Source organism: Trachurus trachurus, assembly GCF_905171665.1.
Source record: "Trachurus trachurus genome assembly, chromosome: 4".
Lineage (NCBI taxonomy): Eukaryota > Metazoa > Chordata > Actinopteri > Carangiformes > Carangidae > Trachurus > Trachurus trachurus.
The window spans coordinates 2,256,774-2,400,952 of NC_139898.1; the positions used below are offsets into that span (position 1 = coordinate 2,256,774).

The following is a 144,179-nucleotide window of genomic DNA, read 5'->3' on the forward strand; positions in this document are numbered from 1 at the left end:
TTAAGCTATTAGCATTTTCTCCTCCCAGTGTTCTGCACACCAGCACAGAGATACCCCCCAAATAAAGCCAAGGCATTGTGCACACGGGAGGTCTTCAACAGGTGAGAAGGTGGAGCAGACGGCACCAAAAAAGGAGGAAACAATACCAGAGGAAGGTCCAATACCAAAACATTGTTTAATACATTTGCAAGTATAGACAGTGTGCGGGTGTTATACCTCTAAATTGATATTTGAATCTGGAAAACCCCCTGAAGTCGGATCTCCAACTCGGAAAGTCAGACAAATCCCACCAGCCCCAACATACTGTAAGCATTCACGATGGCTGCTACTTGTGTAAATGGCAAAACACTCTGCAATTTTACTGTTGATTTAATTTCTCTCATAATTGGTTCACATTTAAGTCAGCCATGTGCATAGCACTGTTCATTTCTTATAACGGGACATTTTTCTTTCACTGCTTATATGTGTAAAAAAAAGTGCCTAGAGTGTTGTTATCAAAATAGTATTGCTAATAATTAATTATTGTCTATTTTTCTGACTTCCGTATTTCCACTGGAAAGCACTCAGCTCCAATGTCTATCCAAGCTCCAGGTTCTGACTTCCAATGTAAATGGACAGAATGCTGTGTTTCCCATCCGAAGATGCCATCCTCAGTGTGAACTGTTAGCTTGCAGATTAGTTTGTGGGTGATATTAAGTTTGCACACTTTTTAAAATCAGGCCCAGAGGCAACAACTCGCTGTGCAACATTTACCACTGTCACCATCTTAATGCAAGAATTCTGGGGCCCCTGAAGGAATACTAAAGTGGGCCCCTGACTATTCCACTTTTTTTCTTAGAGTACATATGTATTATCATTTTTTATTTAGCCTACTTTGTTTTGATGCTAATGCAGCATTACTATGAGTATTAGTCAGGGTCTTATGCAGACTACTGGGGTTTTTTGTGGGCCCTACTGGGCACTGGGCCCCTAGAATTATCATCACCTTTCTCCCCTATACAACGGCCCTGCATGTGGATGCGGAGCAAGTAGGTATACTGAAAAGTCACTGAGGTATCAAGGTTAAAAGGATTCATTGTTTTGGGATTGTGGATATTTAAAATTTCATAGCATATTTGCCCAACAGAATGTTGAAAGACACTTTCTTTAGATCACGAGGCTGACCAAGGGACAGATCAACACTACTATGCCATACTGCTAGCACAGAATAACAAAAATAATTTTATATTTAAAAAAACCTGATCAAAGTCGCTTTCGGTTGCAGCGCTGAATTTAACACATAAACAGCTTTGCACAATATGGCAAAATTATTAGATGCACTTATGGTACTAAGATGTTACTTTACAAGTGTCTAATGCCTCAAGCTGTGCAAGTTCTCAGAAATGACATCTGGCATTGACTCAATATGTGCAACAGTTGTGGCCCAACCTAGTGGATTCCTGTTTCACAATTCTCCTTTCCAGGATACAGTGGTTTACTCCACCAGCTCATTATGTCACTTTTGGAATTACTTGAAGGAGAGGATACTCAAATAGAATTTTCTACTATTAAGCTGATAAGGCAAGCAGCCTTTGTGCAAAAGATTGTCTGTGTGTGTGTGTGTGTGTGTGTGTGTGTGCGTGTGTGTGTGTGTGTGTGTGTGTGTGTGTGGGTGGGTGGGTGGGGGGGGGTGATGAAACAGACAGACAAGACCATGCATTCCCTCTAATTCCCCTACCCACTCCTTTCCGCTTCCTCCACAGGAAGCAGCGTTGCCAGTCGGCTTCTACAGTGTGAATGTTTAAACATAGGGTGGAGACGTTAAAAATAGAAGGTACACACAACAGCCGAGGAGCCAAGGACAGCATAGCAGAATGTGAGCTACACGTGAGTGCATTATCAGATCAAAAGCACAAGCAATGAAGCACAATGTCTTACACATGTCTGCTGTATGTGCAAGTCATGCCTTTTTTGACCTTTGTGCTTATTGTTCCAGTGAACTTAGCACCTGATGAGGCTCTGTTGTCAACACAGCAACGCAGCCCTCAAACGTACTGTCCAAGCATGAGTGGATAAAGAAGAGGGAGAGCTGCGTCATAGGGGGGCTGAAGTTCAGCCCCTGACATATGCAGGGACACTCGGCAATGCCAGCAGTTACTACAGCACTCTCAGGATTGGAGGGAGGCACAAAAGGCATAACTGGTTGTAAAAGAAATGAACAAGGCAGAGTGTTCTCTCTTACTGACCTACTGTCATGCACCTGGTTCAACTCTCCTGAAAGTGGCTCTAATGATGTAACTTCATGCACTTGGTCATAGCTAAAAGAAAGAAAAAAGCTTATTTAGCAGCACTGTTCCCTCTAAGGTGTTTTACTGCGCAATTGCACACTGTTCCCCTCCTCTTTCCCCAGAAGACAAAAAAAGTTGCACACTCAAATATCCCTGAGTAGTTTAATGTTTATTTCTCCCTAATGTGCGCTTCGAATTGTGAAATTTATGACCTTAACCGTGGTCTGTAGTGCAACTACGATTTAAGTTTTTGCTTGAGAATTATTATTACTGTTCATATCAAGAATGCTTCTGTGCCAAGAGTTGATGACACCAACTTGATGTTAGTTATTTTTTGACATACAGTAATTGTTCATATGGCAATAAATGCAAAATCTATTTTGCCAAAACAATATTGTATTTTGTTTTCATTAACTGTAACTGACCTAGATATGGAGCAGCCTAGGCAATGTTGTCAAAATAATCTGTTATTAATCATAATAGTAATAGCCAATAGTGTTGATATTTGGAGTTAGAGAGGTGAGGCCATAGCACCAGCATGTGGACGTACTGTGTACGCTTGAGCTTTTGCTCACAGTCGCTCAAGCAGGTCATCAGGGGAGTTGAATTTCTGCTCAGGAGTTTTGAAAATTAGAGGGAACATTGTTTAGCAGATAGTAGTGCAAGACAAGTATAATCTCATGACATGTCTGTTACAACTGTCTCTTAATGTGTATTACAATAATCCTGCTAGGTCAGTAACAGTCTAGCTGTAATGCACCTCAGCAATATTAGATAGTCACTGTTTATAGATAAAACATAATATGCTACAGTCAATTCTGGGTTTTGATATGACATTATAAATGTGCAGCACCCGTCTATCACTTACAGCCAGATTAACTTAGTTTAGTATAAAGACAAGAACTTAATGGTATGTTCATATTACCACACAGACATGAGAGAGAAACTGACCTTCAGTTAGCTCTCATCAAGGAAGCAGCTGCTGATTCTCATGATGTTGATTTGGTGCTTTAAAGCAGAAGTACGGTAAGCAGAATGTTTGTGTTAATATAAGTCTTAAATAGTTGTATCTTCCGACAGCAATCACTTCTATAGAGTGTTTGGTCTGAAACACGGGTCTGTCAGTCACTCTTCTCTGCTGTAAGCCGAGGAGAAAACTTTCCTTGTATCCTACAACCTTTATCCAATGAGGAGAGAGAACGGCATAAAGGGGCGGTCCTCTCTGTGTGTGCACTGCCAAGGGATGCGCGTGAATGTGGTGACGTAGGGACGAGGGCGGGGACTGTTAACTCCATCTGCTGACAAGAAGTTAGCCAAACCCACCGGATCGCTTACTTCTGCTTTAATGTTTATGCAACAATATGTCTGACCAATGCTCGCTGCAAATAAATACAAACCGAGGATTCATAAAAAAGAAAAAGTGATCTGCAAGTAATCTTATTTTTTTCAAGTTTTTTCAAAACTTTAAATAAGTCAAATAAATGAGTGCAAGAGAGACCTCACTCCAGTAAAGCAAGCACAAACAAACAGGAAATGTTCCCACTGTGTAATTCCTGTATGTGGACTGAACCTTTAAAATCCTGCTAGCCAAAAGAATGTCAGCAATGCCTTCTGCTGTGGTGTGCCTGACTGCCTAGAACATGTGCTGTCTATATAACATGTTGCACACTCTGCACACTGCAGAGTTTTCCACAGGTGGGCGACCACAGTGTCAAGCACAGAGGTCCTGCAGAGTTTATGACATTATATTTTCCCCTCAAGTGTGCAACTGTTCACTGCTTAGATCTGATCTGCTGCCCGAACAACACAAAAAATTCTAGTGTACCTCTCCAGTATTCAGAAACCTTTTTTGAACATTTTTGAGTTTTCAAACTATACCTCAATGTACTGTGCAATATACACAATTCACTGTGCTATATACTGTGCATATAATTAATTTTTTATCTATTTATTTTTATATTATTGAAAGTGTTTTTATATTGTATTTTTATGGTATTGCTTGTTTGCACTGAAGGGGGGCTCTAATTTCGTTATACCGCGAGTATAATGACAAATAAAGGCATTCTGATTCTGATTCAATTTATAAAAAAGAGAGAGAGAGAGAGCAAGAGAAAGATTTTAAAATCAAGCTGACTTTTTGTCTATGTTGAAATCATTTTGTGCCACAGCAGACAGTGTTTGCTGTCCTGTTGTGGAGGGATGGAAACACTGAATCTTGTGATAAATAAAAAAGACATACAACTTTGGAAAATACAAGGATAACCTGACTGGCTTCAGCTGAACACAGTAGAAACAACATGTTGGCATGTGAGTCTTCACTATCAGCTGACATTATCCCAGTGGAAACGATCACTTGTTGCAGCTCCATAATATCAATGAAGTATTTTCTTTGATTATGCATTAAATGAAAACAAACCCTATTGTGTAACAAGCAAGCATAATAAGAATCTTGTTCTCTGATTACCAAGGTGTTGTTCAGTTGTCTGATAAACAGAAAGCAGGCTGAGAGCTGCAGGCTAAATGATTACTTATCAGCTGTCTGGTTTAAAAAGTGCTGGGCCGTGGGACAGTGAGCAGCTCCATTATCTGCCCGTAACAGTGCTAAAACTGCCTGGCAACAACAACAGCAGGCTCCACATTCCACTCCTGGGCCAGGATCTGTGGCTGTGACTACAATAAGCACTGAGGCTTAGGCATATGTGAGAGGTACAGTGACAATGCAGATGGGCTATCACTATTGTGCCACACACGAACAACTACTGTTTGGGGCATTGTGCTGTTGAACAGATGAGGCACCAGGGCAGGTGTCTAGAGAAGCTTTTACAAGGTTAACTGCTGCATCCTCATCAGTGCTAATCTCAGACAGCCTGATACTATCTGGGAGCCAGACCGTCCAGTCAGGCGTGTAGAGGAAAGAGACAGAGCAGAGGCCTCCCAAAGAGAAACAACATACACACAGTGTCTCCTGTGCATTCTGCTGAGACAAACTGTGTGACTCAGGCTACTTGTACAACATTCCAGTCTAGGCAGAGACATTACCGATTTCAAGATTTCATGGTGACAGATTTTTTTCAAGACGTTGTGGATGCTGTCCAAAAAGCTGACATGAAAAGACACAGAAGGCGTCAGTTTTTGCGCTGTAGACTGAAGTAGACAATGAGGCTTCCAAGGCTCTGAGTCATCGTCTGAAAGTGTCTCTCTTGGCCCCATACACTGTATACACCTTTACCGCCAAAGCAACTGCAGCAGGAAAAAAAACAGCTTTGGCAAATGTGAGGTCAGCAATAGGACAGAACAAAGTCTCACTCCTGTTTGTTTCTGTCCTCCTGTCCTTTTCTTCCCACATGGGCCCAAACCTCCTTTTCTTCTGGTCTGCAGACAGTCACAGCCATTTCACAAGTTCAAAACTTTAAAGGATAATTACCGTTTTTTTTTTTTACAATCTGGACCTTATTTCTAGCATAAAATACGATCATTTACTCACCCAGATAACTTTGGCGTCATTACAAGTCGTTCTGATGAAATTTGATCCAGCCGAGAGCCGCGTATATCCGTATAAAGCGAGTCTATCGGGCACCGGAATGCAGCCTCTAAATAACACATTATCTGCCGCAAAACTCGTTCATTCACCAATATTTAGTTCTGATAGGCTAGTGCTATTCCCCTCTGAGTCCGGGGTTAGCTGTTATCAACATCTGGGGTCTGTAGGTTGACCTACTGACCTCTGACCTGGATGATTGTTTCTACCGCTAATATGGTCTGTTTCTGTGTGTTTCCGACTTGTCAGAACAAAATGAGCAGCTGGATGAAGTTCAGCTTCCACAGGCTTCCTCTCCTCAACCTGGACTCACTAAAGCTCCGGCTAGTTGAGATAAAAATGGACCTGAATGCCGAAGCAGAATGATTATTATCAGAATGAGCTGTGCAGCGCTCAGAGATGACATCATCCAGGTCAGAGGTCAGTAGGTCAACCTACAGACCCCGGGTGTTGATAACAGCTAACCCCGGACTCAGAGGGGAATAGCACTAGCCTATCATAACTAAATATTGGTGAAATGAACAAGTTTCACAGCAGATACTGGTTATTTAGAGGCTGCATTGCGCTTCCCCGTGTACTCGCATTATGCAGATATACGTGGCTCTCGGCTGGAGCTAATTTCGTCAGAACGGGTGAGTAAATGATCGTATTATGCTAGAAATAAGGTCCAGATTGTAAAAAACAGTAATTATCCTTTAAGTAATGTGCTATATGTGCAAATAGCATCCATGGGTGGCAGGACGAAGGAGGTCTGAACCCCCGTCTCCCAAGTAAGAGACGTGTACTGACCATTCAACTAAAGGGACGTCCCTGTGGCCAAGTAGCCATAGGGCTAGTGACAGCACCATCAACTGTCTGTCACACATGGATTAGGCTTCTCTTTGAAATTAGGGTGACTTTTGGAAATCAATAGCAACACAGTGATCCTGCATTTGCACTGCAGCATCAATCTGTCTGTAATGAAAAATTGGTTCATTTTACTGAAATAACTTATCTATCTGTTCATGAAAATCAGCTCTTTCATTCCAACTACAACAAGCTGCAGAAAATCCCCCCACCCCAACTGCAACACACTGACCATGTTCTGCTTCCTTCACATCAAGCATCTAAACAAGGATTATGGGATGCAAACATTGTCATCTGAGGGCATGGAGAACTGAACAACATGTCAATCCAAGAAGCCAACACACTTTTTTCTTTTTTTTTTTCTTTTTACACAGCCCACTGCCTTAGGATAAACATCAGCAACTCTTCCTCCACATTCTCACCAAGCTCTAAAAACTGATCTTTTCACACTATTCCTTCAAGGTTACTAACAGGGGTTCTCTCACCTTTTCCCCACTTCCCTCATGTGCCAAGCACACACCCACCCACACATTTTACATGCATGCAAAGGAGGCTTTGTTTCTTTCTTTTATTGATTTCTCCTCTTCCCACTGTATTCCAACAATGCTGTACATGAGAACATTCAGCAACAAGCACATTTCATTCTTAACATATTGCTTTCATGGTTCAACTTCATTTCTAAATGCTGCAGAATGAGGTTTCATGCAATGGATCCAGAAATGCTGATTGTTGTAAGCCCATGGTTCTATTCCAATAATTCCCCAGGTTGCTAAACTCCAAATTTCCATCTGGCAGTAATGTAAAAAATTAAATATGAGTTTAATTTGTTTTATCATTAAATGTATATTCTCAATTCATTCACAGCTAATTTATCTCATACATTGCTAATACAATTTGAGACATCAAATGCCTGATACTTGACTTGTGGACCAAAAATGGAGGGGCTTCTTGTAAACATATTTCAGTTTCATATAACTAGTCGCCCTTCACCAACCGGTTTCTAACAGAATAAACAATTAATTTTTTTTCTTCTCAACTTTATTTAAAGTTGTAGCAATAACAACATTTCAATCTTTCCAGCTCACATTCGTTACAACAGTAACAGTACAGTAAAGTTACAATTATATGACAGTATAACAAAGGTTAAGCAAAAGAAAAACAATCAAGATAAACAATTAAAAATAGATCAACCTGAATTAATTGAATGACATCAGCTCCTGCACGACGAGATTTACCTCCAGACTGTGACACAGAGTCACAGCAAAGACTGCATTATAATGAATGAATATTTCACATTCTTTCTTTGATAATGTCTATGCAATTGTCATTCCTGTTTTAACAGCATAACAACTGTCACGTCTGTATCATTTGCTGGCATTCATCTGCATGAGTCGACGAGACTCATATACATAACCCTAAACGTATACCTACTTGTCAGTCAGTAAATGTCTCTTAGACAAATCTCAGACACTTCCAGAAACCCTTTGGGTCATTTCTGGTTCACAAGTTACTTCCAGTGAAGTAGCGTTACAGCTGCTAATTAAACCAAAACTTTTATTACCAACAAAAACCGGATATCCCATCTACATTAATAAGTTCCTATTCTTGCATTTACCAAAAAAACTGATTGAAACATTCTGCAGGAAAGCAAATAAACAGTGTGTTCTTCCTCTAAAAATGTGCACAAGTGCCTGCGGTGCCCCTCACACAGAGCTGGGTGAGGTGGATGTTTGGGATTCTTTCACTATTAGTAATATCGATTCTCTTGGCTGACTGTGTATGCAAATTCTCTGGTAATAGCATGAAGGCTTATACAATGGCAAAATGTCATTAGACAAAAGCTTTAGCTTCCCTAAAAGGACACATTGGAGATGGTATAAACCCCAGTAAGTCTTATGTCCATAGCCTTCTCCTTTGCCTCCCACATGATTGCTCATTATGTGAAGTTTAGTGCTCACTCAGCTCTGGAGCACTCCAAAGTTCACAGGGAAGACAAGAGGGGGGGGGGGGGGGGGGGGACATTTCTGTGACTGAGGTCAGAGGGCTGTGTTTTTCCCAGCCCTCCCCTTTATTCTGTCTGTCTCTGTCTCTGTCTTGTTTATCATGATAAGCAGTCAGGTGTCTCCCTGTCACCTACCACCACCACCACCATGCTCCCTCAGTGATGGGCATGTGCTGATTAAATCATCCTCAACAGCTTCTTTCCTGAGAACACTTACAGATGGTTTGACAATACAAAGTAAACACAGTTTTGAAGACACATTATCACACTGAAGTTAATTATTTACATGAGTGAATAACATTTATCTCATCACAAGGTTACAAAAAAGAAGATTTCCTCTTGAAAAGGAAAGGGGCGGAGATCTGTTTTACCTGCAGTATTGACCTGCTTATTATCCAAAATACATGATATTCATGCCCTCTGTCTGGCGCAAAGGGTTCAACTAATCACTGAGTCTTTTTCAGTCATGCATGTTAGAGTATTATGTTGTGTCCATTCAAAGCACCAACCAGGATCTCACAGGGAAAATATGTGTGGGCCAGTTGCAGTGGTTTGTGTTCAGAACAGCATAACTCCAATGGAACGTAGCTGCAATGCTGAGCAGCACACCACCCTATTCCACCCCTAATGAACATCAATCAAAGGTGCATGTTTACAGCAGCATGGGCTGCCCAGTGCATAGTCGCAAGGCAAAGCTGTTAAAGCAACTATTTTTGGAGCAGAAAATATTTCCTTTGCCTGCATGGTGAAGGAAAATGTTTCAGAAAAAAAAATAAAACCAGGAAAGAGTTGCTTGTGGAAAGCATGCATGGCATGTAACCAGTGGCTGGGCAGACTTTCATTGTGACATTCTGGTCGCTGCTTAGTCTTCCTCTCTTAACTGACAGACCCTTATGTTTGTTAACCGCATGCATGCCGACATTCACTGGACAGCTCCTGCAGCAAAGATCATGGTGACCGGAATTCTAGACACGGCACGGAAGTGTCTCAAAGAGGACACAGTGGTACATGAAAAGATAAAGAAGTCAGTGTGGACTGTTTATTGTCAGGACCCTGTGGCCTCAACTAGAGGGGTTTTTAACAGAAAATATTATGTTGCCTTGCAGAAACACTTTGAAAGGTGTCAAAAACAATTACCACTTTCTAAATGCACACATGAAACTGAAAATAATTCATTCCTGTTAAGGATTATGTGTGGGCTCAGGATGAACATTCTGTTTTCTTCCTACAAAGCATTATATGGGAATGTTCCTGTGCTATGAAACTACTTAAAGCAGAAGTAAGTGATATATTTGTGTTAATATAAGTCTTAAATAGTTATATCTTCCGACAGCAATCACTTACATAGAGTGTTTGGACTGAAACACGGGTCTGTCAGTCACTCTGCTCTGCTCTGAGCCGAAGAGAAAACATTTATCGTATCCTACAGTTTTTATCCAATGAGGAGAGAGAACGGCATGCAGGACTGTGTGTGCAGCCAAGGAACGCCGTGAATGTGGCGACGTAGGGACGAGGACTGTTATGGTGCGTTCAAGGAAACTCGTATTTTTCCGACCGTGAAGTGGTACCAGTTCGATCTGGTACGAGTTCACCGGTCAGAAGTTACGAGTGGCCGTTATAGTGACTTTCACCGGTAAAACAGGTCGGAAAAACACGAGTGGGTTGCCTGGAACGCTACAAAGTCGTAAGTTGTGACTTGAAGCTGTAATTTACGATTTCAAAAGCCTGCCTGGAACGCAGCATTAGCGAAAACGACCGGACCACTTACTTCTGCTTTAACTTTTATGTTATTAATTTCATGTGTTAAATTGTAAATACTTTTTCAGGGGAAAGAGAGAAATGGTTGAAATCAGTGGGTGAAGAGGACTTGTAAAAACATCAGTGATACTCCCATGAGCCCCTGTGCCAAAAAGCCATCGTCTACATTATAGATGGGACAGAAAGCACAGATAATCTCACGTGGTATTTGCATGCATCTAGGGAACTGAGAGGCCACCCAGTCCACATGGAAAAATGTCCAAGATTGGAGTCCATGTCCATAAATAACATTAAGAACATACATTTCCAGGAGTCCGAGATTTATTTCTGTAAGCAACAAAGACTGCAACAAACTGAGAAAAGAAGACAATTTTCCGGGGATATTGCACATCAAAACAATAATATATTCATATGGGTGTACAGTTTTTTTCCTAACATGTGGCATGAGGGGAAACAAATGACTTCACATTCCATCTGTCTTAACATATGGTTACAGATGGAACCTGCACCCGCAAAAAAAAAAGTACACAACCAGTGCTGACTTTCTGGTCATGGATGCAAGCCATCAGAAATGTTGATTAAATAAGTATGTTACTTCCTGCACAGGGAATAACCACTCCCATCTCTGCCCATAACTAACCTAAAAGTGTAGGAGTGTGCATGTGTGTATGATGGGAAGTGGGGAGGGGGTTGTTCAGGAAACGGATGTAGTGCAACAGAGCAGAAGGAAGGAATATGCCCATATATGAGCAGATGCTTATGAAACAGGATGGAGGATTTGCCTGAAGAGGCCTGGGCTCTCCCCTGGGTGCAGCAATTATGCAGTAAATGTGTAAACCTCCTCCTACATGTATAAACACACACCAACCAGTGAGAAACTCAAGTTGCACCGAGCCTAAACTTTCATTCAACCTATAACACCTACACCCTGGTCTAAAGTGCTGAGTTATCCTGCCTGAATGGCCAGTGCAAGTGTTTACAATGCAATCAGGGAATGGAATTCTTATCACTTAAATAACCAGTGGTTTCAGTGTTGAATCCCTTAACAGAAAGCAGGTTTCTATTTTTGCCAACTCTGCAGAAGGAGGCCAGGGAGCTCATTAAGAACACACCTGCACATGGTTAACATGGTAAAAAGAGTTCTTTTTCATTCTCTGTTTCAATGCACTGCAAAGATAGGCCTCTTTAAGCAAAAAGTGCCACCACACATGAATGTCCATCAACACGGAAAACACAACAAGAATACAAAAAGGAGTGTGGTAGATGTTCATACTGGATTCAAATAGCTTCAATTGTATCGACTAATACTGTATTACTAAAGAGAGGTGATCTGATCAACCATTATATATAATACAGTGTAGACAGCTGATGAATGTTCTCCTTGGAGCTGAGATGTAGAGGTTTTAGACGGCCTGATAGTGCCATCATGTGGAGTAAATGTATTACTGCAGCACTAAGGTCTGTGGTACTTAGTTTTGACAATTGTTTACACACGAAAAGTGGGGTTGTATGATCTATAAATAGCCCCTAAGTACTTTAATTGCAGTAGTAACCAACTGCTGATCGGCGGGCGCTAACCCTGGGCGGAGGGATACGTGAGTTGGTTAGGTCCAAATAAAAACTGCGTTTTTTCCTGCACTTTGAAGGGCTGGAAAAAATTATATTATAGTGAACAATGGAATTGTGTATTTTTTTTTCAGGTAAAACCTCTTTTAGGCCATGAAAATAGGCTGTTTCTTTGGGTCTGTGTATGTTGTAAATCTCTGGGCAGGGCTATGGGCTGGCGTTGCTAACGGGAGGAGTGCAGAGTCTTCTACTGCAATTAAAGTACTTAGGGGCTAGATCATACAACCCCACTTTAAAAATGCTACTATCCCTTTAACCCTCCTGTCGCTCTGGGTCAAATTGACCCAATCTGTTCCCTTCCTCCATCCTTCCTTCTTTCCACAATCCTTTTTCCTTTCTTTCCTTCCTTCCTCTTTTGGTCCATTGACCTGATTTCTTCCCTCCCTCCATCTTTCTTTCCATCCTTTTTCCCTTCCTTCTTTCCTCCCTTATTTTCCTTCTTCCTTCCTTGAACAAATCTGTTTCCTCCCTCCATCCATCTTTCTTTCCTTCCTTTTCCCCTTCTTTCTTTCCCTCCTTCCTTGAATGAATCTATTCCCTCCATCCATCTTTCTGTCCTTCCCTTTTCCCACCGTTCCTTCCTTCCCTCCGTCCTTACTTTTTCCTTCCTTTTTGACCCAATCTGTTCCCTCCCTCCTCCATCCTTTCCTTCCTTTTTTCCTCCCATCTTTCCCTTTGTCCTTCCTTCCTTCCTTCTTTCCCTTCGTCCATCCTTCCTTCCTTGACACAGGAGGACAACAGGAGGGTTAAACTGGAACTTGAAATGCAGTCACTCAAACCTGAAACAAGTGCTGTTGGGTCAGATGTTAGGATAAGGCAGTATAGAGACGGCAGCATCGGACCTGGCTACTATCTACTAGATAGTTTTCCCACTGTAGTTGAATTTCGACATTTTAATAGCCAGGGATTTACACACCTTCACTAACACATCGGTGAAGAAATTTCTTGGTGAGGGTTTAGTTCCCAGATTTTCATATGTTTCCCTGACTCAGTTTATTGAGATAACATATAACACTGTACATAAAGACAACAACAACAAGAACTATCTTAAAAGGTTGATGGAACTGCCAGTTTTCCAGATGGGCAGAATAAACTATCAAAAATTAATCTGCTACCCCGAGAGCTTTATCCCATGCAGATGCTGCCTCTATATTTGTATAAAGGTGGCAAGAGAGGTTGAAAGGGATTTTTAAGATTTCCTTCAGTTCAACAGCTACCAAAAGATAGGCATCAATTAATAGGTTCATAATTTATTTTATATACACATTTTACACTAATTAGTGCGGGCTAGTGAGACTACGATCTGATGAAGCCCCTTGGATAAGAGGCGAAACGTCTTCCCAGACAAATACAAGTCCAGTTGCCTACGATTCAATTTGCCCAGAAAAGAACGATGACCTGGATGAATGAGAATATCCATAGAGATGTAAATACTACACTGCTTTTGGAGCTGTCCAGGATTATCACAGTGCTAGTCTTGTGTAGCCTATCTAAGGAAGTGAGTACAGGATAATATAAAGATCAGGGCCAGTTGTTCTTGGGACTACCACCCAGGGCTGGATTGGCCATAGGTCGATGTCTGGTGCGCTGTTGGCATGTTTTGTGCCGGTAAAATCACAGCGGTAGCGTTTAAAACATGGAAAACAGCCCATTGATTAATCTTACACTGAAATCTCAGCCATTCCTCCTCGGCCCGCTCCCTCCCAGTCCCCACTGATATTCTGAATTCTCCTGAGGTTAAAGGTTGAAAATGGAGAATGAGCAGAATACCACCATCTATTGATCAAGATAGGAATTGCAACAACAGAAAAATAAATGTAACACACCTTTGCTAGGGATGCCGATCAGAGGAGCACAAAGGATGACATTTGTACCTTCATTAAACAGCTTCGGACTAATTGTGATGTTAGATAAAGCAGCTGCAACAGAACGTGAGCTCTGATTGTTGATCAAGACAATACTGTAGCTATTATGGTAATCCAAAAAAAAAAAAAAAATCTCCTGTGTTCCACTAAATAAACATTTATACTGTGTGTTTGAGCAGGTGCAACTCAACAGGCACAAACAAACTTGGCAGCAACTAAAGATTAAATATAAAAATAACTTTGGTGTGGTATCATTTCATATACAGAGGGGTATATATCAAAGATATGTTTAAGTTATATGTTATAAAAGCATTATCTGTAAAGCATAACCTTATTTCTTAAGCTGCAATAGAGAACGCTGGACCACATACTCTAATCCTTACCAACTGAGGCCCCAATAATGATGGAAAGAATGTGGAGAGCAAAATTAAATAACCACAAGAAAATCAATTTCCGAGTGCTCATGTTCTCGATGACTGCCCCTGACATTTTTAAACAATTGTTTAAAAACTGAAAGTCAAAATCAGCCTTGGTCAGTGGGCTAAGCTCGCTGCAGCTCGTCTACCTGCTCACACCAATCTAACTGTCCTCAGGAATACATCTGAAATCATTGTGAAATAGAGCATAAAAGGAGGTATGGTGGGTGAAACCATTATGTGTTTAGATTCAGGAAAAAAAAACCCAGAACAGGTGTCTATAAAACACGATTCCTTTATTGCTTAAAGAATACAAGTTTGAAATATGTGTCACAACTAGGTTATCTGTCTTTACACTGACGACTGACCACAGTCACAATGCAAATGTTTGACACTGCACCCGGGCAGAGGGGAAATAACAACTTCAACAATTCAGCCTGGATATCAAAGCATCTCACAAAGTCATAGGTTTATATTCCTCAGCAATTTTTAACCTTGACCTGCTGACTTGGAGTCAGTAACAAGAATCACATTAGCACCTCCACTTTTAAAATACACTAGATCTGGGCTGTAGTCTCTCCTCTGTCTTTGGTTCTATGAGACAAAAATATTCCATTTCTGAAAAGTGCAGCTAATGAGCAATACTGTCGGTGTTTCAAGGTAGAGAGTAATATATTTGACTGAGCTAAAACGAAGCTAAATGTCAATTTATTTTTCTACTTGACAAAAACAATTCCAATATTCACAACTGCTCAAATGATCCTCTGTTTAACAAATATATCAAGACTGAATAAAGAAAATCCTTTCTGTAAAAATGACCATCATACCACAGGCAAGCAGGAATCAACATTTCTGAAAATTTTCCAATCCAGTTCTCCTAAACCACCAAAGTGATCTAATCAAATGGATAACAAAAGTAAGCTATTGATTGGAAACTTGCAGCATTATCACTGAAGTTCACTGACAAATCCCAGGCAACAGCTGCCCTCAGGGTGTCCACAATACATCCAGAAATTCTACAAATCACACACAAAATAAGACAAAGACAAAATTTAACAGAAATTATTACAAAAAAAAAAAGGCGGGGTAGATGAGACCAATCAAAAACTTCAGCAACAGCCTCTCAATCCAAATCCTTTTCAGGTACTGATATCTGAATGGGTGGCTATCTGCAAATCCCCAATCATCATTCTCCTCACTGTCCATTCCAAATGTGCATTCTCCATGTTTCACTGATGGATATCAGCAATCAAACACATGTCATGTCTCTGCCTATGACATTACTGGGATCTGTGTGCCAACACTGTCCCAGGAAAAGATTCAGGCATGTTGAACGGCATTCTGGGATTACATGTCATCCTCTTCGTCTTCATCCTGAGAGGAACCGACCTGCTGGGCAGTGCTGGCAGATGCTGCTGCCATCTGTGCCTGCTGGGCAGCCTGCTGCATCTGTAACCACTCCTGCTGGGCGAGCTCTGCCTGCTGCTGCCGTGCCTGAAGGCACCGTCAAACAAAATGGAGATGTTAGACATGGAACTCAACATTAGAATGTTTTTTTTTTGACAATTAAAGAAGGATCCCTGGGCAATATCTGATGTTTGTTGAGAACTCAATTCCATGAAAATATTCTAAGAACAAGAACAAGAAGAAAATATCACAAAAAGGCTTTTTGCAATACATTACTGAAACAGGTGTGGCATGCAAAAAGGTTAGTGTTCAGCGATCACAATCATCATCCTAATTATTTAGATCATCAGCTAGATTAGTTGCCCTAGTAACTATGACAAAGTTGCTGTCCTTTTTCCTTTCTACATTTAAATGTCTACTCTACTACATTTCCTGTTTGTACACAAAACTGAAACTTAATATGTAAATGTTTTAATCTAACTGCTGTTGGAGAGAAGAGGGTGATAGTCAAGCTGTCATCCCTGATGGAAAATGAATCACATCCCATGAGGAACATCCTGACCAGACTGGAGAGCTCCCTCAGGCTCCTTCTACAACAGCACTCAATGCATATGTACATGGACTGTACTTTATACATACTGGACTGTACATACTTATTTACATATAATTAAGGTTACCCATAGTATATCTGTACAGAATTAATAATTTCTTGAATATATTGTCACACACACTGCTGGAAATGCACACATTTTTCTTGCTAATATAGCTCTTTTTTATTTCTCTATTAACTGTGTTCTATATTCTTCGTTTTTGTCTGCTACTGCAACACTCCCCATTGTGGGACGAATAAAGGTTTATCTTATCTTAATTGTGTGGAAAGAGTGACCAAGCAAAAACGTACATGATATAGGCCTACCCTCTTAGAGATAGATAGATATTGAAGCATGTAAAAACAACATCAAGCATAGGAAAAACAACAATCTTAAAAACTAATCTATACAGTGAGTCTCTGCATTAAACTATCTATCTATTTTCTTTTTTTCTTACTTTTATCTCTGTTTTTAGTGTTTTGTTTGTTTTTATTCTGTCTTATGCTTCTTTTTTTAATGTTTTGTCTTTATGTAAAGCACATTGAGTTACCTTGGTATGAAATGCGCTATATAAATAAAGATGCCTTGCCTTGCCTAAACATTATGTGTCCAGTAAATTGAGATATTCTCATCACAACATCAATACAAAAAGACTTGGAGATTTTTGGTGAGTTATGTTTTAAAATTATACCTTGGCAAACAATTCCTGCTGTTGTCTGAGGAGCTCTTCCTCTGGTATGCCAAGGTTCTCCAGCCGAGAGCTGGCCTTTCTCCTTTTAAGAGCTACAGTTTTACACTCCTGCAGGACGTCTTTCACTTCCGTGATGTATGATGCGAAACCAAGACTCTCCAGGGCTGTGGTTTGAAAACAAGAGGAAAGTGAAATGATTATCACGAGTCGTTTAAAAACTATTGGCATGGAGATGGACACATCCCCTGCTTTATTTCTCAGTGCATTAAACTGTTCTGGACTCACCATTGATGACATGCTCAGGAGATATAGTCTTCTTGTCGGACTTGTTGCATATTTCATTGGCTTCTGAGGATATGAGGTGGATAAACTCTGTGCAACAGTTAACCACAAGCTCCCTGGCGTCGTTAGCCACCCGCACGTTGGGGAGAGTTTCTTTAATCATCTTGTTGATAGCTGCCCTGGGAATTGTGAGGTCATCGTCGTTTCCAGAGGAAGAAGCCATCGTGGCAGGAAAATGTTCACAAACCAGATAAATGAAAACTCCTGTTGTTGGCTGTGAGAAACGTTAGCAGACGTTGACAGACCTTCTCGACCTGATGAAGTTGACGTATGACAACGTCAACGGTGACTGAAGTTAAATGTCAGACGTTTCCCCAAACTCAGCCGTCTGTCTAGCTTGTCTACTGAGCTAACAGCTAAATGTAAGAGTTAACACGGGTTAAATGGAGTTTCAACGTGCCCCACCGCCAATATGGAATGTCACGGAAAATAAAATGTCCCAAAGACGTTTACGCACAAAAACACAAAACAACGTAATGCAGGAGAAAATACTTAGCCAGCTCAGTAGCTAGCTAGTAGCCGCGGTCCCCGGCGCAAGCAAGCCGCAATCCAGAAGGCAAGTGAAAGCGGAGCGAGAGCATGGCTAACGCTAGGCTAACAGCTAACAATGCAATGTCCGTGCCATATGTAGCTGGACAGTTGGACCGGCAGGAGAGGACGATACAACACTGCACGTTACTCGTCTCTGAATCGCCCAGGTGAGCTACACATCGCCAAACAATCTTCTACTGGCGATTAATTTAGAATTTTATGTTATGTACAATGTTTAGCTCACATTTTCCCGGATACAACGTCAAACAAAGAGCCGGATATGGTGACTGTATGGGTGGGACTCGTGAGGCCGCCTCGGTGTTTACCGCCATCTGCTGTACTGTAACGTTATTCTGCCTGCACAATGTGCACATTAACCAGTCCATTACCGTATGTAAGTTAGGCAAATGAAAATATGGCAACTAGCCTGGGCTAGTAATGCTAAGATCTAATCTTAAATATCTTTATCTTCTGATTTTTTCCCCTCAAAAAAGATATTAGTGATACAGAGATGCTTGTTGCAAGGGAGGGGCGGGACTATTTCCTACGTCAGCAGCATTCGATTGGAAGTCACGAAATGTCGTCAGCGGAAGTAATGTTTGCCGCCAAAGCGGAAAAACGCCACTGTCGCTTTACATGTCATGGATAGTAGACCCAAGATACATATCAATAAGTAGTTAACAATATCATAGGCAGGCATAAACACGCTATAGTCCCCGGCTAGTTTGGCTTAGTAGCGGTTCATATATAAGGTAAGCGCGATTCTCGGGTCTGTGTTTGATGCTCAGCTATAATTACTAACTGGCCTACTCCAGCTAATTGTTAATGGCGGCTTATTACCACTATCAACTTGGTGCTTCGGCCTTGTTGTTATGTTCTATATATCCAAGCAGTATGTTTGTTTATCTTATGTTTTACCAGAGGCAGAAGTCAGGAGTCATGCAGGCATTTTTGAAAGGAGCAACTGTTCACACGACCAGACCTCAGAAGGCAGCAGGGGGACCCAGCACAGAGAAGAAAGCCAAGGCTCTTCCTTGGGTAGAAAAATAGTAAGTGAAACCTCAAATGTCTGCTGGGTACTGTGACTGTTTGATTGTATCAATCCACCAGAATGTGCTGTACAGAAGAGTTTTCGTCTGCCCGTCCTGGGTGAGGGATCCCTCCTCTGTCTCTCACCCTGAGCTTTCTCTTGTTTTTTCTTGGGACTTTTTCCTCAGTGGATGTGAGCGTCTAAGGATGATGTTGTTATAATGCTGTGTAAAGCCCTTAGAGATAAACTGTTTGTAAAAAAGGGGTAAACTAAAATTGCCTTCCCTTGCCTTGCCATCACAACAACAACCAGCACCTCATGAACACACCACAAGAACAAGAACTCGGACCAGACCATTTTCTCATGTGACTGTTCCTCTCAGAAATGTGAAGTGTGTTAATCACCTAAATGTGGCAGTGGCACACACCTTAAATCACAACAGTCCTGTAAACGATAGGCATGCACATCACATTCACATCAACATTTGTGAGACAGTGACTCAGTTAATGGCAAGACAAGGAAAGGCAATTACAAACAGTTTGTCTCTAAGGGCTTTACCCAGCATCATGACCACATCCTCTGTCCTTACACCCTCACATCCACTGAGGAAAAACTCCCAGGATAAACAGGAGAAAGCTCAGGGTGAGCAACAGAGGAGGATCCCTCACTCAGGATGGACAGACAGATATTTACACCTAAGTAAACACTTAGTGAGGGGCCAGTTGCACCACCTCTCACTTGTGTAGTGTATGAATGACATGAATGACTTAGTGAGAGGTGTCCCCAGCTCTCCTCTCTGCTGCACCGCGACACAAACCAGCTCCGTAACCTGTACTGTAAGCCTTTGTTTTTGACAGTTAAGACTGCACATATACACGTTGTAACATCGTATGTGTTATATAACGTTATCCACCGCTCAGTATTGATTTTTCGCCGGCTTCCTTGTAAACAAACCCACATGGCCAGACAGTGACGACTCTCTGACCACTCTCTGACCAATCAGCGGTCTGCAATGTTTACACGTCACATTTTAGTACCGCTTCACCCGTTTTGGAACAGCAGCCGAGCAGGTACTAAAAAAATAGTACTGGGTAGGTACCAGGTTCCAGGTACTTTTACGTAATGGAAACGCAAAAAGGCCGAGTCGAGTCGAGCCGGTACCGTGTAGTGGAAACGCGGCTTAAGTCATACATGTCATTCATGTATTCTGGACCTAAACCATTCAGTGATTTGTAGACCAGTAGCAGAACTTTAAAATCTATTCTGTAGCTGGCTGGGAGCCAATGTAAAGACTTGAGAACTGGGATGATGTGTTCTGATCTCTTTGTTCTGGTTAAAACTCGAGCTGCAGTGTTCTGAATGAGCTGCAGCTGTTTGATACTTTTTTGGGAATGATTCAATGAACAAATGAATTTCAATGATTTGCATTCTGCTGATCTGTTTGGGACATAAAGCCCTTATATTAATTCTGCATATGTTCTTTTGTGACTGATTTGATATGGCTGTTGGAGGTCAGATCTGAGTCTATCAGCACGACAAGGTTTCGGACTTGGTCTTTAGTTTCTAGAGACAGTGACTCAAGGTGTTTACTGACAGCAACCCTCTTCTCTTTATTGCCAAAAAGGAAATTTCGGTTCATACAATTTTTGACTTGCTCTAAACAGTGACATAATGACTCTAACAGTGTGAGATATATCTGTGTGTCATCTGCATAACTATGATAGTTGACATTAGAATTCTGCTGAATTTGAGCCAAAGGCAGCATATAGGTTGAACAGAAGGGGCCCAAGAACTGACCCCTGAGGAACTCCATATGTCACAAAATAACTCCGCTCCTCCAAGTAAGACCTACTTGGACCTGAAAGCAGTTTATAATGGAGAATATTCAAAAACATGGATATTATTAACGAGAATAAAAGCAGCTTCTGGTGGGAGGGAGGCAGAGAGAGCAGGCCAACTGGACACCAAGACCAAACTACAACGTGTAACAGATAATGATAATGATAATTCAAAATGTGTGAGAGGAGAGGGCTCTAGGTAGTGGTGGGCTTGTACTGGACTTCATTATTTTGGAAGGGTATAGGCCTATCGAATATTCTGTCCTCATGTTTGTAAATGGAAGGAACAATAAAAAAGAAAAAGGAAACACATCTCATGAAGTAGCCCATTATAACCTTGTAACTGTGACTGCAGTAAACACATATTTATTAATATGTATTTTTTATTTTTTGTAGTTTTTATTTATAATTCATTGTTTTATTATTATTATTATTTATTTATTTATTTATAGCGAGTGTACCAATAACATTACCACTGAGTGGAGTGCAGTATGTAATCTGTGAAGATTAATAATATCGTCTATATCAAATGTGTCTGATTAATTAGTGAGACATGCTAACTGAATATTTACATGCTCTCTTTATTTTCCAAACCTCAGCAGGCCAAAGTCTGTGGACGAGGTGGCCTTTCAAGAGGAGGTGGTAGCAGTGTTGAAGAAATCTCTGGAGGGAGCAGATGTAAGTAGCATTACTTCTGGGTACCTCCCTTTGCTCCCCAAACAGCCTCATTTCTCTGGGCTTTTGATTCCATAAGATGTTGGAAACATTTCTTTGAGATTATGCGCTTTGTTGACATGATTGCATCACATCATTTCTACAGATTTGTCCGATTTTTCATGCCACGAATCTGCCATTTTATCACATTTTAGTGGTGTTGGATTCAGATCTAGTGTCAATGGGAGGCAACTGAAGTTCACTGAACTCATGGTCTTTTGTGTTATCACATTATGCATTATATAATAAGTAAGGTCATACTGATGATAGAAAAAAATACATAGTGTAAAACACTAAATAAAGGCCCGGGCGTTTATTTGCTTTAAGGCTATTTGTTTATGTTTAGGAAGGTTATATTTGCATAGAATAATTTTTGGCAACCAGAAAAACAATGTTTGGGATGGGCGTTTTAATACAAAAAGTATTTTGCGACACCCAGCGGATAATTGGGACCGGCGGCAAATTGGGTCTCAGCCATTATTTGAAGTTTTACAGTAATATAAAAGGAATTAAATCAACATAAAGAGGAAAATCAGCTAAATAATGTAGTCTTTCTGTGATGTCCCACAAAGCCAAGAAGGCGAAGTCTCATTGGAGTTTGTGTTGCAGCTTCCCAACTTGCTCTTCTATGGTCCTCCTGGCACAGGAAAGACCTCCACCATCTTAGCTGCTGCTAGAGAACTTTATGGGTAAGTAAACTGTTAATGGGTTTCGGGTTAAAGGGATAGTAGCATTTTTTTTAAGTGGGGTTGTATGATCTACAAATAGCCCCTAAGTACTTTAAAGGGATAGTTCACCCTAGAATGATATTTCGCTCATTATCTACTCACCCTCATGTTGACTAAGGGCTGGAAGAATTATCAGAGTCCACCGTCCCTTCTCTTAGTTACAGGGGGTCTTGGCGTAGCAGTGAATTTCAATGCAACGGTTGCAAAGGGACACCGGAGCTCTTCGTAAAAAAACACACACAAAAAAACATCCAAATACCTCCATGATGCTCGTATGTAATGTCCGTCTTGTGCTGAAGCCCCAAATTGCGTAATTGTCCCGAAAAAAAATTAAATAAGTCTATATTTTAAGCTTGTTTGTAGCGGAAGCTTCTCGTCTTCTTCTTCTTCTCCTATTCCTGGTCCGTCCAAATATAGCGTGATTCGCAGTAACCGCAATGACGCCGGCGCAAATCACGCGATATTTTTTGGGGCTTCAGCACAAGACGGACATTACATACGAGCATCATGGAGGTATTTGGATGTTTTTTTGTGTGTGTTTTTTTACGAAGAGCTCCGGTGTCCCTTTGCAACCGTTGCATTGAAATTCACTGCTACGCCGAGACCCCCTGTAACTAAGAGAAGGGACGGTGGACTCTGATAATTCTTCCAGCCCTTAGTCAACATGAGGGTGAGTAGATAATGAGCGAAATATCATTCTAGGGTGAACTATCCCTTTAATTGCAGTAGAAGACTGTCTGCACTCCTCCCGTTAGCAACGCCAGCCCATAGCCCTGCCCAGAGATTTACAGCATACAGTGTTGTGAACAGACCCAAAGAAACGGTCTATTTTCACGGCCTAAAAGAGGTTTTACCTGAAAAAAAAATACACAGTTCCATTGTTCACTATAATATAATTTTTTCCAGCCCCTCAAAGTGCAGGAAAAACACAACAGTTTTTATTTGGACCTAACCAACTGCTGATCGGTGGGCGCTAACCCTGGGCGGAGGGATACGTGAGTTGGTTAGGTCCAAATAAAAACTGCGTTTTTCCTGCACTTTGAAGGGCTGGAAAAATATTAAAGTACTTAGCGGCTATTTGTAGATTATACAACCCCACTTTTAAAATAAAATGCTACTATCCCTTTAAGAAGCAGATACTTTATTTGTTCGTCAGTTTTATTTAGTTAGATGATTTGCCTGCTTTCTCTTGATGGATTTGTCCCCCTACACTGTGTCCTACAGCCCAGAGCTGTACAGACATCGAGTGCTGGAGCTCAACGCCTCTGATGAACGAGGCATCCAGGTCGTCAGAGAGAAGGTTAAGAACTTCGCACAGCTCACTGTGGCTGGAACTCGTTCAGAGTGAGTCAACATTAAAAATAATATGGAGCATAATTTTGAAAAAAATGTAAAGTTGGGATAAATAGATTTGGTGTTAAGTAACGTGTTCTATATTCTAGTGGGAAGCCGTGTCCCCCTTTTAAGATCATCATCCTGGATGAGGCAGACTCTATGACAGCGCCAGCTCAGGCTGCACTCAGACGGACCATGGAGAAGGAATCACGCACCACTCGCTTCTGCCTCATCTGCAACTACATCAGCAGGTCAGCTGACGAGTCCCAGTGATCAGCATGCAAAAACACACTCTGTGAGGGTCTGGTTTGACATTGCTGTGTGTCTGTGTGGTCTAGGATAATCGAACCTCTGACCTCCAGATGTTCCAAGTTTCGCTTCAAACCTCTAGCCAATCAGATACAAGAGGAGCGCCTGCTGCAGATTTGTGACAAGGAGAACCTCAAGTACACAAAAGGGGTAAAAAAAACAAAGTATATGAGAGTATATGTTGCTCTTAGGTAGATCAGTAAAAAAATGATTGACATTTGGCCTGTGCCTGTGGTTCAGTTCAAACATTGATACCACCAGATGAGAGGCAGTCGACAGGAAGTGACAGTCACTGCAATATTAAATAAGTTAAAGAGATAGTTCACCCAAAATTCAAATTTCACTCATTATCTACTCACCCTCATGTCGACCAAGAGCTGTGAGAATTTTCACAGTCCTCCGTCCCTTCTCTGAGTTACGGGGGGGTCCGCGCAGCAGTATTGTCCATATAATAGTTGTCAATGGATACCAACTTTCTTCGTCCAAAAAGACACACCAAAAAACATCCAAATACCTCCATACTGCTCGTCTGTAATGTCCCTCTTGTATTGAAGCCCCGATATGAGAAATTGTTTCTAAAAAAATTAAATAAGTCTATATTTTAAGCTTGTTTGTAGCGGAAACTCCCAGTGTCTCAGTTCACTGCTCTTCCTGTGTCAGTGCAAATCTCGTGTGATTTCTCATGTCGGGGCTTCAATACAAGAGGGACATTACAGACGAGCAGCATGGAGGTATTTGGATGTTTTTTGGTGTGTCTTTTTGGACGAAAAAAGTTGGTATCCATTGACAACCATTATATGGACAAATACTGCTGCGCGGACCCTCCGTAACTCAGAGAAGGCACGGAGGACTCTCACAGCTCTTAGTCGACATGAGGGTGAGTAGATAATGAGTGAAATTTGAATTTTGGGTAAACTATCCCTTTAATTGTAAGTTTTGTTATCTCTGCGTAGCCAGTGTAACCATTGGCAGATTACTCACCAGTTGCCAGATGAAATGTTAACAATCTGGCATCAAACTTGGGTCCTGTCCTCGCCAAGATAATCTCTGTGGAGGATTAATGACTGTTTCTTTTCATTTAGAGTATAGCAGCATTGGTGAAAGTGTCTGAGGGAGACTTGAGGCGAGCCATCACCCTCCTCCAGAGCGTGGCGCGCCTCAACAGCGACAAAGAGATCACAGAGTGCACCGTCGTTGAAATAGCTGGGGTGAGACGGCCGTCTTTGTGTAATATTGCAGATGTATACTGGTAACTGACGACACATGAATTTGTTACTTCAAACATCTGTACATCTGAAATATTGCTTTACTGTGTATCAGTCCTGTCACTCTTGTGCTGTCTTATAGGTTGTCCCCGAGAAGATGATTGACAGCTTGCTCCAGATCTGCCTCAAAGGAACATTTGAGAAACTCGAGGTTGCAGTCAATGTAGGTGTTTACATGTCAGTGCTTTGTTCCTGTGTTTGTGTCTGAACTTACAACACTGTTTTTTTTTTGTTAGTTGTCAGGACAATCACTTTAATTCAATGTCATTTTAAAGGGATAGTTCACCCAAAATTGAAATTCCACTCATTATCTACTCACCCTCATGTGGACTAAGGGCTGGGAGAAGTTTCAGAGTCCTCCGTGGCTTCTCTGAGTTACAGGGGGTCTCGGCGTAGCAGTGCATGTCCATATAACGGTTGCAAATGGATACCAACTGTCTTCGTAACAAAAAGACACACCAAAAAACATCCAAATACCTCCATGCTGCTCGTATGTAATGTCCGTCTTGTATTGAAGCCCTGAAATGCAAAATTGTCCCGAAAAAAATTAAATAAGTCTATATTTCAAGCTTGTTTTGTAGCGGAAGCTTCTCAAAGCTCCTCTTCCCGGTTCGTCAAATTTGGACGAACCAGGGTCTGTCCTCTTCCCAGTTCTTCCAAATTTGACGAACCGGGAAGAGGAGCTTTGAGAAGCTTCCGCTACAAAACAAGCTTGAAATATAGACCTATTTAATTTTTTTCGGGACAATTTCGCATTTTGGGGCTTCAATACAAGACGAACATTACATACGAGCAGCATGGAGGTATTTGGATGTTTTTTGGTGTGTCTTTTTGTTACGAAGACAGGTATGGTATCCATTTGCAACCATTATATGGACATGCACTGCTATGCCGAGACCCAGAGAAGCCACGGATAACTCTGAAACTTCTCCCAGCCCTTAGTCCACATGAGAGTGAGTAGATAATGAATGAAATTTCAATTTTGGGTGAACTATCCCTTTAATGAAAAAGATTTAGAAAGGATAAGCCTGTTTCATCTGTAGTTTCACACATTTCTAAAGTTGACAATGCAGTGAGTGAACTCATTCTCTGTACGTCAACTTCTCACATGGCAACTGTTTTGTCCGTCAGAACATGGTGGATGAAGGCTACGCAGCTACGCAGATCTTGAGTCAACTCCACGAGTCGATCATAGAGCAGGACCTGACTGACAAGCAGAAGTCAGCCATCACAGAGAAGATGGCGGTAAGTGATCTGATGCAGTGCCCAGTGGCACAGAAAGATAGGCAGGCCATTATATTAAAGTGGGGAAGTAGAGGAGAAGCTTGTACTTTCACACTTGGTGAGGCATCTATGAGTGAAGTATCATGATTTATTGAGGAGCATTGAAAACTAAGTGGTGAAAGTGGATGGGATGAAGAGTTTAGAATAAGTGTGATCAAATCTGTAGCTGCAGACAGATAAGACACATTTTAAATCCATGTTGGTACACTGGGCTTCATATCATTTAGGTCATTTGGACTAAAGGCCCTTTCACACCGGAGACGTATTTTTCGTGCGAATAATTCGCGCGTCAATATTTTTTTTCGAACCCCGGTTTTCATTACGGGTCCTTTCACACCGACCGCGAATGTTTCGCGGCGAAAATGCGGCACAATTTTTTTTCGGAGCGAGGTCGATTTTTCGGAGCTTTCGCCCGGCGAATAAACGCATCAACCAATCATGTGGCGTGAAAAGGAGGTAGGCCACGTCACACCCACCACGTCAGAACACACACAGCTGTTTCCCATAACAGACGGTGGCCGCACAGTCTTGGGCCGCCACAGTCTCTCACAGGAAAAATAAGTTGTTTCACCGTCTTTGCTCTGATCTCTGCCAGTCAGCCCCTCCACCTGCCGTCTCTCTGGGCACGTACACACACACAGACACACGCACACACACACACACACACACACACACACACACACGGACATGCGGGCGCATGGACACGTGCTTGGCCGCTAATGTAAACAATAAATAACCTGTGTCTCGGAGGAGAGAGGAAGAGGAGGAGAAGAGAGGAGGAGGAGGAGGAGGGAGGAAGAGGAGAGAGGAGGAGAGGAAGAGGGGGGGTAAGTGGAAAGAGGAGAAATAGCAATAGAGTGTGTCCATACTGTCAGGACAGTGATCAGATATTGATCAGTGATCAGACAGTGAGCTGCTGCTGTGTTGAGTGAAGTTGGTAACAAGACAACAGTGGCATAACGTAGCAGCGAATACATGAGGAATAATTAACAGATTATAAATGACTTGGAGGCGAAGAACCACCCGTCGCAAATCGAAACTTTGGAATTTAATTGTCGCATCGTCGCATATTCGTGTCGCCGCCGGTGTGTATGGTTTTGATGCGAAATATTTGGCCGCGAATATTTCGCAATTTCGTGTCGTTTATTCGTTACGTCCGCGGTGTGAAAGGGCCTTAAAGTTACACTTTCACTGCTCCATATCTGCTGAATGATGTTCAGTGTTTCCCATACATTAATTTATTCATGGCAGCCTGCCACAAATAAATTACGTCCGCCACGAATAGATTTTACGGCTTTTGGCTCGACCAACGCAATATCGCTCCGTTGCAGTGCGCGGTAAAAGCGAAACTCATACGGGAAACACTGATGTTTGTACTTAAAACAATACAACATTCTCTGGTAATTATGCTAAATCCCTCCTACAAGACATACTTTAGACCTAAGTTAATTTGTTTTTCCAACCAATAAAACTGTCATGATGAGCAGTATTTGAGTCCAACATTCAGTTGTCAAAATTGATGTCCTTCAAGTTTGTGTTTGTTTCCTCCCTGATTCAGGTTGTGGGTAAGTGCCTGGCGGATGGTGCAGATGAATACCTGCAGATATTGAGTCTGTGCTCAGTCATCATGCAGCAGGCCTCCCAGAACAGCAGCTAAAACTCAAACGCAGCATCTCTTCCCCAAGGAAAAGGCTGTCATCTGATTCCAACAGGACCTATGGACCTCTGATCACTCTGATAAAACCGAGGTGCAGTTTGGGACATCTTGTCTACTAGAGAATACCAGATAAGAGTGGGGTTGACTGTCAGAGACTTCATCCTACCTTCTGTATCCCTCCACTTTATAGTGAGCACAGATTAGACACAACAAACAGATATTGTTGTTAAATATTCAGGTGTCTTGTAGTTTGGTTCGTGTCACTTCTTACCAACCAACCCTTTGTATACTTTTTGAATTTTGGTAAATAATAAATACTTTTCTGTACCTGTTCAGCGTCCCTTCCTTTGAAGTCATGGCATGATATTGACATAAACAGATGTTAAATACACACAGGGTTCTTACGGATCCTTAAAAAGTCTTAAAAGGCATTGAATTCAGTAATCTAAAAACATGGCCTTAATTGGCATTAAAATGTCTTAAATCAATTTTTCAAACGTCTTAAAAATGTTAACACTTGGTAAGTGGGATTTTATGATTATAATTAGTCTCAAATCTCAAAATAATTGGTAACATTCTGACATAGAGAAGTTACTGGCGGCCGTCAACGCTAAATTTCTCACCGCCACCAGCTCCCAAATCAGTCCCCCCCCCCCCCCCCCCCCAATCATTCATGTAGCAGTCACTTTACCTTGGACCACATAGAAAAGTGGGTAAAATTGTCCCTAACCCTATGTAATAGATGTGGTGACCTTTTTTGCATTTGTGTTTATTGTAAAGTTGGTCTTAAATTTCATTTCAAGTGGCATTAAAAACGTCTTAAAAAGTCTTAAATTTAAGTTGGCTTAAGCTGTAGGAACCCTGACACAATACAACTTCTAAGATTTAAAATGCATCACTTTGACTGCGTCTGACATCCATCGACTCGAGTGTTTTAGTTTAAATGAATACAAATGATATGAAGTGATGACATACCCACATTTGGTTTCTGATTCTGTTATTCTCAGTCATCACGTATTCTAATTTTTTATACTCATCAAATGACCTCTCCAGACAAAAACAGCACCGTTCCCAACCATCAGTGGTGAATGCAACATGAATGAATATATTGGCCAGCAGCTGTAGCCCATTTAAAATCTTGAAATGTCTAATAATAATAATAATAATGGTTTACATTTATATAGCGCTTTTCACGATACCCAAAGCGCTTTACAGAAACCACTATTCATTCATACCACATTCACACCGGTGGTGGTTTACAAATGACTGAACAATTGATTGTGAATAAGATCCTCAGGACATGTTTAATTATTTTCCATTATTCACCATTTATTTGCAAATACATTGCATCCCCACCTTCGAGAGGAATCAGTGCATGAATGTCGCTCAGGACTGTCAAATTTCCTGTCAAGGAGTGTTTGAAAAATCCGATTTCAGCAGGATCATCATTAGGAACTACATTTAACTGTTGATGAGTGACAGATGCAGCAATATACTGCTTCAGCCAGTGCAAAAAGGCTTTTGATGAGTCTTGAGACCCCGGACTGACTGGGCCAGAGACGGAGAGTTGGAGTTCAATGCAGTAGAGTGTGTCCAAATATAAGCCATTACAAGTGTAAAATTTGACACTACACTTTAAACAAACATTTTAAACACAACACCAATACATCAGCATAACATACTTGATAGTATCTTGCTCTGGCTTTCATGCAGGGCCGGCCCCTGGCATAAACACTCTATGCGGTTGTTTAGGGCCACAGCCGTTAGGTGGGGGGCCACATGATCAGAAAGGTACCGGGGTTCATTCAAGTCATATAACATGAGGTCTACTCTGCATGCACGCTATGAGCTTTATATGTCATTTGAAGTCAATATTCAGCTTCTTTTATCTCACATTTAAGGCATTTGGTGAAAATAGAATGGCAGAATGACAACTTTTGTGCTCAAAAAGCAATCTTACAAAATTTCATTTTAGACTTGTTTTCTACACTTATATATTACTGTATTCATATCCTATTTCAAGCACCAAAACAGTTCATTCTCATGATTGAAGGTGTGTTTTCACAAGGGATTTGAAATTTTTCAAAAAGCAGACCTCAAATTTTCAGCATTTGGCCTAAATTATTTCTTTATACAGTGTTCTAGGGCAAATTGGCCTCAGTGTGCTTACAGCGGAGGTTCTAATATTTAGACATAAAACACTTGAGTATTGCTACATCTGCAAGTATCTTAAAAAGATAAATTTAAGAAAATATGTTAAATTCGAGAAAATGGCCTCAAACCCCAGAGGGCATAAACATGTCTGTATTCAGTTTTAACCAGTGATTTGGTGTTTGTGCTGGAGTGGGCCACAAACAAAAATCTTGTTTAGGGCCACCAAAATCCTAGGGCCGACCCTGCTTTCATGACACCTGCAAATTAAGCAAAGTATCCCCACAGAAACACATTAATAGTAAGTAGCAGCAGGGCGTTAATGTTACAGACTCTTCTCCAGAATGGAGTCTCCTGCAGGGAGTTCAGTTCAATGTTTTCAGCCACTGGAGGTGCAGAGGTAGAGTTTAGACCAGTTAGACCACAGAGCCACAAAGCAGCTCTCCGCCACCAGGAATCTGAGAGACAACAGCGGCTGGTAGAGTTGACTGGGCCGGACGCGATCTGGGATCCTGTGAGGTCGATCCGAGGCTCCTGACTATATCTGGACCACCAAGTGAGCCTGTGAAGCTGGAAAGGAGATGAGGAGATGAAGAAAAAACAGTCTACACTATACAACATGTGATACAGGCTGACTATAAGTACCTAATAGTGCTCCATATAGTGCACAGAATGCATAGAAATATTAGAGTGGTAAAAAAAAAACATTGATGTGAGCAGTGGTGCAATATTACAAAAAGGTTTCATATTGCTGCTGGTGCTGGACCGAGTAAGTGTTTAAACTGTTGTGCACCCATCATAAATCGAGGTATTTATCTCTGCAGCCTTTGCAATAATCAAGCAGACATAGTAGACAATTAAAGGGACATTGTGTAACTTCTGTTATCTATTCATGAAAATCGATTATTTGGTTCAAAAGTCTGTTTTTCATTCATTATTCAGTAATCCCCCCCATCAACAAAGTGAAGTGTTCCTTTCAGCTCTGAATTAGCCGTTCATATCATTCATATCTCCATGGAGCGGGTAAGCTCGGTGCTGGCTGCCATGTGGTGTCTCCATGTTTTTACGTTCAGTGGCAGCGTGACGGTAGGAAACCACGGAAACTAAGCGGAGACACCGGAGCTGTCGGCTCAGGTCGAGGTGGCGTCTGTGAAAAGTCACCGCGGTAACGCAGTGAGGAGGAATGGAGCGTTACACTGATGCTGCATTCACCTGCAGTCGGGCAGACGGCTGTTGGTAACAAACCAGATAGAAGTCCAGAGAAAGCCGGTAAAACGTGGGTCAGGTAAACAATACGACATCACCATGACAACATATTGTCACGTGTGTTGTTTTGCCTCATGCTGACGGACCACTTGTTTACATAGAGGCTTGTTTATGCCGTTACGCGGCTGTCTGCCGTCTGCTGTCTGCCCAATTTCAGGTGAATGCAGCATGAAAAATACGATTGAGTTGCTTGTGATATACAACCGCAACGCTAGATGGGAGGAATTCCTATGTACCTTTAAGGGACTTTCTGGCACAGCTGAACATTATTAAACTACCCTGTATGAATATCTTGCTTTGTCTGCAAATTGCAAAATACTGAGGACTTAGACGAATAATAGTATTTATGATGCTCAAATCTGAGAACAGATGAGAACATAAATGAATGAAATGATTATACAGGGCATGTTCCTTACATTGCATTCCGGTATTGGGGCAGTCATCAAGCTTACAGCTACAATGATGAGGCAGGTGAGAGCCAACAGGATGAGAGCAAAGTACAGGTAGTGGACATCAGCCAGAACAGCAGGCCGATGGTCAGGCTGACCGCAGGAAGGAGCTAAAAAGGAGAACTCAAGAACCATGCGGACCAGTCCCACCACTAGTCCAATCATCAGACCCCAGAAAGCACCCTGCACCAATCACAAAACATTATGGCACAGTCATCTAGGTCCAGAGTCAAAACTATGTCCTAGCAGAAACAACATCCGTACATATACATTTAAGAAATTTAGCCTGACAATAATTGAAATTCTAAATGGAAAATCTGTCAAATGTATGAATGAAATTTGTCAAAAATATGAGTGTGTTTATAACAAGTGTGTGTGTGTGAGAACAAGAGAGAGAGAGAGGGAGAGACACCTGCTCATTGGCACGCGGCCAGAAGATAGCCATTAGGAAAACAGCAGTAATGGGAGGAGCTAGAAAGCTGGTCACTGACTGGATATAATCAAACAGCTGGCCACTGTTGGCTGTTTGGATGACTGGAATCCACAACAGACTGACAACCACCAATACCAGAATGAATACCCTGAAAATACACACAGTACTATTATTATTATCATTGTGTTTACTTCACAAAAGCAGTGATGTCACAAATAGAGGACAAATTACAGTAAGATACATGTGCCTAAAGTTTGACAATACAGAATCCTTTGTCTTTAGATTGGGTTTGTCTTTTGAATTTTGGACCATAGCAAAACAACTACCATTCACTTACAACTTCTGTTGGTGCCAGTCATATCTGAAAATCTGCAGCCATACTTAAGCTTTGGTAATATTAAAGACCGGGTAAACCAAGAATAAATATGTGTCTTAAGTTTATAATACCACAGGAAAACATATTATTAACCACTCTGTCAAATTTGGAGGACTAAAAAAGTCGTTAAGCAGGATTTTTTAGATCTACATAATTGTACATTATGATAATTAATAATTGAATAATAATTACTGACACACCTATCTCAAAGGTCAGTGCTTTGCTTTTTTTTTTTACTTGGGCTAATTTCCATGATAGAGGTGTGCACAGAGGGAGAGGGCAAAGTCCTACACTGTATTTATGAACCTGAATCACTGATACTTGTGTCAGTACCGGTTCATTTGTATTCCCTACCTCCCAACAATCATGAGTTCCATCTCAGAAGCTGTGGGTCGAGCTCGATGATAGAGGTCCAGGGTAAACAGAGTGGAGCTGCTGTTAAAGATGGAGGTCAGCGATGACATCAGAGCAGCCAACATCACTGCTAGCATCAGACCACGGAGACCTGCGCAAAGATTGCCATTACACAGAAGAAAAAAAACAATACTGAAAGACCAAATAGTCCAAATATACATCTATAGTTCAGTATCATTACATTGATTTGTTGTCTGTTCTTCTCGTCCTTACATTTTTTACTGGCATCTTCATGATTTAAGGCAAGGCAAGACATTTGTATAGCCCATTTTGTCTCAAAAGGCTTTACAGAGCATTATAACAACTTCCTCTGCTCTTGGACCCTCACATCAACTGAGGAAAAACTCCCAAGAAAAAACAGGAGAAACCCCAGGGTGAGAGACAGAGGATCCCTCACCCAGGACGGACAGATGTGCAGTAGATGTTGTTACAGACAAGAAAACAGTTTACAACATGGAATATGGAAAAAACATGGAAGTGGAATAGAAAGCTATTTGTTTTATAGTTTCAAAATTCCACAGATAAACTTGAATGCTGTCTGTCAGCATTAGTTTCATAATGTGCATGAATGTTAAAGGACAATTCCGGGCAAATTCAACTCGGGGCTGTATGTTCCTAACATTTAAGGTCTAAAAGAAGGAATCTGAAGATTTTCAGTTTAATTGCTCCTGTTTTGCAGTAGTTGCGTCTGTCCCCGCATCGCCACGGCAGCGATGAACGGGAGCGGATGGAAGTTCCGCTGCTTAGGCTGTTTACATCCCTCAAAGCAGCACTTTTTTTTCCACAGACAGCGTCAGTTGGCGACTCAAACATGCACCCAGACGTTTATTTACTTCAAGCAAGCCGACATGTTTGTAAAACTAGATCTAATTCAAAGTCTCGCGGAGTCTTGCGCTAGACCCAAGTTAATGCGCTCGGTGTGTTTACGTACAGTTGGAAGCTCCCGTTTGTGTCACAAACACAGGAATATCAACTCTTGACTTGCTTGAAGTAAATAAACTTCTGGGTGCATGTTTGAGTCGCCATCTGACGCTGTCTGTGGAACAAAATTTCGGCTTTGAGGGATGTAAACAGCCTAAGCAGTGGAACTTCCATCCACTCCCATTCATTGCTGCCGTGGCGATGCAGGGACAGAAACACAACTACGGCAAAACAGGAGCAATTAAACTGAAAATCTTCAGATTCCTTCTTTTAGACATAAAATGTTAGGAAAATACAGCATTGAGTTGAATTTGCCCTAATGCTGACAGACAGCATTCAAGTTTATCTGTGGAATTTTGAAACTATAAAACAAGTTGAATTTGTCCGGAATTGTCCTTTAATGACACAAATTGTTTCATATTTACTATCTATTTTATGAGTGTTGAATTTATTGTCTGAAGTTTCCTCTATATGTCCTGACAGTTGGCAGTGAGGATCCATTCAAAGCCAGATCAATGCAAGATTGTCAGTGTAATTGCTTTGTGGAGTTACAGCCTCCAAACATTGCAGTTCACACACACACACACACACACACACACACACACACACACACACACACACACACGCTCTCTGGTCATGGTAGCCTCAGATAAAGCAGATTGATTTTTATTCTGTGGGTAATAGGGGCGGGACTAGATAAGCTTTTGCTTCTCCCGCTTTCCCTTTCGGCCATGTGTATTGTATTATTGAACTAAGATGAAGTGTGATGATGATGATTTAAATTGACATGCCCGAAATAAACAAATTGATTGATTGATTGATTGATTGATTGACACTGTGTGGAAACTGCAATGGGAATGGGGAAACGGGTACAAAAACTTGGAAAGGAGGCTCCTGCATAATTATATGTCAAATGCTAGATTGAAAACAACTTACCCACGGGCATTAGCTCTATCACTAGTTTAGGGTAGGCGATGTTGGAGCAACCAACTGGGGTTCCACACACGCTCTGACACACCGCTGGGTCCACACAACCTATTTCATCTATATACACACGCAGGTAAGAGGAGAGAATAAAACATGTAAATCTTTACTTTCAGAAAGTTTCTGAAATCTCATCACAACCTTGACACCAATTATCATTCAGTAACCGATGGTAGTAGAGGGAAATATGTTTATACAAACAAAAATTCTGACCCTTCTTGCTCAGTTTTCACTATTTACTAACTAGGCTATATGTCATCCCAACTCGTGTTGTGACCCAGACCCAAATAATACATTGATATGAACCAATGACTGTTCAATGGCATGACTAACTCTGGTATGTTTAAGTGTTACATCACTGTATTTTAAAGTGGTTCATATTGCAAACTTGGTGGTAGAGAGGGCCCTACTAACATGATTTCAGGGGCACAAGTAGAGGAAAAACATTTTGCTACATCATGTTTCTAAAGGGTTGAACTATAGGCTGCAAAAATGGTCAATTAAAGGGATAGTTCACCCAAAATTGAAATTTCACTCATTATCTACTCACCCTCATGTGGACTAAGGGCTGGGAGAAGTTTCAGAGTCCTCCGTGGCTTCTCTGAGTTACAGGGGGTCTCGGCGTAGCAGTGCATGTCCATATAACGGTTGCAAATGGATACCAACTGTCTTCGTAACAAAAAGACACACCAAAAAACATCCAAATACCTCCATGCTCCTCTTCCTGGTTCGTCAAAGTTGGACGAACCAGGGTCTGTCCTCTTCCCAGTTCGTCCAAATTTGACGAACCGGGAAGAGGAGCTTCGAGAAGCTTCCGCTACAAAACAAGCATAGACTTATTTCATTTTTTCGGGACAATTTCGCATTTCGGGGCTTCAATACAAGACGGACATTACATATGAGCAGCATGGAGGTATTTGGATGTTTTTTGGTGTGTCTTTTTGTTACGAAGACAGTTGGTATCCATTTGCAACCGTTATATGGACATGCACTGCTACGCCGAGACCCCCTTTAACTCAGAGAAGCCACGGAGGACTCTGAAACTTCTCCCAGCCCTTAGTCCACATGAGGGTGAGTAGATAATGAGTGAAATTTCAATTTTGGGTGAACTATCCCTTTAAGAAATTGTTTTTTTTAATTATGATAACTGTGTTGATGCTATTTTGCATGTAGGCTACTTTGACTCATATTAGGCCCAGAGAAGAAATCTTGATTCAGTTGGTCAGGTGACATTTTAACACCAATAAGGCTGTAATAGTTTCATTTATCCGGCTGGATGTTAATGTGGTAACATATTAATGCTGCGTAAGCAGGGGAGGTGAAAGCTTTTAACAGTGTCTACTTTGTTTATGTTTGGCCAACACTGTGGTGCTATGGCTGAGGCACTCTCAATTACCCCCCAATGCAGCCAATGGGATCAGACATCACTCTCAGAAATGGCAAGGTCAATCATAAACATAAATAGATAGAAGGCAGAATTATATAAAGATGACCCCAGCTCACTTCCTATTTGTTAATGCATTTAAGAAACACAGACATAGTTGATCTTAATAAAAAGACAGCCCATCTTTAGCTTAAAGGTATAGTATGTAGGAATTCCCCCCATCTAGCGGTGCGGTTGCATATCTGAACGTATTCTTGATGTTGCATTCACGTGAAATCGAGCAGACGTCAGACAGACAACAGACGCTGCATGTAACAGGATAAACAAGCGTCTATGTAAACAAGTGGTCCGCCAGCACGAGGCAAAACAATACAGGCCTGACAATATGTTGTCATGGTGATGTGGTATTGTTTACCTGACCCACGGTTTACCGTCTTTCTCTGGTGGCCGTCTGCCTGACTGCACCTGAATGCAACACCAGTGCCTCCGTCCTTCCTCACACTACACAGTGGTGACAGTTTTAACAGGCCGAGCTGACAGCTCCGCTGAGTTTCCGTGGTTACCTACGGTCACGCTGCCACTCAACGTAAAAAAAAAAAATGGTGATGCAACATGGCCGCCTCGGTTCGGTGCGTCGCCCACTTATGTATTTGTAACGACTTGTAACAACTCATTCTAAGGTACCAGAAAGCTTTCATTTGTATGCGGGTGTGATTCGACTTCAGTGAAATACATATTTATGAAAGACATATTTGATTTTTGCTAATAAAAAGCCAAATAAGTTACATACTGGGGCTTTAAGCAAAGGTATTTATCTGTACACTTAGTTACGCTACTGAGAGGCTCAGAGGGCTTAAGTTGGAGATTAAATTTTTTCGTGGAACATTTATATCGTTTTTTTCAAAAGGAAGGGTGCTCTTGCGCTTCAGCCGGGTAGATCGGTGCTCTCAGACAGGACCAGCAGGTAGGAAGGTGTACTTGGGTCACTTCACGAAGACTGAACCCAAAGAAACGACTGGAGCACTCGATACATGCAGATATTTAATAACAATACAGGTGCACAACACCTAACGTTTCGACGCAATGCGTCTTCATCAGAGGTAAGCAGAACATAGGGTGACACAGCAGCTTATATAGTCCCTCCCTGGAGTTCATTCATTTCATTGGCTTATGCCGTAAGCCAATGATGTTCTTACACTCACCAGATGGGCGATACTAGATCAAAGGGCAACTTAGGCCCACCCACCACGAATAGGCTACACAAACAATATACAAAATAGCCTATAATACAAACAATTAATTAAAGCGAAAAAAAGAGAGAAAGAAAAACATATACAGATGGGAGAAATAGTTAGTCATCATCACAATCAGTAATATAATACTAAAGGAAACATGATAAATTGAGTTCCTCGTTAAGTCCGTGCGGTTCAACGGTGTTGAGTGTGTAAATCCAGTGGGCTTCTCTTCTGAGGAGTTTCTTGATGATATCCCCTCCTCTCTGTGAGGGAGATATTTTTTCGATGGCGCAGAATCGAAGGGAAGCACAGGAGCCATGATTAGCCGATACATAATGGCGTGCTATCGCATAGTCCATGTTGTTATTGCGGATAGCAGCCTTATGTTCGGCTATTCTGGCTTTCAAAGGGCGTTTCGTCTGTCCCACATAAACTTTCCCACATGGACATTTCAAGCAATATACAACGTGGGTGGTGCTACAGTTAATAAAAGAATTGATTTTGTATTTCTTCCCGGTGTGGGGGTGACAAAAGTACTTAGAGTCTGAAGGGGACAGACTGATTCATACAGTTATGAGCCCCTCCCCACCCAAGATCACCTGGTTGCCCCCTCCACCTACGGGTTTTTACAGATGTGGTCACTGCACTCATTGTTCTAATTCTTCAGACTCTAAGTACTTTTGTCACCCCCACACCGGGAAGAAATACAAAATCAATTCTTTTATTAACTGTAGCACCACCCACGTTGTATATTGCTTGAAATGTCCATGTGGGAAAGTTTATGTGGGACAGACGAAACGCCCTTTGAAAGCCAGAATAGCCGAACATAAGGCTGCTATCCGCAATAACAACATGGACTATGCGATAGCACGCCATTATGTATCGGCTAATCATGGCTCCTGTGCTTCCCTTCGATTCTGCGCCATCGAAAAAATATCTCCCTCACAGAGAGGAGGGGATATCATCAAGAAACTCCTCAGAAGAGAAGCCCACTGGATTTACACACTCAACACCGTTGAACCGCACGGACTTAACGAGGAACTCAATTTATCATGTTTCCTTTAGTATTATATTACTGATTGTGATGATGACTAACTATTTCTCCCATCTGTATATGTTTTTCTTTCTCTCTTTTTTTCGCTTTAATTAATTGTTTGTATTATAGGCTATTTTGTATATTGTTTGTGTAGCCTATTCGTGGTGGGTGGGCCTAAGTTGCCCTTTGATCTAGTATCGCCCATCTGGTGAGTGTAAGAACATCATTGGCTTACGGCATAAGCCAATGAAATGAATGAACTCCAGGGAGGGACTATATAAGCTGCTGTGTCACCCTATGTTCTGCTTACCTCTGATGAAGACGCATTGCGTCGAAACGTTAGGTGTTGTGCACCTGTATTGTTATTAAATATCTGCATGTATCGAGTGCTCCAGTCGTTTCTTTGGGTTCAGTCTTCGTGAAGTGACCCAAGTACACCTTCCTATCGTTTTTTTCACGTTGATACTTGGGTTTGGGGCAGCTCTAAAATTGTGTGCTTGCGTTAGTTTGCCCGAACAGTTTGATTTTGTGTGCAGAATGATTGAAACTGGTGGCCAGGCCCATGTACTATGATGGAAACTCAAGCTTTTAATAACCCTTATATATCCTAGGTGTTAGTTATGTATGAGCATGAGGTCCCCAAATTCCAAAAAATTGCACATAACAATGCAATACAATATAATAAAGAATTCATGTTTGTTGGTTGGCAGAGACTTACATCTACTACAAAGTAACCCCAAAGTAGAGGTTTTTTCAGAAATTAGCTGGGGGCGCTACTGAGGCATTCCACTCTGTCCCAATCCTATCAGATGTAAACTTTTGCCAGGCCAGTGCAAATATTCAAGTGTTTTTGAGCATGGGGAAGCCATGAAAAAGCAATCCAGTACAGCACAACTCTAAACAACGTTAGCAATAGTTGAATTATTATCAACTAAGTCTTCATACTATACTATAATCCATACTGGAGTATTTATTGGTTGATTGGTGAGCCCAAAAACTGTTTAAATGAAGCGATCAAATCAAAATATTGTCTGTACTCTAACATTTGACATTACAGTTTAACAAAGAGAGAGGCAGACTGACCTGGGAACAGTGCTCGGCTAATCATGCCTGGCATGACAATGAAAAACATGGGCAGCACCTTGAGGTAGCCTCCTAACACACTTCCTCCTTTGGCATGAGACAAAGACTTGGCTGACAGAGATCTCTGGACTATAACCTGCCAAGAAACACACACACACACACACACACACACACACACACACACACACTGGTCAAAATATCTTTGGATAAAGCACAAATTGACATGGATGGGAATGGTGAAACTGGATGAGAAAACATCAACTTGAACAAGTCATGACATTTAATTTTGGATAATTATTTTATGATACTGTGGCGATAACTTTTTTGTCTTTTTTCTGCGAGGAACACTTGTGATAAATTAAATCAAAATGTAAAACATGTGCTGCGTGATTATGTCTGTTTGGCAAGACTGAAAATTGAAAGAATCAAATGTTCTTTTTAGGACTACAGCCAACTGACCTACAAGGTGGTATTAAAACCACATGAACTTCACATGTGATTTTCCACATGGGAAACATTTTGCTCATGGGAATCATGTGGTTTTGGCCCAGTTTTATGTGAATTCCCATCTGAACCCATTTTCCACATGTGGTAACATGTGATCACATGTTACTACAAGACTTATTTATTGTATTGAAATGTGCCTGACATTCTGGAAACCTGCCTGAGGTTTTAGTGATGTGTGTGCACTGCGCCCTGGTCAGCCAAACTACCACTAGACCGGCTGTGCTCCACCCTGCACCAAAAGTAGACCAGGTTGGAGCTGGAGAGCTTTCAGCGCATTTTCGGACGAAATTTCGCACGAAATTGTCACTGCGCCAAGCTGAATCTGTTGACACCTCCCCCTGTTGCGCTGCCACACCTATCTCGAGGCGCACTGAAGTCTGCCAAACTGCCCGTGGCCGTGTTGCCCTGCACGAAGCTAGCACTGCGTGGGGTTCGGCACCCTGGACTGGACTGGTCATGCAACACACTACGTTTACATGCAGAGCTTAATCGAGCTATGCTCAAAATTCGATTTTGGCGTCAAATCAGACTTCTGTCCTTGTCTCAATATACATGCAACTGAAAAAACCGAATAACTGACGGGGTCCGCCCCCTCATGTGGCGTCACCTGTTGTTTCAGCAGGTTAATACGCCTCCTGTCCTGTTGACTTTTCTGTCACCTCGTAAAAAATTGAATATAAACAACTTATAAGCTTAATAATAAGTTCTCAACTGCAGTTCCCGACAAGACGCACCAGTCTGGGCTGGATGCGCGCATCTCTCTCTCTCCCATCTCTACGGTTGTGGAGCATGCACGCATGCATTGTCCAGTTATACTCTGACTAAGGTGTATTAAGAAATTATTGGGGTGTCTTAATCGGAGTTCTCCAACTCCGATTTCAGTCGGACTAAGGTGTTTACATGCACTTCAGTTGTCCAGTTATAGTCGGATTAAGGCAATAAGAGTAATAATTCTATCTATCTATCTATCTATCTATCTATCTATCTATCTATCTATCTATCTATCTATCTATCTATCTATCTATCTATCTATCTATCTATCTATCTATCTATCTATCTATCTATCTATCTATCTATCTATCTATCTATCTACCCTGTGCCACCTTGCACCGCGCCGAGAAACAAGAGCCCAGTATGTCAACAACCTTTTTTTCCTCCTTTACGTCATCTGTTGCTGATGCTGCGAAGACAAAGTGTCTTTGAAAGTGACTTTGATAAGATCCAACAAGCACTGTATGGTATCAGACATGGTCCTGATCTCAAGCTAAAATACGTAGTCTAAGGGATAATGCCCGACGAGAAAGAACATTTCATGAACAACAGGTGTTAAGTGCAGTCAAAGTCACCTGATCTGTGCACCAGACCCACGTGGACAGCACGGTCAGCCCGAACACCAGACCTGGCCAGGGTATATCCCCTGACACCGGGTCTCTGAACATGTGGAACGCATCACTGCGAGGTAGGTGGCATGTAGTGTTGGCAACTGTCACGGAGGGAACAGCTGACATATAAGAGTTCACAAGACCCTCATACCAGCCAACTTTGGAGAATGCTGGCAAAAAACACACACATACACACATCATACATTATACAGGCAACATCAGACAGTTTGGAGAGGCTATAATATAATGTGTTATGTGTATGTAACAAAAGTTCACACAAAATTTCTTCTTTTCAAAAAGTGTATGTTGAGTGCTTTATTCTCTGTGTGTGTGTGAGCATGAGTGTGCAACCTACCTATGAACATCAGCGCAAAGGCTCCTCCAACCATGATCACAGTCTGAAGTGCATCAGTGTAGATCACTGCTGCCAAACCACCTAAACACACACACACACACACACACACACACACACACACACACACACACACATCATACATGCAACATAAGTCAGCAGTCAACAAGGAGATGGCAGATCAGACAGTTTATAGAGCCTGTTAGATCAAACACTGCACATCACTGATTTAAATGACTGAAAGTAAATGGTAAATGGACTTGCACTTATGTAGCGCTTTTCTAGTCTCTTGGACCACTCAAAGCGCTTTACACTGTAGGTCACATTCACCCTTTCACACACATTCATACAGCGCTAGGTAACTAAGCATTCACACACATTCATACACCCAATGGACGCATCGGGGGGCAAGTGTGGGTTCAGTGTCTTTCCCAAGGACACTTCGACACGTTGACTGGAGGAGCCTGGAATCGAACACCGACAACGAGTGGACAACTCGCTGTACCTCCTGAGCCACAGCCGCCCAAAGTCCAGAATCTTTTTCATGGTTACTGTCTGGAGACTGTGATAGTGGGTTACATGCTATCATTCCGACATCCCACCACCACTACGACATACCGCTATTCCGACATGCGAACGTCCCCTCCATTCCGACAAGACTTTCAATATAAGGAAATGTGCGTTACTCAACAGGTGACTCCCTTCTTTAAGAGGGAGCGTGCCTATGTTCCCTCAGCCCTATGTTCCCTCTGGACTCTCTCTACCTATCTGGACTCTGTCTATCTGGCCTGTCTAGCCTCTACCTGGTCTTTTTACTAAACTTAACCAACTCCTTTCTTCATTGCCTAAACCCAACCAATGGTGGGACCAAAGGGCTGTGGGAATAGGGCCTAATTTTCAGTGACAACAAAAGTTAGAAATGAGGGAACATAGGGCTGAGGGAACATAGGGATGACCCCCTTTAAAGACATGCTGATAGAGGAATACCCACATGGTTGTGCGTAATTACGCAGCAGAGTGCAGACAGGGACTAGTCTGCCTGTCTAGCCTCTACTTAAACTTAACCAACTCCTTTCATTATTGCCTTAAAGCAGAAGTAAGCGATCCGGTGGTTTTGGCTAACTTCCTGTCAGCCGATGGAGTTAACAGTCCCCGCCCTCGTCATAGATCTATTGGTCCTCGTCCCTACGTCACCACATTCACGCGCATCCCTTGGCTGCACACACAGAGAGGACCGCCCCTTTATGCCGTTCTCTCTCCTCATTGGATAAAGGTCGTAGGATACAAGGAAAGTTTCCTCCTCGGCTTACAGCAGAGCAGAGTGACTGACAGACCCGTGTTTCAGACCAAACACTCTATAGAAGTGATTGCTGTCGGAAGATACAACTATTTAAGACTTATATTAACACAAAAATTCCGCTTACTTCTGCTTTAAGCCCAACCAGTGCAAAATCTTTTGGGGAAAAAAAATACGCAATTAAAGCAGAAGTCAGTGGAATGTTTGTGTTAATATAAGTCTTAAATAGTTGTATCTTCAGACAGCAATCACTTCTATAGAGTGTTTGGTCTGAAACACGGGTCTGTCAGTCACTCTGCTCTGCTGTAAGCCGAGGAGAAAACTTTCCTTGTATCCTACAACCTTTATCCAATGAGGAGAGAGAACGGCATAAAGGGGCGGTCCTCTCTGTGTGTGCAGCCAAGGGATGTGCATGAATGTGGTGACGTAGGGACGAGGGCGGGGACTGCTAACTCCATCTGCTGACAAGAAGTTAGACAAAACCACCGGATCGCTTACTTCTGCTTTAAAGGAATTGTCGGAAAGGGAGGATGTTTAAAAAAAGAAAAAATACCATCATCAGTGTGTGCTTACCTGCCACAGTGTAAGCAGCAGTGACCAGCAGCAGTATACCTGTGGAAAGATAGAGATCCCAGCCCAACGACACCTGGATGAACAAAGCTCCTGAAAAGATATCTGTCTGGTAACACAACAACACAACACGCACACATGAACACACACACAGGAGTGTACACAAATACACACACAGAAATGTCACTTAGTATAAAAGAATCTGCCAAGTGAAAAAGCGTGAGGGTGAGTGAGAATGTCTTACAGATATTTTGGTGAAGATGTAGAGGATGAGTGACAGTACAGACATGTATATGCGTATCCTCCGGCCTCCAAAACGTTTGGCCAGGTATTCAGGCATGGTCACCACACCGGCAGAAATATAGACAGGAATAAAGATCCAACCCAGAGCCACCAGGACCCATGCTGCCTACACAAACACACAGGTTACAAAAACACACAATGTTTGTATTGTCTGCTATTTCTCTTTTAATTAAAAGGCCTACAATGAATGCAGTACATGGAGAAGAATGAAAGGCTGGCACTACACAAATCACCTCATTTAGTCAAACACCTAAATCACTAATGTAGCTGCTTCTGGAAGTCATACAATTATTAAATGGTGATCACCTGTAAGAAATTTGGAATTGGTTCGCCATCAAGAAAATAACCATAGCGACAATGAATCTCTTTAAAAGTATTATTAAGTCAAGACAGGGATGCAGGACAAGGTTATTATAGTTTAAACATTTTCATTAGTTTTAATTTCGTTTTTTTGTTTGATTTTTTTTTTTCAGTTTAGTTTTATTATAGTTCAACAAGTGATCAAGCAGTTATAGTTTAGTTGTTATTTTTGAGGAATTTACTAGTTATTATTTAGTTTTTATTTAGTGTTAGTCTTAGTTTTAGGAAGCCTCTGTCAGACCTCTGAAGATGAACTTCCAAATGTATGGGCTTTTTCCCTTTTAGTTGCATCCCATAAATGTTCCCATCAGCAGGGCCGGCCCTAGGATTTTGGTGGCCCTAAACAAGATTTTTGTTTGTGGCCCACTCTAAGCTCAAACACCAAATCACTGGTTAAGACTGAATGCAGACATGTTTATGCCCTCTGAGGTTTGAGGCCATTTTCTCGACTTTTACATATTTTCTTAAATGTATCTTTTTAAGATACTTGCAGATGTAACAATACTCAAGTGTTTTATGTCTAAATATTAGAACCTCCGCTGTAAGCACACTGAGGCCAATTTGCCCTAGAACACTGTATAAAGAAATAATTTAGGCCAAATGCTGGAAATTTGAGGTCTGCTTTTTGAAAAATTTCAAATCCCTTGTGAAAACACACCTTCAATCATGAGAATGAACTGTTTTGGTGCTTGAAATAGGATATGAATACAGTAATAGATAAGTGTAGAAAACAAGTCTAAAATGAAATTTTGTAAGATTACTTTTGAGCACAAATGTTGTCATTCTGCCATTCTATTTTCACCAAATGTCTCTCTCAAATGTGAGATAAAAGAAGCTGAATATTGACTTCACATTACATATAAAGCTTAGAGCATGCGTGCAGACCTCAGGATGTTAAAATGACTTGAATGAACCGGTACCTTTCTGATCATGTGGCCCCCCATCTAACGGCTGTGGCCCTAAACAACCACATAGAGTGTTTATGCCAGTGGCCGGCCCTGCCCATCAGTCCTCATCACGTTACATGCACTCTTATGGGTTGTACTCGAAGCCATTCCATATTGAGCTGTGGCGTTTTCTTCCTGCAGCTTTAGCATCTCCAAGAAAACTAAAACTAAGCTGATGTTATCTGCAATTCAGTTTAGTTTGAGTTAGTTTTGCATTGTTTATTGTAGTTTTTATTTAGTTCTCGTTTTTGGAAGAATTGTCATTTTCATTTTAACTAACTTATTTTTTCACTGCCAGTTTTAGTTTTAGTTAACTATAATAACCCTGGTACAGGATAACCTACAATGAGCAATGAACATGCAGTTCACTCAATAAAGTTAAAAAAGGAAAGCTCATAGACTATTTTTCTTACATTCCATTCGAATCCCCCGACAGCAATGCCTCCTGCTGCTCCTGTTCCTGCTAGACCGATAAACAAACCACTGCCAACGTTACTGGACATGAGTGAAGCTCCAATCTATAAGCAGATAATAAACAGAAACAACACCAGATTTTTATTTTGCTTTTGTTGTAAAAAGCCAGTGTGTAGAAATCACAGAATGGTCACAGCCTGTGAAAAACATTGTGATTATTTGGTCTGTCAATAAAATTGTATCTTGGTATTGGATACCAAGATACAGATGTAAATGCAGAGTAGGAAGAGAGGGAAAGGCCTAACAAGTTTTTCTTCATGCAGTTAAATTTCATGACGCCACTATCATGGTGACAAATTGACATCAAAACACTGCAACTGTTGTCTGTGTAAATCTAATCACTATTTTGTTTAGTAAGTGTAGCTTTAAATTTGCAATTAACTTAGCTGGGGCACATCAATCAAATGTAAGTTGTCTTAATAAGTAATGTTTCAAAATATTTATTCAGAAAGACTGTGGATACACAAATGTAATTAGAAAATTAAATCAAAATGAACTAACAACTTTAAAGGGACAGTAGCATTTTTTTAAAGTGGGGTTGTATGATCTACAAATAGCCCCTAAGTACTTTAAAGCAGAAGTGAGTGATATATTTGTGTTAATATAAGTCTTAAATAGTTATATCTTCCGACAGCAATCACTTACATAGAGTGTTTGGACTGAAACACGGGTCTCTCAGTCACTCTGCTCTGCTCTGAGCCGAAGAGAAAACATTTATCGTATCCTACAGTTTTTATCCAATGAGGAGAGAGAACGGCATGCAGGGCTGTGTGTGCAGCCAAGGAACGCCGTGAATGTGGTGACGTAGCGACGAGGACTGTTATGGTGCGTTCAAGGAAACTCGTATTTTTCCGACCGTGAAGTGGTACCAGTTCGATCTGGTACGAGTTCACCGGTCGGAAGTTACGAGTGGCCGTTATAATGACTTTCACCGGTAAAACAGGTCGGAAAAACACGAGTGGGTTGCCTGGAACGCTACAAAGTCGTAAGTTGTGACTTGAAGCTGTAATTTACGATTTCAAAAGCCTGCCTGGAACGCAGCATTAGCGAAAACAACCGGATCACTCACTTCTGCTTTAATTGCAGTAGAAGACTCTCTGCACTCCTCCCGTTAGCAACGCCAGCCCATAGTCCTGCCCAGAGATTTACAACATACAGTGTTGTGAATGGACCCAAAGAAACGGCCTATTTTCGCGGCCTAAAAGAGTTTTTACCTGAAAAAAAACACAGTTCCATTGTTCACTATAATATAATTTTTTCCAGCCCTTCAAAGTGCATGAAAAACGCAGTTTTTATTTGGACCTAACCAACTCACATATCCCTCCGCCCATGGGCAGTGTTGGGTAGTAACGCGTTATTAGTAACGCCGTTACGTAACGCCGTTACTTTTTTCAGTAACTAATAACGTAACGCGTTGTTTTTTTAAAATCAGTAACTCCGTTCCCGTTACCAAACGCTGCGTTACGCCGTTCCTTTCCGTTCCTTTTGGTGAGGTTTTACAGCGGCACACAACATTCCTATAACATTTCAGCGATCAATAATTTTGACTAAAGTTTCATTGAATTGAAAGAAAGACAGAGCACAGACACTAAGCACTAGTTGGTGGCCGCCCTCTAGCGTCCCACACGTTATCAAACACGCTACATGAAGAGGACTGGACAGGTCAGAGCACGGCATGACGGCGAGCTAAGGTAACTTTGCTAACGCAGCATCCGAGACCGAAGCTGTGTCTCAGTTCAGGCTGCAGCCCCTGAACTGGGACACAGCTCGAGTCACAGCGCGCACACACAAGCACCCACTCCACCCGAGCAGCAGCGGTTGGAGTCCGACAGACGGACTCGAATTATGACGCCTGAAACGGTAAACACAGCTGATCGATCGATAAAAAAAATACCGCTGGAGTGAATTTACTTCCGTCACTGAAAACAGTCTTAAACGTAACTCGAGATTTTTTTGCAGTTAGGTCAAGCTGCTGCTGACATATCATGCAGCATGATGATGATGGTAAAATTGTACAGATAAAAACACGTGTTTCTTCATCAGCATCAGTAGGCTACAGAACTGAAATGAGGTTAGAGGGGAATTCAATCAACCTTTATTTAAAGCAGAAGTAAGTGGTCCGGTCGTTTTCGCTAATGCTGCGTTCCAGGCAGGCTTTTGAAATCGTAAATTACAGCTTCAAGTCACAACTTACGACTTTGTAGCGTTTCAGGCAACCCACTCGTGTTTTTCCGACCTGTTTTACCGGTGAAAGTCACTATAACGGCCACTCGTAACTTCCGACCTGTGAACTCGTACCAGATCGAACTGGTACGACTTCACGGTCGGAAAAATACGAGTTTCCTTGAACGCACCATAACAGTCCTCGTCCCTACGTCGCCACATTCACGGCGTCCCTTGGCTGCACACACAGCCCTGCATGCCGTTCTCTCTCCTCATTGGATAAAAACTGTAGGATACGATAAATGTTTTCTCCTCGGCTCAGAGCAGAGCAGAGTGACTGACAGACCCGTGATTCAGTCCAAACACTCTATGTAAGTGATTGCTGTCGGAAGATATAACTATTTAAGACTTATATTAACACAAATATATCACTCACTTCTGCTTTAATGGGAGCATTGGAAAAAAAAAACCTTTAAAGTAACGAAAAAGTTACTTTCTCAGTAACGCATTACTTTTTGGTTTAAGTAACTGAGTTACTAACTGAGTTACTTTTTTATGAAGTAACTAGTAACTGTAACTAGTTACTATATTTCAGTAACTAGCACAACACTGCCCATGGGTTAGCGCCCACCGATCAGCAGTTGATTAGGTCCAAATAAAAACTGTGTTTTTCCTGCACTTTGAGGAGCTGGCGTTGCTAACGGGAGGAGTGCAGAGAGTCTTCTACTGCAATTAAAGTACTTAGGGGCTATTTGTAGATCATACAACCCCACTTAAAAAAAATGCTACTATCCCTTTAATAATGGTGAAGAAATGGTGCACCACACATTAGTTTACCTTAGCAGGGTATGAGTGCAGACAGCACAGCATATACTATATGTATGAGCTGATAGAACTGAGGTGAAAACATCAGGGCACAGCAGGTACTCACAGGCCACCAGGTCATTGAACGACCAGCCAGGAAGTAGCCTCCCACAGTGCTGCGATTGGCTCGCACAGATGACTGCAGAGGAGACAGAGGATAAGATCAGCAGTGCATTTTAATCACAAGCAGGATGGCTTTACCTAAATACATATTGACTAAAGAACAAGAGCCAAAAAGAGAGAAGCACCAATCATGTGCTCTTGATGATGAGGAAAAAAACTACTCTATGGAAAGTAACGTTAAGCTCATAAAGAAATGTGCAGTATTGACTTGAAACAGTGTCGGCTGCTTTTAAATAAATAAGGCATAGTGAATAATTATATAAATAAATTATCAACCTTTAAAAGACAAATTGGCTCTTTACCAGATATTATCCAGAGCCTATTTCCTCCAAGCATGTTCTGGGATACTCTCATCATAACAACACTAAACGTGTAAGTATAAAGTGAGTTAAGCCATGTCTTACCCAGATTCCAACCACCATGACAAAGATAAAATATACAACAACCACAGCGATGTCAACAGCATCCAAACTGAATTGTGTGCCAGGAGTTTCTGCCGTGGTGAACCCAGAGGAGCTGCTTCCTGCATGCCAAGCACAACACAACTTCACAATGGTATAGGAGCATTTTTCCTCTCTCATTGAAAAGAAAGAAAGAAAGAAAGAAAGAAAGAAAGAAAGAAAGAAAGAAAGAAAGAAAGAAAGAAAGAAAGAAAGAAAGAAAGGCTAAGTGCCAGTAGCAACTGTAACTCAACAAGACGATGGATGATGTGAGAATGTCAGCTGCTTTCATGGTAGCTGTTTGATTCAACACCAGAGAGGCACATAGGCTACTGTTCACATCCACACATTCAACCCAGTCCCAGTCCCAGTCCCTGTCCCTGTCCCTGTCCCTGTCCCTGTCCCTGTCCCTGTCCCTGTCCCTGTCCCTGTCCCTGTCCCTGCAGGTGGTGGGCTACATTGGCCCAGTTCCTCTCATTTTGAAGTTGTGAAGTGTGTTTGTCTCAAAGATCACCAGGGAGTTTGTAGGAGACACACTGCTGCTGTGTCATCAAGAGTTGGGCTGCAGTGATTAAGCGACATAATCAATTACATCATTTTAAAAAATCTATTGTCATATCAAAATGCCATAACCACAGTAAATATGGTACACAAGTAAATGTTCATTTGTAAATGCAATGCACTATAGGAATTGCTGGGGGCAGTCTGCCTTTCCCCCCACAACTATAGGCCTACTAATGAAGAACTAATGAAGAACATCATTCCATGAAATCGGTGACTTTTCAACTTTGAAAAGTTAAAATTTAGACTATATTTAATTGCTATTTTTTAAGTAGCCAGGAATCAAAGAAAGTTTAAAATGACAAGAAATGACACTGTGCCATCTCAGGCTGTGGAATTTCATAATTTATTACAGTTTTTCTTCTTAATGTTTTCGTAATCGTCAACCCTAGCTTTACAATATACAGTAGGCCTATTTCTAATTAGAAATATGCAATATATGGTACATATATTAGCACTACTTTAGCCTCTGTTTTCATTGAGATTATTTTCTATATAAGTCTATAGTTTAAATGATAATGGTAAGAGTTGAAAGTAATTTTTTTTTTACCTCTTCATCAAATTAATGACAACAACAGGGTTGACATTATGGTAACAGGGCTGACAGGAGTAATAGATGACAGGACACACATTCTACTGCCTACGCTGTAAAGGTAACAGGGTTGACTATTTCAAGCTAATTTGCCCATTAGTGGAAATAAATGCTAGCTAAAGCACAAGATATGTACTTTGAAAGCTAATTACTTGTAGATATTGATTATATTATGAGAAATAGAAAATTGTTTAGATTTATATGTTAAAAAGTGGTAACAGGATTGACGTTGTATGCTTGTCAAAAATAGCATATCAGAGATGAGAGAAAGTTACTTGTCACTGAGCTGTTAGCATCCTGGGTCAGAGATGATGCAAACTCCTGTCAATCATGTCAAATCTGGGATGTACCATTGTTTTTCTAGGGTTTTTTGGTTAGGGTAACAGGGTTGACATAAAATCAGGAGACACCGATAAATTGGTAAATATTTATAATAATTAATATATATTATTACCAAAAACACTGTTTAACTAGCCTGACAAGCCAAACTATAGCAAATATAGTTGCTGCCGCTATGTCTAGATTTCTAGGCTACTGTTTTACAATAAGATCATTCTTAAAACAATATGTAAATGTGAACATTTTAACATTTTGCCAACATTTAACAAATTAAAAGTCCTGCTGACGTTCAACAACAACATCACCCACATCAGCATAAAAGTCATTTTAATTATTTGAAATTATATTTAATTGACTTTAAGGATTATGGAGGCCACTGTGCTCTTAGGAACCTTGAGTGCTGCAGAAATTATTTTGTAACCTCCAATGAAGGAGTAGAACCATCTCAAGGAGGATCAGAAGAAATGGACAGCATGTGAGTTAAATATGAGTGTCACAGCAAAGGGTTACTTATGACCATGTGATATTTCAGTTTTTCTTTTTTAATAAATTAGCAAAAAATTATACATGTCTGTTTTTTTCTGTCAAGATGGGGTGCTGAGTGTACATTAATGAGAAATAAAATGAACTTTTTTGATTTTAGCAAATGGCTGCAATGAAATAAAGAGTGAAAAATGTAAAGGGGTCTGAATACTTTCCATACCATAAATTGACAGAAATAGTAAAGACTGCCCATCCATCTAAAGCTTTGTGGATTCAGTCTCTGATTTCCCAACGAGGGAAAGGACAGACTGGATTAGTATTACAAGGCTGCAACTTGGCTTGAACACAGCCAAGACAGAGGGCTGGTCTGGATACATGTGTCCTGACAGTTTGAAGAAAGGCTTCTTCATGTGCTCATGTGTGTATTCACTGATCTGTCTTGTTTGTTTCCTTTGTTTCATCTTCCATGTTTTGTTTTTTTTCTTCTCCTGAGTTTTGCCCATATTGAAATGATGTGAGCACTACTGTCTGTGATGCTAAAAAAAATCTAATAAAATTCTACTGTAAAACAATTAACCAGTGAAGTTGAGTGAAATATGGTCACAATGTCCTGCGCTTTAGTTACAGAATTGAATAATGGCTGGAGATGTTCACAGTGAAGTTGACCTTTGACAATTACACCAAACATCACGTCATCAGTTTATCATTGGACATTTGTGTTAAATTATGATGTCATGATTAGTTGAATGTAATGAGTTAAACTACAGAGACATGGTGAGCCAACTGAACTGATCATATGGTGCAGTGACAACAATCTCATTCTCAGTGTGGAGAAGACAGATGGACTTAGATGGAGAGCCTCAAAAGTCTGGTGGGTCCTAGGGCCGAGTGAGAGGACGTTCATGTAATACGCCTTGCACCAACATTCAATCTGGAGCAAGTTACATTCAATCAGGAAAGTCAAGATAGGATTAATTCTTTTTTGTTGTTGCTTTTATCAGTGAACATGTGTCTCGTGTATCCGTTTCCTCCTATATTCCTATGTTTCATGCTCGGAAGCTGTCTGTAAAATCTCTGTTTGACATGACTTAAAAGCAAAGCTTGGTGTAGAGACAGTTACACACCGTGAGCCTACAATATGAGCTTTAACTGAGTGAAGAAACATTCAGACCTGTAGTGAAAGTGGCAGCCATGTCAAATCCAATCTTCCAGATCGTGTTGACTTCTTTCAGCCACTGGTTCCTCCAGCTTCTCTCCTGATTAGTTCCTCTCTGTTTCTGTGTTAGTCAGTTCTGCGAAACATACGAGTTAGGCCTGTGAAGACAGACTTTAGCTTAATTATTAATCAGTTACTGAGATGGTCAAACTTCACCAGGAAGCAATGATCTCTTGGCAAAGACTAACGTTGATAATAAAATTCAAAAGGTCAAGTGTCAACAGTAAGACCCTAACACCCTGATATTGTGCAGTTTGAGTCCATATTTAATTAATTAATGATCCACAGCTCAATGAAAATTGCAAAAATAATATGGTCTTCTATACCACTAAGACTTGTATATACTACAATTTCATTCTTAGTTCAGCATGTTGATCAAAGTGTCTTCATTTCTCATCAATACCACTTTCACTAAACAAGTTTCCAAAGTTTCTTTCCTCTAGGCCTTATTGTGTTTGACATTGATACACCAACAATTTCAAAGGTTCCTGATATCCTCTGCATTGTACATAGTATGGTACATAGCCCACAATCCAGCATGTCTAGTAAGTGTTGAGGATAGCAAGTATGAACAAGAGCTGGTATCAGCAGCAAGTTCAATGATTTGTAGTACTGATACTACTGAACAATCTATCATTGAAGTGGCCAGATGAATAGGTTCACTGTTCAGTGTTAAACCAACAACACACTGTATGTTCTCAGAGCTGCTTCATGTAAATGTTCAAAAACAGTGAATAGCTGTGTGTGCAGTCAGGTTGACCTGCTGTAGCTGCTGTGGCAGGAGGTTTATTTTTTTATTATTATGTTTTTTTCCCCTTGTAGAACATGACGACATATAAACAGGTTATGGTCCCCATAACATGAGCATGCATGTCTATTGGCTTCTCAAAATAGGAAAAGTCTCATCTCTATTTTACTAGGCATGAACCAGAGCCCTCATAAAAGATGATTTAAAGTTCCAGTGTGTAATATTTGGCAAGGTTTATTGGCAAAATCTGAATATACTACCCATGTTGTACTGTATTTGTATAAGTGCATAATCGCTATAAAATAAAATTTGTTTGGTTTTCATAGCCTTATAGTTATTATTTTATACATGCATAAAGCAAGGGGTCTTGTTTGTACGGCAGCCCAAACGGAAAATCCAGCCAACCAGAGAGAGAGAGAAGGCGGAATATCCCTCAAATGAATTTTTAAAAAGAAGATTTAAATTTGTTGTACAAAACTGTCATATTTGTAAAACGAATCTGGAAACAACAGAACACCTGTTTTACGAATGTGAGACTGTCCAAAATTTGTGGAAATCTCTGCACAACTTAATATCATCCAGTTCCATATAAATATTGATTTCTGGTCCTTTCAAAACATTCCAATAGGTGAAATCCTCAAAGATAAAAAAACAAAAACAAAAACAAAAAACAGTTTTTGGTGAATAACCTCATTATCATTACTAAATATTATGTACAAAAGTGTCGATATGCCAAATCCCCACCTTCATGGCTTGCATTTAAGAATGAAATATCCTTGTTACAAAAATGTTTGAAACAAATAAATAATCCCCATGCAGATAAATTGTACACATTTATAGCAAATCTTAACCTGTCCTAACCCCTTGTATTTGTTTAATAGACTTGTAAAAATATTTTTTTCTTTTATTTATTTTATTCTCCTTTTTTCATCTAAGATCGGTCATGTTTATTTATAATGAGCGATGCATTACCACAATAATTTTTCAGTTTGAATTATCTAAGGAGGTGTGAATTTAATGTATATGTATGTAAAAGAACTGTTTATCTTTGAGTATGTCATTGTTCATGTAATGTGGCATGTTTAAATAAAAAAAAATAAAAAAGAAGGCGGCAGCGGAAGGGAAGAAGGAGGAGGAAACAACAGAGTGAGTTAGTAGTTAGTTAGTCAATAGAGGAGAAGTTTTTGAGTTATAATTCCGCACATGTTTTTTTGTCCTGGAGGCCACTGTCCGGGAGGGATGACCATGAGCGAGCGCTGCAATCTAGAATCTGAACGCTAGATGTCACGGTTTCCCCCCCATTTTACACACTGGACCTGGAAAAAGAGCATAAGGTAAGCTATGTGCCAGGGCTTACTTTTATTGTAGAGGGGGGGTAAACTCTATGTGCTGATAACTGTCACAAAGCTACTGTTAAGGACAGGTTATATACCAAAATATAATCTATGGACATGTACCTCTTCAGAAAACCTAATGTTCACCTGGCCAGTGTATCGTATAGTATAGTTGGAAAATTCAAATGAGCATGTCCAGGGTTCAGAAACAAGAATAAACTACTTTATTTTGATGTCAACTTATGCAACTCAACTTATGCAACGCAACATACCTAAAATAAAAATAGCAATTCACTTCCATATTCTAAGAGGAGGTATGTATACATTTCAAGATTCTTCCTTTCCTTGAATCATTTTTTTTTTAATGAACTGACACTCCTAATGTGAGTATTGTTTTACACAATTGAGGAGAATTCAAGTGAACTGATATCAGTTTATGTTGTCATCTTTACAATAACTTTATTACACAAACTCTTTGTACAACATAAAGGAAATGTTACAACAGTCTTCATTCTTATAGTTTGGGTGGTCCAGCAAGCTTCCAGCCCTCCATCTTTCCGACTTTTGTGAAGAAGGCGAGAGTTCCCAGACAGAGACACGCTGACGTACCTGTTACAGCACTATGGGCTGAGGATGTACAGAAACACACACACAAGACAATAAGGCTTCATTTTGGGAAGTTGTGTGATAAAACGGTAATGAACAGGGTAAATATTGTACATGGCTCGTAAGACACAGAGTCTGTGACCAAGATGGAGGTGAGGTGAGGCTTATTGGACGATTAGCTTAGGCTGCATCACTAGCCAGGTGGACTGATGAGCAACGTTATGGTCAACTATTATGCCACAGATCTCGGTTACCTACGTAATGCTGCAATTAACTGATCCCTCTTGAAATCCAATGAATTGTGTTTTTGTACTTTCACATACATGTTAACAATCAGGTTCAGCACCACAGAAGTTCTGAGATTCTCAGAGTTTGTTGCTTTGGTCAGGGCAGTGACTGAATAGTCTTTTTTTAAAGTATATTTTTGGGGCTTTTTCACAGCAATTAATACCATGCTTTCTTGAATAAATGGACACTAAGGTGCAATGAAATCATTGATTCATGGCCTAGTCAGATCAAGAATGTCCTTTTCTGATTGTGTTCCTTGTCCTATTATTACACAGTTAGCCTATATTAAAAAGTTGCACGTATTTCTTCAATGTGAATGGAAAATTCATAAAAAAGAAAGCCCCTCTCTTTTTAATTTCTCTAATGCTGGGCTTACACCAAACGATTTTCACAGTCCCAGACTAAGTGTGGCTGCACTTAAGCAGTTTCTAATCAATTATTCATTCCTAGATTTATATTTGATATTTTTCAGTTGTGTCTGACTGTCAAACTAGACAATAAAATAAAAATAATGGTCTTTCTCTTGCTGTATTCAAAGGGTTTAACCTTTAGAACAATAATAATCACATCATATCCATGCAGGCACACAGTAGGCCTATATTAGAATGTGAAAAAATTGCATGGTGGGAAAAAAATTGCTAAAAGAATCTAGTTTTAGTCTTGCAAATAGTGACCCACGGTCTTTGTAAAATCTCAGTCTGAGACTAGGCTCTAAGGCTGTGACTAAAAACTCTAAACACCTGTCTTTAGATGTGAGCAGGTGTGAGCTGAAGTCTTCTGATGTATGAGTAGCATAAGACACAAGAGAATCATGTGATGCAATGATGACAGACCATGATCAATTTTAGGTCCCAAGAGTTAAAGGGATAGTCCAACATTTTGGCAAATTTGCTTATTGCCATAATCCCTATAGTCATAGGAGTATGTTCATTACTTTTAATTATTGGTGCATGTTGTTTTGAGATCCGTGGGGCAGAGTATACACAATCCAACAACTCCAAAACACTCTCGTGGACAAGTTGTGACCTGCACATTCACCACACTATTAAATAATCATGTGTGTAATATAACATTATGACACACAAAGCAAATACTCAGAACTACTTTTTGAAATCACTCCGCCCAGCAGCTGTGTCTGGATTGGAATGTAGTTCCAGCTATGGATTACCTCGAAAACAACTCTGTCTCGCAATGTTACATTATTATTTCATCACATCGTGAATGTTCACCTCCATTGTGTTCGCTGAGCAGCTCACGTCTCTGCCCCGCTGATCTTAAAACAACATGCACCGATAATTAAAGTTAATGAACCTACTCCTATGACTATAGGGATTATGGCAATAGGCGAATTTGCCAAAATGTTGAATTATCCCTTTAAGTACAGAACAGTACAACAGAAAGTACCCATTTTTTCTACTGCCTGGGCACTGATACCTACTTTTAGCGCCAAGGAAGATCCCAGAGGCACAGCCCCCAATGAAGTAGTCGATGGGGTCATTTGGAGCTTCACGAGCCTGTGCACTGAGACACGTCCCCATGCCAAAAATGGCTCCCATGGTGGCTAGTACAACATAAACACCAGTGTTAAACAATTTGATGCAATCATCCTAAAGCAATTTGTAAAGTTCATGGAGCAGCACGTTAGCTCATTTAAACCACACAGTCTGAATCACATGACTAAACTTTTGAGAGTTTCCTTTATTTGATATGAGGAAAACACTGCTGAGCAACACATCTGCTAAATTGTGGACTTTTTTTTTTTTTTTACAAACCAAAAAACTTACCCATGGTAACAGTTGTGCTGGTAGCTCTTTGTAGCGCTGCCAATGCAGAATCAGGCTGGAACGCCACTATGTGATAGGCAGAGCCAACCAAGCCTGAAACCACACATGAAAATCAACAGTCATGTTACAAACGGTTGACATTGGGATCTCCTATCTTTGAATAAAGTCATCCGCCCCTTAGAACAAATCTGTGATACTGGACTATATTAAAGGGATAGTTCACCAAAAATTCCAATTTCACTCATTATCTACTCACCCTCATGTCAACTAAGAGTGGTGAGAATTTTCAGAGTCCTCCGTTCCTTCTCTGAGTTACAGGGGGGACCGTGCAGCAGTATTTGTCCATAGAATGGTTGTCAACTTTCTTCGTCCAATAAGACACACCAAAAAACATCCAAATACCTCCACACAGCTCGTCTGTAATGTCCCTCTTGTATTGAAGCCCCGACAGGAGAAATTGTAACGAAAAAAATTAAATAAGTCTATATTTTAAGCTTGTTTGTAGCGGAAGCTCCCAGTGTCTCGGTTCACTGCTCTTCCTGTGTCAGTGCAAATCTCGCGTGATTTGCACTGACCTGCGGAACAATTTCTCATGTCGGGGCTTCAATACAAGAGGGACATTACAGACGAGCAGTATGGAGGTATTTGGATGTTTTTTGGTGTGTCTTTTTGGACGAAGAAAGTTGGTATCCATTCACAACCATTATATGGACAAATATTGCTGCGCGGACCCCCCCCCCCCATAACTCAGAGAAGGCACAGAGGACTCTGAAAATTCTCACAGCTCTTAGTCGACATGAGGGTGAGTAGATAAAAGAAATTTGAATTTTGGGTGAACTATCCCTAACTCAAATAGATCCCAATGGGACTGGAGTCAACAGATTCCCTTCAGTTTATCACTCACAAAAGAAGGACAGGTATTTCATATACATGTATACCGTAAGTAAAATACTTTATATTGTTATACTATTTGGCGATATGCAGAATTCAGAACAATAACTTAAAATCCGGTGTGAATGTCAGACTGTAGCCTGGCTAACGCCAGACCGCATCACAAACTGTCCAACAGTGTGCAGTGCGTGTTGTTGTCCTAAAGTGTACAGTTGTTTGGGGGATTCATTGGCTCCTTGAGGCTTAATAAAGCAGTGATTGTAAAAAACACTCGAGGTGACGCTAGACGGCTGAAATTCAATTTAAGTTACAGCATAAAGTTACCTTAATGTTAGTATGACGAGTGAAAGCAGCTCGTTTCAATCCAGTCCTTGACTAACCTGCTAAGTTAGCTCAAACACGTTAGCATTAGCTAAAGCAAAACTAGCTAGCTGTAATTTAGCACAACGACATGCTGCTAGCATAACCAGCTCGGCGAGAAATAGTTTTATAAATGCTTATATTTACCAAGAGCTGTGCCCAGTTTGGTAGTTATCCATGTTTTCCCGACACAGTCCGTGCCCTCTGGTAGGTCCCAGTACCCCATGTCGGACTTTGCAAAGGACACACTGGCGAAATGTCGCGAGAATTACCTTTGTGGTGTTTGCTGATAGCAGGCAATCAACTTTGAGACATTACCACCACCTACTGGGCTGGAGTGTGAAGTGGTTATGCGCGCCATTCACAAACCAGATTATGAATCTCATGTTGTGCAATGAAGGTTTAATTTGTTAACAAACGTATTTTGTGTGGTTGATATAATCATAAATAATAATAATGAAGGTTATCTATTTTACACTCATCAAAACGAGCAATAAGGAATAAGGAAGACAAATGATAAAATACAATGCCAGATACCTATTCGGGTATATAGGGTTTATTTAACATGTCATGAAACAGTAAAGAGATGGGAATCTGCTGATAGTTTGCTGCTCCAGTCCTCTTAAATGGCCTCCCAAACAAAAGTATGTGCGGCCCATCATCACTTTTCAGCAACAGAATTCGGAGATCATCCAGTTTTGATGATGAAAATGCATAACACGGATACACAGATTTAAAATAATTCATTGACTTAACATTGGTTTATCCATCTTTAATAAGTTATTTACACTTTTTAGAAAGTGGCTCTGCTGACAAGGCAGGCCTAAACTGGACAGCAGTCTACTGTTACACATGGTATTGAGAAAGTTATCCTGCCATTAAATTGTCTTTTCAGTTTCAAATGACTCAGTTTAAACACACTGTAGATGGAGCTTTACATAAAACTCTGATTTGTTGTCTCAGTTGTGTTTCATATTCACATGATAAAAATAAGTTATTTCTTCTGCCAGAATTGGCTGTATTTGTCAGCTTTGAAGTCATCTTCATAGTGGACTGTTGTCTCTTTCTTTATCTTCCTGACTTCTCTCTTTTTCTGCCGGGCTCTACGCTCCTCTTCAGAAAGACTGGATAGATTCACAGGCATCTTTGAAAACACAAAAAGAGACACCAACAAGTTTACAAAACATGATTAACAAATACACATGTTTATAATCTAAACCTTTTCCCCCTTGTACTAGTAGACCAGGGTTTGAGTTAAGCATGTGACAGCAGGGCATTGGAAAACTGTTAAAAATAAGAAAGAAAAAATAAAATAAAATCACCAATCATACAATCAGGCTATTACTACAACTTCTTAGTCCATCTAAACAAAATAAACCAGAGCAACAACTGTCCTTTTTTAATTGTGTTTTATATTGTTTTCATATATTTTACTGATCTCAATTATAGAATGCAGGGTTCGTACACATTTGAAATTTCAAAGTTCCATACTTTTTCCAGACCTTAATTTCAAGACTTCTCAGTAAAAACATTCAAATAATTTGTGACATTTGAGTATTTAGATGTGTATCATGTAAATAAATTATGCAATTAATCATTTGTTTTCATTATTCTGAATGTGTATCCCATTATGTCACTAAATAATTCCAGGAGATTGTAGCTAGGTACAATTGTGCATACAAAATAATTAACCCAAATGAATTCAGATAAGACTAAATCCAGATAGATAAGTATTAAGATAAATATATTTCCATACAATAGTTTACATTTTCCATACTTTTCCAGACCTCGACATGTATAAAATCAAACCCCATACTTTTCCATACTCGCATAGGAACCCTGAGAATAGGAGTGTGTTTTATTGAAAGCAAGGCTGGGTGTGCGCATGAAAACCTACAGTGGGGTTTTTAGGTGCTGTACAAGCAAATCTCCTATGTCTCAACAAAGACCTTTTTAACTGTGAAAACAGTAGACCTATTCAAGAGTTGTGTTTGGGCAACGCTGCCATATAACAGACAAAACACTGAAAATAGTTCATTCTTGGCCACATCAAAGTGAAATGATTAACTTTACCGATTATCCATCTGATTATCTGTCCTGCTGCGAGCGCATAACTTTTTTCAGTGGCCTCCATAGACTGCATATAAAAGTAAAATATAGGCTACTGTATATAGCCTAATATATATAATGAGCTCGGATCAACAGGTGAGGAGCATATTCCTTCAGCTGAACATCTGTAGGAGACGCTCAGAGAGAAAGTCAACCTAAAAGTAAAGGTGAAGCAGCTGTAAATGTGTTAAACAGTGAAACAGCAGCGCTTTTATAGACGATTTTAGGATGAAACCCTGAACATAACGTGGTGGGGACCAAGTTACCGTGGTGATCTAGCCAGGTTAAAAGAGTAATTTTATAAAACTTTAGCATGTGAGGTACAATCATCATCATCAACAGTCTGATAACTCAGGCGGTGTCACAAAATAACATCCGTGTGAATAACTAAACAATAGTTCCTTCTGTTACAGTCGCGACTCGCGAGACTAGACTTTACGAGAATTACAGCTCAGTTGCAAAACACCTTTCATTAGAAATACCTGCAAATAGGTGTAACAGTTGATGGTCCTGTCACTATGCCTCCAATTGACCATGAGCCCTGGCTACGTAGCCATAGGAATATTCCTTTGGTGGAATGGTCAGTGCACATGACTCTTACCCAAGGGACTAGGGTTCAAACCCCGCCTGGGCCCTCCTTCATCCTGCCATATAGGAATTGTACTTTTAATAATTTTTTTTAGAAATATCGCTTTTATTTTGTGAAAACCTGCTATGGTCACTCTGGTTCTGGTGACATAATGCTAAATTCTGAGTTGTCATTCATTTGTTATAGCCTACTGGCCTAAGATACTTTGAAACACTGGGACTATGTTGACACTATACAGCACGTGACCACAATGACCAAAATTAAAAACCAATCTGAGTTTGCCTTAGCATGGCTAAACTAGTTTACAGCACTTCCTTTCCATTCATTAGGCTATATCTTCATGTTTTAAAACCAATTTCTATTAATAAAATGACATCAAATAAAAAATAAAACCCATGCTGTAAAATGAATCAGTTCCACTGGATTTATTCTTTAAATGTGATCGATGACAAATCAATGATTAAGCAGCACTACAGAAACATTGCATGGTAAAGATGGACTAACCATGACGACGCGCCGGGGTTCTGTGTATCTGATGTTGAGTGTAGATCCATCCGGCCGGACCAGCATCACCGGGTACAGTCTCTCGTATCTCTGCCGATCACAGCGCACTACCGACGTCCTGTTGGAGTTGAGCTGGATAACCTGAGTGTGGATCAGAGACCGGCATCCTGTCCGCGTGGACACTGGGGAAACACACCTGCACACATCATTAAAACGAGACATTGATTTATGTTTCATTCATGTTTCATTCAACACAAGTTAGGAGAGATTTCACGCGACTCAGTCACTTTACAGAAAACACAAACTAGCATGAACCCGAGCTGTTAGTAATAATGTCATCATTATTGAACTGGTCTCACCTGAATAACAGAGTGTGAGGAGCGCAGAGTTTCAGCAGAGACATGTTGTTGGCAGTGATGATGATATGAAACCCCAACGCTGGTCTAGTCTGGTCTATGGTCTGGTCTATGGTCTGGTGGCGGTGCCTTCGGTGCCTTCGCCCTGACAGGAAGCATTAACTTCCCTGAGGAAGGTCAAACACTGGAGTTCACAGAATAACCGTCCCACGGAACCACGGAGCAGCGCAGAAGCGTTCCGAGCATAATGTCTTCCTCTTCTTCTTTTGATTTTGATTGGCGGCTGGCATCCAACTTAAAGGTGCATTGCCGCCACCTACCGGACTGGAGTGTGGAACAATCAATTAGCAGGAAACAAAAAGAGAGCCCTAACAAAAAGAGATAGAAAAAACAAAAAAATAAATCCACTCCATTAACAATTGTTTCCCTCAGGTATTTCCTTACAGGCTTTTCTGTTTCCTAACCCAATTTTCTCCCTTTGCAGGCCTGCTTTTATGGTTAGTTTTAGGGTTAGGGGTTAGGTTTCCTCTCCCTCTCATACTCTTTACACTCCATTAGAACATGCTGTATAGGCTACTGTCTCGTGTTGGTTGCAACTTCTACAATTACCTGTGGGATGTTTCCCAATTATACATAATGTAGCTACTATTAAGCCCTGTGTGCCCCAGCCTAAGACGGTGATGGCCACCTCCTCCTTCCTGCTCCTGCTCAACACCCGTCCTCCCCCCACTTGCTTCTGTATGTTATAAAAATGCCTTCCTGTCTTGTTTATGTCCCAATACTCTTGCCATACCTTTTACATTTGTGTTTTTATAATTGATTTTCCTCCAGCTCTCCCTAACGGGATGTTGTTGTTTACTGTTTGTGATGACTGCCTGTTTTGCAAACTGTCCACCTCCTCGTTGCCCTCATGATTTCATTGTTTTCATTGTTATCTGATGCTATTAGTGCATATATTCTCAATAATATCTGGTCCGCCTCTCCCTTTTCTCAATGTACCACAGGTGTGAGTTTTCAACCTCAACAATTCCTCACTTAGACCTACTGAATTGTACAGATTATCCATGTATAATTTTTATCCATGATCTGCCAGCTGATCTAATAGGACTACAGCTGTCTCACCCAGCGCTCCTGAAACCCCGCAGTATGGCCTCGTGTTGTAGCAGTAACCTGTCTCAGAATCACACAAAATGTATGACTTCATTCCATACTTCACTGGCTTCTTTGGGTTGTAGACTCGAAAGGCCAGGCGTCTCCTCCACAAAAGCATCCCTTCATCTATAGCAATATTCTGAGCCGGCTGATACAATTCCCTAAATTTGGACAGAACCAAATCTAATACAGGGCGTACTTTGTGCAGCTTGTCTTGTGTGTTAGGGTTGCTGTTGTCACTGAAGTGCATGAAGCGCATGATAAGCTCAAACCTTTTTCTAGACATGCGTTTACCAAATATGGGGGTGACAGCAGTTCATCACTCATCAGTGGACCAATACATTTTTAGGTAAGGTTTACGGATGATATACCGGTAAGAAAGTGGAGGCCGAGGAAAACCTTCATTTCATGCACCGTGACAGGTTTCCATGACTTGATGTGGCTGTGAGGCATGTGTTGGGTTACCGATGATATTGTTTGTTGTGCATAAAGGTTGGTCTGCTCGACAATACTCTGGATGAGCTCAGGTAAATGGTAAATGGATGGTAAATGGACTTGCACGTATATAGCGCTTTTCTAGTCACTCGGACCACTCAAAGCGCTTTACAATGTAATGGTGTGAGGAACAGCTCTACAAAGTCCACCGGCTCTTCAGACTGTAGTGCTGCCGCTTCTCCTTTGGGTCCCGGGGTTGCTGTGAACGCGAAGTCTTCAGGCTGCCAACCATCTTTGCACCATTTAGTAGCCCGAGCTTTTACAGAATGCCTTGTCGCTTGCCACGGCCATTATGAAGTCGTATCCTGATTGATGCAGTTTTCTGTGAATCCTGAATAAAAGCTGAGCTTGATGAAATGAGTTTGATCATCTTCACTGGATCATCAGCTGCTTCTTCACTCTGTTGAAGCTTCTGCTCAACTTTATTCAATAGGCTACATGTCTGTTTGTCTTTGTTCCTCAAACACTTGGACTTTATTGTGACTGAGCAGAGAAACACACTCCACCATCAGAGCTCATGTTCAATCCAGCTTCATCACCAACACTCATCCAGTGTGTATCTGCTGGTTTGTGTAGTGAGCACTAGGTGGAGCCAACACTACAGGACTGAAGGGCTGATGCTGTGTGGACTGAGCTCACTCCACTGAACTCAGGTCAGCATCACTTTGTTCAGGAAACAGCCCTGCTCACACTCGTCAACCATCGACTCTCAGCTGCTTCAGCTACACACACATGGTTACACACAAACATTCAGCTTCTACAATTACAGCCAACTTTACTGCCCTGCTAAGCCAGACCGCAGTAACTACAGTAGGCTACGTGAAAATTCCAAATTGAGTTTTTTGTGAAATTGAACTTGTCAATAAATGTTTTATGTTGTGTAAAATTTTCAGCGGTCAATTTTGCTCAGTTTTGTATGAAAAATTGCAGTAGCATAACTACAAAATCACTCTTGAAACTGAGCCAAACCGCAGTAACTGCACAGTTACTGCACTCTGCCTCTTTTCCGCTGTAGCCTACTTCAGCTGCGCACAATTACACACTGCGCAGTTACGGTAGCTAGCTAACATTAGCTTCGGCAGGTTAGCACAAGCACATAACACTTTAAACACTGGACATTAAATGTTAGCTCACTAAAGGTTGTACTGTCAAATTATTAATCACTTTTGAGGTGGCCAAAGCTAATGAAAGCTGGAAGAAAACAACAACATTGTAGCTAGTTACTTCACTTTGCCTCAGCATTACCTTTAAGGAAATCTGGCAGCAGAGCGCAGTATCTGCTTTTTAGGGGTGAAATTTAAAATATGTGGTCATATAATTACATGAATATTAGCCTAGTTCATGAAAACCTGTCAAATCTGTGTATTTTCACTAATCTACCTACAACACATTTGGAAGGCAAATAAAAAAACTTTAAAGCCATTTTTCTCAGTTTCACTGTTTGCGGCTGCGGTCTGGCTTAGTAGGGCAGTTTATATCAGCAGATTAAAACAACTGGAGCTCATCAAAGTGTTGTCTGTCAATCAAAGTACAACAAATGTAGACCTATAGAAGAAGAAAAACACAAGGTACAGAAAACATAGGCTATCGTGTAGCCTATGTAAACACACTAAGATCAATATTTGGCTAATAGCCTATCATTGAGGAAATAACTAATAGTTTAATCTTCAACAGGACTGAACAGACACTATTAATAAAACAAGTGTCCTGTGACAATCTGTGACCTCTTTCCAGTCCTAAAATAAACAGGACTGGATGGGAGAGAGAGTGAAGCAGCACTGGACATGGTGTGTGTCTCTGTCTGAACTGTAACGAGCTGAACGCAGAGTTGGTGAGTGAAACTAAACTCCTACTAAACCTACTAGAAACGTGTTGATCAGGAGCTTTTGACTGATGGTGCAGCAGAAATCTACAGCTTCAGTTCACACCGTGTGTTCAGTGAAATAGAAGGTGTGTGTGTGTGTGTTTGTGTGTGTGTGTGTGTGTGTGTGTGTGTGTGTGTGTGTGTGTGTGTGTGTGTGTGTGTGTGTGTGTGTGTGTGTGTGTGTGTGTGTGTGTGTGTGTGTGTGTGTGTGTGTGTGTGTGTGTGTGTGTGTAAAACGCTGAACATAAACAGAAGCAGGTACAGGCCACAGCTGGATTATATTTCTTATGTCTTCTCCTTTCCAGCAGATTAACTGTGTGCTCTGCTTCCTCCAACTTGTGTAGTGCCTTCTTTACTTCATTATTCAAAGTGAACTTTACTCACAAACAGTGTAAATTATGCTCTTAAAGAGATAGTTCACCCAAAATTCAAATTTCACTCATTATCTACTCACCCTCATGTCGACTAAGAGCTGTGAGAATTTTCAGAGTCCTCCGTTCCTTCTCTGAGTTACGGGGGGGTCCGCGCAGCAGTAGTATTTGTCCATTTAATGGTTGTGAATGGATACCAACTTTCTTTGTCCAAAAAGACACACCAAAATAAACATCCAAATACCTCCATACTGCTCGCGTGTAATGTCCCTCTTGTATTGAAGCCCCGACATGAGAAATTGTTCTGAAAATTCTCACAGCTCTTAGTCGACATGAGGGTGAGTAGATAATGAGCGAAATTTGAATTTTGGGTGAACTATCCCTTTAATGTGCATTAACTGTAACTTCATAAAGGTAGTAAGAGGTGGATATTGTGATTAAACAAGCAAAGTAAACTAAATCAGGGGAAGTAAGGATAACTATTACATTTTACAGTGAATGTGAGATTGTTTGTTTGTGGTTTCAATTAAATCTCTATAATTTGATTGTGACGAAGTGTTCAAACTGGACGTGCTTATGATGAACTGGATCTGTTGCTATTTGATTCCAGGTTATTAATCCTTTAGCACATTTGTAAATGTCACTGAGCCAAATCCTGACAGACAAAAGCAGCTGTATTTCCTGGAATCGGTGAACATGGTGTTCAAGATTTAGTTGATCAAACTCAGACTGAGGGACGACAGGAACCAGGCAACATTCAGCAGCAGCCAGGGTTTATTGAGAAACAGTATGACAAACACTCAACAAACTAGGAACATCCAAAAAGTCTGACAAGAACCCTTTATCTAGAACATCTTTGCTCAATCTCATCTAGTTGTTCTGACTGGGCTGGTGTCCATGCTGTCAACAGACAATCAGGGACTCCATATTTGAAACTGTGACAAGCTTCTTGGAAACAGGGCACGAGCGTTTTAACAAACCATCTTGTAGTTTTGGCACAAAAATATGGCAATGAGGATGGAAAACAACCAGTATACCTGAGAGTAACTTTAGAGATCATGCCCTGAGTTCAGGCCAGCTGACACCCTTGCCTGCATGGGCCCGGGACAAGATCATCTTAGATGCCTGTGTAACCAACATGTTACATAGTTGGGGGCTCACCCAAGCACGCTGCAAACAACAGCATTAGCCTTGTGCTATTCCACCACTGAGTATATCTATCCAGTATGGAGCAGATCTCGCCATGCACACAGAATTGACCCTAGTGACTGGGTGCATTCAAACAACTCCAGTGCCCTTTGTCAATGCTCTCTCAGAAATCGCTGCCCCTTACTGTACATCTGGAGAGCAATTACCACCCAAGCTGAGCGGATAAAGCAAGCCAATGACACCCTGCTCCTATTCCATAAGCACCATGTCACTCATAAACGTCTTAGTTCCAAGAGCAGCTTCTTGGACACCACAGACGTACTGAAGTCTGGCCCAGCCCATGACATGGTCAGCGAATGGTTCTAACAGTGGAACAGGCGGCAGCCAGACGAGATAATGGATGGAGAGAGGGATCCCCCAAATGAAGGCCTTGCCTCTGGAAAACCTTGAACTGCTTATGAGTTGGTGAGGGATGCTGCAGGGCATCACTGAAGAAATGCAACATAACATCCGTATTAAAGAAGTTAAAGGGACAACGAGGAGTTTTGGAAAAGCGATGCGTTTTCACACTATATTTATGAGCCTCTGCGCACCGTGAAATTATTTGACCGGCGCAAGACAGACTCATGTTTTCATTCATCAACAATGAAAGTCAGAGGTTGGAAGACGATCACATACCGTCGTAGTTCCCACCATAAACGGCGATTCGCCGGCGTTATTCTCATGACTCGCGAAGAAACCGAAAGTAAGGAAACACTGGTCGGCTCGACCAGCGTTTCCGCCACCACTAATAATAACAAAATAACCATAGAGACAAAACCATATATTTATCGAAAATGGGCCCATTAACAAATGGTAACGTAGAATGCAAAATGTTTCGTTCTGCCGATGGAGAAACTCCTCGTTGTCCCTTTAAGTCTTGTACTTGAACTACTAAGGTATTTAACTCAGGAATAACCTGGTTGACACGCTACGCCTTGCATATTGTAAATTTTTTTTATCCAAAAACAAACAATACAGCGGCACTGAAGTGAATTTCACTTGTAAATCAGAGCACATAACAACACATTTAGCTCCTATAATTTGATTTGTGTGCAATGAACCCCAAACTATGGAACATCTCATGAGAGCTCCACAATACACCACAGAAGACCTGGTCGAGTGATGCTCTGTTTGGTTCATTCATATTTTATACCTCTAACTTAAAACTAATTTGATTGATTCAGTTGATTCAATAATGTAATTTTAACTTTTGTGGCCAGTTTGTCATGTTGTTTTTAATCACTGCATCCTGCATTTTTATTCATTTTCTTATTTGTTTTATTGATTTATGAATTTACTTTTTAATTCATTATCATGTGTTATTGGTTGTGATTAGTTCCGCCAGATTGTGCTGTTTAGTAAAAGATACAGATATGCACATAAACAACTCAACAGTCTCAACACCGAATTTGATTTTATTCTTTTTTTCATTGTGTAATAAAGTTATTTTTGTTTTTCAAGCATCATAAATTTGTGATTCACTCATTAGAATCCATTCATTATAGTTAGAGAATCTAATGTCAGTGACTGATAATAATCTTGGATCGAATCAGACATTGTTGGTGCAATTCATCTAAAATCTGACTAAGTGTCATCAGAGGTCACAACCTGAGTCTCTGTCATTTATAGTTGATCGATCTCCTGGTGGATGAAGCTTCACTCTGTTTCTGTTCTTCAGTTTGAAGTGAAAATGAAAATACAGTCGTCCCAACAGGCTGCTTTGGTCTCATCAATGTTTATTATGTACTATAATATTCACAGAGTCCATCCATCAAGCTGTAAATCTGAAGCTGAGAGTTGAGTGGTTCAGTGTGAAGGGCCAGACTCAGCACAGACATCAGGTTTGTCACAGCTCTGATGTTTCTGATCACTGTTGTATTGATCTGCCATAGAGAGTGATGGTTTAGTTCATTCAAGTTGTGGCTAAATTCACCCTGCACAGGAACCTGATCAGACCTACTGTGAGGATGAGTGGGCACGGAGCTGCTGCAGACACACAGGTGAGAAGAAACACATCATCATGAAGAACAAGAGAGCCCGTTGGGATGTCTTTGACAAACAAGACAATCGGCCCGTTACAAGCTGTCTTTGTTTTCTTCTCTTGGTTGTGTCACATCTGTTCAGTATCCGCAGCTGAACAGAAGACGGAGAAGCAGTATGGAACCCCCTCTTCAGTTTCCTTCAGAAAGTAAGACCCTGTCACTGACTCATCACTCATCATTTCAGTAAGCTTCTGCAATGTCACAACATTTATTTCCGTCCAGAGTTGCATTCATTTGTTCAAAGATTATCAGTGGAGTTAAGGTTTGGGCTCTGTGGTTACATTGGACCACATTTCTTCCTTGAAGATAATGGTTCTTCATTCTCCTTCCAGTTTGCAATAATGCGTTGGAGAGTAGCAATCTCCTTAGATGTTTTATATGCTTGATGTATGCCGATAATTTGACCCCTCTGAAGCAGATTAACATCTTTTCCACAACCACAGTATGTGTCTTCCAACATGGTTGTATGAGACTGCAGCAGTTAAGGTTTAAGGGATAGTTCACCCAAAATTGAAATTTTTAAAAAACTCATTATCTACTCCCCCTCATGTGGACTAAGGGCTGGGAGAAGTTTTACCAACTGTCTTCGTAACAAAAAGACACACCGGAAAACATCCGAATACCTCCATGCTGCTCGTATGTAATGTCCGTCTTGTATTGAAGCCCCGAAACGCGAAATTGTCCTGAAAAAAATTAAATAAGTCTATATTTCAAGCTTGTTTTGTAGCGGAAGCTCCTCTCCTTCGGGACAATTTCGCATTTCGGGGGTTCAGTACAAGACGGACATTACATACGAGCAGCATGGAGGTATTTGGATGTTTTTTGGTGTGTCTTTTTGTTACGAAGACAGTTGGTATCCATTTGCAACCGTTATATGGACATGCACTGCTACGCCGAGACCCCCTGTAACTCAGAGAAGCCACGGAGGACTCTGAAACTACTCCCAGCCTTAGTCCACATGAGGGTGAGTAGATAATGAGCGAAATTTCAATTTTGGGTGAACTATCCCTTTAAATAAGTTGTTTCCAGCTGAAACATAATCATTCATGAAGTAATTATCCAATGGGAGGCTCTTACCTATATTAGCTTTGTTAAATCCAAGTAGTGACTACCTTTTTGGATGGGCAGTGTACAACTCAAAGACAGAGAAAATAAATCAGACTGTGAGAGTTACAGGAGGTTTGGTTGCAGCTGTAGAATCAGTCGCTTCAGTTGTGTTCACTGGACGTCTGAGTTTTTAAGTTAACAGAAGAAGAAAGTGGGGAGATGGTCACAGATCAGCAGGAGAGTTCAGGAACATCATTGCATCAGTGAATGTGGAGAAGGTCAGGTGGAGCTGAAGCCTCCAAGTTTGAAAGAATGAAAAATGTAGAATATTCTGAGATTTTGGATGGATATAAAAGATTAAAATAGAACTCCAAATTAAGAGAAACAACACAATGATTCAGTATAATGTTGCTGTGTGTGAACAAATAGTTTCTAGGTGAAGTACAGAGATTATCAGACCCCTTCATCATGGTGGGTTAAGTCCTGCCTCCATCTGAATATGACAGGTAGTTGATTATCCTTCAGAAACAATAGGAACAACTGAGGAAGCAGCAGTAACAACACTCAGTGACGTGATAATACACTGTAAAACAACCAGTGAATATGAGTTGATTTAATGAACTGACCACCAGACTCTGTGGTTACTCATGTGACCACAGAGGCTCCGCCCTCATCCTGATATAACCCAAAGATAGTCTACCTGTTTGTTCTTTTCTCGCATCATTTCAGAAAATGTATGTGTATATGCAAATCCACTGAAAACGACTCAAAATCCTGTATGTGCCAGGCCTGCATGCGGTGCTGTAATGCTGCCACACAAATACACCAAAAACAGAGAAGATGACCTGGAAAACTTGTGCACTCATACAAGTTCCAAACATTGTAAGTGGACTAAACACAAAACCATTGACTGAGAGTTGTGCCAGTACAAATATGACGATCGATACCGATTTAATGGACACGTTTCAGGCCTTCATCAGCTCGTTAACTGAATCATACCACTTTCATATTTTCTCATATTAAATGCAGTGGACTGTTTCCTTGTACACAACATCTATTGCATCCTGATAAAAGCCTCTGATCAGCATCTCCTCTCTGCTCCTCCTCCTCCTCAGGACCACAGAGCGACATGGAGACAACTCAACAGGTGAGATCACACCACCTTTAAAGGGATAGTAGCATTTTTTTAAAGTGAGGTTGTATGATCTACAAATAGCCCCTAAGTACTTTAATTGCAGTAGAAGACTCTCTACATTCGTCCCGTTAGCAACGCCAGCCCATAGCCCTGCCCAGAGATTTACAACATACATTGTTGTGAATGGACCCAAAGAAACGGCCTATTTTCGTGGCCTAAAAGAGGTTTTACCTTGTTCGCTATAATATAATTTTTTCCAGCCCCTCAAAGTGCAGGAAAAACGCACTAATTGGAGCTAACCAACTCACGTATCCCTCCGCCCAGGGTTAGCGCCCGCCGATCAGCAGTTGGTTTATTATAGCGAACAATGGAACTGTGTATTTTTTTTTCACGTAAACGTAACTCTTTTAGGCAGCGAAAATAGGCCGTTTCTTTGGGTCCATTCACAACCATGTATGTTGTAAATCTCTGGGCAGGGCTATGGGCTGGCGTTGCTAACGGGGTGAGTGCAGAGAGTCTTCTACTGCAATTAAAGTACTTAGGGGCTATTTGTAGATCATACAACCCCACTTTAAAAAAATGCTACTATCCCTTTAATCCTTCTTCTGTAATGAAGCTGAAACATGAGAGAGACTCACAATTTAGTTTGATTATTTAAAAACAAAGATTCCCTTTTTCGCACTGTCCAAGTCTTCATCTGTGGAAGACTTTCCCTCCATATAAGAGGAGAAATGCATTGTAATGTATTTAATGAAACGGTGGCAACCCATTACTATGAAATTGCACAAATAAGAGTTAACTTTTTTATTTAATAAAAAGAACACGCAGCCCTTTTGATTAAAATAAAGATTTAATAATGGAAATCAATTTATTTGCTCGTTTGCTTGTTTATTTAAGCTCTTTTCTCTGGAGCGGAAAAAGACGCAATTGAGATCATGAATCAATGAGGGAAAATATGTCATGATTTGACGATTACTCAACTAAAGGCAAAATCTGACGAATCAGAATTGACACCCCTAGTGAAAACTCTAGTATGGATTATATGAATGTTGTTTAGTGACTGTATGTAATGTAACATACAGACTGTAACATACAGTTCTGTTGTCAGACTGTTGTTAGCTTAGTTGAAGGTGTTTGACACGGAACAATTCAACAAAAACCTCCAGTTTGGACCAATCAGCAGCTGCTGATGTCATGTGATCATGATGATTTGTCTTTGGTAAGAGCGAGACGACCTCCCTTAGAAACGTTTGTAATCATGTCTCAGAGTCTTTTGATTGTGTTTCTCATGTTTGTTACAGGTGAACGAAGCTGTGATGAAGGTTTTCTGATTTATCTCTAAAATCTTTTCCAGACACCATCACATCTGTGTGACCTTCGGCCTGCTGCATCAGGCATCACCACAGCAACACCGTGAGTAACATGAGCACAGTTATTACAACAGATCAAGTCATGAGTTGTGAATGAAACACTGATGACAGAGATTTATGGAATTTAATCTAAATTTGTGGTTCAATTTCCGGACTGATATATCATTTTATTAAATATTGATTGAATTTGACATTATTTTTATGTTAACATTTTTAAATTATGTTTTAAATTGAACAATATAGAGTATATTAATTCAAAATACCTGAATCACCTAATTTAATTGAGCAGTTCTTTGCCATTTTTCTTATTGTGACATAGGCGTCACATGGTATTTTTCCTGACTTTTTTAAGGCTAAGGCCCGATGTGACGTAGGCTATATGTCACAGCAATAATTTTCTTAAGTTGTTTTATATATATATATATAAATATAGAATATAGAATATATATATAGAAAGATAGAATTTCAGGATCATGAAAACATCAAACCCTCAGAGCAGTTGAGCATATTAAAGGGATAGTTCACCCAAAATTGAAATTTCAATCATTATCTACTCACCCTCATGTAAATGGTCTGTGTTTTATATAGCGCTTTTCCATCTGAACGATACCCAAAGCGCTTTACAGTACATACATCACATTCACCCATTCACACACACATTCACACACTGATGGCAGAAGCTGCCATGCAAGGCGCGAACCACGACCCATCAGGAGCAAGGTGGGTAAGGTGTCTTGCCCAAGGACACTACGGCAGCAACCGGGACAGAGCGGGATTCGAACCGCCACCCTCTGATCATTGGACGACCCGCTCTACCACCTGAGCCACTGTCGAGTAAGGGCTGGGAGAAGTTTCAGAGTCCTCCGTGGCTTCTCTGAGTTACAGGGGGTCTCGGCGTAGTGGTTGCAAATGGATACCAACTGTCTTCTAACAAAAAGACACACCAAAAAACATCCAAATACCTCCATGCTGCTCGTATGTAATGTCCGTGTTGTATTGAAGCCCTGAAATGCGAAATTGTCCCGAAAAAATTAAATAAGTCTATATTTCAAACTTGTTTGTAGCGGAAGCTTCTCGAAGCTCCTCTTCCCGGTTCGTCAAATTTGGACGAACTGGGAAGAGGACAGACCCTGGTTCGTCCAAATTTGACGAACCGGGAAGAGGAGCTTCGAGAAGCTTCCGCTACAAACAAGTTTGAAATATAGATTTATTTAATTTTTTTCGGGACAATTTCGCATTTCGGGGCTTCAATACAAGACGGACATTACATACGAGCAGCATGGAGGTATTTGGATGTTTTTTAGTGTGTCTTTTTGTTACAAAGGCAGTTGGTATCCATTTGCAACCGTTGTATGGACATGCACTGCTACGCCGAGACCCCCTGTAACTCAGAGAAGCCACGGAGGACTCTGAAACTTCTCCCAGCCCTTAGTCGAAATGAGGGTGAGTAGATAATGAGTGAAATTTCAATTTTGGGTGAACTATCCCTTTAAAGAGGCCTAAACCTGTCTAACTGTTCTGAATGCTTTTGGTCCTTTTTACATGAACTCTTCTATTTTTCATAGGGCCAATATGGCACACAGAGAATATATTCTGAAGAATGCCATCATTGATGAGGGACCTCCTGTCCGTTATCGGCTAACACCATGTACCACATGTCTTGGTGGAGTAGCAGGAGAGTCCAGGCTCAGAAGATGTACACTGGGTAAAAAAGACCCCAGCAAACAGAATAAAACCATCCTGCTTGTTGGAGAAACTGGATCAGGAAAATCTACTTTGATCAACTCCATCCTTAACTATGCAATGGGAGTGAAGGAAGAGGACGGAGAATGGTATGAGATTATAGAGAACACCAGGAAAGACTCGGGATCAGAGAGTCAGACAACAGAGGTGACGGTTTATGAGATTTTTGGATTTGAAGGTAAAACAGTCCCCTACTCAGTCACCATCATCGACACTCCTGGTTATGGAGACACCAGAGGAATCGAATATGACTCAATAATCACTCAGAGCTTACATGATTTATTCTGTTCAGAAGAGATCCAAGACATTCATGCAGTGGGTTTGGTGCTGAAGGCGACAGAGAATCGACTGAGTGACCGACTGACGTACGTCTTTGATTCAGTGACGTCTCTGTTTGGAAAAGACATGGAGAAAAACGTTATCGCTCTGATCACGCACTCAGATGGGATGCCACCTAAAAACGCTCTTAAAGCTCTGGAGGATGCAAAAATTAAATTTGCCAAAAATGAGAAGAATCGGCCGGTTTACTTTGTGTTCAATAACTGCCTGAGTCAACAGAAGACAGAAGAGACAGAGTTTGGACTGAAACAAGCTTGGGTACTAACAACAAGGGGAATGACACAGTTCACAGGTTTCCTGGAGAAAATCACACCTCAAAAGCTGGAGACGACTGTGAGTGTCCTGAATGAGCGCAGCAGGTTGGCAGCCTGCATCAACAATCTGACAGACAGGATCGAACTGATTGAACTAAAGAGGAGGGAGATCCAACAGACACAGGAAGAATTAGAGAAACACAGAAAGATGTTGGACAAAGAAGATAATTTCACCATAGAAGTTGATGAGCCTTACAAGGAAAAAGTGGAAATTGATGGTGGGATGTGGTTGTTGATTTTGTATAGTGGAGCTCTCACCTGTTCTGTCTGTAAGGAAAATTGTCACTATCCTGGTTGCTCACTGTCCTGGTATCCAGAACATTGTCAGGTCATGGAACGTGGCCGCTGCACTTCATGTACAGGGAAGTGTCCTGCATCATACCATGTGAAAGAGACTAAGATCTATGTGAACAAGACAAGGAAGGCTAAAAAGACCATCAGTCAATTTAAAGACAGGTTTACAGCAGATAAAGATCAGAGTGAGAACCTTCTGTCAAATCTTCAGACAGAGAAAGAAAAGCTTGAGAAAGAGAAGGATAAGTGGCTGGATGAAGCCTACCAACATGTTGTCACTCTGGAGCATATCGCCCTGAATGTTAACTCACTGCTCACTCACGCTCGCTTAGACCTCCTGATTGAGATGATGAAGGAGAAAGAAAACAAAGAGAAGGTCCAGAAACTGGAGGAGATGGTAGCACGAGTGGATAAAGGAACCAGAGCAGGTCTGAGGAAAGTGTTTGGTTATGCTCATGGTAATGTCACAGCAGCTGGGAAAAATGTTTGGAAAAAAGTGAAAAACTTGAGTTTGGAGCTGGACGACACTGTTAACTAGGGGTGGGCAAAAATATCGATACGGCAATATATCGCGGTATTTTGTATCGCGATACGATATTTCGATATGTCAATTTTTTAATATAATAAATCATGTTTCAGACGTAAATCCAGTACAACTTCCGCACATCTGCTCCGCGAGGTGTCACTGTACTGCTACCTCAGACAGTGTGTTGTTCATGCAAATATGTTGTTGTAACTTGCGCTTGTATAGTTACAATAAAATGGCATGGGTAATTTGAATTACATTGTTTTGACTCAGTTTGTCCCATGAATTATCACTATCATCTGATACAACTGATACAACTCTGATTTTAAGATGCATAATGCCTTTTACATTTTTCAGTGAACTATGTAGAATATCGCAATATATCGCAAAATTTGCATATTGCAATATCATATCGTATCGTGACTCAAGTATTGTGATGCGTATCGTATCGTGAGGTCCTTGGCAATGCCCACCCCTACTGTTAACCCACTGTGTTTGTAATTCTGTTCTGTCCTGTCACTGCTCCAGAAAATACAACATGAGGTTTCTCCTGAGGAACAGTGACCTCTGTTGTTTTTGTTGTCATAAACTGTTCCTTGTAGAATAATGTGGCATGTATTCCTCTCTTGTTGTAGAATTTAGATCTCTGTATTTTAATCTCGCTAGCAGCGTGGCTCTGTGAATGGTTGTCAGTCACTCACTTTGGTCCAGACTGAAATATCTCAACAGTGATTGGATGAATGACGGAGGAGTTGTCAGCAGACGGATCCCCAGAGGATACATCTCAAAACACAATGTATTCCCAGTGTCCTGTGACTTGCTGTAACCTCTGTCTGTCCAGTCCTGTAATAAACCTCATCATCTTCTATAATCAGCCAGTGAACATGTGAGCTGAGTTATGACCTTAGACTAGATAATAAATGTTATTATTGATGAAGTCAGAGAGTGATCCAATGTTGGTGCTTTTATCTGTGTACTGTTCCTTTAAGACGATGAGAAGAGAAACCAAATAAGAAGATGCAGCAGCTCACCTGTGTGTGTCAGGTGTGTGATGTCAGAGTGTGTGGTCTGTTCTGTTGCTGCTGCCCCCCAGTGGACAATAAGCAATATTACCCGAGAGTGATGCTTGCGGACCTCGGCGCAAGCGCCTCGGTCCTGACCGCATCACCGTCGTGCTCAAATGACGTTAAAGCACACCCTCTCGGGTAATATTGCGATTATACAACTATTACCAACTAAATAAAATGTATCATCAAAATATATTCATGTTGATGGACGTTTTGCTCTCAAATTTTAAAGTTTTTTGCGAGTGTGCTTCCCGTTTCCATGGAAATAAATGGGGTCTGACTAATACCTGAAACACAATCAGTCACGTCAGTAGACTCCTATGTGTAATGGAACCTAGTTCACCTCTACAGCAAATAGTCCGAATCTTAGTAACGACCTAGCAACAGAAATGATTTTCTAGTCCCAGATGAGTGAACTCTGAGCTGACGTTCATGTTTTAACGCGGTCGCGGACTTTCGCCGACACAGCTGATGGGGAAAGCCAAACATTTCAATTACTCCAGATTATTTAAAAGCCCAAAAGTCGCAAAGAGAGAGGGAGAGAGAGAAACGTAGAGGTATCCAACTCAGCTCCAGGCCATATTTTATTTTCACCGCTGTTAGGCTACATCTAGCGTCTCTCTGACGGACTTTCCCTAACGGACTAACGGACTAACTAAATCAATACTGCTCAAATAAACAAAAAATGCTTATTTTTATAGCCAAGATTATGTAGAATGAGGGTTCGTTGTGGTGGTATAGAGTCTTGATGCTCAGGAAAACAGACAAACAGGAACGGAGAAACGGAGACAGACTTTTGTTTACACTCCACTTTACTGACCGGCATCATCACCATGACAACCACAAACAATCACCACTACCACACACACTGAACCAATCACAGGCAGGGGGAAACAGCTGATTACTACACAAATACAGGCTACAAAATAACAAAACTATTAATACATTAGACATATGCACTAAATGTAATACCCAAACATATCCCAACTTTACAGTTATAACAAAGATGATGATTTTTTTTTCCTATTAGGCTATATTTAAAAAAAATAAAAAATAAAAAAACATGTTCACCGGTCACAATATAGCTACGTGTCTCTCACACCGAAGGGAATACCCTCTCGGCTAAAACGTTTCAGATTTATCACTTTATTTATTATTATTATAGAAATGCACTTGCATACTGCCATTAAAATTGCAGTTGTTGAAGTAACTCATAAAGTCCATGTTGGAGCTCTGCCGTTTAGCAGGTGATGTGGTTGAGCGACCTTCCAATGGTCTCTTGTTTTCCTGGCCAGCGCACAGCAGGTTACTCCACCGTTTCCTATTATCCAGAGAAGGTGCCCAGTAGCTCTGGAGAGAACTCTCAGACCTGTGTCCACTGACAGTCATTATTTCTCTGGCTTCGAGTCCACCCTCTGCCAGTTTCTGGATGGTGGTACTTCTGATGCAGTGATTTGTGTATATCACTGATGTTCCTGCCTCTTTGGATATACGCGACAGCATTGAACCCAGGTAGTTAACGCCCATCGGCTCCAACGAGTACCACACGTCCCCTAACCTTTCTCCTCTTTTTGGATGGAGGCAGAACGCTTTGGCTTCTTCGGGGATTTTTGAAATGTATTTTTCAAATGATGAAACCGGGCACAATTCATTCCCTTGGTCTTCAAACATTGCGCCTCTCCTGCTTTGACGGTCCCTTTCATGGTGGTTTTTGTGATTTTTTGTCTCCTCGTTGAAGCCGAGTGTCACATATTTGGTGCCTTTAAAAAAGCATATGAATTATCAGGTAAGTTTGACCACATAATAACAACATAATAAAAAAAATAATTACGGTATGCATAATATGTGTGGCTCTTTGAGAAACCCACCTGTTGAATCGCGTTTTATTTCGAAGGATTGAGGCGTTAGTTTTCTCAGACCCTCCTTTCCTCTCCTTCCAAAATGTAACTGGATGTCAAACCACACTTTGTTTACTAAGCCCCGCGCTGTGTCTGGATTCATTGCCTCCGATTTTCTTAAAACGACCAGGTCCTCCTCGGTGATCGCGGCATGATGTTCAGTTTTGTCGTGGCCCGCTCTCCTGAGAGACTTAATGAGTCCACTAAACACGTTGTTAGACGTTGTGAACTCAGTGTCCTGCATTAGACATCATGCGCGACTGAGAGGAGGGTCGTTGATGTACCGGTTGATGCCTGCCCTCAATCCGACGTAGCTGCTGATAGAGTAGTGCTGACCCTGGCTGTTTCTTGCTGACCCATAAAATTCACGAAGAATCCTGTTTAGTTCTTCTTTTGTAACAGTTACAAAATCTACGTCCTGCTTGGTGCTTTTCAGAAATTCCTGGAAACATCTGACAGCCCAAGATGTTGATCGGGACGTGGTCTGTTCATTCCTGGACAATTCCAGTTGATTGAGCTCTTCATGTGACATGGGCACAAATCTTTCTTCTTTTGTCATTTGGTTCTTCTCATCCTCCTCCAACCATTCATCCAAACTGAGACCGCCAAATAAATCAAAATTAACAACAAACGGATCGGTAACACTACATAATACAGCCCGCGACTTAGAGCGTACCTATCGCTCTCTTTCCGCATAGGTTGCCCCTTATTTCACACAAGTACTGAGTAACTGCGGCTCACTTCCCCCCTTGTTTCCCCCGTGCATTTACAGTGTAACTAGGCTGCGTCTTAGCGCGTAACTCCGGTTAACTTACATTCTGCTTTACACCAACTTCCACACAAGTACAGAGTAACTCTCGCTCACTTCCCTCACGGTTTTACAGTATAACTAGGCTGCGTCTTAGCATGTAACTCCTGTCATACTTTACACCAAATTACACAGTAACTCTCGCTCACCCCGCCACTATTTCCCTGCATTTTACAGTATAACTAGGCTGTGTCTTAGAGCGTAACTCCCGTACAATTACGTGCTACTTTGCCCGGACTTACAGTGTAACTCCTGGTCATTTCCCACCAATGATTTTAACCAATATTAGAAATTAAAAAGTCTACTACAATGAGCACAATTGTTACAATCCATTTTTTTTTTATTGTCAGCAGGAAAATGTCACCTCTATTCCAGAGATTTATTATTCATTAATTAATTGTATGGTTTGGAATACTGAGAAATTGGTATAGAGCATGGAAATTGGTCAATAACAGGCTGGCTGGTAGCAAACTTACCTCTCTAAAATGCACATCTATGAAAGTCTAGTTCTGTCATCCAAGGGCAAAACACAAACTATAGTCTACAGTAATACATCCACAATAATGAATCATTCAGAGATAGAAAATGTTTTTATTATTTATTAAACAGAAAACACATGACACATCCACATCCATGATCATTCATAAACTTTAATGCAAGTAGATCTTAATTTCCCTGTAAATGAGCACTGTTATCCTGTCCTTAGTGTGCAAATACACTCTAGTTGTCCTGGAGTTACCCAGTAAATACAAGATAGCGGGCTGTATTATAAAGTATTCTTTGTTATTCCCTCCTTAGTGTGCAAATACACTGTAATTGTCCTGCAACTACACTCTAGTTGTCCTGGAGTTACCCAGTAACTAAAGATAGCGGGCTGTATTATAAAGTATTCTTTGTTATTCCCTCCTTAGTGTGCAAATACACTGTAATTGTCCTGCAACTACACTCTAGTTGTCCCGTAGTTACCCAGTAACTAAAGATAGCGGGCTGTATTATAAAGTATTCTTTGTTATTCCCTCCTTAGTGTGCAAATACACTGTAATTGTCTTGCAACTACACTCTAGTTGTCCCGTAGTTACCCAGTAACTAAAGATAGCGGGCTGTATTATAAAGTATTCTTTGTTATTCCCTCCTTAGTGTGCAAATACACTGTAATTGTCTTGCAACTACACTCTAGTTGTCCTGCAAATACACTCTAGTTGTCCCGTAGTTACCCAGTAACTAAAGATAGCGGGCTGTATTATAAAGTATTCTTTGTTATTCCCTCCTTAGTGTGCAAGTACACTCTAGTTGTCCTGCAACTACACTCTAGTTGTCCCGTAGTTACCCAGTAACTAAAGATAGCGGGCTGTATTATAAAGTATTCTTTGTTATTCCCTCCTTAGTGTGCAAGTACACTCTAGTTGTCCTGCAACTACACTCTAGTTGTCCCGTAGTTACCCAGTAACTAAAGATAGCGGGCTGTATTATAAAGTATTCTTTGTTATTCCCTCCTTAGTGTGCAAATACACTGTAATTGTCCTGCAACTACACTCTAATTGTCCTGGAGTTACCCAGTACCTTCTACTACAGCTGTAACTACTGTCTAAGTAGAACCAGTAAGTTAGAACACAGATTGTTTCACGAGATAACATCATCTGAAAGTACAGTAATACAAAGACAAAACTAACTGAAGTGTCCCCGACCCTGACATCATAAAATAACAGATTTCTACTGGCTTTTGTTATTTACATTAAAGTTAAGTTTTGTTCCTTCTGTTATAAACTGTTTCATTTAGTTTTGATCCATCTGTCTGGTCCTTCTAAGTCTAAAATAGTCAGTCAAGTCAGTTTAATCTGACAAAATGTACTTTCTAAGTTAGAAGAGTCAAGTTGAAAAGATCGTTGTGATACTACTATCACACCGGAGTGTGACACTCAGTAATGGAGAATGGATGGGCTCCTCCATAAAAGGTGATCTTGATCGTGATCCAGCTCCTTGGGTCAAGGCAGAGATCAGGGTCATGGGTGGCGTGCCATCTCCCTCGTCAGGCACCATTTTCATGGCATCTCAAAAACCTCACCTGTGTAGAAACATAATTATATATTGTATCATCAACTTCATCACATAAAATGCATCACTGTAAAACAAAGTGAGAAAATTAATAACTTTGAACGGTACAGTTTTTCTCATCATGGAATACTTAATCCCGGTTTTACCTTTCACATCATGAATCATTAGCCTTTTAAACCATAACTTGTGATTTTTAAGCATATTAATCAATTACAAATTATACATATTTTTGTCTTTAACTATTGAGTAATTATTTTAACCATTTAAAAATCTTAAATTTTACAAAATCAATGCTATTACCATACTGTTTCACAACTGTAGGCTGCACCAGTACATTAACTGTTAATGTTACTCTTGACTGTATTCATCATAACATTCATGACCAACAGTAACGTTAGCTAATGGAGCTAATGTGTACAGTACTAACACAAATACAACCTCAAAGCAAAACCGCAGCACTTACAGTTCCCGGTTAGCGCGGTGCAGGGGAAAACACACACTATTATCTTTAGCACAAGCTAACATTGCTAGCTGCGTTAGCATAGCTACTTAACTCACCAAGAGGTTGATAACACGGTGAAACTGCCGTCGCACAGGTCCTGGGTTCATCCCTCACGTCTCCCGGGGTGTTTGCTCTGTGTTTATATCAACATATCACATCGTAGACATTGCATAATTTCCCTCATTTCTCCACTTCGTCTCCTCCTGTCGTCCCTGTGGCGGTGTCAACAAGCTCCGTCCTCGCTGTGGGGTGGGACTTTCTACCTTCTCAACAGGCAACCAATGACAAGTGAGCAGCTTCTGGTCTGATGACAGATGGTCAAAGGTGAGCGACTGTGATTGACAACTTATGTGATCAATGATGAGCAGCGTAGTTAGACAGGTTAGAATCAAATAGGATGAAATAAGTTGTCAATCACAGTCACTCACCTTTGACCATCTGTCATTGGTCAGACCAGAAGCTGCTCACTTGTCATTGGTTGCCTGTTGAGAAGGTAGAAAGTCCCACCCCACAGCGAGGACGGAGCTTGTTGACACAGCCGCAGGGACGACAGGAGGAGACGAAGAGGAGAAATGAGGGAAATTATGCAATGTCTACGATGTGATATGTTGATATAAACACAGAGCAAACACCCCGGGAGACGTGAGGGATGAACCCAGGACCTGTGCGACGGCAGTTTCACCGTGTTATCAACCTCTTGGTGAGTTAAGTAGCTATGCTAACGCAGCTAGCAATGTTAGCTTGTGCTAAAGATAATAGCAAAGACGGTTTAATATCTTTGATAATAGTGTGTGTTTTCCCCTGCACCAGGCAACCGGGAACTGTAAGTGCTGCGGTTTTGCTTTGAGGTTGTATTTGTGTTAGTACTGTACACATTAGCTCCATTAGCTAACATTACTGTTGGTCATGAATGTTATGATGAATACAGTCAAGAGTAACATTAACAGTTAATGTACTGGTGCAGCCTACAGTTGTGAAACAGTATGGTAATAGCATTGATTTTGTAAAATTTAATTGATTTAATTTTTAAATGGTTAAAATAATTACTCAATAGTTAAAGACAAAAATATGTATAATTTGTAATTGATTAATATGCTTAAAAATCACAAGTTATGGTTTAAAAGGCTAATGATTCATGATGTGAAAGGTAAAACCGGGATTAAGTATTCCATGATGAGAAAAACTGTACCGTTCAAAGTTATTAATTTTCTCACTTTGTTTTACAGTGATGCATTTTATGTGATGAAGTTGATGATACAATATATAATTATGTTTCTACACAGGTGAGGTTTTTGAGATGCCATGAAAATGGTGCCTGACGAAGGAGATGGCACGCCACCCATGACCCTGATCTCTGCCTTGACCCAAGGAGCTGGATCACGATCAAGATCACCTTTTATGGAGGAGCCCATCCATTCTCCATTACTGAGTGTCACACTCCGGTGTGATAGTAGTATCACAACGATCTTTTCAACTTGACTCTTCTAACTTAGAAAGTACATTTTGTCAGATTAAACTGACTTGACTGACTATTTTAGACTCAGAAGGACCAGACAGATGGATCAAAACTAAATGAAACAGTTTATAACAGAAGGAACAAAACTTAACTTTAATGTAAATAACAAAAGCCAGTAGAAATCTGTTATTTTATGATGTCAGGGTCGGGGACACTTCAGTTAGTTTTGTCTTTGTATTACTGTACTTTCAGATGATGTTATCTCGTGAAACAATCTGTGTTCTAACTTACTGGTTCTACTTAGACAGTAGTTACAGCTGTAGTAGAAGGTACTGGGTAACTCCAGGACAATTAGAGTGTAGTTGCAGGACAATTACAGTGTATTTGCACACTAAGGAGGCTATAACAAAGAATACTTTATAATACAGCCCGCTATCTTTAGTTACTGGGTAACTACGGGACAACTAGAGTGTAGTTGCAGGACAACTAGAGTGTACTTGCACACTAAGGAGGGAATAACAAAGAATACTTTATAATACAGCCCGCTATCTTTAGTTACTGGGTAACTACGGGACAACTAGAGTGTAGTTGCAGGACAACTAGAGTGTACTTGCACACTAAGGAGGGAATAACAAAGAATACTTTATAATACAGCCCGCTATCTTTAGTTACTGGGTAACTACGGGACAACTAGAGTGTATTTGCAGGACAACTAGAGTGTAGTTGCAAGACAATTACAGTGTATTTGCACACTAAGGAGGGAATAACAAAGAATACTTTATAATACAGCCCGCTATCTTTAGTTACTGGGTAACTACGGGACAACTAGAGTGTAGTTGCAAGACAATTACAGTGTATTTGCACACTAAGGAGGGAATAACAAAGAATACTTTATAATACAGCCCGCTATCTTTAGTTACTGGGTAACTACGGGACAACTAGAGTGTAGTTGCAGGACAACTAGAGTGTACTTGCACACTAAGGAGGGAATAACAAAGAATACTTTATAATACAGCCCGCTATCTTGTAGTTACTGGGTAACTCCAGGACAACTAGAGTGTAGTTGCAAGACAATTACAGTGTATTTGCACACTAAGGAGGGAATAACAAAGAATACTTTATAATACAGCCCGCTATCTTTAGTTACTGGGTAACTACGGGACAACTAGAGTGTAGTTGCAGGACAACTAGAGTGTACTTGCACACTAAGGAGGGAATAACAAAGAATACTTTATAATACAGCCCGCTATCTTGTATTTACTGGGTAACTCCAGGACAACTAGAGTGTATTTGCACACTAAGGACAGGATAACAGTGCTCATTTACAGGGAAATTAAGATCTACTTGCATTAAAGTTTATGAATGATCATGGATGTGGATGTGTCATGTGTTTTCTGTTTAATAAATAATAAAAACATTTTCTATCTCTGAATGATTCATTATTGTGGATGTATTACTGTAGACTATAGTTTGTGTTTTGCCCTTGGATGACAGAACTAGACTTTCATAGATGTGCATTTTAGAGAGGTAAGTTTGCTACCAGCCAGCCTGTTATTGACCAATTTCCATGCTCTATACCAATTTCTCAGTATTCCAAACATACAATTAATTAATGAATAATAAATCTCTGGAATAGAGGTGACATTTTCCTGCTGACAATAAAAAAAAAATGGATTGTAACAATTGTGCTCATTGTAGTAGACTTTTTAATTTCTAATATTGGTTAAAATCATTGGTGGGAAATGACCAGGAGTTACACTGTAAGTCCGGGCAAAGTAGCACGTAATTGTACGGGAGTTACGCTCTAAGACACAGCCTAGTTATACTGTAAAATGCAGGGAAATAGTGGCGGGGTGAGCGAGAGTTACTGTGTAATTTGGTGTAAAGTATGACAGGAGTTACATGCTAAGACGCAGCCTAGTTATACTGTAAAACCGTGAGGGAAGTGAGCGAGAGTTACTCTGTACTTGTGTGGAAGTTGGTGTAAAGCAGAATGTAAGTTAACCGGAGTTACGCGCTAAGACGCAGCCTAGTTACACTGTAAATGCACGGGGGAAACAAGGGGGGAAGTGAGCCGCAGTTACTCAGTACTTGTGTGAAATAAGGGGCAACCTATGCGGAAAGAGAGCGATAGGTACGCTCTAAGTCGCGGGCCGTATTATGTAGTGTTACCAACGGATCCATTTTGTAGCGTATTTTTCAGCCGTTTCCTGCTCCAGCTCTGACAGTTACAATGTTGCCATGGAGATGGATACAATGTTGCCACAGACTTGGCGGAGTAATATTTTTAGTGATGAGTTAGGCGTGCTGTCATGCTGATTTGAGCACGTTCTAAATGTCTTGTTGACCAATCAGATTGCTTGGTCGGAACTACTTGTTGTATAACACCTGTTAACACAAGAATCTTCAGAAAACAAAGACACAACAGCAAGGGGGTGGATCGGACTATGTGCAGGTGTAGCTCACAGCCATAATCACTAAAAAAAATATTAAAAACTCTGTGAAAAATACATCATTATGTAGCTATTGCTTTAACTATTTGCATAATACTTTTATTCAAAAAAGTACATGATTAAAATTATCCGTGATTTTAAGTATGCTGCATCATAACTGCATAAATGTTCATAAAAAAATCAAACCGTTTGGAAATCGAACAAAAACTGAGCAAGTTGTGGTCATTATAGCAGAACATGCACCATAAGCTTAAGAGTTGCCCGTCCCAAGATGGCTGCCGTGTGATTGGGCAGCAGCGCCGGGTGAGTCATCTAGTCTTCTCTGCACATACTGCATCTTTCTATCTGGAGACACGCAGCTCTCTGAAAACATTATTATAATGCAGCCCCCTAATGTTTTACTTAAACAAATCATCCCACTACTTAATGTGAGTCTCACACCCTCATGTGTGACGAGATGTTCATTATAGTGAATCAGTGCAATCTACCTGTTCCTTTGTTTAAATACAGGTATGTTGCTTTGGTAAAATTAGTATTATTCTATCAAACCACAGTTAGTCCATAAAAGTAGCTACAGTTAGAGATTAGAAATTAGTTTTTCATTTTGGTTCTGTGTTGTTAATGTAGTTGTGTTTTATCCACAGGAGTTTAGGTCATTTGTATACAATGATGAACTGCAACACATCATAGTTATACAGCTCAGCTGGTTTGGTTTTCCTTCCCATGACTGCATCATCCTTGACAGGTTTCTTGAAATTGCAGTTTGTGTGTGAAATCATGTGAGCACAGAGTGGACCCCTCCTGCAGATATAAAAGCCCCTCCACTCCTCCTGCTCCTCCTCAGCATCACAGAGCTCCCTGAAGCCAACAACACAGGTAAGATCACACAGAGGAATGATGGGAAACTTAACTACATCAGGAGATTCACACATAATTCAGCTTCATATTATTCCCATTGATTAACAATTAGAGCTTCAAAGCAGAACTAAATAATTCTTCATTAATGTTGATAATGAAAGACGTGAGACATTTGGGAGTTTGAGATGTTTTCATGTTTTATGATCGGAATAATTGTAGATCTATAGCCTATTTATGTATCTGGTAAATTCTTTAACACTAGAACCGCCAGCATTTGAATTTCTGTCCATCATAACTGTTTCCAGTCACAAACGGTTTGTAAGTAGAAGAAAACAAAACAAAGATGTGCAGCCGACAGCCAACAGTGACAGTTTCCTCCCTCCTTCAAGTGAGGACAAGACTCTTGGACATTATATATTTTGTGATTTTCCACTCTTCACTTCTATCTGACCTGTTTCAGTTTTTGCTGGTACGTCTGGTGTCTTCTCTCCGTCTCTCTCTGTGTCCTGTAGAGGTCATTATTATTGAACAATAATCAGCTAATTAACAAACCGTCTGTGTCGGCCGCTCTAGTTACTGAACTCAAGTAATCTGCCATGGAGTATTGCCTGTTTACGGCCAAATAGCATTGAAGTTTGCTTTGGATTTTGGTTGTACATTTCCAATAGTTGATATAATTGTATTTTCCTTCTGCTATAATTTGGTGGGGCCGGATGTGAGGGTGGTTTTGGTGTCCTGTGCTGGTGGAGCTGAGCCTGTGGGCTGACTGAGTGGATTCCTTTCTTTGCTCTGCTCTTGGCACTGCAGGTCTTTGTAGTGATAGGAGCTGGGCTCACTTGCTCTGAGATGTTGGTAGAATTATAAAACTCTGTTTTGAAACCAAATTAAAAGGGGAATTTGGCTCTAATCCTAGCCCTCTGCATCCATTATTGGGGACATTTCTATGTCTCTCGCTGTGTCTCTCTCACTCTCTGTCTCAGTGTCTCGGGGGGTTAGGGGGTGGGGGGGACTCAACAGAACCACTAACATTACACTGAGTTCTAAATTATTACGACTCAGATCCGGCAACCTCAGAGTAAATACAGGTAGAGACTGACCTACAAGTTAAATGATGGGAGTGCTGAATGCTGTACACTGTCCTCCAAAAACAAATAAATACATTGAAATTGAAGATTATTGTTGAGGAACAAAACAATTCTATTTACCATCAGTTGTATCTATTTGGGGTAGTACTGGTTTGCATAATAATTTGGAACACAGTGTATTCACTCTTTTTAGTATGGGTCCATGTGAAGCTATGCTACAGCACCACCCTGTGGCCCAGAGACGATCCTTACAAATCTGGACTCTGCTGCTGTTTTCTACTAATTCTAAGTTTTCATAGTAGAAAATCCTCAATTTGACCATGAAGAAAACCACTTGTTCTTTGTTCTTCAGCTGTTTCTGAAGAGAAAATCCACCAAAACAAACTTGAACTGTTTCATTGTAAAAACCAAATGAAAATCTGACACTGACTGTTTGTGACACAAACCTGAAACAAACACATTTCTTTATTCATTCAAATGAAGTGTGTATTATCCAACACACTCAGAACCTCCTCAGCTTCCTTCACCTGTTTTACTGTCTGGTCTTTTCTCTGAGAGGAAACACAGTTTACTGATGAACTGACTGAGACCAGATCAAAGCAGCTCCAGGTCTGAAAACAGCTTCACATGGAACTGGGAGTTGGTCCGGCCCCTTTTCTTCTGACCTGTTCTTTGGTGTTGTTCAGGTTTCACTGATTGGTTCTTAATCTGATGCAGGGACCAAAGCCCAGACACCATCACACCTGTAACTTTCACCTTGTGGAGCTCTGCACCAGGAATGGCCATGGCAATGTGAGTAACACCAGGCAGCAACAAGTTACAACACACAGTCAATATGTGTTTACATGGACTTGAGTATCCCGGTTATGAGCAATATTCCATTTATGATCATATTCAGGACAGCCTACTGTGTTTACGAGAAACCTGGTTATTCATATCCCAGTTTACATGAGAAATACCAGTTTGTATCCCAGTTTGTGTCTTATTACCGCAGCCCCCTGTAATGTTTAGTTTTTACAACACAAATCATGGCAATTTAGCTGTAGCTACTGGCCACAGGTATCAGGCTGTCATATCAGGGTGAATGGAGGAATGGTAGCCTCTTTTTTTCCATGTCGAACCCCCGACGTCTCTGGACTAACAAGTCGGAAATGTCCGGGTAGATGTATTCTTGAGTTTCTTTGTATTGAAGGGGCTCCTTCTTCTCCCTCAATATCAATTCAATATCTTTAGCTTGTCCTCGAAGTAGTGGAACTTTACCAGGATCGGCCTTGGTCCCTTGGTCCTGAAGTTGTCCCAGACAGCCGTGTGATGATGGCGCTCGATCACAGGAGGAGTGGAGAAATTTGCTTCACCTAGGAGCTGCGGAACGAAATGTCTCTCGAAGCCCAGGATATCATTCCCTTGACCCTTTCGGGAATGCCGATGAAGCGTAGGAGTTACATGCAGTCACTGCAACATACCACCATTCTGACATACTGCTATTCCGACATGTGAACGTCTCACCATTCCGACAAGGCTTTCAATATAAGGAAATGTGTGTTCCTCAACAGGTGACTCTTCTATAAGACATGCTGATAGAGGAATACCCACATGGTTGTGCGTAATTACGCAGCAGAGCGCAGACAGGGACTAGTCTGCCTGTCTAGCCTCTACCTGCTCTTTTTACTAAACTTAACCAACTCCTTTCTTCTTTGCCTAAGCCCAACCAGTCCAAAATCTTTTTTTTTGGGGAAAAAAAGGCTGTTAAAGGAATTGTCGGAAGGGCAGGATGTTTAAAAAAGAAAAAAATAACGTCATTCCGACCATAGGAGGCAAAAATTGTCGGAAGTTTAGAGTGGAAACATATGTAGACTGTAAAAAGAATGGACGTAGCATCCGTGACGTCACCCTTTGGTTTTGGGGAGTCGTTTTTGTGACTCAAATATGGCGGCCTGAACAGCGCCATGGTGGATTGGCCGGCCGAGAACCCGCCCACTGGCCGGACCGCTCCGGACCTGTCACTCAACGTTTCTGCGCCCTAATTGGCCAGAGTTTTAACCTAATAATAGTAAAACGGTAGAGTTAACAAATTCACCCCCCTCAGAGTGTGTGCGGGGGTAGAAACTATCGATTGAGACCATATAACGTTCTGACACCAGGCTTTGATCATGTTTATTGAGGATGTAAAGTCGGCGATTATATCATGGGGGTCTATGGAGAATGCTGCTTTCTGACACCAGCCCCCAGAGGAAGCCGAGGGGATTGCAGTTTTTTGAACGCGGAAGTGAGGTTCACTTCTCAGACCGACAACTGCCCCCTTGGTCCCAACAACCTCAGTATAAAATGATGAACTGCAGTGCCATCAGACTGCAGCTTGTAGCACACACATTCACTTCACGGCAGCCATCTTGAAAACACACTAGTGACAGTGACACAAGAAAACTACTCAGGAAACTGAACACACTGAGGAGACTTCATATCAGGGAGGGACAGAACAAGGATGAGAACGCCAGTCATATTTGACCTTTGACCTGTCACCTTTGACACTCAGTCATCATAAGGGTGTGTGTGTGTGTGTGTTTTGAGCTTTATTCTTCTTTTTCTCCACAGGATCAGCAAAGTTTCAGAGAAATACAAGGACATCATCTCCAAGAGTACTTTGATCCATTTAGGATCTCCTGCTCTGTACCATCTGAGACCAAAGGAAGAGAGGATAGGGACTCTGACCAGAAAGACTGTTGGTGAGAAGAACCTGAACAAAGTGAACAAAACCATCTTATTGGTTGGTGAAACAGGAACAGGAAAATCTACTCTGATCAACGCTCTGGTGAACTTCGCCGTGGGCGTGAACTAACACCTGAAAACGCTCTCCAAGCTCTCGAAGATGCAAAAATTAAATGTGCCAAAAACCAGAAGAATCAACCCGTTCACTTCCTGTTTAACAACACACAGACTATACAGAGAACAGAGGAAACAGAGTTGAGTTTAGCGTTTGGTTGGAAAATAACCATGAGGGGGCTGAGTCAGTTTAAAGATTTCCTGGAAAGAACTGCACCTCAGAGACTGGACGAAACTGTGGATGTGTTGAACGAACAGGTCAGACTGAAAGCCTGTATCCAGAACCTGCAAGATAGAATTAGTTTGATTGAACTGAAACAGACAGAGATCAAACAGACTCAAGAAGCTCTGAAGACACATGAAGATAAGATGAAAAAGAATGAGAAGTTCACTGTAGAAGTTGAAGAGCCCTACAAAGAGAAAGAAACGATCAGTGGGGGGATGTGGGGATGGGTTTTTTATGAAGGAGCTGTTACCTGTAAAGTCTGTGAAGAGAATTGTCACTACCCAGGATGCATCATGGCCTTGGTTGCTAATCTCTGTGAGGTGATGAGAGGAGGACACTGCACTGTTTGTACCAACAAGTGTCTTGAATCAGATCATGTGAAAGAACAGTGGATCTACGTCAGCAAGACAAGAAAAGTTAATAAGACCCTACAAGACATAAGAGACAAGTACGACAAGAACAAAGTTGAAAGTGAGAAGAAGTTAAGTCTCCTGGAGAATCTAGAGAAGGAAATGGAAGATTTGACAGCCAAAAAAGATCAGTGTCTTGAAGAGGCTTACGAATGTCTTGTCGAACTGAATCAGATCGCCCTGAAAGTGGGTTCAGTGTCCACTCATGTCCACTTGGACTTCCTGATCGAGAAGATGAAGGAGAAAGGAGACACAGAGAAGATCCAGACACTGGAGGAGATGAAAGGTCGAGTGGATGAAAGAAGCCGCAGTGGGATAGAGTATGGTTATGATAAAACCCGTAAAGCATTGAAGATAAAATAAAGGTAAGAACAGCACTGAGGTGTAGATTCCTTAGTCATCATGTTGGTAAAGCAGTAATTAATCAATCAATCAATCAATCAATGAAGTGCTCTAGTTTCTGAACATTAACTTTAACAGTCAAGATAAAAAACAAACACTAAAAGTTGAAAAATGTTTAAACAAATAAATTATTTAATGTAAGACAAGTAATTATGTGTCATGAGATATTAACGGAACCATTGCAATCTACTTGTTTCTGTGTTTAAACGTGTAAAATACAGTTATTATATAAAACTACAGGTCATTAAAGGTGTACAGAAAAGAAAATTGAATTTGAGCCCACTCTGGATCATAAAATTAATGTAATAACTCATCTTTTAGACGTTGTAGGCCAAACTTTGTGCAAAATTCTATTTTTGAGTAAATCCAGGATGAAAGTGTGTTTTTTTTTTTCGCATTGGATAATGCAGGCGCAAGGATTATACGTCAGCCTACTGTATACACGATTCACTGATATTGGATCCGTAATCCGTCATTCAAACGTCTGAGACACACACACACACACCGAGCTCGGTCTCGCCCCAAGCTTTGAATATCCCGCCCGCTCGATAACGACCAATCAAATTCGTTTTCCTTACTCGGGTAAACTCGTGTTGCAGCTCGTGACAACTCGGCGCGACAAACGGCCATTTTTGTACACCTTTAACAAAGTTCATTATAATCTAATAACTGATGTTGTGAATGTGGTGGTGACGCCCCCTGGTGTTTGATGCTGAGTACAGCACCCCCTCCCTCTCTGATGTTAGGGTTAGGATTAGTCTCCTCAGTGGCTGTTAAAGCAACATTGCAGAGTTTATCAGCCTTCAAATAATGTTTCCAGACGCATTGCAATGGTAGAAAAATGGTTAATAGGATGAATGGTGCTGCCGCTGCAGCCTGAGCCGGGTCGCGTCAGCTGAAACTGCACTATGTAACTTCCCTGCACGGGTCGGATCACCCCCCCACCCCCCCTTAGTGTTGGAGTGTATCAGTGAAACAGCCATATTGGAGTGAACTGACTCTGTTGACTGAAGTCGAGTCCTGATTGATGCAGTTTTCTGTGAATCCTGTATCCTATATCAGGAGCAGATTAAAACAGCTGGAGCTCATCAAAGTGTTGTCTGTCAATCAAAGTACAACATATGTATAGAAGAAGAAAAACACAAGGTATAGAAAATGTATTGTGTATGTAGACACACTATTTGGCAAATGTCATTGAGCAAATAACAAATTATTATATCTTTTGATTATTTAGCATTGCAAACATGAATAGTTTCCCTGATACCTGGTTCTGATATTGTGACTTATGTACAGTAAAAGTGTTTTAAAAATCCATTTAGCTAAAGAGAAATTATGAAAAGTCAAGTAAAACAAATCAGATAAATGGTGGTTTGATGTGAGTATTTTTTCCCATGTTTTCCTCCATGAAGTCAGGTGTGTTGATCACCTGAGCTGAACAGAAACTATTAATAAAACTTTTATTCCCAGTGTCCTGTGACCTGTTGTGACCTCTGTCCAGTTATCATGACATTAGACTAGATAATAAATGTTATTATTGATGAAATTAGACAGTAAGGGTCAGTCCCAATACACCCCCTCGCCCTACTTTTTAGCCCTATCCCTACATTTTGCACGTTCCTGTGAGGGTAGTGGGCATAAGGTCTCAGGAAAACCTCTGTCAGGTGTCCACTAAACAGCCTCAGAAAAAAGTCGTCACACCAAAAGGCGTCAGAAAAAAAAGATCATGATTAATAAATTAATGCAGAAAGCTTTGATGTCATATTAAATAGCAATTACATAACAAGAAATTAGTATGTGCTAATTATCATGTCACATTTAAAAACATGATGTTTTTCATCTTACAGCAGCAGCAAAAAAAAAATACTAGTCTCAAAGTTTGAAGAAATGAAAATAGTCAGTTTTTAATCTGACGCCTTTTTGTCTGATTACTTTTTTCTGACGCCTTTTGGTTTGACGTCTTTTTTTCTGAGGCTGTTGAGTGGACACCTGACGGAGGTTTTCCTGAGACCTTATACCTTTTCATCAAAAGTCTGAGGCTGAAGCCTGACACCTGAGGATGTCCTAAAATGTACACCGTATGAGGGGTAGGGGGTATGAATCTAGCCCTTAAGAGCGAGGGATTTCAGATGCTGACTCGCCCAGGTAGGGCCAGAGAAAAATTCCCAGAATCAGGTCCCGGAACACTGAGAGGGTCCTGTTCGGGGGGGCGGGCAGGGGGGGTTACGTTACATGGCGGCGACAACAAGAGCACATTTCTGGAGCGACGAGGAGACTATTTTTTAAGTTTTAATTTTTTTTTCATGCGGGAAAGTTACTGTTGAGATCCCCAATGTGCAGTCGGTTTATCCAAATGACTCTAAGGGGGTTGTCGTCCCTCTGCTTCGCGTCGGGCCGAATAACGCCCCTTAGCCCTGGTATAATTAGCATATACCACGGCCTGTCGTGATATATTGCTTAAATATACTACATGCCATGAAGCATTTCAAACTAAAATTTCTTCTACAGAAGCCACTTGTCTCAGACAGCCTGCTGTCTGTAACATTGTGCTGTGTCTCATGATAGAAGAAGGCTTCTCAATCTGAAACACATAAAAAGAGGCATAGAAACCCCCAGTAAATACTGTATGTACTGTACTGTATATACTTGCATACTTAATCCAGTGACATACATTGCATGCTGTAACCCTGTCCTATCAAAAGTAATAAATCAAGCCAATTCTGCGTATATAATATGGGAAGTAAAAATTGTGTATAACTCTGTCTGACCACACTGTAGCTTTATGCTATTCTCACCTCTCGCAAAGCTTTCCCTATTTCTTCATCAGCTATTGAATTAACTGTTGATTTGAATGGAGGCTGGCCAGCAAAATAATGTACATGATGATGATGTAATGTTCTGACAGGAAATGGGGTCCTGGACCTCCATGTACAACTGACACTGCGATCATCTTTCCTGCCAGGCCTAACAGCTGTGAAAACATACAATACATCATATACTTTACAATATTGAGGGAAAAAGCATATGCCATGTGATATATTTTTTTTAAATAATCCTGCTCATCAGATGAGTCAAAACTTTCAGCATCCGAAGCACCGTCATCACTGCTTCTCTCTCCCTTTTAACGATTCTGCGGGTTTGAAGCTTCACCGTTGTTTTGATTGACAGGTTTGGTCTCCTCTGCCTTTTCTCCATGCCAGCCGCTGTAGGTAGACCATGGAGCTAAAACTGTGATAGGAAGGACCTTATGGAGCATTTCCACTACACAGTCACGGCACGGCATGGCACGGCTCGGTAAAGGTGCTTTTCCACTACAGCTGAGTTCTTCTAGTACCTCCTCAGCGGGGGCGGGGTTGTCACGGGGCGATCGCGGGGCCGCATTGTCTCTCTCTCTTTTTTCGATCCGCTCGTCAGCTCCAAACTCACTCGTCTGCACCTCGATTACGGACCACAGCGTGGTTTTACACACAGCAACATTTAACTCAGGTGCAGAGGTGGGTAGAGTAGCCAAAAATTGTACTCAAGTAAGAGTACAGTTACTTTAGAATAATGTTACTCAAGTAAAAGTAAAAAGTAGCCATTCAAACATTTACTTGAGTAAGAGTAGAAAGTACTTGGTGAAAAAGCTACTCAAGTACTGAGTAACTGCTGAGTAACCTCTGATTTGTTTGTTTAATGATCAGCGCGTAAATGTAGGCCTAATCAAATACACAAAGATATAATAGCAATGAAAAAATCCAGATATTGCCAAAGAACAACATTTAACAACTAAGACAATAGGCTGAATGACATTTTTTTTTTTTTTTTTTACAAAGTAACATAAATTAAGACAAATTCAGCCACAATAACTTACATAGGCCTATCTATGAAAGGTCTATGAACTAGCTCTTTGTGTGGGTGTGTGTGTTTGTCTGTAGCCTATGTCTATCTGTGACCCCCTCATCCAAGAGGCTTCTTCAGTTCTGAGACTAATGCCAGAAACCCAGGTATTTAAACTCAGAGTGTGGTCCTATGATTGGTTTCTAGCTGTTTCTAGTGAAAGCAAAGTCACATGACCACACCCCCGAAACTGGAGGGGTGGTCATGTGACTAGGAGTCACATGTCTCCAGGTGTAAACTTCCTGGGGAGGAAGAAGAATAAGATGACCTGGATGACTGTGAACCTTCACCAAAGACGGTTTATATTGAATATCTTTGCCTTCACGGACATTATCCACGACATACCAGGGCCGACGTCATCCTATTCATTTAATAGCCGCAGTTTCTCAAATTTGAGGCGGAGTGGCCGTCCTGTTTACCGCGGAGATTTTGTGTGCGGTCATGTGACTGCCTGGCTCTGTCTGATTGGTTACAGGGAGGCAAACGTCGCGAGTGGCTACATCTGATTGGTGAAACGCAGTGACAGAGGCTCGGAAGTATCTCCATTAAAACATAAACAATTAATGTGCACATTAGATTGATAAGAAGAAAAAGAAAAAGTAGCGAGTAGCGACCGGAATGCAGCTCAATGTAACGGAGTAAAAGTACCGCTTCTTCTGAAGAAATATACTCAAGTAAAAGTAAAGAGTAGGCTGCATTGAAACTACTCTTAGAAGTACAATTTATCCAAAAAGTTACTCAAGTAAATGTAACGGAGTAAATGTAGCGCGTTACTACCCACCTCTGCTCAGGTGAAGGAACAACAACAGTCTGGATACAGATCAGCGGTCGCTGTTGCCGCTGTGTTTTTGAAATTTCCGGGTTTGATTCTCATGTTGGACGTAGCGCTCGCACTCTTCCAGTGACAACGCTCTGTCCAATCAGTGGAAGGCAGTCGGCTGACGTCACGTTATAGTATCGCTTCGGTTCGCTTGGAACCAGGGCCGAGGAGGTACTAAAAATAGCACCTGGTACCAGGTACTAGGGCTGGTGGAAAAGCAAAAAAAGCGGGCCGTGCCATACCGCGCTAGTGGAAAAGCGCCAGTGATCCCAGAGTGCCAATTGGTTGGCCGAAGTTGACTGACAAGTGATCAGGCAATCACGTATGCTCAAGTTGACGGACAGCGGATTCAACCAGCTACAGTGAGAGGTGACGATGCGTGCGGCATGCTCTGTTATTGGCTCTCTGAGGCCCCGTTTACACGACAACGCTCGCCAGAGTGGAAATATTAAAAACGCTCCTCCGTTGCATCCCTGTGTAAAGGCCCATTTATGCTCAACGTTAAATACGCATATGGATACGGACGGAGCCTTTCGTCCGTACTCTGCGTTCATTTCGTCCGTTTCCACAAAGCTTACGGATTCGCACCAAACGGAGCAGTACCACCGGAAACCGTGGGGGCGGTGTTGCTGTCACTACCCGATACGGAGCCTAGATCCAGTGTGAGGCAGAAGAAGAAGAAGACACGATGGCTGAACGAGAGAGAAAAACTCTCCGTCCTCCAGCCGTGATGAAATTAATGACCTTACCGACCACCGCATCACATGAGTCTGTTTTCTTCTTTTATTTATTATGTACATTATCAAGATCTCCTCTGTAGTCGCCATGTTTGTTGTCATAAACCTTTGACTCTGAGCTGCCCCCTGGTGGATGTATTGGTTAACATCCATGCCAACGTTAAGGACGCATGAAAGTATGTGGGCAGTGACGGTAAAAATGTTTGAAACGGACGCATACACGCGGATTTCCACCCCAAAAACGCTTCGTCTTAACGCAGAATAGAAAGTGAAGACGCGACGCCACTTTTGCATTTTCTGTTCGGATCGTTTCCGTATAAACGTAGCCTAAGTCTTGAAAGAGGAGAGCGGCAGTTGAACGGCGTAAAATGACTGAAATATAAAAACTAGGGCTGGGCAAGTTAACGCGTTATTATCGCGTTAACTCATTAAACTATTAACGCTGACATTTATTTTATTGTGCATTAACGCATGTTGCTCACAGCTTGTATTTTGTAAAAGTCTGTTGCTGGCTGCTGCGGTGTAGGGGTCAGAGGAGCACGTGCCCCGGTAAACATGCGCTGTGCCCCCGCTGCGTTAACCCGTTGTCAGTGACTACGGGAGCCCTTTTAGCTCAAACTTGTTGAGTTCGCCAGTTGGCTCGCACCAGAGTGCGGTTGCTTTCACACCTAAACTAGTGCGCACCAGAGTTCGGCTGGAGCCGAACCGAGACCACCTCCTCAGGCCGCACCAGTTTTGGTGCATTAGAATGCGATTTGCTTTCACACTGACCCAAACTGGACCAAATTTAGTGCGCACCAGATTTAGTGCGCACTAACACTGCAGGTGTGAATACACCCTTACTTTCATGTTTCGGAATGCCGGCCACCATTCCGAATCTGAAAAAAGGTGTGAGATTTCGAAAAGTTGGTTAAATATGCTGTCGTAAAGCTAGTTTATTCATTGCTGAGGTAGTCCAGTGGGTAGAGCAGTTGACTCCCATGCAGGTGGCCTGGGATTGAATCCAGGAAGGTGTGTACATTGATGGTTTTTTGTCTTGTATATTAGTCCACTGTACATTATTAGCCGGCCGGGGACACACCGGCAATGTGTCGTCGACATACCAGACGCGTCGCCGGCTCGCGACCTGCAGTGGTTGTTTCATCTGGTGTATTTTCCGCGATCGATCGCGTCAAGCTGGGCAGGAAGTCAAACAAAGACACACGAGAGAATCCGGTCCCTGACCCTTCAAAATAAAACACCGCGATTGACACCTTCGGATTGGCGGCCCCTCGTAAATTCAGAATGACGGACCTTCGGAAATTTTCGGAATAGCGGACCGTCGGAATGGCGGTCGCCCCCCCTAAACAATCGCCTAGAGCAGGGGTTCCCAAACTTTTCCAACTCAGGGCCCACTTGACAATCCAAAAAATGTTTGCGGCCCACCTTCATCCCTACATCGACCAAGTGATGCGTTCTCAGAGCTTTTTTTTTTTTTTTAAATTTAATGATAAAGATTCTACGGTAACACAGCATGCTGATGCTGCCAGTTGGAGGAGCATCCTGAGGCTTCAGTTTGGGAGGATGACATGAGTTCACTTTCATGTTCACTGAGAGTGAGACACACACGCTAAATCAGACTGACACAGGATGCAGCTCATAACATGTGTCAAGTCAGTCACACACACACACACACACACACACACACACACACACACACACACACACACACACACACACACACACACACACACACACACACACACACACACACACACACAGACTCTAGATCAGATCAGATCAGATTGAGCCACATTTACACAAACAGGTTGGTCAGACTTTATTCCTCCTGTTGCTCCCTGACTGTTGTACTTAATTGACTTCTCTCTCAAAGCTCTGTGCTTATTATGGGCTGCTTTTTTAACTTTTATACCATTAGTTCAAGTCACTGTCAAACACAACCACACAGGTAGCTTCATGTGATTACAGTTACACACATACACACACATCAAAACACACAGGTAACATACACATGCGCGCACCCCTCTCCCACACGCCAACACACACAAACACACACTGGTAACTTCATGTGATTAAAGTTAGACACACACACACATGTAACCTAATGTGGTTACAGCTCCTCCATATCAGTGCTCAGTGAAAGATGATCATGTGTCTGTCTGATCAGCTCTGTCTTGACCTTAAGATCGTGGGTTTGATTCCCATGTTGACAGAGATGGCAAAACCGGCCGTAGCTCCCGTGGCCCTCTCAAAATGTCTAATTTTCTAGTTTATTTGATGTTATACAGTGAATAAATCATCCAAAAGTAGCCTACATGTTTAATAAAAGTTTTTTATATTGCAAATTGTTCCATTCTTCTTGTCTCACACTAAGCTAATGAGTTTTACAGTAATACCACTGGTAGCTTCTGCACATTGACTCAAGGCCTATGTTCTACGCAAAACAATACTCCAACTGTTCTCTGATAAATATTACTAAATAACTAAATAATACTATAGTATTATTTTAAGACAATGCAAATTTTTAGGAATACTATGCTTATTGAGACAAAAATCAAAAGTTAATCAGTGAAATTTAATGTGTTTTTAATATGTTGCAACCGTCCCTGATCCGTGTTGCAACTGACCCCAAGTCAAAGTCTGAATTCTTCCATTCAAATGAATATTGTGATTGATACTGTATGTAACCATCTTTAAATGGCATGGCTAATTAGCAGACACATGTCTGTTTAATCTATCAAAGAGAGAGAGACACATGTCCTCTGACTGTCTCTCTCTGAGTGATTATTTGACAGAAAATAATCTACATCTGAAATCACAGCTCAGTCTTTTGTGTGTTTGCTACTTTTAAAATCGGGCTTTTGGCAGCAGAGCAGCACAAAGAGTTTTAATGTTCCACATTTCAGTCACAATTACAAACATTAAAAAAAACGTGTATTGAGAAGAGCAAAAACAGCTTTACTGTAACAATGGTCTTTCTCCCTGAGGTTCATCCATGGTCAGAGTTTGGCGCTGCGCTGCTCTTGTTGACCATCTCTGACCTGACTTGAAGGTGTTTCCCTCAGTTCACCGCTGTCTCTCACTTGTCAGGGTGACTTCAGAGAGACTCCTCCTCCGCTGCAGGCTGCTCGGCCGGAGCGCGTCTCTCCATCCTTTTTTTTTTCCAGCAGCTCGCGGCTCCATGGACACGCACGCACACGCTCACACACCCGCGCAGCCGCCGCACTTTACGCGCTGCTGATCTCCGTCGTCCACCGCGGCTCCACCACCGCTGCGTGATTTCATGAGTTTTTCGGCGGGGTCGTGTCTCTCTGGAGTGGACCGTGAAGCGACAGGGGTCAGTGGATTAGTGCTGAGCCTCCAGGATTACTTTTGACTGGACTTTGATGAGGACTCTGTCGGATGATGGCTCAGCCAGTCTCCGTCATTCCACTGCTGGGCATTATCCTGAAAATCACTTGTGTCGCTGGTAAGAAAAAACTCAATAACAACTGTAAACTTTTTCATCTTGTCTGCTGACTAAACTGAATAACAGGTGACGTTATTTTCTAATATATAAGTTTGTAACCAAAATTATTAGATTGATTGTCTTTTTATTATTATTATTATTATTATTATTATTAACTAATTAATTAATTGTGTTCCTCGGGTATGAGTTTATGAGGACAGAGCCATTCCTCAGCATGTTTGTGCTTTAGAAACAGTAGTAGAAGGACATTATGTTGTGTTGTGTTGTGTGTTTTGTGCCCAGCTGGCACATATGTGTATGTTACTAAAAGAGAATGAAGACAAAGTAAATAAAAAAAGAAACAGTGGTGGAAGGGAACACAGGTTAAAAAAAGAAAGAAAGAATGAAAAAAGTATTGTAGTCTCAGCTCACCCCCTTGGAGGACAAAGGGATATGTAAAAAAAAAAAAGAAAAAGAAAAAGGAGGGAACCATTCAACTGAAAAGGTTTTATTCCACCCAGGCATTACCTCAGTTTGTTTGTTTTTTCTTAAAGATTGATTGGTAAGTTAATTGTAGGGATTCTTGTGTGAAATCAAAGCAACATAATGTCAATTTGGTCAGCGCAATGAGAAGCTTTTTTTTTTTTTTTTTCCATACAATACAATGTGTGACTTAGGGCCTCAGAGGGAGGAGGTGGACAGCCTGTATCCTCAGAAACAGGAACCCCACCTACACCACACTGTGCTGGGCTATTGAGCCGCACCAGGCCCATCTTCCCCTGCTTCCTGTTTTTACACAGCTCCACCATTTTCTGCAGCAGTGGAAAAAATGGCTCTGAGTAACTACAGAGCCAGTTATACAAAACACATCCTGTGCTGCAGAACCTTCTCTTCTACTTTCAGTTTCTCCAATCTGCTTATCATCTGATTTCATTGTCATTAGATCTTTTTAGGTCAGGAATTTTGTTTTTTGATTGTAACCTCTGGCCTCTTTGATAGAACGTATTAGGGAACAGTAAGACTGATGTCATCTCTGCTGATTGTGTTAGTTTGACTGGTGTTATTGTTACTGGTTCCTGCAGCCATTGAACTGCGGTTCATGCCTGATCCACCAACGCTCAATGCCGGCACTCACCGACTGAACAAATCTGACAACCTGGAGCTGACATGCAGGTGTGTACTCGCTGAATTCCCTCCATTACACCCCTACACCCCTACCGTTGTGTTCCCAATCCATTCTCGTTGTGTTCCCAATCCATTCTAGCACAACTCCATCAAGAAACCCTGTCCTGGTCTTGCATTGTTGCATCTTCATCCATCTTATCCATCCATAAACAGTCTTTTTTTGTTTTTTCTTTTGTCATAGTAGCGTCATGTTAATTGTCTGTCTTTGTTGTTTTTTTGTCTGTTGGTTCCTGTTGGATACAGGTGTGTTTTTCCTGTTTTATGAATTCTGTTGTTATGTCCTTGTGTTTATTTTAATGGCTTTTAACACCTTGCCAGGAGGACTACAGTCGGAAACTAGCCGTTGGCTAACACTGGCACTTTTACATTTTATTATGTCCATTAATGTGCATTGTCCTCCTTAAAGGGATAGTTCACCCAAAATTCAAATTTCACTCATTATCTACTCACCCTCATGTTGACTAACATCTGTGAGAATTTTCAGAGTCCTCCGTGCCTTCTCTGAGTTACGGGGGGGGGGGGGGGGGGGGGCAGCAGTATTTGTCCATATAATGGTTGTCACTGGATACCAACTTACTTTGTCTAAAAAGACAGACCAAAAAACATCCAAATACCTCCATACTGCTCGTCTGTAATGTCCCTCTTGTATTGAAGCCCCGACATGAGAAATTGTTCCGAAAAAAATTAAATAAGTCTATATTTTAAGCTTGTTTGTAGCGGAAGCTCCCAGTGTCTCGGTTCACTGCTCTTCCTGTGTCAGTGCAAATAGAAGAACAATTTCTCATGTCGGGGCTTCAATACAAGAGGGACATTACAGACGAGCAGCATGGAGGTATTTGGATGTTTTTTGGTGTGTCTTTTTGGACGAAGAAAGTTGGTATCCATTGACAACCATTATATGGACAAATACTGCTGCGCGGACCCTCCCGTAACTCCGAGAAGGCACGGAGGACTCTGAAAATTCTCACAGCTCTTAGTCGACATGAGGGTGAGTAGATAATGAGTGAAATTTGAATTTTGGGTTTATATCCCTTTAAATAAAACAATAAAAAAAACACCTGCACAATCAATCATCTTTACCTGTCCGTCCCTTCGCCGGCAGAGGTCGTCAGTACCTGACCTGGTCGACTCCTCCTACCAGCACCCACTTCTCCATCAGCGACTGCAGTGGAGCCGGGCTCTTCTGCACCAGGCTGAGGATCTCCAACGCCACTGTCAATGAGACCGGACAGTACCAGTGCTCCTACAGGGACCTGAAAGTGGAGGATGGCAAGACCTCACTTTCAGCTTATGTCTTCGTCCATGGTATAACTCACTATACATAAGCTTTTGATTATGGTTATGATTATGGTCTTTATTATGGTGTGGATATAGTATCTCTGTCCTCATTTCATTAAAACATGTTTGTGATGTTAGATAACAAGGTGCCGTTCGTGCCATCTGACAAGGAATACGAGGTGGTTTTCATCCGTGAGGGAGAGCGGGTGATCATCCCGTGCAGAGGCTCGATGGAGAATCTCAACGTCACGCTCCACACTGTAAGGAAGGGTTGTTTCTGTATTTGATGTGTTTTTTATGACACAATTGTTACATTTCAGTAATAGGCTACATGTTTTGTGGCAGTTTTTAGTGGTTGATGCGGAAAAAGTTTGAGAATTGGGATTAAACAGCAAGTTCAGTCAGACTAAGAAAAGACTGATCTCGATCAAAGTGAAACAGACTGAGATATTCAGGTTCTTTTGGATCAAGCTCTCTAAAAACTGAATCCTGCATCTCCCAAAATGGAACCGATAACATTTACTTGACCCTTCATTCCTGGTTAATGCCCATGTTTTTAAAACTCCTTGCCAAGTTTTTTGTCTCCAGGCTTGAGCCAAAATAACCCTGAAGGCATCACCAGGGTTGTTTTTCAGGCTTCAGAAAGCTCCTCCAGAGCTGCTGCCCAAAAATATGTCTGACATTACACAGTTTTCGAAAAAAATTAATTGTAACTCACTGTAACAAATAAATGAACCTTTATTTTTTTAAACTGATGGATCACTCTGTTAAATCAGTGGAAGTGAAACTAAATATAGTTCATTTAAGTATAATAAATAGTGAAAAAAATCAATTCTCAGGAGTCCCATCACCTCCTTTGTTATCAGTAACTGTTGCTTATGACCTCATGTCAGTTTAAATGGGACTTTTTAATCTCACGTGATGTTTTCTTGTTCACATGATCAGATAAGCCTGTTGGTGTGCAACAGCTGCTGTGGTGAAAAATCTTTACATTTATTTCTGTGTCTGTCAGAAGTATCCAAACAAGGAGCTTCATCCTGATGGGAGGGATTCTCAGTGGGACGCCAAGACGGGCTTCACCGTTCCCAGTTACCTGATCAGCTATGCCGGGGTGGTGTCCTGTCAGACCCGGATCGGAAATGAGACTTTTAAGTCTCCGCTCTACATTGTGGCCGTTGTTGGTAAGATGTGGTCAAGATAATAACCTGTGAGAGTGTTTTGTAGTAGCGTGTAGTAGAGCAGGGGTTCTCAACTAGTCTCACTCTGGGACCCACATTTCCCCATGGTCATTAAGTTGCGACCAACTTTTATAGAATTCAAACCAAGATTTTTTTTTTTAAAGCCTTAAAAACTCATTTTGCTCTTTATTGAGCAAAGTACATTTCAGAGCACATGAATGAAACTGAGGAGGATCATGACAACTGCATGTACGGAAGTGAATAAAATAATATCAAACTGCACAAAATGGAGACCAACAAAACGATATATTTGACTTCTAATGCATCTCTGCATTCAGAGCATATTCACAAAAGTGAATAAATATCAAATTGCACAAAATAAAGACCCACAAAACAAAACAAGATTCACTGCATTCAGGCCACATTAATAAGAAACTGATATCTTTGCATTCAGAGCAAATAATAAGAAACTGAGGAGCATTACAACTGCATGTGTTCATGTGTCTCGTGTGCCTTTCAAAATAAGTTATTTTTCAAAATAAAAGACATGTCCAACATCACATGCGCATTAAATATTATTTACTTTTTTGACCAGCTGTCCGCGACCCATCCAGAACGGGTCCGCGACCCACTTTTGGGTCCCGACCCACCAGTTGAGAACCACTGTAGTAGAGTGTAGTGATGTAACTATACGTGATAGAATGAATAGGTGCGGAGAGAGGGTCTGTGGTCTCAGGAGAACAATAGGCCATAGACTGACTGCTGCGTCTTCCCTCCCTTTTCCGCAGGATACAAGATCTATGACCTCACCCTGACCCCGCCACAAGTCGAGCTGTCTGTGGGGGAGCGGCTGGTGCTCAGCTGCACTGCCCACACCGAGCTCAACGTGGGCATCGAGTTCAACTGGACTCACTCCGGTCAGGCGCTGGTGAGTGTCCCAGGGTTTCCTGCCCTTCTCCTGTGATGTTTAAAGGGATAGTTCACCCAAAATTGACATTTCAAAACTCATTATCTACTCACCCTCATGTGGACTAAGGGCTGGGAGAAGTTTCAGAGTCCTCCGTGGCTTCTCTGAGTTACAGGGGGTCTCGGCGTAGCAGTGCATGTCCATATAACAGTTGCAAATGGATACCAACTGTCATCGTAACAAAAAGACACACCAAAAAACCATCCAAATACCTCCATGCTGCTCGTATGTAATGTCCGTCTTGTATTGAAGCCCCGAAATGCGAAATTGTCCCGAAAAAATTAATTAAGTCTATATTTCAAGCTTGTTTTGTAGCAGAAGCTTCTCGAAGCTCCTCTTCCCGGTTCGTCCAAATTTGACGAACCGGGAAGAGGAGCTTCCCCTACAAAAAAAGCTTGAAGTATAGACTTATTTAATTTTTTCCGGGACAATTACGCATTTCGGAGCTTCAATACAAGACGGACATTACATACGATGATACGAGCAGAATGGAGGTATTTGGATGTTTTTGGTTGGTATCCATTTGCAACCGTTATATGGACATGCACTGCTACGCCGAGACCCCCTGTAACTCAGAGAAGCCACGGAGGACTCTGAAACTTCTCCCAGCCCTTAGTCGACATGAGGGTGAGTAGATAATGAGTGAAATTTCAATTTTGGGTGAACTATCCCTTTAATTTCCTTGTACACTTCTGTTGAGGCCATGTGACCAGCTTCACTCAGCCTGTTTGACTCACCGCTACAGGACACAGAGATACCAGAAGTGCTGTATCTCACTTCCGCTGTCCTTGCGTATATTCCTCACATCCTGCTTTCAGGAATCCCTCAGCACCAGGGTCAAAGGGCAGAGATGTGTGTTTCATGTTCTGTCTGCTCGAGTAGCGAAAGTCTGAACACACAAACACACCACATTTGTGACATCTGCCACCTCACCCCCCCTCCCCCAGAACGGTTCGAGGCCGACCCACGCAACGCCTCACAAGAAGAAGCTGTGGAACTCTCTGGAGCTGTCCAACACGCTCATCGTGGAGAACGTGACGGTGGACCACAGTGGAGATTACACCTGCACTGCATCCAGCGGGCAGATGGAGAAGCGCGCCAAAGCACATCTTACAGTGTATGGTAGGTGCACTGAGAAACATTACTATCATCATCCCATCCGGAAAGTGTCACATTTAAAGGAAATAATCACTTGTAAAAGCTCCCAGGAAGATGCTCTGACACACTCAGGGTTGAATATGTTCATGTTGTCATTTGGTAATGATGTGGCCTAAAGTATTATATCAGACACAAATTATTAAATCAATAAATAGCATAATTTGAAGTTAAATTGGTAAATCATAAATTATAAATAAAAATATAACAGTCTTTTATTCTCTTGTTTATCTTTCTTGTTTTCTTTTTTAATCTAGTTCATATTTTCTCTGAGAAATATTTAACAATATTTACCATGTTTTTTGCTGATGAAGGTTGTGGTTGTGCTCTAGGAAACAGAAATTCAACAAAGGAAATTTCGAACTAGTTTTGTAAAGTAAAGTGATAAAGTGAAAGAAACAAAAAAAACTGATAAGAATTAAAAGGAAAATGATATGGAGAAAAAAGAATCCATACTATGGTTATATTTTTTATATAACCACCATAGAGTCATATTTGTGCCTGATCTCACCACAGTTGTCATTTATGCAGCAGTTGGATAGTGAAGCTCCTCATAAATGGATAGGATCCATTGTTTGTGTGTTAGATTGGATTTTGTTGTTGTTTTGCAGGAAGTTGGTGCATTGTGCAGACTTTCTGTAGACAGTTTGTTTACATTTGTCTGCTGTTCTTTACAACAAGCGGGACACACTGGGACATTCCTGATACCACTCAGTTTGACATCAGCGGTGTCCCATTGGTCTGCCTGTTGCTGTTCATATTAAATGACATGAACATGGGAGAAATGCTCATGCTGACACCTGTTTGTTAAAGGGATAGTAGCATTTTTTTAAAGTGGGGTTGTATGATCTCCAAATAGCCCCTAAGTACTTTAATTGCAGTAGAAGACTCTCTGCACTCCTCCCGTTAGCAACGCCAGTTTTTATTTGGACCAACTGCTGATCGGCGGGCGCTAACCCTGGGCCGGAGGGATACGTGAGTTGGTTAGGTCCAAATAAAAACTGCGTTTTTCCTGCACTTTGAAGGGCTGGAAAAAAAAATTATTATTGCGAACAATGGAACTGTGTATTTTTTTTTCAGGTAAAACCTCTTTTAGGCCACGAAAATAGGCCGTTTCTTTGGGTCTGTTCACAACACTGTATGTTGTAAATCTCTGGGCAGGACTATGGGCTGGCGTTGCTAACGGGAGGAGTGCAGAGAGTCTTCTACTGCAATTAAAGTACTTAGGGGCTATTTGTAGATCATACAACCCCACTTAAAAAAAATGCTACTATCCCTTTAAGACTTCGTCACCTTCACCTGCTTCAGAAAATGCAGTCTCACATTTAAAAATCTCATGTGTCGTTGTTTTTTTCTTTTCTTTTTTTCTGAGTTCCTCCTTTGACCATGATATTTTTTTATTATAGGTTTTTCATTATTATTATTTATTTACTTTTACCACTTTATGCCTCAGTGTATAGTCATTATTTTGTGGTTTCATTTTTCCAGAGAAGCCGTTCATCGAAATAAAGGAGCCTTGGCTGACGGTTTGGGAGGTGAAAGTGGGAGATCAAACCACCCTGATCCCTGTCAAGTACACAGCGTACCCCGAGCCCAGCTTCAAATGGTGCGTTCACTGTAGAAATAAATATCAGTACCAGGCTGTCTGACAGTTGACCAGAGCTCTGTTCAGATCTACTGTAACAACATGTGCTCTCATCGTGATCCTCTGTCTGCACAGGTTGAAAAATGGCGTCCCACTGAGGGAGGACTACAGAGTCAAACAGAAGAGCGACGCCCTCATCATCCACGGCGTCAACGAAATGGATGCTGGGAATTACACCATAGTCCTGACCAATAAGGTCACTAAAGAGGAACATCGGCGCTCCGTCCAGCTGCTGGTCAACGGCACGTTTTCAATTCCCTGTCTCTCTTTCTTTCTTTCCTCCTCTGACATTGTCAGTGAAGACACAGCAGTGATAACTCACAATGTCTCCCTCCACAGTGAGTCCTCACATCATCGAGAAGGAGTTGCCTGTGGACACTGATGTGTACCCGTATGGCAGCAGCCCCACCCTGAGGTGCACCGCCCGGGGGTTTCCCACACCTGCACAGATCCAGTGGCAGTGGATGTCCAAAGAGGACTGTCCCGAGGTCTTCATGTAAGTCACCTTTCTTCAGTGTGTGTGTGTGTCTGCACAGGGTTCAAACTTAACTTTTTTGCTCACTGGCCAACTGGCTAGTGAACTTCAAAAATCTACTGGCCAGAAATATTTTTTACTGGCCAAAAATTATGTATAGTTGCTTTGTATATTTTTCATCGTGTATTGTATATTTTTCAATGTGTTGAGCTGCTATAATACACTCATAAGCATTTTTAACACATATCATAGCAATATTAGCATATTTTTGGCATACCTTTTTTTCCTTAAAGGTTTATTTTAGTGATGCACATGGTTAACCGTTTAACCGTTAACCTCTAACAAGAACTTGACCGAATAATACTATCAGTTATTTATATATTTTTTTTATTAGCTCCTTATGTTGTCAACTCATGGGGGCGTGTCAGTGTGGGAGGACTGACACTGTGCACTGCAGTCCCCATGAAGGAATATCAGACAATAAATGTAGCCTACACGGACATAGATGTGCATCACCTGTAATAACGGCTGTCAGAGGAGCTCTGCTGTTCCTCTCTCTTCAGTCTGGTGTTTGGCTGCACTTTCAATAAGAAAAGTTCCATATGAGCGCAATCAGCAGAGACAGAGCACAATGGATGTGGCATTGATCATGTGTATTTAACGGCAAAAAAAAAAAAAAAAAAAAAATTGGAGCGATTTTTTTTTGCCGTTAAATACATGGATGTATTATAATAGATCCATGTTAAATACACACGTGCGCTGCAAGCGTTGTAATCGGTCACAAATCATCGCTATACGGCATGTTGTGAGCTTTAAGATCTGCACGACACCGACTCACAACCCAAGCGTCACAGCCGGGTCGGGAGGAACAGTAACAACAACGAAGTAGTAGCTTCCTTTACTCGCCAAAGCATCAAAGTTAGTCGCCATTGGTGACTGGCGACCGCTAATTTTGAACCCTGTGTCTGCGTGTGAAAAATGAAGACTTGTCTCTGTGTATGCACGCACATGCCTCTCGGTCACTCATTGTCAACAAGGCTGTTGATCTGCAGAGGAGGAGCTGCTTTCGTGATGTTGACAAAAACAAGAGAAAAGACAATGAGAGCGAACTCTGACCCGATGCAGATCAGCGGAAGTGATTCATGCTCCTCACAATGTCCATTTTTAGACGGGACATCAAATATTCAGACTTTGCACTTGTTTACTTTTTTTTTTTTTGGTACAATCAGACATTTTGTTCTGGGTCCCGTGTCCTGTGTGGATCAGCTGTTTGAGGCAGCAGCTCTCTGTGTGTGTGTGTGTGTGTGTGTTGCACGCTGCTCAGACAGACATGGTTACACAACAGTCTGAGTCTCAGGTATGCAGCGGCGAATTGACGAGTGTTGACAGAGGGGAGGAGGAGGAGGAGGAGGAGGAGGAGGAGGAGGAGGAGGAGGAGGCGGGCATGGCCGTGTTGACCATCAGCAGGTCCCCTTATCTTCTGCCGACACATCAGAGCACTTCCTCAGTCCTGTGCTCCGTTTCCTGTTGTTCCCATCATCTTGCTCTCTGTCAGAAAGGAGCTTCCTCCTACAGAAACTCCTCTGGCTCCTCTGGTAAACGTCCTCTCCCCTGTTATCACGAACCCAGTTTTTCAGTCCTCTTCGACAAAACACTGCTCCTGTGATTTCTGACAGGACGTAGTGTGCGTGTCTGTCAAGGCTAAAAACAAACTGCGACACATAGTGGGGAAAAAAAGCACAGAAAAGTATAATTCAGAGTGATAAATATTATTCAGAGCTGTGAGTTCTTCAGCCAGGAGAGACACTGCATGATGTTGTTATAGTTTAGACTGAAGTTGTATCACAGCTGTTTGGAGATGATAAGGGCAAGTGGAACCAGATATGAATATCATTTTTAAAAAAAATGTAGGCTTAATTCTAAAGGAAATTGTGAACAATACAATTAAATAATAAATAATACATTTTATTTGCATTCTTCTGATATTAATGGGAATGTGATTGTGTGAGTAAATGTAAAATTCCATATTGTTGTATTGTTACTGCATGTTGCAGTATGTATGGGATGTGATAAGAAAATCATTGTAAATATAATGGGGGAAAAAACATTGTTATGGGATCAGAGACTTTGTGTTGAATAAGAAAACAGAACATATTGCTCCTGTTCTGGCTGCACAGTCAGATACAGAATTGAAAAGTAAGTTTTGCTTACACTCTACAAGTCACTAAGTAGTCTGATAGAAATATGATGTGTGTCTAAGGTCCGGGGCTGGCCAGTCAGTGTTGCCTGGACTGGAGTTTAGATGAAGCAAGCTGAACTGGCCTTCAGCCACTCTGCTTCAGGCAGCTGGAACTGTCCAAACTGTGACTGGCTTTAAGAGGAAGTTAAAAACAGCTCTGTTCTCCACTGGCTTTTATACTATTGTGTTTGTGTTTTTCTTATATTCCGTAGTTTTAAAGCTCCTCTCTCATGCCTCTCTCTGGAGCTCTAGTAACAGAAAAGAAGAGCTTCTAATCCCATCTTCTGATTGGCTCACAGTGCTCACCGTTTTGTTGTGACATCACAAAGTCATGTGGTTTAGGTTTTAAGGCTCATTTTCTGAATACAGGCTGTATCAATGTCTCTGTGGATCAAAGAACCCATGGTTCTACCTGCATTAGGCTGTATTGGACCTTTAAAGGGATAGTTCACCCAAAATTCAAATTTCACTCATTATCTACTCACCCTCATGTCAACTAAGAGCTGTGAGAATTCCTCCGTTCCTTCTCTGAGTTACGGGGGGGTCCGCGCAGCAGTATTTGTCCATATAATGGCTTAAGCTTGTTTGTAGCGGAAGCTCCCAGTGTCTCGGTTCACTGCTCTTCCTGTGTCAGTGCAAATCTCGCGTGATTTGCACTGACCGGCGGAACAATTTCTCATGTCGGGGCTTCAATACAAGAGGGACATTACAGACGAGCAGCATGGAGGTATTTGGATGTTTTTTGGTGTGTCTTTTTGGACGCAGAAAGTTGGTATCCATTGACAACCATTATATGCGCAAATACTGCTGCGCCGACCCCCCCGTAACTCAGAGAAGGAACGGAGGACTCTGAAAATTCTCACAGCTCTTAGTTGACATGAGGCTGAGTAGATAATGAGTGAAATTTGAATTTTGGGTGAACTATCCCTTTAACCACATTGAGACACCTCTGTGTGATAATGTGCCATTCACATGAAGTTGCCTCACCCATTTCACTTGCCCATGATGTATCAGAGTTACAGATGAGCTTGTGTGTTTGTTATGCAGGTCAGGGCTGATAAAGTCTGAGCAGCAGCTGAAGGAGTGCACAGTTTGGAGAGACATCAGCAACAGCACCGGCCACAACCCTGTGGAGCGAATTATGACAGACACTGATCACACTCAAAAGGTAAATAACACAGCAGAATTCACATACAGGTGAATCACCCTGATATGCATACGTATATACCTGTATTTAATGAGTATTTTTTTCAAATTGAATGTGTAAATGTGTTTCCATAGAAAATCATGAGCTCTCTGAAGATTCAGAAAGCTGAGGCTCACGCCCTCTACAGATGCATGGCTGAAAACAAAGTGGGGGAGGATTCGCGCATCATCTTCTTCCATGTGACACGTGAGCACTGTGCTTTTTCCTTTTTTCATGTGGACTCTCTCTCTGTGATCATGTCAGTATCCTTCACGTCTCTTCACAAATCTGTGTGTCTGTGTTAGGTGGCCTCGAGGTGAGCGTGTCACCATCCAATGAGCCCATAGAGGAGGAACATGTGGTTCTGAGGTGTAAGGCGGACCGGCTGATCTACGGCAACCTGGCCTGGTACCGTGTGACCAACGCCTCCCGGTCGGAGCCGGTGGCGTCGGTGCAGCCCTGCCGCTCCCTGCCGCTGCAGCGCCGGCCGCTGTCGCAGGCGGTGCTGTCCGGCCTGCACGGCACCAACGTGACCCTGGAGCTGCCGCTGCCCAACGCCACCCGCCGGGATGAAGGCCTGTACGCCTGTCAGGTGGAAAACATCAAGACCAGGGAGAGAACCTGCCTGCTGCGCCGACTCTCCCTCAGAGGTACACAAGATTGTTAAATCCATCTTCAGAAGAAAGATGGATTTAACAATGTGATTATAACACTGAGTAAATATCAATAAAATATCACTCCCACACTTCAAATCCAAACTCAAAAGCCACCTGTTCAAAACTGTCTGTCTAATTTTAACCCGATTTTTTCATCATCATCATTTTGTTTACTCCCCAGTGTTCTTATTGTTTGTGTTGCGCTGTTTTTAACCAATGTACAGTGTCGCTTCAGTGTCCAATAAAGTGTCCTATAAATAAAATGTTTTATTATTATTATTAAAGCAGAAGTAAGCGGAATATTTGTGTTAATATCTTCTTAAATAGTCTTAAATAGTTCTATCTTCCGACGGCAATCACTTCTATAGAGTGTTTGGTCTGAAACACGGGTCTGTCAGTCACTCTGCTCTGAGCCGAGGAGAAAACTTTCCCTGTATCCTACAACCTTTATCCAATGAGGAGAGAGAACGGCATAAAGGGGCGGTCCTCTCTGTGTGTGCAGCCAAGGGATGCGCGTGAATGTGGTGACGTAGGGACGAGGGCAGGGACTGCTAACTCCATGCTGACAAGAAGTTAGCCAAAACCACCGGATCACTTACTTCTGCTTTAATATTAAGATCATTATAAATAATAATAAAATAAAATTGGGGAAGGTCCTCTTCGGGTACTAGGAATAGAGCATGGGAACATTGTCAATTTCAGTGTCTCATAACTTGAACTATCTCTTTCAGCTTTTTTAAACGCACACATGTTTAAAACCTGACATTTTCACCTTGTCAGCGTGATTAATGTTTGATGCTAATTTCAGGTCTTGAGGCTGCAAGGATCCTCAATAATTTAACGGACCACAAAGTAAACATAAGTGCGACGATCACTCTCCGCTGTGACGCTACCGGGACGCCAAACCCTACGCTGGTGTGGACCAAGAACAACCACACTGTGGTGGAGGGCTCAGGTGAGATGATCAGCTGCTCAGAACAAACTGACTCACACCTCTTGTGTTCACGCTGCCGTTAAAAAACGTCATGTGTCGCCCTCAGGTGTGATTCTGAGCCAGCGCAGGGATACGCTGACCATTCAGCGTGTGAAGAAGGAGGACAGCGGCCTGTACACCTGCACCGCCTGCAACAGCCTCGGCTGTGACACCTCACAGTCCTTTCTGACAACTGAAGGTCAGTCTCTTAACCCAGCTCCAAATCCTGCTAATGGGCGCAGAGATGTAAAATACCTCCAACATACAAGGATTTTATACAAAAGTCTGATGAAAAAAAAAAAGTCATGTTAAAGGGACAACGAGGAGTTTTGGAAAGCGAAGTGTTTTCATACTACATTTACCATGAGCCTCCGCGCGCACCGTGAAATTCCTGGACCGGCGCAAGACATCTTGCCAAGAATGTTTTCATTCATTAAGAATTAAAGTCAGAGGTTGGAAGACGATCACATACCGTCGTAGTCCCGACCATAAACGGTGATTCGGCGGCGTTATTCTCATGACTCGCCGCGAAACCGAAAGTAAGGAAACGCTGGTCGGCTCAACCAGCATTTCCACCACCACTAATAATAACAAAATAACGATAGAGACAAAACGATATATTTATCGAAAATGGGCCCATTAACAAGTGTGGGTAACGTAGATTCATCCACATTAATATGAGACTTTTTTATTGTTGCGGAGTTTTTGGTTCTGCCGATGGAGAAACTCCTCGTTGTCCCTTTAAGATCATAAATTATAAAATGTATTCAAAATGATTAAAATTAGTGTTAAATATGTATTATTATAAAAACATATAGAAGTATATCCAGATAGGATATTTTATTATTTTTTCATTTTATAGAATATTTGAGTAGATATATATACAAATACTATCATGGATATTTCAAATATGTTGATAGCTGATAATGAATTATGTCCTCACATATCCAGATGATGTATATGTGATAATATATGTATCATTGTAGTTAACATATAAAGGCAACATCACATTATATACAGTGTACTGTATCATATATATTACACTTCTGTATGGGAGAAAGATAGCCTACCTAAACTGAGAGACACTGTGTCTCTGATGTTGTCGTGTGTCACTGTGTAGCCATTTGATTGATTTTCCAACAAGAAAAGTTAACTCTTATTTCTAGAGCACTTTCAACACAGCTAACCCTAACCCAAGTCTGTACAAAAAACATCAAAATAAACAAATGTTAAAACAAGTAACCAATAAAGGGCAACCAGGCCAGGCCAGGAGGCCAAAAAGGCCAGTGAATAAAAACGTGTCTTTAGCTGAGATTTAAAAATAGAGATGGCGGAGGACACCTAATGTAAAGTTAACAGGTTCTGTTAACAGTCACTTTAAACTGAGGCTCCAGCACAGGGGTCTCCTGACTCTGAGCCTCTGGGCCTGTGTCTTATCATCCCTACAAAACACATATTACTCACTCAGTCCTTGACTTTATATCTGGCCTCAAGGTTTTACATCACACGTACGACGATTTTGATATCAAAGATGTAGAGTAAGAATAACTTTGCTTCCGCCTGACGGGAAGTTTGCCCGTCACATCCGCACATCCTCCTGGGAGTTTCTAAATGTAAAACAATGAGGAGGCTGCAGGACAAAGGGAGAGGCCAACCCTGCCCCAACTCCAGCCCCTGCTCCGCTGTCCACCCCGTTCTGTCCTGAACACAGAGACACAGCAACAAACAAACAAATGCTCTGACTTGAACCAGGGGCCTACGTGACCTGGTCCCCGCCAGCAGAATGCAGAATGCAGACCCAGTTACAGTTACCTCCCAGCTCGGCTCAGGCGCCAGCTCCACTAACGAGGGCCGAGGACGAACAAGTACGTCTCTGTGACGGAGTATGTGAGGGAGTTCTGAGTGAACACAAAGCACAGGCAGTAGTTCTGTGTACTTTGGATATCAATCAAATTATTTTTTTGAAAAATGAAAATATGCTTTGAATATATAATAACGTTTAAAGGGATAGTTCAACATTTTTGGCAAATTGGCCCTTTGCCATAATCCCTATAGTCATAGCAGTAGGTTCGTTACCTTTAATTGTCGGTGCAAGCTATTTTTAGAACGGTGGAGCAGAGCCGTGAGCCGCTCAGAGCTACATTACGGAGGCTCATAGAATTTCTTGGTTTCCCTCATCAAACTCATCAAATACACAATTAGCCTCCGTATAGCCTAGCTCTGAGCAGCTTGCAGCTCTGCTCCGCCATTCTAAAAATAGCTTGCACCGACAATTAAAGGTAACAAACCTACTGCTAAAACTATTATTTTGATTATGGCAATGGGCCAGTTTGCCAAAATGTTGAACTATCCCTTTAAAATATGATATATACAAATTTGAATTAGCTTAGAGGAAGCTATGGCCTGATACTTCTGAGATTCCATGTCTTCCTGTCAAATAAATGAAATGATGCCCAAAGCAACTGGTGTCAATCCCCATAATAAATCAGTGCACAGCAGCTGCCTTGAGTGACAGGTGGGTGAGTGAAGGCATGTACAAGTATGAGCCAGGGGTCTGGGGCAGAGACAGCCGCTGCCGCCCTGAGGATCCAAACTGCTCAGGTGACGCCAGGAGGCTGCGTCCATCTTTATTTACAGTGTAGGATCAGAAACGGTTAAAAGAGCCGTTTGCAGACTGCACCACCCTCCCCTCACCCCCCCCCCACCCCCACCCTCCGTCCCCTTCTCTCTCCCTCTAATAAGTTTGGGCGCCCCAGATGAATTGTAGTGAGACGGTTCATCACAGCGTGTAGTTACACACGGCTCTGGCCCTGATAGGCTGTTTCCAAGTTGTCTTTGGCAGCTGCAGTTTGTGCTGACTCCTGACTATTTGTTATGACTAGATAAAATATCTAGTTTGCCAGATTTCAACAGTCTCCTTCCTCCAACCCAAACACAGACGCACACATGCACTTGAACATGCCAGAGACAATGACAAACCTGTCTGAACTTTATGCAGCTCTATGCCAAGGTACGTCATAGAGAATATACTGGATTCCCACAGTGACTATTTATCCCACATGTTTTCTTTCGCAATGAGGGAAGCATTAATTGTGTGATCTGCTCCGTAGCTCTTTTTTAGTATGAGGTTGTTTGTGAACATTTCCTTAGTCTCTTGTTTGTTGTTGATTCTAGGTGCAGAGGAAAAGACTAATGTGGAACTGATTGTCCCGATCGGGTCGGTGGTCATTGCCATGTTTTTCTGGCTGCTGGTCGTCTTTGTCATCCGTGGAAGAAAAAAAGTAAGAGGTTCCTCATCCTCATCCTCATCCTCATCCTTCCTTTGCCACACTTTTCCTTCCTCGGATTTCCCCACCAGTTACGCACAAGGGACCTGATAATGGATTAAAAAAAAAAAAGGAACTGCAGCTAAAAGCCACACATGCAGAAGCACACACACACACACACACACTGTGGGGGTGTATGACTGATTAGAGGTGACTGGTCTGGCTCTCTTTTGTATGCAGAAACAACAGGGCCACTCTCTGCTCACAGAAGTCACGTAGACACTGGTTGGGCCCCCTGTTTTACTGAGGGGACCAGAGTCTCTGCTGCACAGTTTGAATTTAGTGAGAAGAACGGATCACATCTCTCCCTCGCCCCTCATATTTCTTTCTCATCATCTCAGGCAAGCGGTGGGGACATGAAGACGGGCTACCTGTCCATGATCCTGGACTCAGAGGACATGCCCATGGACGAGCAGTGTGAAAGGCTCACGTATGATGCCAACAAATGGGAATTTCCCCGAGACAGACTGAAGCTAGGTGAGACACAGATCTCATTCATTCCAGAAAGGACTGGAGGAAGTTTTTCACCTTGACAAACAAGCATATGCCCTACATGTCCCTTAATAACAGCTCAGAGCTTTCTCCCTGTGGAGGAAAAGCAAAGAGTTTTAGATGATCACACCATATTATTAGTAATGTTTCTATTTTTCAGTATTTTTCTATATTTCTGATTCTTTCCTTTGTGCTACACTCCAGTTTTTAATGTTATTTTTTTTTTGCCTCAAAGAGTTTAGCCATTGTAGCGGGGAATTTTAGCATTTAGCACAAAACTAATGTTCAGACCAGAGAGCAGCTAGCATAGCTGTGTAGTTTAGTTTCCATTGCTTTCATCCTCTCCACCAGTTACTAACTAACTAATTAGAAAAATATAAGATTGTAGTTTAACAAGAAAGAGATATGAGTAAAATAAAAAAGTTATGGTGGCTCTGAGGGCTCAGTGTCCTGCAATCTGACACACACAGCTCTTGCAATAGATCAAACACAAATTAATTTAGAAATAGCTTCATCAATCTGACAAGACATGAATGGAAAATACTTAAAGTAAACAGTCAAAAGTGAATGATACAGACTCTTGGGCCATGCTAACAGCTCTGTGATGCAGTCTGCAAAATAAGCAAAACACAATTTAATGTTTCACTCTGGACCAGATCAACTGATTAGTGGATCTCCATGGTAACAATACTGGTCATAAATAAAGAGACAATCTGCATCGGTGGGTCTGACAAATGTTTTGCATTAAAGGTGATCCGCTGGGGCGCGGAGCGTTCGGCCAGGTGGTGGAAGCAGCGGCCTTCGGCATCGAGAAAGCTACGACCTGCACCACCGTTGCCGTCAAGATGCTTAAGGGTGAGAGTCTTGTCCTCCGCTGAAACCCACTGACAGCCTCCAAAGACACACTGAACTTACATTTATGTCTCCGCATCGCAGAGGGAGCCACGTCCAGCGAGTATCGCGCCCTGATGTCGGAACTGAAAATCCTCATTCACATCGGGCATCATCTCAATGTGGTCAACCTGTTGGGAGCCTGTACAAAGCCTGGGGGTGAGATGTCACACAAAGCATACGTCTGTACTGGAATGTTATTGCTGCTTGTCAAGGAGCCAAGGAGAAAAATCCAAGGCACCCCTCTAGAAAAATAAAAAGCCTTTATTGATTTGGCTATTTCATTGTGAAACTTTTAAAACCAGACTGGTGTATGTTAAAGGGATAGTTCACCCAAAATTGAAATTTCACTCATTATCTACTCACCCTCATGTGGACTAAGGGCTGGGAGAAGTTTCAGAGTCCTCCGTGGCTTCTCTGAGTTACAGGGGGTCTCAGCGTAGCAGTGCATGTCCATATAACGGTTGCAAATAGATACCAACTGTCTTCGTAACAAAAAGACACACCAAAAAACATTGAAATACCTCCATGCTGCTCGTATGTAATGTCCGTTTTGTATTGAAGCCCCGAAATGCGAAATTGTCCCGAAAAAATTAAATAAGTCTATATTTCAAGCTTGTTTTGTGGCGGAAGCTTCTCGAAGCTCCTCTTCCCGGTTCGTCAAATTTGGACGAACTGGGAAGAGGACAGACCCTGGTTCGTCCAAATTTGACGAACCGGGAAGAGGAGCTTCCCCAAATTTGGGTGAACTGTCCCTTTAAGTGGAGCTAGGCTATAACCCATGTGCAGCGGCAAAACCCGCCTTCTTTAGGGTGTGACTTTCCAGACTAATCTTCTTGATGATGGCACTCAGACTGAATTTCACTTGCACGTACTTATTCCTTTTATAATATTCACAACACATAAAATCAGTTCTAGTTCTTTGATACTTAACCTCCCCCTCCCTCTTGCCACAGGGCCGCTGATGGTGATTGTGGAGTACTGTAAAAATGGAAACCTCTCCAGCTACCTGAAGAGCAAGCGTGGCGAGTACAGCCCATACAAGGTAAATGATGCGTTAACCCACATGCAGCCAATAAAATGCAGCCAACCCTCTGATGTGGTTTACGCTGCACCCAGACGACTCAGCGTAACCACATCATTAACCACAGGCCATTACCCAGCAGCGACGTATGGCAGAGCTGACCCGCAGATTGTATCGAAAACGGACTGAACCAAAAGCAGTGTTGGGTTTCTGTCTTCATGATCTTGAACGATATCTGTGTTTTGGTCCACAGAGGAAGCGGGTGGATAGCCAGAAGTGGTCGATGGCAGAGGAGGATGTGACCGAAGGGGATCTGGGTCTGGGGAGGATTGCCCAGCTGGACATTTGCACGGGAACAGCTGTCTGCTCCACAGCTGGAGACAAGGCTTCGGGCAGCAGCGTAGACATTCATGAAGGTGCTGAGGACAACCCTGAATGACACACTTTTCATTTTTTTCCACCCTGTTTAAATTTATGATTGTAAAATGCATCGTGTGACTGCAGAGAGCTCAGACGACGACCACCTCACCATGGAGGACCTGATATGCTACAGCTTCCAGGTGGCCAAAGGCATGGAGTTTCTGTCCTCTCGCAAGGTAAAAACACAATTATGTGGAAACTTTGCTCCAGAAACTCGCAGATATTAATGCACAGGAATATTAATTCATCATTTTCTGTCTCTCTCTAGTGTATCCACAGAGATCTGGCAGCCAGGAACATCCTGCTTTCAGAGAACAACGTGGTGAAGATTTGTGACTTTGGCCTGGCTAGAGATGTCTACAAAGACCCTGACTATGTTCGCAAAGGAGATGTAAGTCAGCTGCCCTGATGCATAACCTGTCAGTCGCACCGTTAGGAGGACGTGGAGTGGTGAAATGTGTACCTTCATCTTTCTACAGGCACGTCTCCCTCTGAAGTGGATGGCTCCCGAGACTATATTTGATCGAGTGTACACCACACAGAGTGATGTTTGGTCTTTTGGGGTCCTTCTCTGGGAGATCTTCTCTTTGGGTAAACCTTGCAGTGACATAAACTGTAAACTGTCTTGTATGTAACAACATCTATTGCACGTCTGTCCGTCCTGGGTGAGGGATCCCTCCTCTGTTGCTCACCCTGAGGTTTCTCCGATTTTTTCCCGTTAAAAGGGTTTTCCATGGAGTTTTTCCTCAGTCGATGTGAGGGTCTAAGGACAGAGGATGTTGTTATGATGCCATGTGAAGCCCTTTGAGACAAACTGTTTGTAAAAACGGGCTATACAAATAAAACTGCCTTGCCTTGCCTCGCCTTGCCATCACTGGTATACAAATACTAGGGCTGGGACGATATGCTTTTCTCCCGATTCGATTCTTCGACGATTTTTTGGATGGCGGTTCGATTTAAATTGCGATTCTACAATATTGCCGATTCTCTCGATTTTTAGTCTGCATATTAACATTTATCTGCACACACATACTGTAGGAGCCTATAAATGAACATACTCCATTATAAAGTGAACTTAAACCCTTTTCAAAACCTGTACTCTTTGTATGTAAAAAAGGCTAACAAATGCACATTGCACAATATTTTAAAAAATTCAAAAAAAAAATCGATTTAAAAATCGTCAAAAAAAAGATATCGCGATATTTATGTGAATCGATTTTTTCTCCCACCCCTAACAAATGCACATACTGTAATGACCATTAAACACCCATCACATCACCTACTATGTCACATCATATTCGCTACAGGGGCTTCTCCCTACCCGGGTGTCTGCATCGATGAGTCTTTCTGCAGAAGGCTCAAGGAGGGCACCAGGATGAGACCTCCAGAATATGCCACCAACGAGATGTGAGTGGACATTAGACATAATGCAGATGAACACATGACAGAAATGTAACTCAAACTTGTGTCTTACCATCGTCTGATTTACTGTGTGCGCTCATAGATACCAAACCATGTTGGACTGCTGGCTGGATCGTCCCACAGACAGGCCCACATTTGCAGAGCTGGTTGAACATCTGGGAAACCTGCTGCAGGCCAGTGCACAACAGGTGAGTGTGGATAAAAACAGAAACCTCCATAGTTTAGGTCTCGCCAAGCTGTAGTTGAACTTTTTCTGTGTTGTTTTTGTTTTGATCCTATGGAAGATGTATGTGTGTTTTTAAGAATGAAAAACCATGTCAGTGTAGTTTTACATCGCTCTAAATCTTCCTTCTAGATCACTAATAACAACATGTCAGTGAGCCAATCAGGAGAGAGGAAGCTCTGAGCCTCTCCTCTGATTTGCTGACTGTTTTCTGATTGATCAATTAAAGCTACAGCAGATTTTTAGGTAAACACTGCTTTCTGTGACATCACAAAGTTACAAAAGTCCTTACCATTCGTTTTAAGGCTCAGTTTCTGCATACATGCTGTGTGAATTTCTCTGTGGACTGAGACTTTCATACTTTCACAGAATTAATATACAGTAGAGCACAGATAGCTTTATAATTTAAAGAGACATTGAACTATATGTTTGTACAATATGGGATCTTTAAGTTTAATCAAATATCATCAGAAACAGACTGTACTGTGGCAGATGTACCAATTTAATTTCCAGTTTCAATAAAATATTCCACATTACCTTTTAATTCTGTCTGTCACGGTGCTATTGCCAGATTCTGTCACGGTACTATTGTTATGGCTGTCAGAGTTCCCTGTTTGCAAGCACACCAGCACACCAGCACACATCTCAGCTGACTGCAGTTCACACCCCTTCACTGAGTGCTGCCAAGTCATTCTGGGAACTTTAGGAAGTCATTACCTGAAACTGACATGGAACAAACACGCTGATGTAAACTAGTGACACAAGCAAACTCTGATAACACAGGCACAGGAAAAAATTAATTACGGTCGGTTACATATTTAGTAACCCTGACAGATTTCTTTTTTCCAATAACCAAATTTTCCTACTGAATCTGTGTGGATTTTTATTGACCCAGTTTGTAATTAGGTGATGTTATTGGATTAATCTTGGTGTAGAGGCAGAGCTGGTCCTAGACTCTTTGGGGGTCCCTGGTAAAGAAACCCCAAACTCCACATGCAGACTTTTCTTTTCTTTATTAGGATCCCCATTAGCACCTGCAGTAGCATCGGCTATTCTTCCTGGGGTCCGACATACACACAACATACACATAAACATTCACATATACACATGAGAAACACACATTTATACATGACACAACAAGAACAAACAACAAGGCTCCCTAATAATGAACAAACCACAGAAAAAATCTGACAGACATTTGACAGACAACACAGACATCATCATTTCTCTACTCAGATTCCATTCAATGCTTCAATACCTTGAGTACACCCGCAAAGTAAATAAATAAAAATAAATAAATCACATAATAAGCATTGACTGTCTGAAGTGACTGCGACCATGCACTTCAACTACTCATACACATACACTCCAAGAAAAAGGGTACAACCACAGCTGTAGCCAGTCCTCTTCATAACCTCAGTATATTAAATCATATTACATTAAATTCTAAAAGATACTGTTTTAACAGCAATTTAAACTGATCTTTGTTACTTTCATGAGCAATGTGAACTGGTAGAGAGTTCCAGGCAACCACAGCTCTGTCCAGAACTGTTCTCTGAATTATACCTGTTCTCACTCTGGGCAATATGAACCTCCCTTCTGATGTACTTCTTGTTCCATAACTATGTTGGGCAAAATGGGAGTGTAGTTTGTCATACAATAATTTTGGTACTTGTGTCACAAGTGTATTTCTTAAAAAATTCAACAAAGCATTGGTAGACCTATGTCTTATAGGTAGCCAACCCAAACTATCATACATGCTGTTCATATTAGTTCTATAAGAACATAATAGAGCGCAACGTGCAGCTTTATTTTGAGCAACTTGTAATTTCCTCAAGTTCTTAACACAAGTAGCTACTTGACCAAATTACTAAACAATAATCAAGTTGCGACAAAACCAAAGCATTCAAATCCTGCCTCCTGAGATCTGGAGATAGAAAATTAGAAATTATTTTCACTACTGACACTCCTCTTCCCATTTTGACTATTAACAGACCTACATGCAGGTGATGGGTTGAGCCTTTCACACAACAACTGGGGTATTGGGGGAATCAGCAGTCCTGTATAATGTCTATATGGGAGATTTAAATGGGCTTATTAATGTTATTACAAACTGTGCTAATGTGAGGGGCCCCTGGGGGTCCCAATCATGAACCTCATTTGCTTCTTGTGACTGTGCCCCTCTGTCCCCAGGATGGGAAGGACTACATCCCCCTGACAGCAGGTGAGGGTGAGGGATCTCCAGTGGGCCCTGACACCAGGAGCCCCTACGGCAGACCTCAGAACGCGGAGACTCTGGAGGCTCAGCTGCACTATGACAACCCTCCATCCCTCGGGTCAGCCACATGTTCCCACCTGTCACCGTCACTATCACCTCCAAATGTTACTGCACTCTGTGGTGAATGTTCACTCCCTGTGTTCTCCCTGTGTGCAGACTGTCCCAGCAGAGTGAGAGGAGCAGTCGGCCCCTCAGTGTGAAGACATTTGAGGACATCCCTGTGGCGCACAGCAGTGTCATGGTGAGAGCTCATAGCACATACAGTACACCCCATCACTTGGAACTGGTCTTTGTTGGATTCAGAGATATTTTCGAAAATCCTTCTTTTTGCCTTTTTTTTTTAAATCCAAAAAATCAAACTCAACCGGCACTTTTTTTTTGTTTTGTCATGTAGCTCAGTGGAACAGATAACCTTATCCAAATTAGAACAAAGAATGATTTGTTTTATTGTTCGATGGCTTAAATCCGTCAATCTAACAGAACTGAAACAATAAGTTATTGATTAGGTGACAACAGAATATTAAGCAGAAACATATTTGATACTGAATTCATCTTCCACATTTACAATTGTGGTGGAAAATTGCTGTGATTGGTATTTTCCTTGTAATAAATGGTAAGGTAGTCTTTGAAATGTTGTAGTAAAATAGTGTAGCAATCCTGTTAACTCCATTAGTGGAGACATAATTTCCACAGCACAATGAATGAAGCGCTAGCTAAACAATCTAATGAATCCTCACTTCAAAAGCTCCATAGGAACACTAAAAAACAATCACCTATTCCCCTTTAATACAAACAAACATACATAAATTAATTTACATTTGAAATTATCCACACACCCACTTAATATCAGGAAATAAATAATTAAGTTAGGGTGTTGCATAGCTGTAAATATAGACTGTAAATACTGTGAATAATCCTTCATCCTTTCTTCTATGTCACTCTTATTTTATATTGGCGCTAATTGATCAGTCAATCAATTTTCAAGCAAAATATGTCCTACTCTGAGTTGCCTTGTGTGATTGGAAACTACATTTCTTTGGATTTTACACTGTTGGTTCAAGCATGTGGGTGAGGCCTGTCAGTGCTGATTTAAAGTGTGGACTCTTGTGCAGGAGGGCCACACAGACAGTGGCATGTGCTTCTCTTCAGAGGAGGTGAAGGGTTTGAATCAGCAGCTGCAGACCACGCCCAACTTCAGGTGAGGACTGAGAGTCAGCAAGTTACCCATGTGACGTTATATGTAGGGGAGCGCCGGGTCGATTGATACACTTTTCAGTTAAACGTCTTTTTCAAAGATGACGTTATGTACACAAACATTTTTATCATGTGATCAACAACTCACATGTGTATTCTCTTAGTTACAAGTGTAATTTAACACATATGTTGGATGATCGCGCTGTTTTATAACTTTGAATGTAAGTTGACATTTGTCTCAAACGCCCCACCTATGCGGGTTGTTTGAAACACAGAGGAGGGACGGTTGAAACAGCATGTTTTAAACAGAAACTACTGTCATTACTCTCGTTTTTATGAAGCATATCGGACAACATACTAGAGTACTCGTCATTGCCAAAATGTTACATAATTTCTCACAATATAAATAGGTCAAACAAATATTTTTGTCCCTTTCGTAATTGTCAAGATCCGCATTTTCGAACTCACCTTTCTTCTTTTGTACGAGTTGTTGGATGACTGCATTTTCATTTCATTTACTTATTTCCCTGTCCTAAGTCATTGCTGTCATTTTACCCTCGGCATTTTCCCCTCACTTTGCTGAATATCTGTTGATTCATGTCATAAACACGTTTTGTTCATTAAAAATATGTGGTGTTTATTAAAAATACATGTTGTTCATTCAAATCGGTTGTTCATTGCAAAACAGTTATTAATTCGGTGATTTATACAGATATTGATCGTGCAATGTGACCACAATTGTTGTTAGGTCATATTATTATTGCATGAAACACACAATACAACTTTTGATCACAAAAAAACTACCGTACGTACGATTTTACTTTCCGTAGTCAAAAATCGCGCTAATAACTTTTGAATGGCATGAAGTCATTTCACGAGCTTTCCCAGGATTGGTCGGTGTTGAGTGCTGAAGGTAGTGGCGAAATCTGACGGCTCAAGCTTGTGTGGTTTTCGAGGAAATCGCTGTGTATCAATCGTCCCGTGTATCAATCGACCCAGTGCTCCCCTACACGTATACCCATTGTTACTCACACAGAACAGTATCATTCTGTTCTTAGGATTTGTAGTTGAGAATGTCGTCTTCCTGTTTCCCCTCTTCAGCCAGCTGCTGCGCTGTAAGAGCAAAGAGTCTCTGGCCTCGGAATCGTCCAATCAGACGAGCGGATACCAGTCGGGGTATCACTCTGACGACACGGACACCCCGATCTATGCTAACGAGGAGGCCATCATGAAGCACAACATGCTGAAGAGGCCTCCGCTGCCCAAGACGCCCGACAAGTTCAACGTGGAGATCCGCTACAGCACACCACCCGTCTGACCCACATACCCCCCCACCCCCTCACCCCCTCTAAACTCTTGAGTCTCTCCACTGTACAGTATTTGTTTGTTTACCTAACACAGGTATTACACGTCAGGAACAATGACAACACATTCAATAGAGCTCGGTCCACAGTGGTGCCCAGATGTTTTTACAGGAGATAACTTAATAAGTCAGCAGAGGAAAATGAAGGTTGTATGATAAGTTTGTAAGCGCAGCTCTCCTTGGACAGCCGGAGGAATGCTATCATGTTTACACAGTGGGTAAAAGGTCTGGGCAGCCGAGGCACTGGGACACGCCCACTTCCTGGGGCCAATTCCACCCACTTCCTCTATTGCAGGAAATGGCATCTGGAATTTTTAGATAATTGAATCGGCAAATGTTTTCTCTTTTTTTTCCATTCTCTTTTTTTTCTGTGTTGTTGGCACCATTAACGGCTGGCAAGGAGGCAGTTCTCTCAGTTCAATCTGATCAGTGTTTCTAGGATAAACTTTGTACAGTTCCTTTATTCATATACCTTACTGTATTTTATTGAAAGTTTATTACTAAACCTGCAATAAATGTAACTAGTTTTATAAAATAAAAATACTCACAAATTAAAATTGTTCTCATATGTTGTGTGTGTGTTTTTTTTTGGTTTGCGATGATTCAAACATTATCGTCTGTAGTGTAAGTGTGTTTGTCTGTTTCTTTGTATGTTACATCTCCCATTTCCTCTCTCTGTGTCGTACACAAAGAAAACAATGCTTTCTCAACCTTGGTCATTTACTCTGTGTGTGTGTGTGTGTGTGTCTTGTAGGAACAATCAGCCCATAGTGACCATAATAGCCCTGCCAAGGCCAGTTTGAGGCAGTACGACAATAAAGCATGGCACATGTAAAAAGCAGGTGTGAGAGCTTACAAGAGAAAAATAACCAGATGGGTCTCTGGATGGTGTTTCCAGCACTTTTATAATGTTTTACGATACATGGCACTACAACCTGAGAGTACAGTTCATCTGTCACATGAAACAGTCTCGGGTCGTATAAATGTAGATGTCCATGTGTAGTTTGAATATACTGTACATCAGATCTGGGTTCTGTAGTTATGCTGTGAAAGTATCGAAGCCTCAGTTCATTATATAGTCTGAATTTTAGAAAATGAACCACCAGCTGTCAGGACCTCTGTAACTTTGTGATGTCACAACAAAGCATCGAATCCCACACACTACACTGCAAAAATGCAAAATCTTTCCAAGAATGTCTCATTTCTTGTCAAAATGTCTCATTTCTAGTCAAAACTAATCTCTTTCCACTTAAAATAAGACTCATCACCTAAAATTTAACTTGTTTTTAGATTATTTTCACTTGTTTCAAACTAATTTTCAATTGAAATAAGTAGAATAATCTGCCAGTGAAAGCAGGTTTTTTGTGCTTGTGATAAGAAAGAAAAACTTGCTCCACTATCAGATTTTTCTACTTATTTAAAGTGGAAAATTTGCTTAAAAAAAGTAAAAAGTGTCTAAAAACAAGCTCCTTTTTAATGTGATGAGTCTTATTTTATGTATAATTAGATTTATTTTGACTAAAAATGACATTTTGACTAGAAATAAGACAAATATTCTTGGTAAGATTTTGAATTTTTGCAGGACCCACCATCCAACCTCACAGAGTTTTATTTCTTTGGGTGTTTTACCTGAAATTCGCTCTTATTTTTCACTCAGAAAGCAGTCATCCAATCAGAAGAGAGGCTCAGGGACTACCCTCTTCTGATTGGCTCACTGACCAGGAGCTCCAGGAGATGTAAAACTACACCCAGATGGTTTTTGGTTCTTAAATCCTCTCAGGATCAACACTTCAAATAAAACACAGCAACAACTGTTGTAGAGATTTCATTCTGGACTCTACTAGTGCAGACACAAAAACCACAGAAACAGGCTGTTGGTGTTATTTTCCATAAACACCAGCAGGCTTTAGGTTGGCCGGACAAAGTGTCTGTGGGGCTCTTGGGGGAGGCAAGGAGCAGGTTCAGCAAAGCTTCAGGTAGAGGGATGGGAGGTATAAAAGGCTGCATGAAGGGGGATCGATACAAACACACACCGAGAACCACAACATGAGGCAGGACAAGGTACCACTGAGCCGTGCAGAAGACGAGGCGAGGACTGGAGCGCTAAGCCAGGCTTTTATAAGTAGGTCAATGATCTGATTGACTGTAGGTGTGTAAAAGAGAAACTCCAACTCCAACCAGCTCCAGACCAACATCAAACAAAACACACTTGAAACAAGGGAAACAGACAGACACACCCACAAGAGGGAAGAGGAAGCAGCAGGAAAATAAACAAACTGGACCTCTATGTTCATGAAAGTTACTGCAGCTACACACTAATAATACTGGGTCTAAAAGCTTGGAGGTGTGTGTGGCCGGTCTGAGTGGCTGATTAGAGCACAACGTATTTTGTCTACAAAGACAACAAACTTGGTTAATTATAGCGCACAAGAGGAAACAACTCACAGTCTCAGAGGAGCTGTTTTCATACGTAACACCGGGAGTTAAAATTAGAAAGTACTCCCCATTACTGCTGCTGGGGGCCAAAGGGGGGAGCACAGTGTCTAGCACAGTGCAGGTAGATTTAAGACAAGGGACAGGTGATTTTATGTTTCTGATGCATTTTGATAGCTTCTAAAATCTGCACTTTAAGTCAAGGGGTAAATGGCAGATAGAAACAAACTGTTGTTGAGATTTTACAGAAATAAGACCGAGACAGCAGAAATCACTGGGTTAAAATTCAGATCAGAAGATGTCAGTGTTGTTCACATTTCCACCGTTCCTCCTGGTTATTGTGATGACTGAACAACAGCGCCCTCTGCTGTGTGAAATATGTAATTGTATTCCAATCCAGTGGGTCAGAATTGATCGGTGGATGATAGCTGCAAAAAAAAAAGGGGGATGCTGTCACCTAAATATGAAAGCATTCCTTCTGTGATACATATCACAGTGTGCTGCGGTGTGTTTAGAAGCTGCACACAGACACTGGACTTCAGTCATGGGACAAAGGAGCGACACATCTTCCACTGCAGGAACTCAGTCTAATTTCCTGAGGAATGGACAGACAGGCCCAAGGCAGCTCTCTGCACCAGCAGGAAATACATTGACATTCACATGCAGATCTCCGTGTAACAGCAGCACACACTGAGCCAGCTGGGCTGCCACTCACCAAATGGAGCCAGACAGGACAGATAAATACACGGGGCAGACATGATTCAGAACATCTGCTGCACGCTGGCTGGGGTCAAAGTAAACCCTTTGATTTGTGGTCAGTACGAGATGGATGAGAGAGTATACGGCTCATGCTCAGAAGGAAGTAAGTGGTTCTAGGTGCCATCGAGAAACAACAACAAAAATAACGATTTCAGGATCTAACACTAATGGGAAACCAAATCCTGCAGTGGGTCCAGGTGGGTGGGTCTTGGGACGTGAGGAGAGCCATGATTTCTTTGCTCTGACATCATAAAGTTACAGAGGTCCTGACATCCAATTTTAAAGGTGTACAGAAAAGAAAAATGAAAAAATTAGTGTAATAACTCATCTATCAGACAATGGAGCCCAAACTTTGTGCAAAATTCTATTTTCGAGTGGGGTATTTTTTTTTCTCATCATGCAGGCACACAAATTTTGCGTCATGTTGCTCACGATTCATCAGCCACTGACATTGGATCCGTCATCTGTCAATCAAACGTCTGAGACACACACACACCGAGCTCGGTCTCGCTCCAAACATTGAATATCCCGCCCGCTCGATAACAACCAATCAAATTTGTTTTCCTTACTCGGGTAAACTTGTGCGGTAACTCGTGGAAACTCAAACAGGACAAAGGGCCATTTCTGAACACCTTTTAGGCTCATTTTCTGAATACAAGTTGTGCAAAATGTTCTGTGGACTAATACTATAGATAACCTATAGGTATATATAATACAACAAGAAAAGTAATGGATAAATGATTGAACCAGATAAATAAATGTAAATGGTAATAATGGTAAATTAATGGTTAAATTGGTGCAATAACTAAAAGTAGCTTGATGGATAAAGGGTTGAATTCCCTCATATGCTTATGTAAACTAGACCAAACCAACAAACGCAGCTAAATGAAAAAAACAGTAACAATATCATTGATTGTGTCAAATAGGATCTAGTTTAAAATGAGTTTTTGTTTGAGATATTTGGAACGTGTCCTACAGAAGAGCGTGGGTGTATCCTGTTGTGTACATATACAGATGTGATTGCCAAATAAACCTTAAAAACCCATCTCAAGTTCTCACGATGTGCAGCTCCACCTTAAATATCAACACATGATCTCATTCAGGGATGAAGGCAGAATGTGTGACTTCAAGCTATAGCTCCCACCACTGTGTGGTAGTAACGCTCCAACACCAGCTCCTTCTGCTCTGTCACAGGGAGGTGGGGCAGCAAACTTGATCTCTTCTGTCCCGGCCTGTTTTACAGTCAGAGATGCTGGTGTTGTGTGATATTTAATATGCGAAGGGAAACGAGACAAGGTCACAGAGATCATGCGTACGTGAAATCTACTTTGCTCTTTTCAGTTATCTGTCTAATCACATCGGGCGAGATAAGATGAAATCCAGGCCACGTTTCTGCGCTCATACGTAAGTGTGGAGTTGGCAGATTGGCTTGTGAAGCTGTCAGACTAAATTCAGTGTGACGCTCAGAGATAGCACACTGTGGTTTCTAACCAGGTTCTGTCACTGGACTGTCAGTTCACAAAACACTACCACACCTGGCTGAAAAACCAACCAGCACCATAAACACAATTTCTGAAATTGATTTAATAGATACTGTTGTTTCACTGACAGGCCCGTAGCAGTTTTATCTCACCTTCACGTCACATGCCCAGAGCTTTTAAAGGCTGTTTATACAAGCCTGTCACTCACTGGCTGGCAGTCAAGATCGACTTCAGTGATACACAACAGCAATTTAGCAACGGATCAACTCCTGTGGCATTTGGAGACAGGGAGGAGGGAGGGCGCCTCGCAGCAAACGCCATTGAATCTTCTGAAACAAAAGCAGCAAAATGGTAAGACAACCATCATTTATAGCATGCCATTAAAGGGATAGTAGCATTTTTTTTAAAGTGGGGTTGTATGATCTACAAATAGCCCCTAAGTACTTTAATTGCAGTAGAAGACTCTCTGCACTCCTCCCGTTAGCAACGCCAGCCCATAGCCCTGCCCAGAGATTTACAACATACAGTGTTGTGAACAGACCCAAAGAAACGGCCTATTTTCGCGGCCTAAAAGAGGTTTTACCTGAAAAAAAAATACACAGTTCCATTGTTCACTATAATATAATTTTTTCCAGCCCTTCAAAGTGCAGGAAAAACACAGTTTTTATTTGGACCTAACCAACTGCTGATTGGCGGGCGCTAACCCTGGGCGGAGGGATACGTGAGTTGGTTAGGTCCAAATAAAAACTGCACAAAAATTATAATATAGTGAACAATGGAACTGTGTATTTTTTTTCAGGTAAAACCTCTTTTAGGCCACGAAAATAGGCCGTTTCTTTGGGTCTGTTCACAACACTGTATGTTGTAAATCTCTGGGCAGGGCTATGGGCTGGCGTTGCTAACGGGAGGAGTGCAGAGAGTCTTCTACTGCAATTACAGTTTTTCTCAGTCGCTTTGGTGCTTTTCTCACATCACTCTTAACATTTGCACAACAGTTAGTGCATTTCTCAGAACAATTATCACAAACTGCAAAACCTAGTGGATGACCTGCAAAAGCGCGTCACTTCCTCAAAATGGATTGTCCATCCCTCAAAAGCAAGTACTCATGTCAATGAAACTGTCAGTGTCGTCAAAATGAGAAGTCCTGACACCATCGTTTATGAACAAGATAGTCACATGGCTTTGTCATGTTTTCATTAGGACACTTTATTCTCTAAGTGTTTTCCAATGCAAAAAGTGATGATACTACCTGAAAATGCTCAAGACAGCACTATACACTACTTGTACAGCCGTGTGAAAACTACAGTAAAGTTACACATTACTGTATTTAGTGGAGATACTGAATATGTATGTTTCACATTTCTACTGCATATGCTCTTTGCAATTCTGATTTGTTCACAGCATTGTGCAAAGGAAAAATACACTACAGTCATCTACAACAAACATAAGAAACACTCTTTGGGTACAACTTTACGTAAACAATGTTGCAGTACATATAGTAACTGAACCTCAGAGTACTGTAAATCATTCCTGCACATCCAGACGTTCCAGTCACATTTTCATCTACATCACTCTGTCAATTGTAGCGATTGAAACAGATTCAATATTCCCAAAGATACAGTAATGTCATCCTTACATTGTATCTCTTTCAACCTTATGCCATTGTTTGTAATGGGCTCAGTCTCTTCCACCTCTGTGAGCTTGTCTTGTAATCCTATGTGATGCAGAGTAAAATTACAGTAATGTACAGTACATGTACTGCATCAACCATTATTACTGTAGTGTACAATACTGTCAAAGTGCTTCCTACTTGTAAAATGCTGTAGTACAGTACCGTACTGTAAAGATGGTAAATCTTTACTGTAAATCTGTTCTCTAGTGAAGCTGTGAGTCTAAATGTAAATGTAAAAAGTTCTTGTCCCACTGTATCTTACAGTAATGCCTGACACAATGACAGCAGTGCAGATTGTTTAGTGCTGAATTACTGTCCAATACCATACATACCTGTTGTTCCTTACTGTAAATGTTTGAATAATTGAATTCACAGTGCTTCTCCCAACATTTATAATTAGTTTGACAGATTTTGAAAACTAGTTCAAGAATTTTGTATGTAATGACTCAAGCAATGAAATGAGGACTATTAGTTTTATAGGGAAAGACTATTCAGCGTTCAAAAGTATAGTTCATTTTGACTGACATGACATAAACAAATGATAATGTTGTAAAACAGCAGAGAATTGTATGAGAGCAACTGATACATGTCCAAAAGCATTTGCAATTTGTTCAGAGGAAGGAGAAACTGCTACTATGATGTGGACAAATGACTACATGTTGTGGAGGTTGAACTAATAGTTATGAGAACTTTCATTCTGATCTGAGAATAGCACCAAAGCGACTGAGAAAAACTGTAAAGTACTTAGGGGCTATTTGTAGATCATACAACCCCACTTTTAAAAAAATGCTACTATCCCTTTAAGACACAAATGAACCACAATAAACCATCAGTGGTAACAATGTGGTGCGCAGATCAAACTGAAATACTGCAGTCACCCTGGCTGTGTGTCTTGAACCGTGACTGGGGTGTGGTGTATGAGCAGTGGGAGATGTAGAGGTCAGTATCAGCCTGTGGGCACAGACTGTTAGCAGTCTGTGCTCCTGTCTGTCTGTCACTATGCCCGCAGGACACGCTGTTCCTCCTCCGTCACACAACTGTGACTGGTCGTAAAGCTGTTCACACATGCAGAGAAAAGCTTTAATAACATGTGGATGGATCATTGTAGTTTTATTCTACTAGAGAAAAAAAAATCTAATTAAAGGGATAGTTCAACATTTTTGGCAAATTGGCCCATTGCCATAATCCTTTAGGAGTAAGTTCATTACCTTTAATTGTCGGTGCAAGCTAGTTTTAGAACGGTGGAGCAGAGCCGTGAGCTGTTCAGAGCTACGCTGCAGAGATTTCTTTGTTTCCCTCATCAAACTCATCAAATACACAATCCAACAACTCCAAAACGCTCTGGTGGACAAGTTGTGACCTGCACATTCACTACGCTATGAGATAATAACAGAACGTTACCAGACAGAGTTGTTTTAGAGGGAAATTCAAGCAAAACCGCTGATGCCCGTTCCCGTTGGGGGCAGTTTTTTGGCAAGCAGTCTCTGCAGTTACCTCAAAAACAACAAGTCTGTTTGATACACACATACACACACACTGTAAAAATGTACTTTTGAATACTACTGTATTTCAAATCAAGTATGAGAGAACCTTTCACTAGCAAAGACAACACCACAAAGATGTGCCATTAAAGGTTTTAATGGATGGAATGAAAGTGTTGTTGATGAATTGATATTGTAGGCTACGGAGCGGTAAAGGTGAAGGGAGGATGTCATCTGCATGCATCCGTTACTTTAACCTATTCCTGACCTAACCTAATCTAATCTCACCTAAATATTTCACCAGAGTGCCTGAACTTCTCTCCCGTCTCTCCCAGTAACAAACAACAGGAAAGGCAGCCCTTGAGGGTACAGGTACTTGTGGTTAGGGGTCCTTTAGCATTTTAGTGTATCAACAGTAAACACTCGTAAGTGGATGATGTGTGCATCTGGCCTAAGGCTATTTACTCCACAGGAAATGTGTGTGTTCTTCTGACCCCACCTTATCAGATCTCAGATCCACCCACAGGGGGCGTTGCACACCTCAGCAGCTGTTAGAGTAACATCACCTCCACTGACTCCTCACAAAGTTCACAGGCAGTTTCAAATGCCGCAAAACGGTCACTGACCAACAAGCAGTTGGTAATCATCACTGACACTGCAGGTTAAGAAGTCAGTGATCCATCTCACTGTCTGTCACAGGACATGGCAGCACCACCCATCCATCAATCAGCATCCTGACTGACAGGTGAGTGACAGACACTGTCAGTTCATCTCAGAGTTAGAGGAGGTAAAAAAAAAAAAAAAACCCTGAGGACCTGTGAGTGATGTGTTATTGGTGAACTCACCTGGTAAACTTCCTCTCTGAAAAAAAAAATTCCGCTGACCTGTTTAAGAGCAGGTGCAAAAACACCTGTTTGAATTATGTCACAATTTAACCCACAACTGACACACATTCAAACCCCACCAACCGACAGAAATGTAAACATCTGAAATATTCATTGTGGTGCAGAAACAAGCACATGCTAAAGACAGATTATACTCACATAAACAAATATTACAACATGTAGCACTCTGTGATGAATAGCCGTGAGGGTTGCAAATGTATTTTCAGGAAACAGTCAAACGACAACAGGAGGTGGAATAAATCAAGATATCTACATTTTTCGAGAAGGAAAAGAGGAAACAGTTCCAGGGTTGTGGAAGTGGACTGAGCCTGTAAGCAGGAACTGGTATATATGGAATTTAAAATGATAAATATTACCTGTAACTTGCGGGGTTTATTAGAATCGTGTCTGATGAACAACACAGAGTGGAATATGAGAAACAGTGTGATATCACAGAGCCTTTCAGAGAGATATATTAAAGAAATATTGCCCATAAATCGAATAACAATACCATTACAGTAGATTTTAAGTGTTCCCCTTTGTAGGAAAAAATATGGGTGTAATAAAACTGTTTTAAAAAAGATGCATTTCACAATACATGCTCACAGATGCATTACAGTACATTATGCATTGAGAACAGCCATGACCAAAAACTGAGGAGATTATTGAAGGGAAATGTATTTACTCAGAGACCCAGAATTTCCCATCGTTCATCTACAAAAGTGAATGTGGTGCAGCCAATGAAATGGCCCAGCTCCAGACAAACATTGTTAGTATTACACACAACTATCTGCAGCTGGTATCAGGGTACGGGCTAAATGATTCCTACGCAAAATGCACTGTATGTTCACAACAATTGATTTGCACAATTATCCATTATGTAGTGAATGAAGCAGGATGTGCTGCCTCACTGTTATTGTGTCTCATGGTCCTACAAGGGGCTGAAATCTGCAGAGCCAGATAAGAGCCCCGGCTGGACTGTCCATTCACAAATTTCTCATGAGGTCACTCAGCTGTTGGATATTAAAAGCCAGTGGGGTGGCTGCGATAACGCTGGTGGGGGTGGAAGGGGGGTGGGGGGGCTTGTGGGATGGAGTGGGGGTGGGGGGGATGCCCCTCAGGATGTTTTTCTCTCTGTCATGATAACACTGCTGGTTCCTTCCTTTGAAAAAAAAAAGGAATGTCCAACTACGGCGACCACACTTCATATCAAGGAAAAGAAAGACGACTGCTGTGCATCACCGCTACCTGTTTGTGTGAGTGCGTGCGTGTGTTTTTTGGTGAATAATTAATGCGCAAGTGTTGTTGTGCCGGTTGGAGCACAGCTGTACAGGAAGGAGACCCTCTCAGGTTATCACTGCTCTCACCGGACACACTCACGTCATTCCCCCATGCAGCCACGGTGCAGATGTGTGTTTTCTATCAGGGAAAACATTGGCAGGGAAAGTACTGAGCTGCAGTGACAGGGACACAACACTGGATGAGTGACTCCTGAAGACAGGCGAAAACTTCATCCATGAGAAAGATAGAAAACCAGATAAAATAGATGACTGTATGACATCATGTAACACTATCTGTGTGTGTATCAGTGACTCAGTTTTGAGTCAGCATTACAAAAACAGACAAAGGTTGGGGTCACAGCTTTGTTAAACATCTGCTAGTTGGAAATTAACTGGCAATAACAGTAAAAAAAAAAAAAAAAAAAAAAAACATAATAGTCTTACAGGTGCTAGTGTTGGAGCTGTTGGATGATGAATCTGAAAATGTATTTTACCAGAGGAAGATAATAAAAGTGTGAGAGGGAAAATAGTCTGTGTTAATATGAAATGTCTAATTGGACTCCTTTATAAAACTGCACTATTCTCTGCCATAAATGACAGATTGAAATGGCTTTAATATCCCATCACCTGAATAGTCTTCACTTGGTGATTATTCTGTCCAGATGTTTAGATGGAGAAGAAAGATTCAGATTCACCAGAACACCAGTTAATAAGAACTTCTCTGGCAGGGCTGCATTGGTATAATGTCAGAGGAGAGAAAAGAATTTAACATTTTTAACAGTGAAGATGTTATTGTAGACCTTCTCACTATTACTTTGACTTGTCACAGGTGGAAAAGCACAGCTGTTCCTTATATGACTGTGTAACGGTCAACCCCAGAACTAAAGCAGCTAATTGAATTTGATCATTTTTCTCATGCAGAGTTGTTTTCTGTCTGGCGCTTTATGTTTCACAAGTTCCATCCTGTGGGGTGTTGTGATGACTCTTCCAAGAAGAAACTGGAGCCTTTCCAGTCGTTTACTGGGAAGTTTGAGTATTAAAAATTGAATCATTTCAAAATGAATCATTAAAACTGCTCGACTCTTTGTTTCATTTGCTTTGTTTTGCTCAACTCTTGGACCAAATAATTATTTTTATGTGATCCCACAGACACTAAAGAATCCAGTCCTGATGCCTAATAATACTGTTTGACATAACATCAGACCAAACCAAATACCTGAAACAGGTCTGTGCAAAGGCTTTTTTTCATTTTCTGACTCTGTGGGAAAACACAAAAAACCCAATTACATTTTATACTTTTCAGTTCATTTTTTTGCGACATCTTTGACATACAATTTTCATTCATTCCACATCTTCACAGATGTTGTCGCTTACATTTGCCTGAACTCCAAAACCTAAACCTGTGGGTATCCAGATGTCAACACTGAAAAAATTGATACAAACCTATAAAATCTCATGGCACGATTTATTCCCTTCTAACCAGGTGGGATTTTCCATACCGTGAGTGTTAACGGTCCCATTTGCCCTGAGCACTTACATTTTGTTGGTTTTCATTTTGGTTCATGTCAACATGTTGAAGCAAAGACGCTGCCTGCGTGACATGTGCGTTGGGACTGTGTTACATGATCTGAGATAAGACATATTTTACCTAGGTATTTTTCATGCACGGCGCACATGTCTCCCAGCAGAAAATGACAGAGAAGAGACTTGTTGATGCCATATTCACATATCAGCAACATCACATCAATTTTACATCTTCCACTATATCTTAATATATGGCTGAATTAACTATTTTAACAGCTGCATGTGGTGACAGGGGCACTTAAGGGACAGTTTCATTTAAAAAAAGAAAGAAAAGAAAAGTAATTTGACGCCTGTCTCTATAACGCATTCTAACCATACTTATAATGAGTTATAATGCAGTTATAGCACTATATGACTATAGTTATAAACACTCATAAACTATCATAATGCTTTATGACTTAAAAGGTCAGGTATTATAAAACTTGTTAGTAACTTGCTGACAATGCCCACATCGAGAATGTATTATAAATATAGTTATAATGTTATAATTGGCTTATAAACGTGTATAACTATCATTATAAACACTCATAAATTATCATAAGGCTTTATAACAATAAGCATAACACATCATAGAGCATTCAAGATCAAGATCAAGATTCTTTATTTGTCACATGCATAGTTAAAGTGTACACCCCCCAGACTGTGCTGTCCCTCATATAAAAACATGTTGAAAATATAATATACAAGAAATTGTAAATATAAATAACAAATTAAAATAAGGTTAGAAAATAATTTCATTAGTGCAGCAAGTAGGCATTTCAGTAAAAAAAACATCCAAGTTTAAAATGCAGATCAAGTGCAAACCAAAGGGCATAAAGTGCAAAGGGCAAAAGGGTTAATTTATTTTGTCATGGCTTACAAGATCAAGTATTATAATAGAGTTCTAATGCTCTATAATGTGTTATGCTTATTGTTATAAAGCCTGATGATAATTTATAAGTGTTTATAATGATAGTTATACACATTTATAAGCCAATGCTTTATAGTGTGTTATTAGTATTGTTATAAAGCATTGTGATCATTTATGAATGTTTATTACTATAGTCATACAGTGCTATAACTGCATTATAACTTATTATAAGTATAGTTATAATGCGTTATAGAGATAGGCGTCAAATAAAGTGTTACCAAAGTAATAAACAAACTTATAATGAAAAGAAATCTAACATTCCAGTTACCTGCAGACTCTATCTAAAGACACAGCAGAGATGCAGCCGATGTGAAGACACTCAGCTCAGTGACGTCATCACACTCACTGACCATGGCTGCCTTCAGAGTCACCTCTTGATCTGCACCATATGAACTCAGTCATGTTCATTTGCATGCAACACAGGTCTGTGGTAATGAAGCTTCAGTGATTTCCCTACCTTGTAAGTCACTCTGGATAAAAGCGTCTGCTAATTAGTGACTGTAAATGTAAATGATAAAAGCCATGACCTCAAACGCCTGCACTTATAGTAATATTATAATGATTTCCTTTGAGATTAACAAAACCTCTCTAAATTTTCGAGTCCTCATCGGTACCTATGTACGGTAGTTCAGTTGTATTGACTTCATTTTATTCCCTGGGTGTCTTCACCCAGCTCCAGGGTGAGCAGAGGTCAAAACACCTGCTTGAGTGTGCCAGCCTTCATAAAGACATAGGTTACATAATGGCAACCACATAGTAAAAGCTAATAACAATAGTTTTTACTATGCGGTTGAGTGTTAATTAAAATAAGCCTGTTGCATCACCTTGCAGCATAGCAGGTGATGGGTGAGGTCGGGAATTTGCATACATGTCACCAGTCTGCGTGAGTACGGTAAATATCAGTTCAGTCATATCCACCTTCAGACTATATTTAATTCAAAAGTCACAGGTATGAACAATGCACAAAATGACAAAGATGAAAAAAGAGTGCAGTCCACATAGTGAGCGGATGAGTGAGTGAGAATGTGTCAGAAAAGAGAAGGGAAAGGGTTTTTGTGTATAAATTAAGACAAAAGGGAAATGGAGAGGTAAAGGGCATGAGTGAGCATGAGAGCAGCTGGCAACCTCCCAGGCTATAAATGAAAGTCAGTGTGGAAGTACCAAAAAATGCACTATGAATTTCCACAGACCACCATGTTAAAATGTTCAACTTCACAGCAGTAGTAAACAGTTTATGACCCACACGTTAACAAAGTGGTTTAACGTCTCTATGCCCAGTTTCCTCATTCAATTGTACAGGGTGGAGTTTTTATATGACTCACCTGTTTACATTTTATTATAATAAAAGTGTAAAATTTTCCATAACGGAGGCCATGGCTTTTGACATAGATCTTACGGAATATGCATGTTCTCCATTGTTTCCTTTCATCTGATTAAAGGAGCGGTATGTAAGAATGTGGCCAAAATTGTTGCTGCAGTCAAATTCAAAACACAGCAGCGCGTTGTTTCCCCTCCCCTACCCACCAGACTCCAGGTTGCCAGATAGCTATGCACTAACTCTGCTCTGCTCACTCACAGTCTCAAAGCAGAGTAAAAAACTAAATATGCCGATGCTGTGTGTCTGTGTGTGCAGCGCTGACACACACACACACACTGTAACCCCGCGTCTACCGGAGCCTTAGTGCGTGTTCTTCACACCGTAGATGAGCCAACATATGAGACGTCTTACCGCAGAATAAACGACACGAGCCGCTCCGTTTCTCCTCCACTTTCTGACGTTGGATCATAAAACATGACGAGCGGAGACAGGCGACCTGACCGGCCGGACTCATGAACCGCTCCACACGTTCACCAACACTTCATTTACTGTACCATCGGCTCCATTTCGCCACATTTCCTCCCTCTTTTCCAACTTTCACTTTGTAATTCTTCCCTTTAGCTTTAGCTGCTCAAACTAACCAGTCTACATGCTCACAACAGCAAGCTGTGTATCAAATGGCAGAGCGACAAGCCGCTTATTTCTACCGTGTGATATCAAGGAAATACTGTATGACTGATAATAGAAAACAATCTTTTATTTTATTTTTTTCACGATCTCGTTTTATCTCCCAGCCATAGCTGCAGCTCAGTGGAAGCTTAACTGGCAACCCGGAGGCTGAAACGCCACTGGCACTGCGATTGGGAGAGACACATGCCAACATGTAAATTCAAAACATAAACATGATTTGCGGTCTGCAAAAGAAAAAAAAATAATACAAATATTCTGCCTGTACTATTGTTGTTGGTGAGTTCAGTATGTTATATCAACATTATTCCTGAGTTTCTGTGACATATTTAGAGGATTTTATGACTATTTACTTTTGATTTCTTACATACTGTTCCTTTAATGCTAGATGAACTGGCTGGACTGTAGGTGTGAATGTGAACTTGTTTGTGTATATCAGCCCAGTGATAGACTGCATGGTGGCAGGTCCAGGATGTACTCCACCTTTACGTCCATGACCCTATACAGAGTGATACAGCCTCTGACACAGCTCCGACTTTTATACAAACAGGTGTTCATGCAACAACCCACGATGACCTGAGGCACATGTTGTGATGTTAATGACTGTGAATCACACCTCTAACAGATATACTAGTGCAGGCACCACATTCTGCGCTAATTCACTTTTTCATCCAATAGTTAAATATTGTCCTGTTTAGCAGGTTTTCTACATGCTTCCAGATGGCTTTAGTTACTTTTACTTTAAATGCAGCCTGTTTTCCTTACATAGGCTTATACTATCTCACTCTTCTAGCCACTTTCATTTTATCATTATTATTATTTTTTTTCCCCCAGTGGAACTTAGTTGCATTTTACATTTGCACATTAGCCACTTTGTATATAGGCTACACAGCACACACACACACTGTGAACTGAGGCGGCTATGTGCACGGACATTTACTATGATTCTTCAAAGAACAGTGGGCTTAACCTGCTGCCGGAGATTAGTTTGGGGCCAATCGGGAATTTATATATGCAGGAATACCTGTTGAATAAAAGTATCAATCTGGTTTGCCCTGCAGACATTTTGACATGTAATGTCAAGAACATCAATTCTTAAGAATATAAACAGTGCTATCATTTCAGTTAGACAGTGCCACAGGCTAATTGGCACTAATGCACTAAGCAAGTATTTTGGGAAATAGTCAATTAGTTGGGAAAGTCAAGTTATACGCCACCCATCAGAGAGAAGTATGAATCATTTAGGGATGTGAAACATAGAGAGAGAGTGTGAGTGAGCGTGAGTGGATGGATGTTTGTTTAGCTGTAAACAGCGCAGATTGGAGGGGAAGGAAGACTGATATCCTCGCTCAAAATAATGAATGCAGAAACAGGATGTTTGGTGCACATGCACCATTCAAGGTGAAGAGATAAAAGTGTTGCGTAGAGCGCGGTCAGTAGCACAGCTGGGTTAGGTTAGATTCTGATTCACCCCCTTTCGAGTAGAGTCACCCACCAAATCTCAACTTAACCAAAGTCAAAATTAAGTAAACAGAGTCCGATCTAAAACAAGTCAGGAGCCTCCTTTTCTGGCAGTGACCTCCAAACACACATCTCTACAATAACAATGAGCGCTTCCAGAGCTGTTTGCCTTCAGGGACAATCCAGTTAAAATAATACCGCAGCAGCCCCACAAAAAAACATCCACTAATTCCACAGATCATGCGTAGGTGCCACAAGTCTAACCAGGGATCCTGAATATCTGACATAAACCAGCAGATAAAACTTCACTGAACTGTGGCTCCCCCTCACATCTGGAGTGGAAGATCTGCAGTGATACCGTGCTTCCTTTTTTCCCTGGGCACAGACTTCTAATTGGAGTTGGGCATTTCAAATGAGATTTAGTGCTGATCCAAAACAGCATGGTTTGATTGAAAATATGATGACCTGGTGTGAAACAATGCCTATGAGTAACAGATTTAGGATACTTATGGAGGATTTTATAGAGGAATGTAATCACAATTTATCCTATAAAGAGGGAATATCTTGAAATCAATTTCCCCTTGTTCAAAAGTGTAACCCATGGCACAGTTGTTATAAAAAAGCCTGTAATTTGCCTGAAAACGTTCTCTTACTTTCTCTGCCAATCTGCAGCATTTAACAGAGGCTAGCCCAGGCCTCAGTGTTTCTCAGACATGTGTGCACTTGTTTGTTATGATGAAATAATTGCTGAGGCCTGTACTTCAGCCCAACTCCTCTCACAATGAATCAATCAAAACCACAATAATGGATTGAATGGCAAGAACATGTTTATGTTGAGCATTGTTTACTTTGTTTGTAACTAAGCACAGACAGGTTATACACAGAGTTGTGACAACCAAAAAGATGTTGGTGTCTGTCAAGCAGTATTGGAATGAGAGAAACCACCTCAGGCTCAGTTATGAACCTTGACAAATGACTGCATCTGCTTCAGTGAAGAAAGACAACCTCATCTCTGAACTGAAACAAGCCGATTCCCTCCAGACACTTAGACGTACAGTATGTTATTTGTCTGGTATGTGACATCACATATAGCATTATGTCTACACGGTTATCATTCGGTCGGGGAAGACATGCGCTTACAAGAATGCTGAACCTTTGAATTACATGAATAAAGTAAGGTGAGTGTAAGATGAAGGGGTACAGCCATACAAATAGGAAAATAATTATTCACAGATGAGAACAATTTATATTCTGTAAAAGTGGTAAATTACAGGTTATATGGTAAAACAAGTCGAGAACATTTTGCATATACGTAAAGAGGAACTATGCAAGATCTTTACCATTATTATTATATATTTATTTTTTAAACAGATACAATACATACATGTACAGTATACAATGTTTTTAAATGAAGCCGGCGAGACGGCAATCTGTGGAGCAACGTCTACCAATGTTGGTAATGTTAACAAGAGATTACAGATTATCGGGCACGTTCGGTCATAGTGCCACAAAACAGTTCATGTTTCTTGAAAAAAGAGAGCTGGA

The 144,179-nt window shown here is 41.3% G+C and overlaps 7 protein-coding genes and 1 long non-coding RNA gene across 9 annotated transcripts; 4 read left to right on the top strand and 4 right to left on the bottom strand.

Moving 5' to 3' along the window:
- Window positions 1-14,651: 14,651 nt before the first annotated feature.
- On the bottom strand, window positions 14,652-18,153 carry dr1 (down-regulator of transcription 1). Its single transcript, XM_083969528.1, has 3 exons — window positions 17,292-18,153; window positions 17,007-17,170; window positions 14,652-15,812 (listed from the first exon to the last, which is right to left on the bottom strand). Exons 1-3 carry the CDS (start codon window positions 17,509-17,511, stop codon window positions 15,666-15,668), a joined length of 531 nt encoding a protein of 176 aa, XP_083825654.1. The 5' UTR covers window positions 17,512-18,153; the 3' UTR covers window positions 14,652-15,665.
- A 336-nt stretch (window positions 18,154-18,489) lies between these two features.
- Window positions 18,490-28,308, top strand: rfc4 (replication factor C (activator 1) 4). Its single transcript, XM_083970652.1, has 11 exons — window positions 18,490-18,631; window positions 18,801-18,928; window positions 21,347-21,425; window positions 22,071-22,150; window positions 23,414-23,533; window positions 23,632-23,775; window positions 23,863-23,983; window positions 24,916-25,041; window positions 25,181-25,261; window positions 26,230-26,343; window positions 27,941-28,308. Exons 2-11 carry the CDS (start codon window positions 18,819-18,821, stop codon window positions 28,037-28,039), a joined length of 1,074 nt encoding a protein of 357 aa, XP_083826778.1. The 5' UTR covers window positions 18,490-18,631; window positions 18,801-18,818; the 3' UTR covers window positions 28,040-28,308.
- A 2,114-nt stretch (window positions 28,309-30,422) lies between these two features.
- slc5a9 (solute carrier family 5 member 9) lies at window positions 30,423-52,771 on the bottom strand. The gene is made up of 14 exons (XM_083970637.1): window positions 52,700-52,771; window positions 49,518-49,636; window positions 49,058-49,129; window positions 45,903-46,007; window positions 44,124-44,288; window positions 43,883-43,988; window positions 42,016-42,096; window positions 41,625-41,830; window positions 39,772-39,907; window positions 34,986-35,093; window positions 33,069-33,219; window positions 32,318-32,486; window positions 31,873-32,088; window positions 30,423-30,760 (listed from the first exon to the last, which is right to left on the bottom strand). Exons 1-14 carry the CDS (start codon window positions 52,719-52,721, stop codon window positions 30,458-30,460), a joined length of 1,959 nt encoding a protein of 652 aa, XP_083826763.1. The 5' UTR covers window positions 52,722-52,771; the 3' UTR covers window positions 30,423-30,457.
- Window positions 52,772-55,245: 2,474 nt separating this feature from the next.
- On the bottom strand, window positions 55,246-59,013 carry ndufa11 (NADH:ubiquinone oxidoreductase subunit A11). Its single transcript, XM_083969839.1, has 4 exons — window positions 58,903-59,013; window positions 57,505-57,597; window positions 57,159-57,281; window positions 55,246-55,453 (listed from the first exon to the last, which is right to left on the bottom strand). Exons 1-4 carry the CDS (start codon window positions 58,979-58,981, stop codon window positions 55,341-55,343), a joined length of 408 nt encoding a protein of 135 aa, XP_083825965.1. The 5' UTR covers window positions 58,982-59,013; the 3' UTR covers window positions 55,246-55,340.
- A 288-nt stretch (window positions 59,014-59,301) lies between these two features.
- mrpl55 (mitochondrial ribosomal protein L55) lies at window positions 59,302-62,430 on the bottom strand. The gene is made up of 3 exons (XM_083969952.1): window positions 62,317-62,430; window positions 61,958-62,153; window positions 59,302-59,899 (listed from the first exon to the last, which is right to left on the bottom strand). The coding sequence occupies exons 1-3, from the start codon at window positions 62,358-62,360 to the stop codon at window positions 59,750-59,752; spliced, it is 390 nt and encodes a 129-aa protein (XP_083826078.1). The 5' UTR covers window positions 62,361-62,430; the 3' UTR covers window positions 59,302-59,749.
- Window positions 62,431-65,705: 3,275 nt separating this feature from the next.
- On the top strand, window positions 65,706-69,386 carry LOC310984286. The gene is made up of 3 exons (XR_014595298.1): window positions 65,706-65,791; window positions 69,148-69,227; window positions 69,329-69,386. It is a non-coding gene; the product is annotated as an uncharacterized lncRNA (long non-coding RNA).
- Window positions 69,387-69,540: 154 nt separating this feature from the next.
- Window positions 69,541-76,208, top strand: LOC310984704 (uncharacterized protein; the record flags this gene model as incomplete). The annotated part of the gene is made up of 4 exons (XM_083970018.1): window positions 69,541-69,574; window positions 71,591-71,622; window positions 72,965-73,023; window positions 74,546-76,208. Exons 1-4 carry the CDS (start codon window positions 69,544-69,546, stop codon window positions 76,206-76,208), a joined length of 1,785 nt encoding a protein of 594 aa, XP_083826144.1. The 5' UTR covers window positions 69,541-69,543.
- Window positions 76,209-100,836: 24,628 nt separating this feature from the next.
- On the top strand, window positions 100,837-127,196 carry kdr (kinase insert domain receptor (a type III receptor tyrosine kinase)). 2 transcript variants are annotated; one of them, XM_083970402.1, is made up of 30 exons: window positions 100,837-101,135; window positions 102,197-102,287; window positions 103,402-103,604; window positions 103,716-103,837; window positions 104,590-104,758; window positions 105,544-105,683; window positions 106,670-106,844; window positions 108,366-108,483; window positions 108,598-108,768; window positions 108,866-109,018; window positions 112,284-112,404; window positions 112,518-112,629; window positions 112,728-113,072; window positions 113,887-114,033; window positions 114,119-114,250; window positions 117,226-117,332; window positions 117,719-117,854; window positions 118,620-118,724; window positions 118,806-118,919; window positions 119,717-119,805; window positions 120,038-120,200; window positions 120,289-120,380; window positions 120,473-120,595; window positions 120,684-120,795; window positions 121,512-121,611; window positions 121,709-121,814; window positions 124,043-124,185; window positions 124,284-124,368; window positions 125,240-125,325; window positions 126,423-127,196. In XM_083970402.1, exons 1-30 carry the CDS (start codon window positions 101,069-101,071, stop codon window positions 126,637-126,639), a joined length of 4,044 nt encoding a protein of 1,347 aa, XP_083826528.1. In that variant the 5' UTR covers window positions 100,837-101,068; the 3' UTR covers window positions 126,640-127,196. The 2 variants fall into 2 exon arrangements, with proteins under 2 accessions (XP_083826528.1, XP_083826529.1); XM_083970403.1 differs by having other exon boundaries at window positions 104,593-104,758.
- The last annotated feature ends 16,983 nt before the right edge of the window (window positions 127,197-144,179 follow it).

What these genes read in the sequence shown, in the direction of transcription:
- dr1 (XM_083969528.1), bottom strand. Translation starts at nt 17,511, where the DNA reads ATGGCTTCTTCCTCTGGAAACGACGATGACCTCACAATTCCCAGGGCA. An exon ending in TCCTGAGCATGTCATCAATG is followed by an intron (nt 17,171 to 17,291) that starts GTGAGTCCAGAA and finishes TTCAAACCACAG; the next exon opens with CCCTGGAGAGTCTTGGTTTC. An exon ending in AGCAGGAATTGTTTGCCAAG is followed by an intron (nt 15,813 to 17,006) that starts GTATAATTTTAA and finishes CGGTGCCTTCAG; the next exon opens with GCACGGCAGCAGCAGGCAGA.
- rfc4 (XM_083970652.1), top strand. Translation starts at nt 18,819, where the DNA reads ATGCAGGCATTTTTGAAAGGAGCAACTGTTCACACGACCAGACCTCAG. An exon ending in AATCTCTGGAGGGAGCAGAT is followed by an intron (nt 21,426 to 22,070) that starts GTAAGTAGCATT and finishes TTTGTGTTGCAG; the next exon opens with CTTCCCAACTTGCTCTTCTA. An exon ending in CCATCACAGAGAAGATGGCG is followed by an intron (nt 26,344 to 27,940) that starts GTAAGTGATCTG and finishes TCCCTGATTCAG; the next exon opens with GTTGTGGGTAAGTGCCTGGC.
- slc5a9 (XM_083970637.1), bottom strand. Translation starts at nt 52,721, where the DNA reads ATGGCTGCCACTTTCACTACAG. An exon ending in TGCTGCTTACACTGTGGCAG is followed by an intron (nt 42,097 to 43,882) that starts GTAAGCACACAC and finishes GTGTGTGTTTAG; the next exon opens with GTGGTTTGGCAGCAGTGATC. An exon ending in GAACTCATGATTGTTGGGAG is followed by an intron (nt 32,487 to 33,068) that starts GTAGGGAATACA and finishes GTGTATTTTCAG; the next exon opens with GGTATTCATTCTGGTATTGG.
- ndufa11 (XM_083969839.1), bottom strand. Translation starts at nt 58,981, where the DNA reads ATGGGGTACTGGGACCTACCAGAGGGCACGGACTGTGTCGGGAAAACA. An exon ending in CAGCACAACTGTTACCATGG is followed by an intron (nt 57,282 to 57,504) that starts GTAAGTTTTTTG and finishes ATGTTGTACTAG; the next exon opens with CCACCATGGGAGCCATTTTT. An exon ending in GATCTTCCTTGGCGCTAAAA is followed by an intron (nt 55,454 to 57,158) that starts GTAGGTATCAGT and finishes GTACATCCTCAG; the next exon opens with CCCATAGTGCTGTAACAGGT.
- mrpl55 (XM_083969952.1), bottom strand. Translation starts at nt 62,360, where the DNA reads ATGTCTCTGCTGAAACTCTGCGCTCCTCACACTCTGTTATTCAG. An exon ending in CCTCACACTCTGTTATTCAG is followed by an intron (nt 62,154 to 62,316) that starts GTGAGACCAGTT and finishes TGATGTGTGCAG; the next exon opens with GTGTGTTTCCCCAGTGTCCA. An exon ending in AACCCCGGCGCGTCGTCATG is followed by an intron (nt 59,900 to 61,957) that starts GTTAGTCCATCT and finishes GTGTTTTCAAAG; the next exon opens with ATGCCTGTGAATCTATCCAG.
- kdr (XM_083970402.1), top strand. Translation starts at nt 101,069, where the DNA reads ATGATGGCTCAGCCAGTCTCCGTCATTCCACTGCTGGGCATTATCCTG. An exon ending in ACACTGATCACACTCAAAAG is followed by an intron (nt 112,405 to 112,517) that starts GTAAATAACACA and finishes GTGTTTCCATAG; the next exon opens with AAAATCATGAGCTCTCTGAA. An exon ending in TCATCCGTGGAAGAAAAAAA is followed by an intron (nt 117,333 to 117,718) that starts GTAAGAGGTTCC and finishes TCATCATCTCAG; the next exon opens with GCAAGCGGTGGGGACATGAA.